Here is a 108,362-nt window from a genome sequence, read left to right as displayed (position 1 = left end):
TCTACTATTGTTTACCGTTTTAGCGCTTTGAAGTACCTTTAGCATGGCAGAGAAAGATTAGTTAGCATGCTAGCCAGCTAGCCGCCCAGCCTCCAGCATCACCTCGTGACCAACATCTGCCAGAGCAGGTAAGTCTGTCAAAGAGTGTGTGTTTGTGTGTGTGGCTGTCTGCTCAACAGTCCTAAACACCCCCCAATACTACAACTATAACCCTGCTGCTGCTGTTACACAACAATGGCCAGCACAGTTCATAGCAGGTGTTCTCGAGTGACTAATTCCTTGAGACAGTAATGATGCGGCTGTAATAGGATTTGAGTCCTCTCCTTCCTGTCGCTTGCTTGAAGAGCACACTGGGATAACGAGGGAGGAGCTTTACTGTGCGTGAGTGGGAAAGTAGTGTCTGTTTCTGTGGGTTAATCTCACTTTGCACTGCTCTTGTCTTATACAAGTTGTTTTGGTGCAAAATATACAGGTATTCAGCATGACTGTTCCATTACTGAATGGCAGTTTTCTCTGCACTGCATAGACTTAGACCTGATGGTGTAACCAATAGGTAAACTTCAATTAATCCCAAGTTTCCATGCACTGTGGATGCACCACAGGGTAGCAGGTCACATTTTTTCCTACATTACATTACATCACATCACATTTGGTAATAACATGTTCAATAGTCAGAAGCACAAAAATGAAAAGTAACAACTTGTCTTTGTCTGTACTGTAAATGCACATGTGATTAAAAAAAGAAACTTGGTCAGGCTAAAAATAGGTAAAAAGAAGAGAAAGAACACAGTTACTTGGACATACAAATCTCAAAGAACAGAGACGTCCACACCGTACACTGAAGTGTTCGTTTCTGCATGGCAAATCACATGACGAGAAACAAAGCCATAAATACAGTTTTTTGAATAAAGAGCAGATCTGGGAAACATCCTTCTGTGTGCTTTATTTTATTATTATTTTTAAGTTTCCTGATTTTGTTTTTTATGTCTGTGAGATTGGGGATGAGATATCAGCCAGATTTCGACTTCACTGTATTATTTAGTGACTCAGAGATCAAATCTCAGTGGTGCAGCAGTCTTTCTTTGAGACAGAGTAGGAGAAAATACTGTATAAATCCTCTGCAGTGTTGCCCTTCTTGAAACTTGAGCGTGGCATCCAGTGATGAATTTAAATGCAACGACACACACAACATTCAGCATGTATGTAACACGTATACATAAAATATGTAGTTTTAATCCAACCTTCACACCTCCGACTATGGCTTTAGTTTGAAAGCTTTTCTTTTCGTGTGTCCATGTCTCAGAGTGGCTGCGGGTTCCTAGGCAGACATGGGCAAACTACAAAGCAAGTTTCGAAAGAGGTCTGAGATCTACAGGTGAGAGTAGTGCTGTCAAAACACTTTGTGTCCTGATTTGTTTTACCTAATGAATATACAATATACCACAACTATTTTGTGATTTCTTGCTTAATATCATACATTTTAATATTGTGGTATGGCTATAGTGATATTTTTCTTGTCTATGTCAGTAATATCTGTACTCTACTTGACTGTGTCATTGTGGTATTTGATTTTGCTCATATTGCCCACCCCTATTTACAACAACAAGAACAACAACATATATATATATATATATATATATATATATATATATATATATATATATATATATATACATATATATATTTATATATATAATAATTGAGAGCTAAAGAAATAAAGTGAAATATTTTGTAACTACTCAGAAACATTCCACTGTAGTCTTTTTTGGATTGTGGTTAATTGTTTGCTATTTGTGGTTGCTTTCTGTTCAGGGCCTCGCAGGGGGAGAAGGCAGAGAATACATTTGACAGTCAGGTGGTGCAGTATGAGCCTGCCCATCATGGATCCATCAACACCGTGACCAATCTCAGTCCCGATCTCTGCGTTTCTGGTGGGACCGACCAGGTAGACGAACACATTCGCGGGATAGTATCCCTTATTTACAAATCGTAGTAATTAGTTTATTATTCGTAGTAAATATTATCAATGATGCTCATCTTAATTTAAGAAGTTATCAAATCTCACATTCAACCAATGCAAATGCAAGACAGTGTCTAATGGATCCCTTCACTCTGATTGTAAAGGAGGCATCAGAAAACTGTTTTGTGATTAGCGTGTCAGACTTGCAACTTGCTTTTGTGTTTATTGCTGTAGGCTGTGGTGGTGTATGACTGGAAACAAGGCAGGATGTGTCAGTCCTTCCAGGGTCACAACCGAGAGGTTACCAAGGTAACGTCAATATTGTGTGTGTGCACAAACTGATAAAGGTGTGACGCTGTTTGTAGCTGTTACACATTTGGCATGCATGCGTCTCCTTGTCTTATCTCCTCTAAATTGTGCTTCCATTTAAACACCAGGTGGTGTGTTATCCAGGCAGCACGTGGATTTTTAGCGCCTCACGGGACAAGACTGTCCTGATGTGGGACCTGAACCAGGGAGATGAACACATTCAGGAATTTTGCGGGCATGAGTTGGTGGTCAATGGACTGGCTGTCAGCCCTGGTACATATGCACTGACACACACACACACACACACACACACACACACACACACACACACACACACACACACACACACACACACACACACACACACACACACACACACACACACACATAATGAGTAGAGCATTTTGTATTGTTAAAATATTTTAGACTGTGTTTACTAGTTTGTCAGTATACATGATAACTCTCAAGTAGCATCGAGCGTCTTCGGCTACAATGTTGAGCAAATCATAGCTTATAACAAATGTATTACTTAATGGTACAGGCATTCAGAAATATCTGCAGTTTTAGTTACCGTAGATATCTTTGCTTCTACTAGTCTCAGTCATGGCAGAGCTAAAAAGCTAAACAGGTATAGCTGCTCAGCCTCAATCTTTAAGTTGATGTTTTATGGTAATTTGATGCACACTGACCTGAATGTGTGATGAACAGTTCGTATTCAACACGTGGGAATGTTTTTATCGTGGTTTCTAGATGGGCGACAGCTCTGCACTGGCTCTCGTGACAACTGGATGTGCCTGTGGGATATAGAATCTGCAAAATGTGAACAGAGACACAACATTTCTCGAAACCTGGTGAGAACATCTGTATATAATATCCGTAATAATAACTCATACTCTGATCTGTATCATAATAACTACACTGCGTTTACTGTCGGGGATGGGGGGAGGGCACACGTAAAAGGATGTGATCAACTTTTCTTTTCAGTCTGACTGTTAAATCCTGTTATGCAAAGTGTCAACTTTTCCACTTTCTCACCTCCCTGTTCAGGTGACTCACGTGTGTTGGGTGCCGGCCAGCTCCTCTATAGTTCAGACCTCTGAGGATAAGACCATAAGGTATGAAAACATTCCTACAGCAGCTATATTACTGTAAGAATTTAGCTTGAAATCCAAACGTTAATTAATCGCGCTTACGGGTTATGCATTTGATGTAAACCTAAAACTTAATTGTTAATGAATGTAATGTCAGCGTAGAACAGATTATGTCCTATCATTCCTATTTTGGATACTTCATTTCAGTAGATCAAATCAATTATGAGTCTCGATTGTTCATCAGTCAAAGGTAAGTTCAAGTCCCATTTGGTTGCAGGATTTGTACTGGGAAATTAAAATATTTCACCTACTTTTTGTTCTACGGCAGTGGCCCTGATTCTGACCTGACCCCATCTTCCAATTATTGCTAAAAACCCAAAATAGGTGACACCTGTGGAGTTAACATGCTTTTATGCCTTTGTACGACTTTAAACGGAAACAACTTGTGCTCATTTTTAGGCCATTTTATCTTTCTTAAACTCCACTAGTGATGCTTTTAGTGAGTCCAAGTTTTGGGAAAGAGTATATAACTCATCGTAACTTGTGTATGACTTCAATATATGAAATTGGATTTGTCTTATATTAACTTTCGATGCCGTTTATCTGCTCAATCTGCCACAGGCCTTCATTCCATTGCTAGATTGGCCCACTTCCTGGAAAATCATTTTGAGCAGCATTGCACATGCAGCATTGAGTGCTTGTAATTCGACCCCACCTTCATCTTCTTACTGAAATGTGCTTTGTTTGGAGTTCCATATGAACAATGACTGCCAAGCTGACGGTAGTTCATCCAAACTTTGTCTAAGTAGAACACCGGTGCCCTCTTTCTTTTTGATAATAAAAATTGATATTAAAACACATTATTCCACTTTTTTTTTTTTTTACATGTAGACTCTGCTTTGTGTCCCTATTATACTTAAACACAATGTGAAAAAGTTCCCCACACTCTTGATAAATTTGAATCACATAGAGACTAATGATTATTTAGATGCCATCCATTTTCTGTCATTTTTTGAACTTTGGAGAATGAAGTGATTACACATTCTGACACTTGGCTAACACCCATTTGGTCCTCTGATCCTCGACCTCCTGCTCACGTTGACTGAGTAACAAGCACTGGAGGATGATTGTGACGGACACCGCTTTTCTGTATCCCTCCGTCGGTTGAATTATTTACATCTCCAGGATGATGACATCTCCAAACCGCTTTGCAAGCTTACTGGAAACAAAACACATCAATATTGGTATTTTAAAAATCCATGGGCTGTCTCCCAGGTATTAAAAGTAAGAGCCAAGCTAATAATTTAAAGAACATACACAGCACATCTTCTGCCTCAAGCTGCACACCATTTAGTTGAGGGATGTCAAACATAAAGCCATGGGCTAAAACCAGCCTGCAAGAAGCTCCAGTCCAGTTCACCAAACCATCAAGCAAATAGTAAACATTTTAAAGAAAACTGATTTTTTTATTAAACAACAGTAGCGAACACAACACAACTCTGAGACCAGAAAAGATCTTGGTGATGCTGCCATGAAAGATAGTTACCTCATTGCTATCAAACTATCCTGAAAGTCATGCCGGCTGGGTTGAGTTTGTAAAAACATGCATAATGCAACAACTTTAGGATCAGGTTGTTGTTTTTTAGGACATTTCACTGCGTTTTGTGCCACAAAGCATCAATAAAATTGGTTTTATGTTGACATTGTCATCATTTATGGCCTTAAGAGTTTGGCTTTGTGAAAATACAGACATTTTCATCACGTATAGCCAAAGAATATTTAAAGTTACATTTTTACAAGTTATCATGGAACTATTTGACCTGTCCGGCCCACTCAAGATGAGATTGGACTGAATGTGGCTCCTGAAATAAAATGTATTTGACTCTTCTGATCTAGTTAAAATGAGTGCATTAAAAAAAAATATATATTTGTTTCGTTGGTTTGTGTAAACAGGGTGTGGGACAGCCGTGCCTGGCAGGTAACCAACACCTTTCCAGCAAAGCAATACATCCAGACCCACTGCGACGTCTCTCCTAATGGTTACTCCTTGGTGTCCAGCAGCAACGGCTTTGGGGGCCAAGGCTGTGAGGCCACGGTGAGACGACCAGAGGTTTTTTTTTTTTTTTTTTTTTTACAACAGTACAACTGTTACTTTATAGTCTTGCATTTTAACGTTTTATTTTTTACTCTATTTGGTATATTTTTCGATTTAATTTAATGCCTCGGTTATTGATGAAATTACCATGAATTCTTTGATTCATTGGAGCAGTAACAGTATAACCAGGAAGTTTGAGTAAGTTGGAGTCAATTTCTCAAACAACAATAAAGTTCAGCAATCCAGGAGTCAGGCACAGCTGTTATTATTCCAGTCTTCTTGTTTCTTCTCAGAAATGAGTCCACTAATATATAGAGATGGGATAGAAACATGTGGTATTATCTTTGGTTTTCAGCGGAGGTGTGTGTGTGTGTGTGTGTGTGTGTGTGTTTTCAGCTCTGGGATCTGCGTCAGCCCGGCTGTAAAGTTGTAGAGTACCGAGGCCACCTCCAGACCACGGCCTGCTGCATGTTTCTGCCTACGTCAGTTGGTGGGGCGCCTCGGGTAGCAACCTCCTCCCATGACAGCTCAGTTAAAATCTGGGATCAGAATACAGCAGGTAGCAAACACCCCCCCCCCCCCCCCCCCCCCCCCCCCCCCACACACACACACACACACACACACACACACACACACAGACAGCATTCACACACAGAATGGAGACTACACTAACTGTCTTACAATCTTCCCTCCGTCCAGTCTGCTTGGGGACGTTGTCTCTAGACGGTGCTGGTCCACTGGTGTCTCTCGCTCCCGGCGATTTCACCAACCTTCTCTGTGCCAGCTTCAACTCAGGCCTCCACCATGTCCAAGTGGACCAGGGGTCACCCCGGGCTCAGGTTTCTGGTGCCGGTTCAGGAGGACTGGACATTAAAGTGTTGGCTCGTTTTTGACAGCCAAGGAGCGACTCGTACACTTCGTCAAGATGCGACTCAACCAGCAGCAGCACTGAATGTGGACATCATGAGTTTTTCCCTCTCTTCTTTTGTTATGATGTTACATATTTCTGCAGGTATTTTTTGCTTTTTTTTTTTAGACTGCCATACAATGAGGAATGACAGAAGAGTTTGGAGGATGCATCTTTTATACAACAGAGGACCTCAGAGGTGAACGTCAGTGATCATGTTTGAAGCTGTAGGAAGTCTTCCTTCCTTATTATTGATCAAATGCCACTTTATTCAGCAACACATACCATATGAGAAAATGTTTCCTCTCAAAGACAGGTACAATAAATTACCAGAAACCTACAGACACTCAGCAACTCCAAGCTTTTTGAAGCCTGTGATAAGTCTGGGTTGTTTCCTGGTTTGTCTGATCGCTAACCAAACATTTTAACCTGGTTAAAACTAGGATTTATGACATTTTTTAAACTACGTCTTGAATGAACTGACTGGCTATTTTGTCCCAATTGATCTAAAACCTCGACATGTTTCAGAAGTCTGGGTTAATGTGGATTTAATTTTGGATAATTGCCTTCTGTTGAAAACACTGGTGGCACCAGGTGGTTCTGATTAATTGTGCTGAAAACTGATGAAGACCACGGTGACACTCATTGGTTGAATCTGTCCAAACCACCAAGCCTCAAATTTACTGGATGTTGGTTATTTTTGGGTGATTTCTTACAAGAAAATCATGCCGTCAGTCCCACCTACACTAAGGTAAGCGATACTACAAATGTTTAACTAGATGCTGTTTTTAATGAACCCTGAAAGAAAAGTATGTTGTTTGTGTGTGTGTGTTTTTTAAGATACTACAAAGATACAGCGAAGCATGTGGTTTAGTTTGTCAAAAACGACAGAAAACAGAATAATGCGCTGATTATATGAATAAGTTTGTACTCTAGTTTTTAAAGTGTCTGACAGGAAATGAAAACCTGTTCCATCAGATTGTATGAAGTTGCTTTTCATCTAGATTTCAGGTGATAAAAGTTCCCTAAAATGACTGACTCATGTTTCTTAAGTGGAAGTTTGGAGTCAATATAGTAGTAATGCAATATGTACACACGCACACACACACACGCACACACACAGAGTTACATTTGGATTTCTACATGCCTACTTATGTTTGTGTGTGTGTAAAAATGTTTTCATGTCAGTGAGATTACTGCCCTTTGAATGTTTTGTGGGTGAATACACAGAAGTATTTGTGTGTGCATAGCAATGCTTTGTAGGTGGGATGAGCTTTGTCAATATGTGTATGTAGTGTGAGTGACTTGTGCCTGAAAGGATCTGTAAATGTCTGTTGGCTGGCTATTTCTGCAGAGGTTGTTTTTTTTTTTCATAACCCATAATCTTTGTGTCTTTGCCCTAAGTGTTGACTGGTAGGCTCATTCGTGTGAATCTTGTGCCTGGTAGTCTGCGCTATGTCTTCTTGGCTTTACAGCCTTCAAGTAATGACTTCAAACATAACAGTACAGGATGTGGATTAAAGGGGGCTTTACAAAAGTGGGCCTATGAGGTCAAACTTGGAGCAAAAAAGCCAGACAGGTTGCCGGAGAGTAGCAAATTCCACTTCACTCCATTGCACATTGACAAATCTTTCGATGCACATACAACTCTGATTGAACAAATCAAAGTACAAACTAACAAATGTCATCATTGACACATGAATACCGTGTTTTCACGAATTCATACACATTGAGAGAAAGACAACTCTGCACACAGTCATTCTGCTACGATAGTAGCTCCTAAATAGTTCAAAAAGCTAGTGATAGGTGAGGTTTTGTGCCAGGCTATGTATTTCCATTTGAAGGTTACTATGCAAATATGTAATGTCCTATGTAATGTTCTTCTTTTTTTTTTTTGATAAAACACTCAAATTTCCACCTTTTTCTGAAGTAGAGGAATTCAATTTGTAAACAAGGTGAAAATGTGTTATTTTTGCCAAATTCATTTAATTTTATTTATTTATTTTGCTCCTGTCATGAATGAACGTAAGATTTCAGCACCACTTAGTTATTGGCGCCATCTTGTGTCAAAAACGTAGTACTACAGATATCTACGACCAAAAGCATTGGAAAGTTAATTGTTTTGTTCCTTTTACACATAACAAACGTTCAAAGCATTTTAATTTAAATTTGATATCAGCTTAAAAATATAGTTTAAAAAAAAAACAAAACTTGTTTTGGCATGCTGATTGAAAGGAAGTAGAAGAAAGTAGAAATGTTTTAATTTCATGAAGTGGTGGTCAAAATAATTTGTGACAACTATTAAAAGTAAGTTAAGAGTTTTACTAATGTTAAGCCTCAAGTTTTTGTTGATGAAATAAGGAAATGTCTTTCTTTCCAAGGTAATTGAACTGATTCAAAGCATATATTTTCTTGTAACAAACGTTCAAGGGTGTTCCAAAAATGTGTGAAAATTAATTGACTTTTTCTCTTTTTAGCAGTTAAACTTTTTGTAAGTTTGATCAGAAGCTGCAAAAAACCCAAGCAACCTGACCCCATTGGAACGTGTGAAATAGTTTGGAATACCAAAGTATATCTATGAATAAAATGAAAGGCGTCAACTACTGTTATAATACATCTGAAATATATGTAGGACTTTCTGCTTGACATCAATGAGGCCTCTGGTATTTTTTTTATTGCATTATAATCTTTTCAACTAATATATATATATATATATAAAAAGGTTAAGCTATTATTTAAAAAAAGTAATATTTTCAATGAAATTTTAGTCTGGCTGGATGCAAGTAGGTTTTATGTGATTAACACTGGTTTATCAATATATTTAAGATGGAGACTAGCTCAGGTTATAATCTTCCATGTTTCCACATACATGTTCATAAAGGATAAGGTTTGAAAGAGCTGGTTGGAGAGCTGGATTAACATGAACAGATCACGTTGATCAGATTCTTGGAGTTTAAAATACACAAGGCACTCCTGAAGGACGAAAAAGAATGACACACAGGGTGGAAGCCATTAAATCATACTGTGGTGTTTAATTTATTCAAACGTGGACCTCATTTTCACTCCGACACAAAAAGAAACACATTCCCACCAACAAGATTCCATAAAGACACATACTGGAACACAAAGTAGACAACAGCAGGCAGCACAGTTTGGCATTTGCCAGAACATTAAAGTACAGAAATATTTTTTTTTTTATTAAAAAAAAATGGTTTAAAAATCCTAGGTGAAATAAAAAAATGAAAAAAAACAACCAAACACTCAAAAAGCAACGATAACAAATAATTGGCACAATGTGTCATAAAAAGCAGGCTGCATGAAATAAACGGAGTAGGCAGGACACAGTACACTGAATTTAAAAATGAATGCAAGTCCTACAGCAGACATTAGATAAAATCTGAATGTGGTGTTGGATCTCCTGACGACTATTAAAATCAAGATGGCATATTTCAGATCTGGGGCGGTAAGAACATGTGGGACATAAGCAGATTTCCAGTTACTGGCAACTTAACGGACATTCCCTGTCATATCGGAGACTGAAAGCCTCTTGAAGTGTTTGTGTTTTTCAAGAAGTGGGAGGCCAGTGTGAGAAAATGTATGTGCAATATTAGGAGAAATTATTTTACTCATGATAAACTTAAAAAAACAAAACATTTTCAGCGTTACAAATTCCAGATTGGACTCAAATACAGTATCACATGTTTATAGTTAAACCTGATTCTTTGTAAACTAGAGTACAGCTTCCTTCAACAGCATTATTATCCATTGAACACCTTCATTTATCACATGCCAGTCAAACACACATCAATAGTTGGTCATCAAGTGCGATGGGACACCAGGGTCAAGTCTCTTGTCGTTCCCTCGTCAGAAAAAAAGACTGATTAAACAGCGGTCGTGTGCAGTTTAGCCTTATAATGTCCAGCAGTCTTTACAAGCGTCATCATTTGGTCTACAGTTTCAGAAATCAGTGCAAATGGTAACAGTAATATACAGAAAAATCCTACTACAAACACAATTCTAAACACAATCACCTTCCAGTTAATCAAACACACCATTCACATTTTGCACGGGGTCTCGACCTTGGCAGATTGCGTTGGATTTGAGGGCAATGAGTCGGTTCACTGCAGGGGACAGGATGTAGTAAGAAAATGCAGGATTACGCTACAATTTGGTAGCATCGAACTTCTATGTGACAATAAAGGCAATAGAAGTCTGATGTGGCCACACATCCAGCCATTGTGCTGAACAGGTCAATCTGCTGGGATGTGACCACAGTCAGTCTCAAGTCTATCTGTTGACCCGGTCTCTTATAATTCATTTTTTCTTGATAAGAGTGTTGCAGATTCAGGGACAAGGGGGGGGGGGGGGGGGGGGAGGAGTTGAGTGTCGGGGTAGAACAGTGGTTCATCCTGTGACCTCAGAACTGCAACATGAGACCTCCGTCCTTCCGCCAAACCTTCAAACGAGACACTGAAACCGCCAACAGCCCCGCCCCACTGCGGGCAAATCTACACAGCGTTTGGGTCATTTCTGTACACGACATTAAATATTTTGCTTTTACTAAAAATGGAGGATATGAAGATATGCAAGCCAAGTTAAGTGGAAAAAGGAAATCACTAAAAAGGGCTTATTTTCATTTGGCGACACAAAGTTACAGAAATAAAACATGTCAAAAGTCCTTACATGCTCACACAATAGAGAGCAACAGGGACGCACACTGAGATGGTTTAATCAGGATGGTCACAAAATACTTTTAAACCTCCAACTGGAGGGACCAAAACATTAAAAAGAAAAAAAGAAATCACACACATAGATGAGTGAAGTAGGAAAAAAGGCACAAGACCACCTTTTAGTGAAGAACCTTCCCTAAATTTCCCAAAACGTAAAATATGTGCAGCGCTGTGCAAAGGTTTGAGGTAAGTGTAAAACAAAGACGATGCTACTTATCGAACATGCAAAACCAGCCACCATTAGGAGCAACGTTCAAGGTTAAGAAGATCCAACATGGTGGTGTAGCGATGGGCCTTAAATAGGAACTCGGAAGTTCTACATTTGGAAAGCATACTCGATCATTTCCCTCTCCACACATGACCAAAACCTTTGCACAGTTTGTACACATGAAGAAAGCTTGACCGACATGACCTTATGTGGAAAAGTCCTTTTCAACATAAAATTCGACAAGCAACTTTGACAGCTCAGCTCTTTTGGATCCCTACAATCACTTCATGCTGGTATCAAAAGATGAATGGATGGCCATGCTATGACACATTAACAAACCTTCAATTGAAATTCCATGCATAAAAAACACAATATTGTGTATCACCCAGACACATTAGAAACCAAACGTGAACTCAAGAGTCAGAGACCAAAACATGATTTTTTTAGGCTTCTCATTTCAATTCCACATGTGTGTTTGAGTCCCTGAGATAAAACTACCCGTCTGCATTTTCCTCCCCGAAGTCTCATGGTGACTTTAAATGACGGTGCCGTTTCGATTCACAAGCTTGACCACCCATTATGTTACGTGCACACTCACTCACTCACTCACTCGCTCGCACAACAAAAAGAGGTCCGAAATGATGGTCTGACTCAGGGGTGGGAAACTTCGGTTCCAGAGGGTCTTGATGTGGCCTCACATCAACACAGCTGACTGCAATTAGTGGCTCGTTATCAAGCTTTCTGCGGAGCCTCGAGGCCGATTCATATTCCCCAAGAACAAGACGAAAGTTGGGCAGGGCGGAGTGCTGCCGGACAAAATGACGTCATTTCCTTCGCCGAGCTCCTTCTGGCCGAACCGATTTGTTTCGGCAGTGCCAACCGTCCTGGCCGAACTGTGTCGCTGCAGATACTTCGGCACTGACACGTGCTGCGCGTGTGTGTTCCAGCTCACTAATCACCATCAGTCACATTTAGCTTTTCATTCGGCAGCTTTCCGACGTCACCGCCGAGCTTTCGTCTTGTTCTTGTGGCTTCAAAAAGGGAGTATGCAGGGGCCTTCATCATGGGACTCTGGTGTGTTCGAGCAGGGAAACGTCTAACACATACTGGACTGCGGCCCTCGAGGACGGGAGTTGCCCACTCCTGGTCGAACTATTAGAATTGTGACTCAATGCAACGATCTTGATCTACATGGTTTCAACATTCTAGATGAGAAAAAAAATGGAATAAATAAATCTTACTATGGACAACTACCTCTCATCTTGAAGATCTTATACATTAGAAATAACCAGTTCCCAACATCTTGCATACCACCCTGCTTCAGTAGTTGGAAAAAGGGGACACATGTTTCTGTGGACAAATCCCCTGGGCTATTTACACGTATAAACAAACAGGCAGAAAATCTATATAATTGAGCAAAATCTGCTTAAGCAAGGACCAAAATTTGAACTCCCTAATCGTTAACATTTTTTCCAAAAGGTGGCTGAAGTGCAGAATTGGGCCAGCAGAAACCTCAAACATCTCCCTGATGACTTGCACAGAGATGTAGAAAACTCTCCAAACACCTTGAGGGGAAAACCAAAGAGAGGTTTGTTTGGTCTGCGTCGGCTCCAAGTCAGCCGCCAACTCAAGCCCATAAAACAACTGTCATCAAATCGAGTTTGATTCCCATATGAGAACTGAGTTGCAAATACCCAGCGGTTGTGTAGCTGCAGATGATTGTAGGAAACTGGCTTCTGTTATCAAATACACCCCCCCCCCCCACCAAATCCCCCCAAACTGAACTCATCTTTGCGTCAGGACGGTTACTGCTCCCCGCTGTGTTCGAGGCTGTCGATGACACGACTCAGCCTGATGTTGAGCAGCCTGATCTGAGTGTCCAGGTGGTCGATCTTCTCCTCCAACGAGCCAGACCCGCCTCCGCGGCGCCAGTACGCCCCGACGGGCCCCGTCATGAAGTACACGGCCATGATGAAGCACAGCGGCAGCACCGCGCGCTCGGGGTCGCCCTCAAACTTCTGCAGGATGTACAGGCAAGACAGGGCAAAGAGGGTGACGCGGGCCAGCCAGAAAAAGCGCCCGAACAAGGCGTGCAGGAGGTAAAAGAACCCGCCCAGGAACATGGAGAGGAACCAGTAGGCCAAGAGCACGGCTGCGACCAGGAGCAGGGCGCGGGCCGGAGAGTTGGTGAGAGATGTGGGGCTGAAGTAATGGCTGAGGTTGGACGCTGCATGAGGGGGAGACAGAACAAGAAACTTTAACCTTTCCAATCAAACTGTGTTCTGTCTCCATCTCCTTTTTCTTTTTAAACGCATACATCTTAAACAAAAATGTTTTTGCCAGTGTTACTTGTACGTTGAAAAACTTACAATCGATGCCCATCACGTCCAGCAGATCTGACCAGATCTTCCAGATGGTGTCCAGGAAGGAGTCCACGCCATGGACGAATCGCTCCGTCGCTTTGGAAAAAAACTATGACAAGAGTAGCGAGTGGAGAGAAGGTTAGTGAGGGTCGTCTTCACAGTGGAGGGGTTCAGTAGCTACTCAACACAATTAATTATTGTATTTATATCTAAATCACCTTGAGATGGTACAATTAGACCAATTTTGTAGTTCTTTTTAGTCGGTTTGATTCAAACGTTCCATTCAAAAGGTTCCCTGCTGTCATCGGAGACTTAAACAGTAACAGAGCTCAACTCTTGTGCACATATGCTTGACATTAATGAGTTAATGAGCGACTACACAGTGCAGAGATCAAGAATGTTTAGTTACTGCTGCAGCTCCTCCTATCGTTTACCAACTGATGGATTTGCCCCCTGGACTGCTGAGTTAGGAAACTAAACTAGTATTGGCTTCAGATAAGAAGTCCACTCGCAATGGATCGAAATCTTATCCGTCAAAGTATTTCTCTCAAACTGTTGTAGTTGTTTGTAGTTCTCACACTGTGTAAGGTCGACCAGCGGGCTGAAGAAATTATTTGACAGATTAAAACATACACTTCACACATGTTGCAGCATATGATGAGTCTTGTTATTGCAAGCTTCTCTTTAAAATATGGCAGCCACGACATGGCAATGCTATAATTTACAAAGTAAACCTTTGCTTTTCTGGTTTTTCCTTACAGATTCTTCATCTGTTAGCGCTATATACGAGTATGTAATATTTGTGCATTCATGTATCAAAACTTGGCAACGTACTTTTAAAGTTGCGCTTTTCTTAATTGGTAGTAGGGCATTTTCTAATTACCCCTGAACGCACCATAAGACATTCATACATTCCGAATAAAAGAAGTCGAGCACATTGAATAAACATCGTGGATGGAAGCCACTTTGTTGAAGAAAAAAATACAATCTTAAATTATTGTAATAACTTAGCTGTTTCAAGAAGAACAGTTTTGGAATGGCTGAAATGTAAGCTTTAGTTAACAGCTGTGAGGGCCTGAATAAGCCAAGCTGCATTAAATGAATGAAAACGAGGTGTGCAGCAGTGCTTTCAGGTAAATCAACGAATCTCCAGACACTCGTGTGAATGAGCGAGCAAACAGGGGTTTAGTACGGACTAATAAACCGAGAATAAGGGCTAATATTTCAAAATGGCATCCGGGAGACTGCTGTCCAGGCCCGAGCGCGCTTCTTCCTGTTCCCCACGAAACCGTCTTCAGCAGCCAGCTGCTCCAGACAACAAAACCCAGCTTTCTGTCGCCACGAAGCGGCCCCCACTCACCTTGTACAACCCTCGGATGTTGTCCTCTCCGAAGACGCTGCTCAGGGTCTGGTAGACGCCGTTAGCCGCCCGTCGGAAGCTGTTCTGGTTGCTGGTCCTGCTCCTGGCCGCCTCCGCTGTGCCCAGCGAGGAGGCGGAAAGCACCAAGAAAACCACGAAAAACCCGAGTCCTTTCATTGCGACAGAGTTCCCCGAAATGCCGAGCAGAGGAAGCGTGTCAGATATTTGAGTGGAATGCAAGGGAAAGCGGGTGTGAGCTGCCTGAAATGCCACCTTGCAGCGGGGAGGCGAGACACTGGCTGATGGGGGGGCTGATAACCAGTGCCGCGTTCAATGCGCCACGGAACACCAAGCTCCGCTGATATGTTTAAAAAAATAAAAATGAAAAGTCAAATATAATTTATTGACCTTTGGGTATCGATATATGCAATATATTTCCATTTACTAATTTATTGTCATGCAGTTGATGATCTGACAAACGGTAAATACTGCTACTAAATTAGATGCATGCACCTGATAGCCTGATATGAGGATTACTACTGCCCCCACTTGGTGAAATCTTGCCACTGCTCTATCATTGTTTCCCTGGTCCATCAAATGAGAATGTAGGCACATGAATAGCATCTAGTCAGGATGACCTCTTGCCAACCTCTCAGGTTATCTTGAACATGTCATCTTTCTTTATCTAGAGTCAGACATAAACAAGCAGAAGTGGCCCCCAGTTATTATGAAGCAAGTGGAGAACTGCTCCAAATCTGGATTCGAATCAAACAACGAGTAAAAGTATTTCTGTTTACTGCTGTCTTTGAGGCCCTGTTTACACAACATTTCACTGACAACCCCTAATCTGTTACAAAAAAAGGAGTGTGTTTATGCTGCAGCAGCGGACACGGGGACAACAATGTAGCTAGTATGCCGGGCCATGGAAGGGCGCTGTGGCATGATTTTGTAATGAAACCACACCGACATGTGTGCAGAGAAGAATACGCTATAAACATGAAGGAAATGGAGAGCGCCTGACACCCGCATGGATTGATGACGCATCGGATGCTATCAGGGGTGAGTCTCAACTATAAAACTACTGATTTGAACGATAAAACTACAATACTGACCGCGAGTGATACCACTGCGGGTCGCCATGTTTGTTTCCAAGGGATGGAAGGGGAAGGGAGAGCGATGCGCACGCGCAGTAGCAGGCTAAATAGCCTCCGGCAGTCTCTGCAGGAGGGATGAGCGGCCGTGAAAGAAACTTTCCACCTTGGGAGCCGGATTAAGAACTTCGCAGATTTAGTGCACCCGCACACTGGTGCCGTGTAAACGAACCCCCCCAAAAGTGAAGAAAGTTTTGCGGATAGACTCGTAATCGTTGTTGTGTAAACAAGGCCTTAGTGATGCAAATATCACTTGCTGTACAAACCCTACTTAAAATTTCTGCCCCTAATTTAAACAATTTGTGTTTTTTTTTTTATTTGCTGATTGGTTTTTATATTTTAGTACTTTTGTGTTTTACTTGTTTGTTTTGATCATGTGTAAGTGTTGTTTGTGCACTTTTTATTTTATGTAATGTTCTTCTGGATTTAGCATAAATACTTGTGGTTCCCTGAGTTACTTTACCCCAACACCAGCAGGCTTCAACATGTAGGTGCTACTTATGTTTACACACAGTTGTATACAATCAAACGATCTGAATTTGAAAGCTTATTTCCAGAACCAAATCAGAAAAAAAATGATAGTAATTTATTAACCACCAAGCCAAATATTTTTTTCTTTGAAGACACCATATCAATAAATAATATTTTTATTAAGTTATCCAGTTTAATGGTGCCATCTTCAGACAAGTAACATGACTTCAATTGCATAATAATCCCAAATCAAAGTTAAAGTGTCTCTTAGTTCAAAGTTATATCTCATAGCTGATAATTGGACAACTTCATAAAAGGAAGTTTTAGTGTTGCTCATTAAATGAAGTTAGGTTGTTTTTACCAGCAATATAAATTTTTTTTGTTTGTTTTTTTTAGTTTGACATTTTGTCGAAACACCATCTGTGGATTTTAAGAATAATGGCACACTAGTATATAGCTGATGTGTTAAACAGTGGGATGAAATTGTTTTAATGATATCAGTTTGAAACATTCATTATGTTTCACGTTCGAGTTAGGAGTCAGGATCCAAAATTATCTTATAAAAAACAAGTTTTCTCCTCCAGATGCCAAGATTTCAAAACAAGAGCATATGTGTGAGTCAGACCTCTTGCTAAGTTACAAGATGACAGGAAGTTCAAACAAAATTGCAGATCGTTATTGCCCTCGAGACACTTTTTACCTGAGCAGATTTCCCCTGTGTTCTCATTATTCAAATATAAAGCTATATTACGTGCTAATAGTGAAGGAGGAAGTAGGTCAACAAAGCAGATAACAGGAGTGGTGACAAGAGTGTCACATTTAAACCAAACTCATGAGCAGTTTTTTATTCTGTTTATAACAAGGAAAAAAAACACAGGTTATACAAGTGTTACTTGTATCAACATAGGGTGGTCAATGTTTGCTTTTAAAATTATTTCTAACTAGTTAAAGATGCATTAATGAGTGTTGAGCATCCTCACTTGAAGTATGCCTCTGCCACATTTAAGTTATCCACTAGATGGTAGGATTGGCTTTCATTACTATTGTGATGATACTCAGTATCAACATGATACAATTCTGAACTGCACAAAGGGATAGTAATTGGTATTTTTGGAATATATTTAACTTGATTGAAAATTAAAATATGACTGCTGGGTGACAATATTTTAAGAGTTACAAAAACTGACAGGGGGAACAGGAGGCAAAACAAAATAGAGGACATTGAAGGTAAATGCTGGTCAGTTTTGGTATGTTTTTATTCTTCTCCATCTTCCATTGATGGATTACTAATCCAATTTGTTGGTATCAATCCTGGAATCCTTGTCCCTGAATGTCAAGGGGTCCACACTATTCTAAAACTTCAAAAGCAGACAGAAAACAAGCATAAAGAGACTTCTAATTGAATGAACAGAAAGGAAACATTCTCCTTCTCATTAACAAGCCACAGAGATACAAAACAAATCAGGACAAATGACAGCAGAGATGTGAAATGACTACATTAACATAATAAGCACTCATATTTCTTTAATTGTTGTAATTTTCCTTCAAATAGACACATAAATTACCAAAAAAACCAAACCCAAACCGATAAAGACAGTGTGAGGGTCGGTGCAGTGGTGAGCGCTCCTGTCTCACAGCCAGAAGGTCTGGATTAAAATACTGTATGTTGTTTGTATGTTCAGTGTGTGTGTGTTCCATCCGAGGTCAAGATGTGGCTTTCCCCTGGACTCAGCTGAGGCAGATCCTGCAGCAGCATCCCCATCCCAGTCCTCCGCTGCTAACGGGTCAATATGAAAGGCCCCTGCATGTCTCCTCATCTCCAACAGACGTAGACTCGCCATCTGTTTCCGCCGAGACTCCAATGTCTTAAAAGTGAAGAACAACGAGGTAGGAGCATCCATGTCCATCAGTGTTCTGAGTCTGGCGCCGACCGAAGCTCCCTGAGCTCTCTCCTGAAGAAAAGGCTTCATTTGTTTGAAGAGCAGCAAACCAGTGTCAGACGCACAAACGTTCTGTAGCTCTATAATTCCTGCCTCCAACTGTTCTACAGCCCTCTAAATCATTCTGGCTGTAGAAAATGAGGTGTACTGCCGGAAGACACTTGATGTGGCCCTTCCCCTCCTCCCACCACTGGCTGAGAGAAGGTCTTTCTTTGATGCCCAGGTCTGCCCAAAAAGTTGCAATTTTCAAAAACATTAAAATCATTTAAAAGCTGAACATTAAAAAGCCAAAAAGAGCCTCATTTATTTGTGCCAGATAAAAACAGTTCTGCTAAAACTGAAAGGTGATCCGTGAAACCAACAGGGACGATGTGACAGCTTGCAGCACACATTATAAAAGAGGCAGACATATAAAATTCTATCCAACCTGGCTTCCCTGATTTGACCATCCGCCACTCTGACCCATGTGTACTGTGTGTCAGGAGGGTGTCTGTCTTTTCTGTCGAGTTACCTCCATCGCCAAACCCTGCTTCCCTGCACTTCCAACCCCATTCATATTTAAAGAGGATACCTTCAAGGCCATCGTAGGAAAAGAGAATTCGCACTGAAATGACAGATGACAGATGAGAAACTAAAAATGTATGATTGTAAAAACTATTATTTAGAAAATTTCATCTTTTTTATTTTTGCACTTTAAGGTTACCTGTTTCCTTTGTGCGTTTTCTCATCTTGGATTTCTGGACTGACACATTTTTGCAGAGTACTCTCTGAACACATGAACCTTTCTACATCAGAAAAGTGGCTCCCCACATCTAACGGGCTTTCAAAGGAGTAGAGGTCTGAGCTCTGAGAAACACTGTCCGCCATTGTCCATCCCACTGACCTATGGATTCACTCTGGCCTCTGACCACAACGGGTCTGCAGTCCCATGTTAACTATCTGGAAGAAGGAAGGAAGATTGGATGGATAAAGATGTTTTAGTCTCTTGGGGGGGGCTGTTTCACCTTGTGCCCAGGGACCTGTTGTTGCTTGATGCATCCATGCTCTCGCCGTTGTGTGTTCTGCATCCAGTCGCTGTGCAACCAAACTCTGTATCCAGGCAACACTTCACGCAGATTAACGGGCTCTGTGCACACGTACAGTGGAGGAATGCTTTGACCTTGGAGCACAGCTCTATATGAATCTGAGAGCTGGACCTTTGGGCGCTTTCTCCCTTGCTCTAATCTCTGTTTGAAATGAAGTTGAGGGTAAAAAGTAAGACTTAAACATGTATGGGCGAGCTCCAAGAGTGACATTTGAGACAAGCGGCGCCACTTCACCAGCGGTTGGCCCCGGATCATACGATGTCAGCCAGCATGGGGACAAAACAGAAGGTGACTTTAGTGTAACTTATCCGTTATAACACACTGGTACATTGAATAGATGAAGACTGACAGTTAAAATGCTGAATTATAGTAATCATTTGATCAAACAATGTTTAAAATGTTAAATTTTAACTTGAAATTCAATTATCTTTTGAAATTAACAGAATGAGTACATCTAACAGTGTTACTCAATAGACATGTATTTCAATTGGTGACTGTTATTGCATCAGTATGGTTTAAGAAACACATACCATATGTAAAGGGTGTGCATAGATGCGTTGGCCTGTATCCTTTGCTCGTCCATCACCCAGTGCATCTTGTCCTGTTTGGTGGTTCAGCTGATCAGAGGGAAGACTCGGACAACACACTGCCGCTGGTTAATATTTATTTGATGCATTTGTTCAGAAAATAAAATAAAATATATCTTCTGCAACATGCAGCAGACACACAGCAGGTTCAAAGTCTCCTGCTGGCAGCCAGACAGACACACAGCATGCATTTTCACACGAGTGACACAACCCATAAAAAGCACATTTTCAAGGTTCATACTCGGCACACACTTTAGCTGCATGTTGAGAAAGTAAAGTAACACACTCACAGCTGCATCCTAGAGTATTTGAACAGCATAAATTATGAAGTAAAAGTGTATATTTGTTTTATTTTTACGAAATCATAAAGATAAAACAAATATAAACTAATTACATTACTGGTACACGTATCACAGTAATCAGAGGGATTGTGGGAATGGCTTCTACACTACATTTTGACATGAAGAGACCAAGACAATAATAACAATTGACCCAATAGTGCCATACCAATGGAGGCTTGAAACAGGATGTTCTCAGATGGAAGTAGCCACTAAGCTTAAAGTGTCACATAGCATCATCAGCAGGCTGAACAGAAATACAGAGAGACTGGGAAAGATATAGAAGTGGTAGTGGACGTCTTTTGGCCAGATCCCACATTGTTGAGCACTTATTGTGGACAATGCCCTACAGAACCTGTAGATATAACGTTATTAATCCAGTCATTGTACCCCTGCATGAACAGCACAGGACTAATCTCATCTTCGTGGATGACAATGCTCTCGCTCGTGGAGTGGCTGTTGGAGACTGGGGTAACTCCAATGGAACGGGCTGCACTTTCTCAAGAGCTGAGCTTGAACTAAACCGCTGTGCAACCCCACTTTATCCGATTGCTCAAATCAAAAGCAAGCTTGTTAAAGCGTTTTTTTATGGCCAGTGGTTAACACCAGATACTATTTATGACATCATTGCTCAGGGGCTGGGTGTAAATGTGCTTTTAAATTCGATTCCCAGATGCTCATGCTGTCACACTACCGCCACTGATAGGCCTGCATTGATTATGTTATATCTATTGAGAACTGAAGAAGAACCTTTAAACCTGACCTGTGTGTCTGTGTTGTTTTGTTTTGTTTTTACATCTTTGCAGGTGGTTATGCTCCATTCTTGTCAATGGTCAAAAGGCAGTCAGTATTCACAGTCCCAAGTGAAATCTTGCCAGGACCTGGACAGTATGATGTGTTTCCTGTTAAGGTAACCCATGTCAGAGAAAGCTATTTAATTCTAAAGAGAATTAACTGTACTTTGTATGGAGGAGTCTCTGTGTTGGTTCACTGTAACCTACAACAGGCTTTTCAACACCCCCCCCCCCCCCCCCCCCCCCCAACACACACACACACACACACACACACACACACACACACACACACACATACACTGTATAACCATTTCTCTGGGCCACACAAATTAAATCGTTTTTTTTTCAAGTTTGATGTTTTTAAATTCAATTGTCATAACTGTTTGTTTCACTCTAAAGCGTATCCCATTTTGTCTTGATTACACTCACAACACATTGTGTTCAAAGATATTTTTTTAATAATATAATACATAGTTAACTATACATTTATTGCTTCTTCTCATATATATGAATAAACAATGTTGGAAAAAGGCCTTTTGCATTTTGAAGTACACTATTTTAGAGTGGAAGTGTAAATAGGATTTATATCTTAGAAACAGTTTGGAAAAATATTTTAAACTTGTAATCAAATCTGTTACAATTGCTGTCCCATTTGTGGTTTGCCTGCCTTTCGTTGAACCTTCGTCTCTCCAGCAAAATGTCCACGGTGGCTGCAGCCTTCAGAATCGTTCTAAGCGTTTTGATGATGTGGGGTCAGAGGTTCCCGGCCCAGGTGCCTACAGTGTCCTTCCTTCCTCAGATAAAAAGCCCAGCGGGATGTCAAGTAAAGTTGAACATAATGAGAAGCCTGGCACAAATATGGTAAGCATATGGGTGAACATATGAGGAAAATACATTTCACTGATGATTTGTTAGTTTTGCACATCACGAGTTTAGCTTTGATGAAGTGTGCCTATATAATGTGCTTTTTATGTAAAAATGTGTTTTGTCATTGGCAAAGTAAAGCACTTATAGAATAATATAGGATAACAAATAATCTAGCATAAAGAATTTCCCTCTGGGATTAATAAAGTATTTTCTATAATATAACATTGTCAGATAATAAATATGTCAATTTGAATGTATATTTTATCATATTTATTCTGGAGATAAAGATAAGTTGACCCTCCCAAGAAGAAGCATGACTATTACATTCGCAATGTCTTTTTCTCAAATATGACAGCAATTTCATATGTGATCGTAAATTGAGTAGGCAGAGTGTGTCACTGATAATGTCATTAAATGCTCTAACTATGGTGGAGCCCTCATTCTTTCAATTGTCCAAAGTCACAGCAACCAAAGTCAATTGTACTGCGACATTAAGAACACAGTCCATTCTATTGTAGTCTATTGGTGTGCTTATATTGTACAATCAAGGTTGAAGCTCCCAGTAGTAAACAGTATCTAAGGTTGTTTGAGAATTTTAGCCTCTTGCAACTAAAACAAGTACACAATTTCATAATGCAGCTCCAGTAATAACTGCCATAGTATACAGTGTGAGATTTTTAAACATGGTATTGCATTTTAGGTTATGTCGTGTCTACCAGCATCTGCTTTTATCAGTGTTAACTGTACTACTAACTGAAATGTAACTTTAATCTTGCTGTGAACCCAATGGTAATTTGGTTCTTCTTTTTATCCCCCGTGCTCGCTAAAGGATGGCCAGAGTTTACACAAAGATAAGGTGTGAGCCAATGCCTTGTTAGGGGCATTTTATCTGATCAAGACCAATACTAAACACAAACTATGTGAAGCTTCTTCAGCAAGGCTTGCTGCATTTCGAATGAAAAAAAAAAAACTCTTGCACATTGCTCCCAGCTGTAGGAGGTTTATACTGTAGCTTCTGTACATCATCACTGAGGCCTTGTTGAATTTCCCTCAGTAGACATTTTCCTATTCCACTCCTACACTCCTGCTTTCTATTATTTCTGTCTGCCCTTTCTCTCTACCTGCACTTGTTTCTTATCTTTTGTCTTTCCTTATACCTTCTCTCTATGTGTCTGTCCCTCCCTGAGTCTGACACTTTATTGGCCCCAGGCAAAGCTCAGCTGCTCCATAAGAGAGGACATTTTGAGTTCCCCCCCCTCCCCCATCATATACGTGGACTGTTTTGCCTCACTCTGCTTGTCTTTCTCCATCTTTCTCTCTCTGTGCACTGGCTGCAGGCGAAAAGTCCCCACCTGGTACGTCATTCAGCTATCCCATCTATTCCTTCCCCGGGCCAGGCCTATGGCTATGAGGAGGATGCCCTGGGTGTGCTCCGAAAGCAAGAGGCTCCTCCAAGGGACACAACCCTGGGGCCAGCCTACTACAAACTGCAGCTGGTGAGGACAAACATGTGTATACACACACATGGGTTGAGTGTGCATACATCACAGAGTGTGTGCACACATGTGTATTTTCATTAATCTGGACCAGTGTGGATCTAAGTGTCCTTACTCTGCCACGAGGCAAGGTCCATTAGTGTTGGGCACATCTAATGTAGTCGTGAACCCCCACCACACCTCATTCATTTGGCCCAAAACCCATTTCCATAGCTAATGAATGCAGCTCCACTTTTAAAAAGCCACAGCGCACCAATGCTCATCCATTTTATATGCCAACAAAGAGAGGCCCATTAGTAATTATTCTTCAAGCTATATTACAATATTCACTTAAAATAATGCACACGCCTGCTGTTTGGGTTCTCAATTAAGCAATCTTTCATCCGTTAATGACCGGAGGAAGTCAGCAGCGTCCTTGAGTGTTGGCCGAGGTTGTGTCAACACGTCGGTGCAGGAACAGAGGCGTGCTGGGATTTAAGGCTATCAGCGGTGCGTCCATCCATGGATCTTTTTTTTGTTTTCATCTCAAATTCTGTTGCTCTCCCTTTGAAAGCTAAACCTCCGTTTGTGTCCGACTCCATCCCTCTGTTCATCTGTCTGACACACTTTTCTTTAAAGTCAAACACCTCCCCCTGCCCCTGTTCTGACTGAATTCAGAAGTGCAGAGAGGCGGAATTAAGTCGTTGTGTGAGGACACATCTTCAAAGACGCCGGGACAACCTTTGAATGATAAGACATTAGAGAGAAATCAAAAGAGCATAACATTGTTTTTTCTATGGGTGTCATTGAGAAACACAACAAAAATGAATCAGTTTCATCCACTGACCCTGAAGTTATGGTTCAATCCCGTGTTGGCAAAACACGTACTTTCCATTGACTGACGCAACTCAGTACACACAATTACTTGTTAATGAGCTGCAGTTGTTTGTTGCTATTGGCTGGAATAGATTTGTCATGGATATACTGGCACGCTTAAAAATAATCTGCAGTAGGAAACACTACAACTCCAGAACCAGACCTGTTGCAATATCGTGTAAAATGTACAAAATGGTAAAATGTAACAATGTGCAAATCACATTATACACGCTATATTTGAGTAAGAATCATAAAGTCATTGTTGATACAATTATTCTATTTAATCAGTAATATGACCAGGTCTTCCAGGACTTTCTAAAGAATAGATGAGCAGGAACCTGCAACCACACAAAAAAAAGAACCCCCCCTAAAAATCTAAACAAGGCCAAATACCAAGATAGTTAAACATGATTTTTATGTCCTAAATTTACAACCGGTGTTGGAACAACTGTTTGAAAAGCCCAGATCTGTGCTGAAATTACTACAGTGTTTCTGCAGCATCGTTTGCACTGCATGCAAAATAAGATGAGTATTCACAAGTTGAGGCCTCTAGATACCGATGACAACTAACTCACATAACGTAATGTGGCCAAGGGAGGTTTGGTTCACATTTGAATTATTCTAATGTCAATTCAGTTGAAATATTTCCATATTGACAAGTAATACTGTATGCATGTCCAGTTAGCAGTGCTATTTACAAGTTATTTGGAAGCGTTGTCACATACTCTGGATGAATAGTAATGCATCTGGTGAGTTGTACCCCATAATGGTGTTCTCAGGAAATCCTGTACTGGTCATGTATGCTTCCCGGAAACCAACACTTGTATGTGTCCGTTTGCAAGGCAGAACAGTTATGTTCTTCTTTTTAACGGAACATCTGAACATCCCGATTTCCCATCTCTGAAAACGAGATTGGAAGATCAAAGCCGACCAAACCTCAGATTTCATCCTCCACTCACTGTTAAGGTTAAGATAAGCAGACAGGCACCATATGGAGTCCGAAACTTTTTCGAGACTCCCTGCCAGTCTTCCCATAACCTTCCTCATAGAATAGGCACAGACAGCCGGGTCAAGGAAGAAAGAGAAAAGAGATTGAAAATTTTAGAGGCTTTGATTTTGATTCAAGCAAGGGCTTTTTTTTCTCTCTCTCTGCCTGTCTCTTTCATTTTAGCAGACATTTTTGAAATTGAGGGACAAGCAGCAGACTTCTTTCATTGTCAGGAACATGAATCAAAGTGATTGAGAACCAAACTCCTACAGTATGTGAAAGCCCTCGGATGAAACTCACCGTCCTCATGTTTTTTTTTTCTCAAGAGTCGAAATTCAAATATTGGCATGGAATAAATAAACGTGTCAGTGCACCCAATGGATAGTTGTAAATGAGAAATGTCTGATTAACTTGCAGATATCCATTCATGTTTATAACGCTGATCAATACTGAGCCGGACTTTATTATCATGACAAATATAAAAAGACAAAGATGCATAGTTCGAGATTGAGAATCACAGTGGTCAGGATCATAGGATTTTAAAGCATTTGGACTTAACATCGAGAAAAAATATATTTATTCTGAATCTATTGTAATGCTTACACATGGTTTTGACACTCGAGTATCTTTTAAAATGATGATTTGTCTACATTTCCTTTAAAATTAGTTCTGTCATAAATAATTTTGTCAATAAAATCATTCCTTTTACCCTTCACTTAGTGGTTGCTATCACATCTCCTTGAACAGATTCTTACAGTCCACTATAACTTCCCCAGGAGCGGCAGTCTCCACACCTTGAGAGACACTACTTTCCAATAATAGTCTTGTTATTCTTTGATAATTTGTTGTTTGGAAATGTTTACATTTATTAATCGCTGTAGAAATACCGATAGGGATTGCAATGACGTGGCTTATGCCGCATGTGCATCACAGGTCCAACCAATTAATTTCTCAAGAAAACCTTACTTCCAGTCACTCCGATGTGCTTGGTGACGGCTGGCTCGTTTCCAGAACAGCCTCTCTCAGTTGTGGAGATGTGGAGTGGACTGGTCCTATCTGAAAGGCCAGAGGCAGAGGAAAGGTTGTAAAACTGGGAGAGATATGAAAGGACCAAGGTTTTCCTCTCGATCTCACACACAATCTGGCATTTGACTGAACTTCACATTTCATTCAGACCCCAACTTCACGAGCCTGGTCTGGAGCAGAAGCCAGATAAGTGAGGACAGCCTGCTCTTATTTTCTACTACTTTATTTATCCATGTATCATCTTGTTATCTCCCTCCTCCCATCTTCCATTTCGCTTCCCTTCTTACTGACCAGCTATTTCGATCATCCACTCCTTACCTCGTCTATTCCGGATTCTCCATGTTATTTCTCCTGTTGTTTTTGTCCTTTTCCAGTCCGAGACGAGTACTATGCAGAAGTATAAAGGAATCCACTTTGGCAACATGACAGGGAGGAGAAAGGAAGGGATGGTGGACGAGGGACCAGGTCCAGGACAATATTATCCTGAGATGTGAGTAACGTGTTTTGAATTCACTGAGAACAAACTTAATTGTAGTGACGACAAAAGGAAAACATGCAACTGGAACTTTGACGTGGCTTTTATGTGCACTCACTTAGGAATCAGCAGCATTTCATCGTGTGAATTATACCTAAAATCATCCTATGAACAACATATGCCCTCTTTTGCTGCTGTCGTTAGGCTGTGGGAACTTAACTAAACAGAGAGCGTCGTCTGTTGGATGGCTGACAATCATTACATGCATTCCGAATGAAATTTTCATAACTTCTCATTTTCAAGCACAGATAAAGAGCCATGGGGCTGGTTAGATGAGATGCTTCAGGGCATCTAACCGAAGAATTTCCCTGCTCTTGAGCTCTTTCCGAGATGTGTGCTGAATAGAGAAGCTGTTCCACCAAAGTGAAATATTGCTTTGATCCTACAGCCGGGGCATTATGTTTGACATTTTTCACATTGCGTTTCTATTGATGGCCATGGAGGATGGGGCTTACTAAGCACTTCTACACGGGTGGGCACACATCCAGCTCAGCTATTCAGAAAGGAATTGGCTTGGTAATAGACAGAAAGGTGCACACGAGAAGAGTCATTTTGTTTACACATAGGGGCAGGCAGACGTTTAAACACCCACATAATGGGCTGTGATGCACATGACTTTTGTTGAATAATTTAAAAAAAATGGCTGAAAATGCAGACTATACTCCTGGCACAGCAGTGATGGAGGGAACCCGCTTTTCATCTGTTAACTCTCTCTCTCTTTTGCCCTCTGCTACTATCTGTCTTTGTTTTGTTTATCTTTTCCTATTTGTTTTTCCATTACGCACATCTTTCTGCACCTTTCACTCAATTTGTTTTTATCTACATACTTCTGTATTCTTCTGTTCTATTATGTATGGTTTACACCCCTTCTCTCTCTCTCTCTCTCTGTCTCTGTCTCTCTCTCTCTGTTTCTCTCTCTCTCTCTCTGTCTGTCGCTTTATCAACCCCGTCATTTTTATTTTCATTTGTTTGTTTGTGTCATCTATTTTGAAAGACATTGCCATTGCCTCTTTCTGTCACAGACTCCCAGAAACACACTACGAGAATGTGAACCTTCAAAGGGACCATAAAGGAAAAGCTGAGCTTATTATCCCTCGCTACTATGAACTGGTACCCAAGCAAGAGGAAAAGAAGGTGAGTGTTTTTGTTTTTGTGAAGTTGTACATATTTGTTTGGACTCGTGATAAAATCTCAGAGCAACAAAGTTTTTTGAAATGACACCACGTAGTTAATTATAATCATTTGTTATTTTAACCTATGTTAACATTTTTCCAGCCCCACAAACCTGAACGTTTGTTACAGCTGGGATGTGTGTGTGTGTGTGTGTGTGTGTGTGTGTGTGTGTGTGTGTGTGTGTGTGTGTGTGTGTGTGTGTGTGTGTGTGTGTGTGAGTGTGTGTGAGGCAGTGATGGGGCTGTGTAACTTTAGTTTTAAATTAAGTCTACCAGCATGAAATGCCTTTGGAAAAAAGAAGTAAGAAACAGTTTCTCAGGTCTCAGATCTAATTATGACAACCTCAGTATAGACGGAGGCTTGTGTCCCGCCTATAAATTCTGGCAACTTTCCAACAGGGGCCTAAACCTGAGGTTGGAAAGCCACTGCTCTCAGATATTGTTATCTTATAGATCATTAAGATGATAAATGTGTATTTAAAAAAATATCTAACTCTAAGAGAGCAAAATTCACTTCACTGTGGTTCATTTTGGTGGAGTGGTTTCTTCATCTTTGTCAAAGTGGAGCAATAGAAGATTATGTTGTAGTGTGGTTTGTTTTTGGTTCCATATTTTAGGGATCAATATTGAATAAGACTTATTGGACACTGTTACCTAGAAAGCATTCTTTGTGGCAGAAATGTTGACTCAAAAAAGTAAGTGTGGATCAGGTGTGTGTACGGTTGCTTTTAAGATGCAAAAAGAAGTTAAATCTTTGGCAACAACAAAAATACCAGTCTATCACATTCAAATCTTGTGTCAATGGATTCACAGAACTACAGAAGTAAAAAAAAAACCTTTATTCTCCATATAAGCATAAATCAAATGTGCATTCTTTTCAAATATGGTTGTTGATGAATTGTGGTTACTGTCAATAACCCGGCCCAGTGCTTGTACAGCGCTATACCTGTAAGACAAGTAAAAAAATGGATCCAGCTTGTTTTGACTCACATCTTGCAGAGGTCAAAATAAAATGATCTGAAGCTAAGCTAGGCTTTAAGTCAGAACCAGTTTGGTTCTCAGTGGTCTAAAATACTCATGTTTGTCAGGTTGGCTCAATTAAATACTTATTCGGGAAAAGCAGAGATAAAGCACCAGGAAAAAAAACCCAAAGACGACTCAATGAATCAAAAGCGGCGTGTGAGGAGTTGAGTCTGAAGACTTTTTATATTCTTGCAGCAGACGGCAGTGGTTTGTAGAGAAGAATGAAAGAATTTCTGAAACTCTTTTGACTGCTTTATACATTTGTGAAGCTGTGCCTGCAGAATAATCCAACATCCATTATATTTCAATCAGCTCAGCACAGCAATGTTGTGGACATTTTGAAGTTATGTTGCAGAATTGCTTAGAATTACTCACAAACAATTAATGAGGGTTTACCTAACTAGTGTGTGAATCTCATTATGGCCTTTTTCCTTTCAACTTTAGCTTGAATCACGAGACCACAAGTCTGAGCACAGCTTTATTTTGATTAAAATGTATCGTGGTTGTGCCCGGGTTAGAGTAGCAGGGCAATCACACCAGGATTTGGTGCCAAATCACGAAATGTTTTTTGAAAGGTTTCTATCTTTTTCTGTCTTAAACAGTAGCTGGTCCAGGCACTATGGTTTGACTTCAGCAGAAGATCCAGGCTTTACCCCATTTGAGAAGAAGCAATTTATTTAAATACCCCACTTTTTTTCCCCATATAATGCCTCATTTCAAGACCTTAACAATACTGTGATACTATTTTAGCCATTGTAATCGTTTTAAAACAAAAGAGCAAAAATAAAGCAACGTGTGTGTGTGTGTGTGTGTGTGTGTGTGTGATATAAAAACTGTGAATCATATACATTATACCAAGGCAGATGATAAAAATATAAGTAAGCTACCATTAAGTGTTTACTTTTTGGTTAATAACTACCATCTCATATAAACTGGACCCATATGCTGCTTATTTCTTCTTATCTAGTTTCACTCAGGTTTAAAAATAGCTTTATTCAAAACTTTATGAAAAACAACACTGATTAAGAAACAAAATCAAATAGATATGATGCTAATGTTTGAAAAGTATTTGAACCAATAGGAACCCCTACATTTCTTTCACAGCACCTAGGCCACATTCTTCCCTGCACACAGAACTATCGATGCAGGATTTAACTCTGCAGATTGAGAATGAATCATAATAGAACGGCAGTGTTTGAAATGTGAAGTTAGTGAAGGTAAGTCGCTGGAATTTATTTGGGATATTTTGGATCCATTAAAGATGAAATTATTCAATCCCTTCTCCTATTATTCATTAATTTATCCTCTTGCCCATAGAGGGCAGTAAAACACAAGGTTTCGTCTCTCTCACACACACACACACACACACACACACACACACACACACACACACACACACACACACACACACACACACACACACTCACACACACACACACACACACACACACACACACACACACACACACACACACACACACACACACACACACACACACACACACACACACACACACACACACGAGTAGAGGGGAGTTACTCACCTGCATATGAACTTGACTGCTGGCAGAGCAATGCTTTGTGATGCCTTATTTCACCCATCAGTAGGTTAGAGTGGGAGAGGCAGAGTTTAAGAAATGTGAGAATGGATTTGATTAGGAAAAAGGTGAACATATCTTTTTTTTGTGATGTCACTCCTGTCTGTCCTCGTTTGACCTTTTTTTCTCTCTGAGGCGTCACGTGTAAGAATAGTTTATTATAGGTATTTCATTATCTCCTCTGTTGATACTGCTACTAAAATGACAAAAGTTTTCTTTTCTACTATGATTCAGTATGTCTTTAAGTCAACAATGTTTCCTATCATGTATCTTTTATTTGTGTGCACTATGTTGTAGTTGGACCGCCTACAACAGTGGCTGCACCTCCATCCATCATCATTAGTGCCTGGCACCTTAACTCCCATGTACTCCCACACATACATACACTGACCAGATGGGTCATTTCCCGCAGTGGGGACACCGAGGACAAACACCTTTACTTCATGGAGATCAGCAGACAGTCTGCCACTAATGGCTTGGGGCTGCTAGTGTTCCGTTGAAGTGTGTGTGTGTGTGTGTGTGTGTGTGTGTGTGTGTGTGTGTGTGTGTGTGTGTGTGTGTGTGTGTGTGTGTGTGTGTGTGTGTGTGTGTGTGTGTGTTTGTGTGTGTGTCCCTTTAAACTCACATTCTGACAGTACCCAAGCAAACCACTTTAACAAATCATTATCGCATGTGTCTCTGCAAACAAAAGAAAAACAGGTGAGTTACATTTCACAGCCTTATAATACCCTGTAAATAAAGTTCAGTGTCAGTTCGCCTATGAGATGGTGCAAGTTCCACGTAACCGTTCTCATGGGGGATGTTTTGTTTGCAGCACTTGTTGTTTTTAGGATGGGGGGAATTAACAAATAGACTTGGCACAGGTTCAACGCCATATAGGATTACTCACCTTAAATTGAATGTAGCACTAGCACAACATGTTTGCATGAATATACAGTAATTGTGTTTTTATTTACTTCTTGTTTTTACTCTGAGCGTATATTTCAAAGTCTGTGGTTCCATGTCACTCCTGCTGAAGCTGTAGAAAAGATCGATTGCAGCTGCATAAAAAAAAAAATGTAGAAGTGCTTATTTAAAGTTGGTGCCAAGGTTAATTTTATTTGGCCTTGTGCATGTTCAGAACCAGGATTCGTTTTTTTGTAGTTTTCACCTACGCACATAGGCAGGTGTATTTGGCACCAGAACATTTCATTAAATTGACTTTATTTTGAGATTGTAGTCATTTTCAGTACTAACCGTTTGATCTTGCTAAATTATAGACAATTTCATCATGTACACTGTGCGCCACAAGAAAGCAAAACTCACGCGTAAATTTAAAGGTTATAATGGCAATATTTTACTCGTCCAGCCCACTCAAGATGAAACTGGACTGTATGTGGCCCCTGAAGTCAAATTTTGTTTAATATTAATTTTGTATTCATTTTCATATATATGAAATACACATGTATATTTGTGTGTGTATATATATATATATATTGTATTCATCTTTATATTGTTTCAGTTATGTGCTTTTATATTCCTATGATTCTTCCATATCATATTTTGTGTTTGGTTCGTTCACTATCAACTGGTCCTACAATTGATCACGTCACAGTGTATTGTTTAGTCCAGAGTGCCTTGAAATGCACCATTTATAGTCCTTTTTTTTTTTCCCTTGGAAGTGACCCCCAATTTGAAAAAAAAAGGGGGGGGGGCTCTTCTTTTACGAACCAGATGACATATACTCTTTTATTAACACTTTTACTTTCATCACCCATAACATAATGACCCTTAACAGGTGAAGTGAATGTTTCTACATCACAGCATCTGCTCATGGGTAGGATATGGTGTTCATTTAAATGTTTGATTTGAAGACACCACTACAATTCTGTTAGCGTTTTTAATGGAGGCAGGTTGTGGGACTGCAGTTCCTGTGCCATGTGGTTTTGAGATGTGTGGCACCTGCCTGAGGGGTGGAGTTTCAACAGATTGTGTGCCGGGTGTGAGGGGTCAGTGATGACTGTTCCTGCTTGCGTCTTGGCCCACAAGTACTCAAGGGGAAAGCAGGGAGGGACTTACTAGCATTTCTGTTGTCCTCACGATCTGTTGGAGTCTATTCTTTTTCCTGTGTGGCTGCAGATCCAAGTGACACAGTGACGGCAGGGCAAAGAACAGACTCGGTGGCAGCAGTGTAGAATGTCCTGAGGAGATCCTGTGGGAGTCCAAATGTCCTGAGCAGGAATCAAGAAGTAATATCTTCTGCTGCTTTTTGTTTGTTGCCCATTTTAGATCCTGGGTGACTTTGAAACCCAGAATTTTAAGATTCCACTATTTAGTTGTGGATGGTGGAAGTCCACCGAAATCTCCACAGTCATGAGCATGCTAAGCTTCGGGCTTAGATGATGACAAAAAATGGAAACTTTCAGAGTGTCAGACTCCAAAGTGACGCACCACAACACAAACTCTCAAGTACAGACTTTTCAAATGTGAACAGTTTTTGTGTTTCATTTCTAAGGTTTTAGATTAATGTAAATCCTGGATACAGGCTGTAAACATTCTTAAAGTATAGCATCCATATTAGACCTGTGTATGACATCTCTTTTATAAATGTCTGTTCTTTCATGCAACAATTTCAAACTATTATAAGTCATAAACCAAGGATGATTTATAGCTCTAAATGTATTCTGCTGTCGCTTATATTCAGTTCACTTTCAGCCCAGTTTCTCCAAATTCTCTCACCAGAAAATATCTCATAGAGTCTAACTCCATTGTTTTGTTTGATCTTGTTACAACTTTTGTCGTTTATTTTTTCAGGTACATTATTGAAGTCTGCTTTTTCTTTGAGTTATTATTCATCTCTTTAGGTTGAAATCATTGATGTGTACAAATGGATGATTGCAAACTAAATGAAGGCTAAAAGGTAATTATGGCAGTAGAGCATGCCACTGTCGGGTTCACCCACAGAGATGCGGAGTCAGGACTGCACTTCACCATACTTTTTATTCAAATAAAAACTAACCAAACTGAAAACTCACACAGACACACTGCCTCTTTCCGCCACATTTACAAGTACCCCCTCTACGTAAAAAAAAAAAAAATCGTCATCTGCATGGACCACATATACAGCTGGGTCAGAGCTACTATGAGCAGCCAAATCTGTCGGGGGAAGTGTTGCAAGAAACATGAAGCCACAATGGCCAATCAGAATCCTGGAATAAAACATCATGTCAGGAATTGTGACTTTAGATGCAACTTGAGACATGGATTTTATCCATATTTCCACTGTGGCCGGAGTTTTCAAGAATCATTGTTTGTGGCGAGTCATAAAGCGCAGCCCAAACGCAGAGAAATATCTGCAGTTTTTCAAATACCCCAGTACATGGAACCGTGGCCACAGTCTATCTTTTCTGCGTCCAGCCTTTCACTCCACGTGTCCGGGTGGCTCCTCCTTTACGGGCAGAGAGGTGAGGCAGCACACCTGATTCACATTAGGAGCTTAATCACCTCTCTGCCACAGTAAACAAAAGTAGCAAATATGTTTTGAAACTTCAACTGGTAAGATCAATGTCGCAAGATAAGAAGTCAACTTAAGAATTTGCTCAATAAAAGTCCTGAATTAACGATTTAACGCATGTGTGCCATGTGCATTTTGCAAAGTAATGAAAATAACTCAAATAGAAGTTTCCATTATGTTTATTGCCTTCAGTATTTTTTCCAGCTTTACAAACTTGAGTTGTACAGTTTTGCAACCACATTATTTTACAAGTTCTGAAACACTGTTGATTGTTAAATAGGTCATATATTTTCATTGGGTAAAGATAAAGTACAACTAGTGTAATTTGGACATTCATCCCTGATAGGAATCCATATGTTAAAGTGAATAATCTACACATTTCTGCCTTTCTCACCGTGGGCATTATGTTAAAGCGTGTTTTGAATGACAGTTTGCGCACGTCTCTCTAACATTTCACTTGAAGAAAAAAAAAGTTTCCCACAGGACTGAACATTACTAAACAATTGGGCTTGGTCCAAGTGTCAAATGTTTTTATTGCAGCAAACTGTATTTCATGGGAAGAACAACATTCCCAGCTGCAGCTTTTCTATACATCAGCGTACAGTATGTGACACACTATTTGATTCTTAGGGGGGTAAAAAACCCAACAAATTTCCTGCACAAGAGAGCACTGAAGTCAATAGTCATGAATAAAAGACTGAGCTCGGGCACAGGGAAGACACATTGTCCTGAAATTCACAGCATTTCTCTCTCAGAAAGCTAACAATTACTGTAGAAATCTATGCTGCTTTACTACAATCCTCAGTAAACCACCTCTGGCCCAGCAATCTTGTGTTTTCACCACAAACACAAAAAGAAAGAATGTCCTGCTGACTCTGCCACTCTGATTAGTGAGCATGAAAATGTGCACATATGAAAGTGTGAGCAGTATATTTCCTTCCCTCTGACTGTCTCATAAGCGTGAAGCCTTGTGCTGTTCGCTTAATTATCCAGTGCACTCGGCATGCCATGAAAAATTAACATGACCAAAGCATGATGCAGGTGTTCACCAATTACAATAAAAAAAAAAAAAAAATCTTACTTTAATACTTTTTTTCTGTTTCCCTGCAGGGAGTTCCAGGTCCAGGCCAGTATCGAATAAAAAGTCAATTTGACAAGCCTGACAAGTCCAGTGGAAACGTGTCGAAGATCATTCATCCCTTCCTCACACAGTCTGAGGTACAACACCAACAGTTCGTTTTGCAGACTTTTTTGTGTACTTGCTGTGCTCTGCTTCCTCAGTGTCTAACTCCATCATGTGTCAGGCTCCATGATTTCTGACATTCAGATAATATGGATAGAATCATGGAATGAAGACATGACAGTGAAGAGCTCGAGAGGAGCGTCTGCATCACGTTAAAAAAAAACAATTTTATGTTGCGCGCCGATGTTTCAGCAGACGGCTGTGTCGTCGCTCCTCTTCACAGACCCGTTCTTTGGTGCGAGGTACCTCAACGGAGGTTTAGCGGAAAATTGTACCTGGAGGTCGTGGGTTCTTTCTGTACCATTCCCAACTTTTCAGTGGGGCCATGCTAAAACCCGCCGCTCTCGACCCTTAATCTCGAGTATTAGCGTGAATTTTTATGAAAACATAAACGCTGAAGGCTGCAGAAATAGTGCAGCCTTAAACGCTATGGGCCTTTGCCAACATGCATATGAAGAGAATCATGTGGCAAACAAGATATCAGGCCAGAATGTACTCGCATAGATTTGCACCAAAAAAAGGGAACAATTTGGAGTCATTTTACTGGTTCACCCAAACTCCAATGGGTGCTATATGGTCCATGGAATAAAATGATTTTGACAACCTTTATTTACAGTGATCAAATATCCTCTTTTCCATTGGTACTGTCTGCATCACACTGTTTATAGTGTAGTTTTCAGCCACCCCCGTTTGACATATTTAATTCATTACTAAATTGAGGGGGGAAAAAGTTTGAAAAAGCCAGCATCTTATACATTTGTACATGTGGCCTTGTAGCTATAATATATACTATGTCAAAGGGCTACAGTAATTAGCTGTCTCTTAGCAACTGCAGCTACTCTCTAGCTGGTATGATTAACGCAGACCTCCAGATGGAACATGCAGGTAAGTGTTAATGATACGTGTGTCTTCCATTTGCTTTCCTACATTTGTTCACATGTCAATGTAATGATGTTTATCATCAATCTAAACTCTTGCATAAAAAGCTACCTATAGAACAAAATGGCCATAAATCTGTTCTCTTGTTACAGTACCAGCGATCATTGTAAAACTAATGGAGCCTTTTTTTTTTTTTAATCTCTAATCATCCTCTTCATAACATTTTCAGTAAAGACAAAAAGAATTTGATCAATAAAATCACTGGCATGTGAGGTCAATAATATTGATTACCTTGTTACAGTGGCATTTGTCAGCAGGCAGCCAGTGAAAATTCGGTTCTGAAAGGATGATGGGTGGGAGGCAGAAGAAAATGAGCACGGGCTGCATGAAAGTGACTTTGACAAGGGCAGAACTGTGACAACTAGATAAGTGGGTCAGAGCATGTCCGACTAAAAGTAGCCCAAGGAAAGACAATCTGTGAACCAGTGACAAGTGTTCGATGCACATGGATAAGAAAAGCTTGCCAATTCTACACAAAAGTTTTTGTACCAAACGCAGCTAAAAACCTCAAGTGTTTCTTTCTTGTGTCTGGGTTTAACGTTGTTTAAGATAGAGATGTCAGAGCAACAATGGAGCAGCATTCCCACAAAGAGCTCACGCTGACTCACGTGACCAGTGAAGGCACATCCATCTGATAAACTGCAAAAACATGTATGATCTATTCGGATCCCACAACAAATGATTTAAACCACCCCGACAGAGGATCTGAATGGACCCTTTGGAACAAGAGCAGTAAGCTGTGTTTACGGAGCCCCTGAGTGGCCATAGAGAGAGAAAAAATACTGCATGGGAACGAGATAATTTAATCCGTGGTTACGAGATAGTAACTCGTTCCCTCACTTGCGTTATATTTTTTTCACCAATGTCACCTCCATCCCCGTCTTATTTGCTGTTATGGACGTTTTGAGATCAAATGATGCGGACCACATTCAATTTTGTTGTTTTCTAACTAAACCATGTGAATTACAGACATGTAAAACTCACCTTGGCCTAAAAAGAGAACATGTAAATCTCAGCAGCTCCAAAATCTGCCCTGCCAAAACATGTATCACCCATTTTGTTTCCAGATGGGCCTGAATCAAAAGCTTCAATATCGGGGAGGAATGGAGGTGTACAATGGTAGAATGCAGCTCCACAGCAGTTTCCAATGGCAACCTCCATAAATACACGCTGATCAACAACAACAAAAAATCTCTTTCAGATGAAGTGCCGTGAAAAGACACATTTTATGGTAAAAAAAAATCCGAGCTTTCATTATGAGCATGATGTACTTTGAGTGTTTTGTAGTTATTGATGAACCAAAAGTATCGCTTCATTATAAAGAAGTACTGTGGGGTACAAAATAGTGAGGCGCGTGCAACCCGGCTCAGCAACATGCAGACCTCAGCCTTCAGTCATAATCTGTTACAAGACCTGGAAGGGAAGTTAGTTACAATAATATTATGATGAAAAACGTGGGAGAAAATAACAACGAACAAGTGGCACAGAAGTCAATACACAGTCCCCAAAAAAGTGTGAACATTTTTTACTAAAACATCATACACTCTAAATATACCTAAAATGGCAAAAATGAATTGTGTTAATGTTTTTTTTAAATGTCCAACTAAAACACATTGCAACATTATGCACAAGAAAGTGCATTTTCTGCTGCACTCAGTCCTGCCCGCTGAACAATCAATATGTCTTAATGCTAAAGTACGATTTGTGTGAATTTATTATTACATCCAGAGCTTCACTGCCATGAAAAGTGACAGGGTTTTACCAACATTATCCCAAAGAGAATCACTGTGGCAGAACTCATTTCAGATCTTTTAGTAGATTTTTCCCAATAAAGCTCAAAGTTAGATCATTTGTTGCAATTTTGGGTGCAAATAAATTCAAATATAAAAGAGGTTTGGGATGTTTTGCTATATTCTGACACCAAATACGTAGTTAAAATAAGCTCACTTTAAGCAGTATGCCAAGTGTTTTGTTGAGTTTCAGTTGAGATAAGATATTTAACTAAACGTAAATCTTTACCTGATATAATTGTACCAAGGTATTTGCAATAAAACAAAGAAAATGTTTGAATTTGGTATAAATTAAATGTTTATTGTACTGGTCCTGCTCATTCAACATCAGATTGGGCTTATTGCTTTGTTGTAAGAGCTGAGATATTGGAGAATTTTGTGGGTTTTTCTCGTAAAATTGGCGGTTTTTGCTGCAAGAAGATATCACACATGCATGCTGTGTCTGATCAGAGTATTTTCAATTAAAGATTTCTCAAAGGAGACTTGATTTTTAATAAGAAATGGTTACGATTAGTAACAGATCCCTGACACTGAGCAATTCTAAGCTTATTTTATTGATGTGCAGGGATTGGAGGGTTCTTTCAGATCAGGGTATAGATGAGTTTATGAACATGCTCGGAGGAGCAATCACGAGCAATATAAAAGTGCACTGATTTATGTTTCAGGAATAGCTCTTCTCTACTCCTCTGTGGCACCAGTCCACAGATTAACTCCTGTGAAACTCGCTGGCTGATATTTAAATTATCACTTCGCATGACGCACACAAAATGACAATGCGCGTGCTCACACACAAAACCATAAACTCTGGCATTTGTGAATTCTTCCACCAGACATACTGTATGTTGGCCCAAGACAGCGCTGTCGATTATGGCTGACATAAAATGACACAAGCGCGCACACAGATGTCTTAAATTTACCTTCATATTGTCAAAAACATGACATATTTTTCCAAATTCTTTCAGCGAACAGCAGATGCAAGATTGTGGAGTTTGTTTGATGTGTGTGGAAATGTGTGTGAGATTTTGCTCTGACCTAATTTCTCTGGCCACATGCTGCGTTGGAGCGCCGACCCTCTGATGTCGTCACTGACACCCACCAACAAGTGTGTGTGTGTGTGTGTGTGTGTGTCACAAGTCATCTCCACTTCAGAACCGGGAGAGACGGTTTCCTTAGATCTTTGTCTCCCTCTGAGTCCGGTTCCATCTGACACTGTTATCCTGCGGAGGGATGGGAAGGAAGCGAGGGGAAGAGAGAGTGAAGGACGGAGCGAAGCAAAGATGAGAGGAACAGTTGGGATTTTTCAGTTCTCACCTCTTCCTCTCCCTTTGACTTCCCGGTTTTCCCCAGTATCAAAGCATGAAGGCAACACTTTGTGAAATTGCATTTTTTACTTGATTTCGCTTGCTCTCACTCTTTCACTCAACTCATCCTTTTCTCAATTTTGTTTAGGAGTATTTTGCAGCATTTTTCTGACCTTTTTTCTGCATACACCTTTTCATACAGATCAGTTTCTATTCAAGAGGGGACGATAACAGGTCCAACGTAGGAGGAAATGGAAAAGTCATCAGATAAAATTATGCATATGATTAAACATACAAGAACAAGATTGTCATTCTCACATTGAAACTTATAACATGAGGTCCTTCAATGGTGAATGTGAATTAGGTTATTCCATCTATAGTGACTTTTGTGTCCCAGTGATGTTAGGGGAGGAAACATGAAACTAAGACACTGGAGTTGTATTCAGGATGTTTAATCATTATACAGGAGAATCCGGCAAACTGAAGGAATTAAAATAAATATTTCCTTTAAAAAACCATATTGACAGCAATGTTTTCAGATTAATTCTGTCTAAATTCCTGTCTTATGTTATTCACGAGAATCTGACTGCTGGATTGTTTTAGTATCATTCACAACAATACACTGAACAAATGTGAGCTTGAGACTAGTGGCAATGTATTATGGGTGTTTCTAAGCTGTGTTTGTGGGATAGCTCAGGTTCTGCCTGATTACAAATTTGTTCAGGAACTCTGAGGCTTCTTATGAATGCACATATAGACACACACTCACTTGTGATGGAAACACATGGTCAATTCACTAACACAGGATGTGGCTTGAGAAAGAAATTAGTGCCACACAGCCTCAGAATGAATGTACTTTTATGGATTATTTAAAACCTTTTGAAACCTTATTCATGCATCTTTGCTTTATTTCTGCAGCACAGGAAATATTTGGATTTGTGCATTGACTTCACTTCCACAGGCATGCTGTCTCTTTTCCTCCTCAGTCTAAAATGACCTAAATAAGCATCTGTTTTTATTTTTAATTGACACATAAGACTGCCTATACTACTTATATAGTGTCCTCCTACTGTCGTCTCATTATTTTACAATAATCTATCTCAAAAGGTGCTGTCACTGTAATATTCACTGTGCCAAGTAGCATTTCCTATGTCTTTGGAAATTGAACCACAGGATGCTAAACTAAAGAAAGACCTCCATTCAACAGCCATGTGATGTGCCAACAAAGCCCCGCATGTCGGCTCAATAGATGGAATTTGCCCATTAATAAAACTTTACCAAAGCCAGTGGGGTAGATTTGGATTGACAGATGGCCACAACCTCCAACTTTACAAATGGATTTGAATGAATACAGTTTATTTTGGCCTGGGAAAAGCTAATCTTTTCCTCAAATACTTAATTTCCAACCCTCAATCTTCCCCTCACCCCTTTTCTAGTCCTCGCAATTTACTCCTTTGGCTATAACTCTTCACATGCTTTTATGTTTTTAATCTGATTACTCCACTTGACCTAAAAGCTCAATAATTCAGCCACACATTACTAACACAATTTCAATGATTCCACCTTTAATTTTCCATTGGTTGCATCTTGTTTGAATGGGAACTGTAAGTCAATAATTGGCATGCATCCAGCAAAAAAAGTTTTATACAAGAACTAGAGACTGCCATCTGTAAAACTAGCTCAGGGTGCATGCATGCTTGTGTGTGTGTGGGTACGCACTAATGATGAAGCCTTCCTGATGAAGGAGTACCATTTTTTTAAATTTCCCGTTAATGTTCGATGACTGTTGGATCGGTCTGTTGTAAATGCCTGAAGAAAAATTAAGAGTGACGCCGAAGCTCAGTTCACCTTGAATAATTAATCATAAAAGCACACTTATCTAGTTTGGTCCCTTGGTTGTCTCTGTTGTTATAATAGTCTTGCTAATAAACACATTTGTACACTGGAAGTGTAGCCACTCCTGAAACAACTCTGATATCAGCAAAATGAACAAAGAACATTACATACCTGATTGTGTGTGCTATTATTATTGTTCGACTGAAAACGCTGTCTGGAACATGCCCTTTTTGTTTCAGGCACTTTATTCTGGCATTATGCGTTCACTTCTCATGTTACCCTCTTGTCTTATTTAATTTTATTTGTCTTTTTTTTTTTTCCAGTGTGGGGTCAGTGGGACCTTCTATACACCCGTCCAAAATTTGCTTAAAATGTTTTTAAGCTATGTGAATGCATTGAATTGCATGTAGCAGCATCCATCCATCCATTCATCCATCCATCCATCCATCCATCCATCCATCCATCCATCCATCCATCCATCCATCCATCCATCCATCCATATCAGAATATATTAGAAATTTTGAGACATCTGAAATACTCACTTGTTTATGCATCTTCTGCAGACCAGGATCCACATTTAGAATATTCATATTTTATAAACCAAAAAATATGTACCTGAAATTGTACTAATTTACTTTTTTGTGCATGAATATCATGTAAAATTAGGAATAAATCACAGGTGATCAACTCTCCAAGTTCTCTTACTTGGCCAGAGCATTGCCAAGAGAATGGACCCGTTTCTAGTCCACAGTCTTTTGATTAATAGTGTGGCTCAGTTTTGTAGTGATTTGCACGCTCCAACTATCCAAGTAGAAACCTTTTATATTAAGTGGAATTTAATTGGCAATATGTGTATGGGTGATTGTGTTGATGTCTGCATGAACCCTGTGATGGACTGGTGGAAAACATAGTTCCAACTATCCTTCACTGTAATGAAGTGGATTTAGAAGATAGTGAATAGGCTTCAGTTCATCAACATGGTCCTGAAAATACATTACCATCAGTCCCAGATATCAATTAAAATGTTCATTTGCTGAATGTTGCCAGCAGAGTTGATTCTGCATTTGGACTGCACTCAAACTGTGCATTTAAAGTGCCATGTTGATATAGAGTTCAACCCTGTCAAGTGCATGTGCTCTTTATCACCTCTACTGCTATTTCCAATTTACAGCATTACAATATAGACATCGACATTTTCACAGCATAGGAGTTGATGTGAAGCTAATTTCTGTTGAGAATCTGTAAACTGGTGTGTCAGATTCTGTGTTGTGTTTAGGAAGAGAATCAGACGTTAGATCGCTTTCAAGGCAGTCTCCATTTAATCTGACAAGCGGCGTAAATAAGAACACTTTCTCCAGTCAGTAAACTCCACATAAACCTGCCCCTCTCACATGGAGATCAGTCACAAAAGAGAAGATGAAATATTAAAGACATTATCATTAAAACATAACAACAGTAAAACAGAACATAGCATACCTGACAAGCAGCGTAAATAAAAAAATGTCCTCCGGTCAATAAACTCCACATAAACAAGCTCCTACACAACTCAAAAGACACAGACATATGTTATAGTACTTCACAAGTAATCCACAGCAGGTTTAAACTAGCCAGCAAACTCCAAAATGCAACTAGTGGCATGGAGCTCAGTAACAAAAGGGAAGAGGTAAAATTGTAGGAACGCAAGAGGTGCTTCCGAATAGTCCCTCCTTTCTCCTTTCCTATCCACTTTTTCTTAACCCCGAGGATGACGTCACAGGGTTAAAGAAAGGTGTTAGGGGGCTTCCTAAAGGAGGTAGAGAAAGGCGATCATGTTGTTTTAACAATCGGACCGCACTTCCACTAGGTGATGTAATAATCCGACAGCGGCGCAGGTTAGTGACTTCTGCTGTGGTGAAAAAACAAAAAAAGTCCTAAAATGGACTACAAAAAGTTAATTTATAACACTTTCCACTGTGCCTTGAAACACTGATATAATCTCAAATATCACAAGGTTTCAATTGAAATCAAAGGAAAAGAGGCTTCCAGGTGAATAAATAACTAATGCAAACTGAGAATTGGCTGCAGAAAACATTTACTTTACTGTGTTTATTTTACAGCATCCCCATCACATTCAGAGTCGGGGTATGAGTTTTAGATTATTGAAAGTTGTTCAAGGCATATTATTCCATTGGTAACTTACATGATCCATTCATCATGAGTTTTCGTGACGTTCAGAGTGGGTCCCTTTTAAATGTTGTCGCCGCAAAGAATTGTGGGGCAACATTGTCTCGTCACCTTTGGTAAAGGATGCATCAGTGTTTCCTAGACTAAAGGAGGTTATAAAGGAAGCATTGAGCCTCCTTTCGCTATCTTATTGAGAATTTGAATGTTCATTATTGTGGCCGCCACTTAAACACTTCTGGAGGTTGAGGAAAAGTAGATAGGAAAGGAGATAGGAGGGACTATTCGGACGCACCCAAGATGTACATGGGCAGTGTCACACTAATGTGAACGTAGGGGTACAAACTCAGAGTAGAGTTCCACATACTGACGTGAGGTATTAAGTAAACAAAAGAATGTAAATAAAATAAACTTGATGTTGCACAGATTTTGCGTAATTATAACACTAATAATGCACAAAACATTTTACATACACACATGAATGACCCTGTAACACAAACACACAAAATATTACCATGGCTATCTCTTCAATCACTGCCGTTTATCCCACCTATTCTGAACCCAAATGAGGAAGAAAAACACAGCTTTGAGTGATCAAAGTTAAGCCTGAGGACGATGTAGTTTTACACAGCTGGAGTTGTATTTGAGTTCCAGATGGGCACTGGGTAGACATACTTGTGCAGATCTCGGTTTGATTAAAGGAAGTAGCTGCTGATAACTGAATTGTGAAATGTGTCTGTGTTGTGCACCTGCCTTAGAAACCGTGATTTCTGTTTCCTCTCTCACCTCTTTGTCCATGTTGTTTCCTTTCATCTTCCTCCATCAGAGGTTTAGCCCCATCAAAGAAGTGTCGCCCCCTGTTGGCACATATAATGACCCGCGCTGTGCACTTGAGCTGCTGGAGAGGACCACGAGGGTGAAGAAAAGTCCATTTGGTAGCACTTCAGTCAGGTTTTCTCTGAACCACAGACAAGCCTCCCTACCAGGTCAGCATGTGTACACTTGTATGTCTGTTCACTGTGTGTTACATTCACTTTAGATGCTGTGCACAGTGCTCCCTGCTTTAATATATATATTTTACTGGATGAAGCAATCATCTGTTTGTGTGAAGACAACATGTTGCTGCTTTGCTGGGATTGTTTTAATCATAAACAGATTTTATGACCATGTGTCTAGCTCTTAGCAGGTTGTTTCTTATTATACAACCTTGTCAAACAGCACTGGCACTTGATTGCTTTCCTGTAATGTCTGAGGACATTGTTTAATGACATCTGTGTTGCTGTTTCACATTTGGAGAACTTTATGTAGTTTAATAACAATCCATGTTGTTGAAAAGGTCGAGTCTTTAAACTGACATGACCGGTCACTTTAGTTTTGCAAGTAATGATCAAAGAAAGTATTAGAAAACTATTCTGAAACTTGTAATATCTTTTTTTTTTTTTTATAGAAAGGGTGCAGGATTGAGCGGTGTGTGTGTTGTTCAGGTATTAATAGTGCTGAGGGAACTTTTCAACCTGGACCTGGAGGTCAAGATAATGTCATTCACTCAATTTTGAGGTGAAGACATGTTTTGAAGTGAGTGGTGATGTGAGGCTACAGCTAGTCCCAGTTTTGTTAAAGGTTACAAAAAGACTTTCAGGAAGTTGATTCCAGTCAATACGAGGTCGCCTGAAGTCATGGAATCACAACTGGGTGTTTATAGGCTTATTTAAAAGACATGAGTCATTTTATCCAAACAATATCAAAATTCAAACTTTTAGTATTTTGTCTCATTGGCTTCTTGTATAGGAGACTGAACAGCATCTTTTCAGCCCCTCAAAGTCTTTATCGAAACTAACAAAAAGAAATCTCCTGATGGAGGTGAAGTAAAGGTCTGAAGTAGGTTTCAGTGCTTGTTGCAGAGCAGAACTGAAAGAAGAAGTTGCCCACTCTTACAGAAATGTCATGTCTGTGTACTTTATGATTAATTTACATTTTCTGGAGGTTTTCATGACTATAGAGACTGTATAGGGTGTGCAAATACTTTTTATGTTTTTAATCCTCTATTTTAAATAATCACCATTGTTTTCCACTTGCAATGTCTTGAATTATTATTCTATATATTTTCAAATATATCACTTGTTGGGAAATTGATAGTTCTCAGTTCTTGCAGACTTTAATTGCGAGAGTCTGAGAGAGTTCTACTAACTACTAACTACTGTTATGTTGATAAAGCTGTGATATGTAATACTTTTAGTTTTGAAAGTCAAAGAATATTGTCACAAATAATGAACAGATTCAGACAAAACAACTGACCTGATTTGAACTCAAAGACTCATCACTTAGTATAGAATAATAATAAGCAGTAATTGTTTGCGCCGCAAGATGGCGTATTGAGTCACTCCAACAAAGCAGTTGCAGGGGTAAGTGAAGCCCCGTCTCCACCGCACACAAGCGCCGGGACGGAGCGGAGCGGAGCGGTACGGAGCAGTTCGGAATAGAGACCCCGACCGAAATTTTGGGTCGTGTCCCCACTGCAGAGAGGAGCGTGAAAAGTGGGCGGGGCTTATGAGCTCCGCAGAAATGTGACATTATAACAGAAAAGAGTGTCGTCAGATGTAGATCTTATGAATCCTCTGTTGTTGTTTAAATTCTCCACTTTGCACTGTTATTTTTTGCAGCGGAAAAAAAAAGAGTTACTTTTTGCAGCAGTCATTTTTTGCAGCGGAGAGCTGCAGCCGCAACTTCCGTGTTTGTTGTGAGAGAGCGAGTCGCTCGGCCACTTGCCGGCGGCTTGGGGCGCACTCGAGCGCTCGGGTGTGGGGCAAGTGGCCGGAGCGTTCCCCCCGTTTGGCTGAGGCACAGACACGGGAGTCTGAGCTTTCTGCTCAAACGCAGGAGGCTCTCCACTCCGGCGCTGATCGCGGTCCGGCAGCACAGCGCCGGAACACGGAGGCGCCGAGCTCCTTTTGATCACTTCTGCGGTCCGTCCCCGCGATAAAGCGCCACTGACCGCGGCTGAACAGAACGCTGACCGCCTCTGGAAAGCGGAGCTGCCAGAGCGCGGTCAGCGCCGGAGACGGAGCTCCAGACTCCGGTGTCCCGGGCGCGCATCCACGCCACGGCCAGCGCTATGCTGCAAACAGAAAGCTCCAACGCGATGCAAAGTCCCGAGCCCCGGTCTCCCCCTGCCTCAAGTCGCTCTTTCACAACAAACACTAAAGTTGAGCAGCAAAGAAAAGAAAATGAAAATAAAAACAACCAGTGCACAGCTGACCACACTGACAGCAGAGGATTCAGCCGGCACATTAAAATATTGAGGGCGTGTAGTAAATCACTGACCAATCAGCAGACAGCAGCTCAAACTCAGACCCGTTCCATGGTCCCCGGCACCCCAACGGAAGGGGAGCGGAAAAGCGGTCGCCTTTGGAGCGGTCTGGAGCGGTTTAGACTGCATTCCTGTCGTGACACGCGAACCGGAGCGGTTTAGACCGGTCTAGGCAGGTACTTTTTGTGCGGTGGAGACGGGGCTTGATACAACACAGACTGGTTTTTCGATTAGACAGTGTTCTAGGCTACATGAAAAGCAACTACACACTATTGAACCCAATTTAGGCCACTGCAATGACCAAACAAAGAGAAAAACACAGGATGGAAAAAACTCCTGTGCTCATCTCTATTAAAAGATTAAACTCTATAATGACATGATTCTAAAAGAAGCAAAGTAGATTATATGATGTAAATAGTAGTTACATAAGGGTGGAAATACATACTTGAAATATAAAAGTCACCAAATTACAGTGAGCTGTAAATTGAGCAGAACATGTTGGGGCCATAAATTCAATCCTTTGTTTTCTGGCTGAGCCAGGTTTTAACACATGCTAACCTTCTGCTGAGGAGACGCATCTTAAAATGAAAATAATAAGTGTCTCATTTGTTTTAGCACAGATGTGATGCGGATATCACTCTCAGCCATGGGTCATGAATGCCACACAAATATGACAATATGACAATATTATTGCTGAGTTCCATTTATTCCAGCTGTGTTTCAACTGGTACATTTACACACAACGCATACTGCATTTTTGGACAGTGTCACAGATGACCACTTTATTTAACTTTATCTAGGACAACTTCCTCTCAAGTCTTTGAAAAGAAGCAACTTGCTCAACCATCTTCACAGTTGTAACGATTCCTGTGTTCTTCTGTCCAGGGCCGGGTTCCTACAGCGTGTTTGAGCACGGTCTCGCCCAAGAGAGTTTCAAAAAGGGATTTTTCGAACAGACCAGGAAGGGAGGGTTTGGCTCCTCTTCTGTGCGGAACTTTGTTTTTCAAAACAAGGAGGCAGTAGAAGTACCGAGTCCAGGACAGTATGAGGTGTGGATTTCCAAAGCAGCATTAATTAATTCATAGTATTGCTCCTTCTTTTAGACATACTGCTATGTGCCATTACATTACATTTTTACAGTGTTTCAAGAGCAAATCCACAAATAACTACGATTGCTTTTATTCTGAGCGCTATGCTGAAAGCAGAAATATCCTTCTTGCCATGGTTGAGTTTGATTACGATCTGTTTATTCGTGCAGACAGAAAAGAAGACAGAGGAGAGATATAAGCAGCAGAACACTGCAGTTTTCAAATCAGCCACAGAGCGACTGGTGTCAGCACTCATAGCCAAAGTAAGTCTCTTTTCTCTTCTCAGTTGGCCTCCCAGTTTTTTCACGTTGTTATCTTTTCCTGACTTATTTCTTTTACAATCAAGACTTCAAACATACTTAAAAGGGATCTGAGATTAAGTGAAACGGCCGCGAATGCCAAGTTTTCCTTTCATAAATGGGCCATCACTTTACTGAATTTTCTTTTACTGTGTCTTATTTCCTTCATCCTAATGCTTATTTATGCCAAAGAAAACGGGTCACATCTGTGATATTCAGCTTCTGGTTCCTCTCCAGTGCACCTTTTCCTGTGCTTTTCATGAATTCTCTCACATCCACTTGTGTGCCTTAATTCCTCTCACAGTGACTTTAATATACACATACTTTTATATACCCAAACCTTTACGCATATGCTATTCAGGCACACCAACCAATATGTTTTCACAAATAACACATCTGTTGTCAATGATCAGAAAGTAAAGTAAAAGTGTGCTGCACCTGTTCTCCCAAAAATATTTTAAAGTACATTTACTTCCAAATATTTCAGTGTTATTGTTGACAATCTCACTATTTAAATTCAATCTTCTATTAAGATATTGATGTATTAATTTAAGTAAAATAATATTTATATAGCCACTGGGCATCTTAAAGCAATGTCACACAAGACTGCCTTACTGAGACTCATTTATCTAAACCCTAGAATGAGCTCTCAGTGAATTGTGCCATTTAAAAGTCTACCGACTCCCTTGGGGCAACTTTTCAGCCGTGACGAGAATATAAGTGGCATTTGTAAAAAGTGGGAAAAAAATGTATGTATCAAATTGTTTCAATACTGGTGCGCTAAGCCTCTGAGGTGTAACTGAGAGAGAGAAAAAGGTAATTTCAAACCCACAAAAAAGTTTTCAATAGCTAAATCTCACTTTCATTATTCATAGAAAATGGCTGTCTTGAATATTACTTTCTCTATATTCACTTTTGGTGTATGTTTTGTTTGCTCATACTGGCGGCTTTGTTAATTCTCACTGTTGAAATGTTCACACTGTTTGAATGAACTCGCTGCATTAAAGGGAATTGTTGTAGTTAAGACTTGTGGCACTGTCACTTCAAAACTGCCAGTCAAGTAACAATTAAGTTATGGAAATAATATATAAACTCTGCAATAATAGAAACATGAATTCATTTTCTTGAGGTAGCAATAGCAAAGAACAAAGTTTATTATGAAACTTCCAAACCAGGGACAAGATGGGCCAAGATGTTCTCTCTCCCAGAGCAGTGAGAACATATTTATGTTTTTATGTGGAGTGTGTAAAGACATTCAACCATGAGACATACCTAAAGGACAACTGACAATATGATTCTTAATGTTAATATTCAGGTTCTGATAAAAACATTAATCTAATCATGGCTATAGTTAGTTTAATTTGGTTACCAATCTACAGTGTCATAACTTACTGCCTTTACAAAACAAGAACTAGAAAACTAGATTTTACCGTTTTTCAAACATATACTGTCAATTTTACTGTTGACTTTTTTTTTCAAATAGGGTGAATCCTTTCCATTCGCTCTTTTCTTGTTACACAATGATGGATTCATTTATTCTGCCTTAAACCGATGAGTAAAATTAATGCACTAACTGCATTTAAACACTTCATTTCGAAGTATATCCGTTCAAGATATTAGTTCAAGAATTGTTGTTGTTTGAGATGTTTATAGGCAGAGTCAACAGAGATATGGGTGGACGGTAAATACCGTGACTCGGATTGTTTATGGCTGTGTTTTGTCTTTTTTATTACCTTTGGAATTCTCCATTGAACACTGCTGCGCTAACACTGCATTTCACTTTGATGCCAGGAAGTAACCTAATAGAAAAGGACTGACAATGTTTGGAGTACCAAGGCCTTCCTATATGTATTTCTTTGGATATACATAATGAAGAATATTGGAAAAAAAAAACCCACAGTGAAGCAGATCGATTGGAAGGTTTGTGATAGTTTGTCCCCCACTCAGTCTCGTATGCACAAGCATTTTAATATTCAAGATACACAATTTGTATTTTCAAGTGCCCTTCTGGGTGGCAGCTGGTGTTTACTCTGATTAACTGCAAAGGTTAGAAGCGTTATCTTCTTGAGGCAAAGGTCCCCAAAACTGATCTTAACACTACAAACTATGCAGCTCTCAAGAAAGACAGAATTTAGAGGGCAATTTAGCCCTCACAGAAGAAATGGAAGTGTTTTATGCACATAGATCAACTTCTCTAGGTTTATTTTATCACTTCTCTCCTCTGGCAACTGAAAACTATTTCAGCATGTAAAGCTTTATATTTTTACCTTTGAGCAAATCTGCTCCAATATGCAAAGAGAATTCCTATAAACATACATCCAACAAACAGTCTAACTGAAGAAGGCTTTTCTGATGCTGCTGCTTGAGTTTGATATACAGTACTTTTGTTTCTTGGTGGAAGCATGATTTTGCATGTGTGTGTTGGTAAGAATACAACAGTTGTGGGGTCCGACCTTACAAAAGAGTGTTAGGGCCACTGAAGAAAAGAAAAAATGGAGGCCAAATAAAAAAACAAAAAACCTTGTGCTGACACAGTTTCCTGTTTGACGTCATGGCTCTGTACTTGTGCACTTGCAAAAGACAGATTAATAACCCTATTACTTATATACACAGACAAGCATCAGCATTCTCCAACAGAAATATAGCTGGATAAATTCTGTTGATAGATGAGGTTTCTACCTTTTTCCGTCCCATTGAATGACACTGACCTGCCGCAGCTCCAATAAATGTACTTTAAAACAGAAATTATTGTATGTCTCAATTACTAAAATTAAACACCTTCTTGAAAGTAATATTTCACAAATAAGAAACCTGACTTATGTCTTACCCAGAACAAGTGAATTTCAGCCTTTTAGGCATGTAATAATTTACAGTTTGGACAGCGAGTGGATGCAGTTGAATACCCGATAGGATATAAAAGCAGCAACATACAGGGTAGAATCAAACAGGATTTAGAAGTACTGTTACCTGTCTGAAAAATCTCTCTGTACTAGACTTGAAAAAATTACTTGAACAGTAACTCCATCTGTCCATATGTCGAAGTGTGTTTGAACAACGCACTAAACCCCAAACTGCTCCCAGTGGATTGACTCAGCACCTTGCTTAGCAGCCGCTTGCACTGTTGTCTGTGTGTGTGTGTGTGTGTGTGTGTGTGTGCGTGTGGGTGTGTGGGTGCGTGCGTGAATTGGTGAATGTGGCTTAACAGTGTAAAGTGCTTTGGGGACTGCTCAAACAGTAGAAAAACGCTATATAAATGAAATCCATTTACTTTTGATCATATAAAGCACATTGAGTTACCTTGAGTTTGAAATGCGCCACATAACCATAGCGGCTGTGCCTCGCCATGATACAGTATGATTGAGTTTGGTGCTCCCACCTCATGTCATCTCATTTTTATATATTTGACTACTTGCAATAGACTGTGCAATAGATCACAACGGTGGACATAAAATAAAAAAATTTAGGACATTATGATAGATCTGTCCACCTGATATAATACCAATAAAGTAAGACTTCAACTTCATAAGTCGAGGAAATGTAAAAATAGTCTTTCAACCCATAGACCTGAAGGTACGCCACAGGTTTAGCTTGGTATTATTTAATCATTGTCATATAATTGACCAATATAGTGTTCAACATTATTCTGGAAGATCAGTTGATCATGCTTTTAAAGTAATTGTTTGCTCATGTTGGAGCAATTATCAGCCTCTTACGGTTCGACTATGCAGTTGCACTGTTAGAAGTTATTTCAATGCTATTCAATGCAAACAACGATTATTTAGGTCACAAGTATATATATAAAAAAAAATCCCAACAATCAGCAACTCTGACAGCATCACATTCACCAGAGTAGCTTCTTTTCTTACTTCCGTTGCATATTCCAAATCATCAACAAGTCATTTCATTGAATGGCCTCTTCTAAAATTAGATAAAGGGCCCAGGAATATTGACGAACAATGTACCTGAACATGTCAAGTTGGATTGATCAAAACATGAAAAATCCACCCAAAAGCCAATATTATGGACAAAAAAAAACCTGTCTGCAATGGTTAGCACTGTTGCCTTACTACCAATCCTGGGCTTATAGGGCTGTGCATATTCTCTCAGGACATGTTTGGGGTTTTATCCAGGCAGTCCGGATTCCTGTCACAGTCCAAATACATGGATTTCTGTATAATGGGTGACACTGCCGGTATGTTTAAATCTGAGGTAGCCTGATTCTCTTGTTTTCCCTGTCATGGACGAGCAATCTGTACATTGAATTTGCTTATAGTCCGCTGCCGTCAGCTCCAACAAACACCCTGCAACTCTGAGTAGAACCAGACAATTTAGAAGCTGGATAGCTAGATAAATAAAATGTAATAAATAAATAATTTGCTTCCAGATCAATGCAACTGTTATAGGGTTGGACTGCTATTCAGTTAGGGATGTTTCAAATACCAGAGGTACACTTTCAATGGCTTATAGTACTTCCATCCATTCATCTTCTATAACATTTCATCCTTTGCAGGGTCATGGAGCGCTGAAACTAATCCCAGCTTACTATGGGCGAGGGCAAAATACATTCTGGACAGGTCTCCAGTCCATCACAGGGCAAACACACAGAGACAGACAACCACACACATTCACAATGTATATGTACTATCTGAGTTCATTGTGTTTTCACCTTCTTAAAAGTCTATTTTATGCCTTTTTCTTTTTGCCAAACATCCGGGACTTCCAACTGCAATGTCTTTGCACATATGGAAACATATGCATAATTACGATCAAATTGATTCTGATTCACACCCATCGATGTGAACTAACCAATCAACCTTACATGCTTTTGGACTGTGGGAGGAAACCGGAAATACATGAAACGTAATTCCCCACGCCTGAGGGAAACATGCGGCCCCTTATGGTACTTGTTTGTAGTAATATCCTAATTGGTATAACAGCAAGCGCATAAGACAAGTTATGTATTTTCAGTTTTTAATCTTATACACAAAATTCTCCCTAATGGATTGACACCTTATTACTGAACCAATGTCCTTTTCCACTGAAAACCCCCTCCGCTCATTTAGTGTGCAGGAGTGCATCCAGCAGCCAGCAGTGAAAACAGTGCAACACTGGCAGAGGTGACGTAATGCAGCAACATGTTTGAAAAAACTGACTGACAAAATACCCAGTCGAACATCTCTCCTGTCGCTTCAAGGGACAGGCCAATACTTCACTGATTTATAGAAGAGAGGAGAGGATTTTCACGGCCTCAGGTGGAAACACAGGTCCAAATTAAATTCCACCAGTTTACTCTCCCAGCGCAGCCTAAGGGCATTCTACGACCTCTGTAATAGAAAGGTCAGTATCAGGAAAGGTTGAAAGAGGAAGATTGAATGTGGAAACAGTGGAGGGGCATGAAAAAAATGGAATGAAAGCAAAAAAAAGAAAAGAAAATTGTAGGAAGATGGAAAAAAAATTACTTCAGAAAAAAAAAAGAGTGAAGATCAAATGAAAAAAAAATGAAAAGGTACTCGATCAAAGTGTGAGCCTAATGCAAACTCCCACTTAAAATATGCTCCACTCATAATCACCTTTCCTGTTTTATCTGTCACTTCCAACAAAATGTCTGACTTTCACTTCTCCTCAGACAGGTAATCAGCTCCTATCAGATCCAGACCTATAGCTATAGCACAGATCTGTCATAGCTTCAAATATTTGAACTAGTTGAGTTGTGTTTGATTCACATTGTCAGGGATTTAAGTATCCCTTGATGGCACACCACCAGATAAGACACCACAGACCAGCTTAAATAAACCATGGCCCACCTGTCATTCAAAATACATCTAACCACGGTATGATCATTCTGAAGGGGATTCATTGAATAATAAACAGATTTGAAATTTATATTGCGGACAGAATAAATGATCATAAGCTGGACTTTGTCACTGCGCAACAAAAGATCTGGAATGTAAAAAGGCTGCAGCTCATAGAACGGAGAGAAGAATGTATTAACATCTGTTCAAAGTCAGATAAGATGTCTACAAAAACAACTTGTGTCATTTCAGCTGAAAGAGCACTTCTTTCATATTTCCTGTTTCAAAAGCACTGCAGTATAAATGATTTCACCCAAATTTTCACAGTTACCAGCGTCAGAAGCTTTTACTTTAAAGTACAAAGGATTTAAATGTCCGTACAGGTGCTAGATTATAGAGATGTACACCTTTCTTCTCTCTAAAATTTGACTTCCTTCATGTGATTGCGATTGTTTCCTGATTAGAGTCTCGTAATATCCGGCTCAGTGGGGGGGGACTGTTGCCACGCATACAGCCAGGGCTGTACGCAGCATGTGGCTAACTGTTACAGCTAAGATGTCCCCGGGTGATTTTTCATTAACTGGTCATAAAGGAGGCTCTGTGTGGAGTCTCAGATCTCCTCCATGCAGTACTCAAAGGTACTACCAGCAAAAAAGTTTGGGGCGTGTGATAATATTGCGTCTCTGAAAAGCAGCCAAAAATCCAATTTGGGATTTGTTTTCTATTTCGCTACATCTTATTTTAATTTGAAAAATAAATCAGATTTTTGTTACACACACCCCCGGAATTTCCCCAATTTAGAAAGTCCAGAATGGGCACTGGAGTAGTTGTCCCTGCTACGTTGGGCTGCAGACAAGCATTAACTACCTCCAAAACATGTTTGAAAAGTAAGCAGCTTCTTTTCACTAGCACCTCCACGGCTCCCCACCTGCAAACATTGCCAATTATGTTTGTGTGGAACACGAACCAGGCTGGAGGAACTGCCACTGGGAAATGCACCAAGTCATTGTTGAATATTTAATCGCCCCGTGTGTCCGGCATATAATAAAAGTCTCCCACTGATTCTTTGAACTTGCAGACTTCCAATGTCCCGCTCCATAAATAACCATTAGTGCAGAACAACATGTGGACTGGTGGCCGGGTTTTGTACAGTCCAAACTGGGATTCAGCAAACCACGGTGTTTAAGTCAGATCATCCATCAGTGCAAAATGCTTGAGCTACACGCACTGTCACTGTCGAAAACAAACAAACAAGCAAGCTCTGCAAGCAGGCATATTATTGAAAATATAGTTAAGCGATGTTACGTAATGATGTTGTGTAATGTAATAATGTAATACCTTTTCAACTCATTTTGTAATGAAAGTCTTAAACACGTTTTATAATAAACTTTGTCGCTTATGTAATAACTTGTTATATATACTGCAACAGTTGTCACAAAATGTGGGTGTTCCATTTTTTTGGGCAAGAAAATTTAATAATTTGGTGCATTATATCATAAATGTTGCCTTTTATCCATAGACATGGTCCTATGTTTAATAATGAGGAAAAACTATGATTCAGTTGGACTAGAATTATGTCACTTTTTGATTTTGGTCATATCCTGCCAACATTGCCATGGTGGAATGCAGGGATCCGCTTTTTAAATCACATGCCATTGTGGCTTGTAGATTTTTAAAGTTACAAGCCAATCAGTATTTCCACTAGCCATTTATTTTTTGAAAGCAGATTGTAGGTACCACATTTTGCAATAACTGCAATATGTAAGAAGTTATTCTTAAATGTGGCAAAGTTTCTTTAAAAAAAGTGTTCAAGAGTTTTATTACAAAATGTGACGCTATTACATAATGAGTTGAACATTTATTACATTATTCCATAATCCAGCGCTATAGAGGTATCTAAAAAAAACAAAAAAAAAAAACTTAATTGTAATATGCAATAAAATGTTGGGAAATGGCCCAAAAACAGATGCTTTGCTCTTGTGTGACATGTAACATCAACAGAACTAACAAGAAAGAATCTGATTCTTTGGCAACTCGGATGAACCTATTTGACATCTGTTTTCTTTATCCATCCATCCATCCATCCATCCATCCATCCATCCATCCATCCATCCATCCATCCATCCAGCCATCCATCCATCCATCTTCTAAACTAAATGGAATTGCAATTATTTAATGAACTCTTTGCTTGAAATTGGTCTTCCAAAACTAATGTTCAACCAAGCAATGCCTCTGCCGGTCAAAGATATTTCTTTTCTTTTAAAATTTTTTTTTTTATTGATATCTGTTCAAAAAAAGAATTAATATCTGTTATAGTGACGAGGAAAAACGTTATATTTTTCCTTTCTCTCTGTAACCAACTTGGTAGAATCAGATAGAAAATATTTAAACAGTTTTTAAGAAAAATAAACAAACTGTAACTTAAATTGTACTTTGCTGTACATCAGCAAAGTCGAAATAATTACGAAAACAGAAAAACAGACAATTCTCAACTCAAGACAGCAACTTCTCACACCTTGTGACTATAAAAAAAAAAGATAGGCCCTGACTGTCAGGTCTCTGTGTCTGTCCCTCTGTGTCTTACCTCGTGTTTCCAATTAACCAATGGCCTTCTCCCTCTGTGTGCTCCTATCATTGTGTTCCCCCTGTGTGCTTCCCTTGTGTATTTAAACCCTCTCCCTCAGTTGTCTTTGTCAGTTTGTCTCGTCAACTTGTCGCTCCTCTCGTCGCCCTTGTGTCTCCTGCGTTTTCTTGTGTTCCCTGGACTGCAATAAACCTGGTTTTTATAGAACTCTTGGGTCCATCCGCAAACCGCCTCCTTCCCCTGACACTGGATGCACTTACAACATGCTGTACCGATGTGAAAACTAAATGTTTCCCCTTCTGTCTTTTTCTAATCGAATACAGTATAAAAATCGTATTTCGTAGTTTGTTACATTTCTGATGCAGCAAATCGGACAGAATTGATGGAGCAGTGTTGATGCAGTCATAGAAAGCCTCATTTATGTTGATGACAATTGGAAAACAAACATATTGCTCTTAAAAAAAAAAAGATGTTGCACATAATGGGTTTGAGAAAAAGAGAAAGTTAAAGGAGAGATGAAACTGAATGGAAGAAGCAGTGGGAGGGAATGAAGGAAAGACAAAAGAGAATGGAAGAGCATCTGTTTGTAATGTGTAATTATCTATCCTATTAGCTCTGGTTGAGATAATTAGGGTGTTTGCTAAACATACATTTGTACAACTGAAGAGCAGCATCACTGCCTGGCTCTGCAGAATAAACTGAATGGAAGAAAACACAGGAGGTGGCGTCACGCTGTGAAAGAACTAGGTGAGATTGACAGGGTTGGAGCAGGAAAAACAGAGCGAAGGAAAACAATTTAGAAATTAAAAAAAAGGTCAATGGAAAAATGGTGGAAAGGAGTGAGAAATTACACAAATGTTATCTATAAAGAAAAGCCATGTGAGTCAACATGTGTGACAGTTGCGTTGAAGGCCATGGGCAACATTTTCTTGAAGTATGCGAGTTGCAAGATATGCAGAGGCCCAGAGTTTGTCACTTATTGACTTTTTGTCTCTGTGTTTCATTGCATTTTTATGATATATCTGTGGACAGCTAATGGCATGTCACAGTGCAGCCTCTATTTATGGGAGACAAGGGAGTCGGGTGATGAAAGAATGGAACAAAAACAGGAAAATGGACTTATAGATTTGATATGGATTTTACTGTCAGCTGTCAGGGTAATGATGATGATGTGAATCCCTGTGAGATTTTGAACACACACACACACACACACACACACACACACACACACACACACACACACACACACACACACACACACACACACACACACACACACACACATTCAGAATATACATATTAACACTCCAATATTAGCTCAATAATTCTCAGAGTGCACACCCAGAACACATTAATGGATGGGTCCACTTGCAAGCCTTTGTTAATGCACACACATATATTATAGTGAGACATACACACGCACATGTACAATTAAGTGATTGAGTGAGAATTCCTCAGTGATACCTCTGCCCCGAGGCTTCAGACAGTAACGTGCCCACCATGCTCTGCTGAATATCTTCTAAACAATTCATGGATTTGATGGAGAGAAAAGGAAGACGTGCGTGCGTGTGTGTGTGTGCGTGTGTGTGTTGTCAATTTCATCAGTTATATTGGCTAGTCTTTCTGATAGAAGTTTTTTTTCGTCTCTCTAGCACTTTGCTCATTCTTTTTAATCTGTTTGTAGCTGCAAAGCAATGGTATTGATTTTGTGAGTCACTCCGTGTGCTAGTGGATCACCATGGCTGTTAATTTACCCACACTGCTTATCCCCAACCAGGAAGCTCCAGTAAAACTGTCTTCTGATGAGTTTAACTTGGCCAGCCTGGATCATTTTCAACTTAAATTGTAATCCAACACACATAAACACAACTCCTTGCCCACTAACTGGACCTTAACACCTAAAACAGTGCAGTCTTAAATTACCACAAGGGTATGCACTGTTGTGGAAGGCAGGCTGATTCTATGAATAGATCCATGAGTTTAAAGGCTTATCAAAATCCACATCATCGCACAGCAGGTTATAATACAACGAGAAAAGATTTTCCCGCTTCGAAGCATTATCATGGCAACAATTGCTTTATCGGCCATCTCAGGGAATGTGTGGCAAATTGTAGCAATTTGCTTTAACAGGCGTGTGCTCTCGTGTGTATTTGACCATCATGGGACATTGCTGGAATGTTGAGTAAGAACCTGTGCTTTATTTCTCTTTCTGTTTGTTTTTGTCTTGGTTTGTTTTCATTTTTTGACACAGCAGTCACATCATTTGAACATTTGCAGGCAGTTCTGATGTCTTAAATTGGCCTACAGGTGTGTGTTGTGTCATTCACGTCGCACATTTCCCCCAAAACAGCTAATGTAACAACAGCAGGTTAGCAAGAGAGCTCGTGAGAAGCAGCTGTGATAACTGTGTGTTGGGAAGTGCATATCTGTTTTAATTTCTCTGTTTTTGCCTCCTGCATTACTTTCTTGTGTTTCTATCTGTTTCTCATTTTCTGTCTTGCCAGTCTGATATGTGTGACTTTTTGAATCAAACAATTTGGATAGACATTGGCAGACAAAATTCCTTCGTGAATGTTCCTTTGCTTCATCCTTCATAAAATGCCTCGCAACTTATGATATAACTGTTAAAACATATATTTAGATATACTTAACAATTTTTGTTGTAATGGCTCTGTGAAATATATATTATATTGTAGTTTGCTTTGCTTTCTTGTCTGCCTCTTATAGAGTAGTTAGTGAGTAGTTTTGTTATGTACAAAATACAGTATTTCAGATTCTGTCTGCATTCCCAACAGCAACAATAAAGTGTATAGTATAGTATTGTACTAAATTATATTGTGCTGCAAAAAAAGAGTATTTCGGTGTGAATTTGAGTGCATGTGTGAAAGTTATTCTCACGGGACTGGAGCTGAAGGCAGGATACACCCTGGACAGGTCGCCAGTCCATCACAGGGCAAACACCTTTCTGAATAAAACAACTTTACACTTGCAGAAAGCAAGAAAGCACAATTGTCAGGAATTTGTGGTTGGCACATAGAAAAACAGTCAGCTTGGCAAACGAGAGACAGAGGCGGGGTCAAAACCTGAATGAGAACTAAACAGACGTGAATAACAAGAAGGCAGTCGATGCATGTGGCTGATCGCTAAGGCCTCCACCTGTTGTGATGGAGGTTACTGAGTTATTATTGATAACTGCCACTTCATAGTTTATAAGCTGAGGGAGGACAAATCCAGTAAATCCATCCTTAATGCGACACCAAAAGCATCAACATTATTGTAAGCCAGCTTAGAAATGAACTGTTCTTGTCCTTTACACCTTGTGACACGGGGGGTGGAGGAAGTCAAACAAAATGCTCCCCATGTTAAACACTTGAGCCATCAAGAGCTTGCTGTTTCGTGGCGAGTGTGCGCAGTGCCCCTGCAATATTAATGCTCCTTGAAGGCTTTCTCTGCATGTTGTTCTTTTACAATTGGAAAAAAAAACCTCACAGAAGAAAAGTACAAGAAAGCTTTTGTATGAAAAATAGCATTTATAAAGTCCATTATATTTAAATAAGCGAGGTACCTTGCTTAGCATTTCAGCCCCCTGTGTCTTCAGTAGGATTCTCAGAATGGATTTACCCTTTACAATAAAGAGAATTGTCTGAAGTAAAAGCTGCAGGTTCAGTGATTTATCCTAATCTACTGTGAGTCTCGCTTTCAGCTGTATATTTGTTATTTAAAGACTATTTGGGGCATTGTCTGGGCTCCTAAACACAGGGCTTTTATTCTCTTTCATGCAAAAGCATTAAAGTTAATTCGCCGTCCTTTAAAAGTCTGGAATTGAGCCATTTACCTGGATCTAAGTGTGATCTGTACAATTACTATAACCTGAGGTTGTTCACAGTATGGGATGAATAAAGACGAGCAAAGAGATAAATGGTTGGTGCTTCGCCGGTGGATTCTAGAGGTTTTGATGTTAACGATCTTCAGCAATATTCAGCACAATAAAAAGTTTCAGAATGCTCCACGATATTGTAGTGGTTAGCACTCTCACCTCAACCCCTGTTCACGGCCACAGGATTTTTTTTTCTCTGGGTCCTCTGGTTAATCCTACAATCAAAGGGTGATTGGTGACTCAAAATGACCTATAAAGTATGTGTAAATGTGCATACGGTTAGGATTTGCTCTTGCTCTCTGTGATCTTAAGTTGAACAAAGTGAGTATAGAAATTAGATGTTTAGACTGACGCTCTATCCTACTGATTGTTGTACTGGTGTTGCTCAAAGCAAAGCCAAGTTGAGATATGTGGAATGCTCAGAACCTTTGAAGGCTATTTGGACTGTGACTGGAATGAGAAACACACTATTCTGTTGAAGTAATTGCCCCATATTACCTCATAACACTTTCAAATGTGAGGTATCGTAGATTTCTTTGCTCCCCTGTGATATCCATTCATCTATTTTCTATGCTTGCTTTATCCAACTTGAGGTGTTGATTACCCGGTGCAGGCTAACACTGGGCAAAAAGGAAGAAACTCTCTGGACAAGTTGTCAGGCCTTCATGCTTGGATGACTGTGGCTTGACAGGTTGGGCGGCTTGTTTTCCAATCCAAATGTTGCTGGTTTGAGCCCTAATATTGCCACTGAATTGGTGGAGCTTCTTGCTTTGTTTGTCACACACACACAATGGCTGATTGAGGACATTGGAAGCTCTGAGACTGCTGTGGTGTGGAAGTGGTGAAAAAGCAATGTATAGATACAAATCATTTACCGTAATGGTACAAGACACACACACACACACACACACACACACACACACACACACACACACACACACACACACACACACACACACACACACACACACACACACACACACACACACACACACACACACACACACACACACACACACACACACACACACACACACACACACACCTAGGTCTACCTACAGTTTGAAATCCCAGAATAGTTTATCTACATATTCTCAATTGTGGGGCTAAACTCATCATGCTAACTTTATACAGGAAGGCTGCACTGAACCACAGTCATAGACCACAGTACATGATTGTGTTTTTCCTCTTTTGAGTTGGTTTGATGCATGTAGTATTTTTCATTCACAAAGAAATAATGTGTGGGGAGAAGTCGAGGGTGAGGCCAAATATAAGAGAAAAGAGAGATCACCAAGACAATAAAAGGAAAGAATTGAGGACGAAATGTGGAAAGGGGGGCTGCATACATGAGCAACAGAGAGCGACATAGAAAAAAGTGAGCAAAACAAGTCTTAAAATGTGTAATAGGGCACAGATGGAGAACTTGTCTGTGTTGCACTTTCGGGTTTTATGATGTGTGGTTGCTCTCTAAGTTATTGCTTGAAGGAAAAGATCACATACGCTCTTTGAAATTCTTTTTCTCTTTTTCCATCTCCTTCTCTCTCGCTGTGAAGTCCTGGTTATTGTTACCTCCTTGCTGTTTTGCTGTTGTAAAATGAGCCATGTGAGAAATAGCTTGTCCTCACAAACTGTCTGTGAATCAGAAGAAAAGACATCTTACAAATGAAGGTGGATAAACACGACACAAATTCACAAAAAAACATGTTTAGAGGGCCATATACAAAATACTTCACATATGTTCTGGTCGCAGCATTCTCATTTAGATGAAGTCCAACATTCACACATCCTGCAAACACATACTCTCTTTCCTCAATGATAAATAATTTATGTACTCTCAACTGTCAAACATAGAGTATGTGTGTTATGTGATTAAAAAAAATAAAAAAAAAACTTAAAAAAGGTCAATATTAAACTTTATGAATTCAAGATCCACTTCCATTAATCCATTTATCTAATTTACCCAGATCTAAGTTGACTGGTCGATTACAGATTGAGATTAATTTCCCACACAGTTTACCAACATCACAAATAAACCTGGAATTAAACACACTGGGGTGCGTTTCAATGATTTAATATGCACAAACTCACAGAATATGACATAAGGGAAAGACAGCTTTGCAGTGTTTAGCACTTGCAGTGAAGACGTGCTGAACAAATGTGTTAGGTAACTTTTTCTCTTGTTTTCCGTCACATTCTTGTTATTTTAGGCTTTGACTGTTAATTGCTCTTGTGATCTTTCTATGAAGTGATGCTTCATGGAAAATTACAAAATCCTTACATAAAGTACAAAACAAAACAATATTATAGATACTTTTCTATCATAAATGGAACTTATAGATTCCAATATTGTTTTTCTGACAAAATCACAGACATTTATTTATTGTCTGTTTCTCTATCACTTTTATTATCAGTCTCAAAGGAATATTCAAATGAATATATATCATGAGGTCTCAGCGTTTCTACAGGGCTTGATGTGAAATGTCACTAATTGAATGAGTGAAGTTTTTCTGCAGCACCTGTTCACTCTACCATTGAAATGATGCTTTGCCTGTCAAATTTCATTTGTATCGACCTACTTTTGGAAGTGACATGTGAGAGATTGGCTCCCATTTGTAATTATTTATCTGAGAATAATGGAATTGTCAGCAGATACCTGCAGACCTGTGACACTGCCCAGAAAGTAGATCATTATTTAAACAAATTAAAAACTTATTTTTTACTTCTAAATTGGATTAGGGACAGAGAGATGTGACCAGGTCTGGATCTTTAATTTGATCCTGTCTCACTCTATTATGTAGAGTGCGTTCTACTTATGCTGCCAGTTTGCTCAGCTTCATTTTCTTTTCATCCCCCTCCCCCCCTAATCCTAACAGTTTATTTTCCATTATGAACTCCTTGTCATTTGGTAAATTTGTGCCCCCTTTTGTTCCCAATTCCATTCTCCACTCCACTCCATTCCCAGTCTCTCTCTCTCTCTCTCTCTCTCTCTCTCTCTCTCTCTCTCTCTCTCTCTCTCTCTCTCTCTCTCTCTCCACATGTGGTAAGCAGCTGTGTCCACTGTGTGCGCACGCATGCCTACATGTATATTTCTCTGTCCAAAACATGGGCACCAGCTGTGGCCAGCAGCTGCGTGTTTCATGCATTTCTATATACGCGCAACCATGTGCAGATGTGAACGTGCAGCCATTTTATACAGCAGCTGGGTGTTTTCTGTGTATTTGGCTATGGACAGCTGTAGTAGCAGGTGATGATTTTAGGAGCCAAGCAGGCAGTCTACCAGACTGGCAGCCAGGGGGAGGATGAGGAGAGCTCGGCCCAGGAAAGTGTAATGTGAAAGGCCCGGGCCGGGTGTTTACTCAACCAGGCCTTCTGGGCCACTGCTGGATGTATTGCAGATTCGGATGGCCCCAGCTGTGGATGTCAATGTTTATACAGCCTTCTAAACCTGCCACACTCCTCAGACAGCTCACTGATTACTACATAAATAAGACTGAGGGAGACAGCTAACTCCTGGTGTGGAACTGATCTGGGCTTAGACCCACTCTGGTTCACCTGAGATGAAGTCTAATCCCCCCCATACTGATGTTTCTCAAAAATCTGATTAGTAATGCATGTATACATGCAAATATGACATGAGGTGATGTGAGGTGAGTGAAACTGAGCTGCTCTGCAAGATCAGGAAAATGAGCAGTTTTCACAGCATTACAGTAAAGCTAAACTTATAGTAGAAGGTATATGGATAAAGTGAGAGAAATGTAAAGAAAGATGCAATTTTTTTTGAATAGCTAAAGCAATGGAATACAAATGAGAAACAAACAAGGTAGCGCGATAATAGCAAACATACAAATATGAGCGAGGATAGAAATAAAGTAGAAAGATGGACAACATTACAAAACACAGCAGAAAAGTGTTGCCGTCAGCAAGTTGTTCAACTAACTGCAGCCTATAAGGTCTGAATAGGAAGCAAATGGGACCCATATGGTTTCCCTCTGTCATTCCATCCATATTGAAGACCTGTCTAAAACCTCATTAAGGCCTTGTGACACCAGCCATACCTTCCCTGCTGAAATCAGACAGATGGTTATCAGACTCTGTGATGAGACACCAGCTGTGCTTATGACACAATGACATCGATAGTCAAGTCTTAGAGGAAAGCAAGCAAACAAATGTTGTGCTCCCTTCTCATTTGAATGTTATGTCTTCATAGGTAACATAAAACAGCATACACTGTGAGATGAAGGCCACTTTTTTGAAAGAAAAAAAAGAGGTATACCACAAATAAAACCTGTAAATTGTCACACTCATAATGACATTATAGTATAGTGCTTAAAGTTATTTTATAAACAGTCCTAAATGATACGAAGGCTGTACATCTCAGCCACTTGCATGTTAATCATACTTATGTCGATAGAAAATGATGCTGCCAGTCTTTACACGTATATTACAAGTATTGTCTGCTCCCATAAAGCTGCATTTATGACCTTCAAATTATGACTCAGATTTCCGATGTTTTTTTTCCACTCACAAGCATTACTCATACCTCTCTTTATAAAATGGTACCATAATACTTACTCTGACCAAATAAATAGCCCTGAAAAAACATCTTATGTCGAGAAGCACCAGCTCCTTTGGACTTTTTTGATGACTTCTAATGGCTGGTTTACTAAGCATGGTGGTGTTGTGGTTTGTGTTCTCTTTGCTTTGACTCCGGTTGGGCTCCTTTCTGTGCATCCAAACTATACAAGGAGTTTGGATTACATATGAGAGGGAATTACTAAGCAAGAACAAACTCACAAAAAATAAAAAAGATACTTAAAGCAAGCAGAAGCTGCTAAACTAAAGGTGTACGTGTAGTCAAAAAAAAAAAAAAGAGAGATGCTCACCTCATTTTGTAAGTTGGTAACCACACTGCAGCCATGGATAAACTGTTTGATATTTATATTTACATTTAACTTGCTGAAGCTCCTGCCTGCCAATTGTTTTTTTATTTCTCCCTGAGGAACTTCAGTTCATTGTATTTTTTTTAACACATAGTATACAAATTGAGGATCAAATAGAACTTTATTGCAATTGCTGCTGAGCAGCTTTTTAAAACCAAATCCAATAACATTTGTCACATTTTTTTCACAGTTGGACTGCAGTTTCACGTCTGCAGAACATTTTTTATTAATAGTTACCATAAAAGATTCATAATTTGGCCTGAGACAAGTGTCAACCTCCCAGATTTTTAGCTTCAATATGGAGAAGCCAAATTCGAGACCAAGTTTATTTTTAACCTGTGAAGAAAATGCCAAATGAATCAGAGCTTACCCTGACAGAGCACAGCGGTGCTGACATTTTTTTTTTTAATGAATATGGGAATGTGTCATAGGCACTTGTGTGGTGGAGATGCCTTATACACGTGTACACGTGTGCACCCATCATGCATCCACACAACTGCGTTAGCACATGTACATAGTTAAAAATTATTATTTCCTCAACAACGATGAATTATATGTAAATATGGAAGCTGAAAATAGAATTCTGTTCTGCAAGGGAAAATAAAAGGCATTAAGAGTAATGACAGCATGAAGAATGGGAAATGATGGACACACACACACACACACACACACACATACACACGCGCGGTCATTAGTCAAAGCTGTCATGTCACTGTACATACTGCCAAATTGTTAGTATTGCAGCTGTCAGGTGTACTTGACTCATTAGTGTGAGAGAACATGGTGGGGAAGGAAAGGCGATACTGTCAGAAGATAAAAAAGAAAACACATTCTTTTGTGGTTGCGTTTCAATTTCAAACTCTTTGTAAAACTGTCCATTTAACCGTGAGCACGTGTTCCATTTTGTATCATTTAAACGTGACAGTAGAAAATACTAGTGTATTTTCAATGTTAGAAATGACTGAATACTGAAGAGAAGGACTCACATTCTTTATAATACTAATTAGATAGAAAGTGCTACTTTCTTGTATGGAGGAGATGGAGAAATTCTTGTTGCCAGTCGTTCACAATACTTGGTCAAGATAACGGAGTTCTGAGTTGTGTATTTCAAATACTTTTCATGAATAAATTGTGTGCTGCACAGAGATGTACACAATACAGTAGACACATTGGCAGAGACAGTAGAGAGACAGGAATGTGCAACTGCACTCGTGACCTGACACAAGAAAGAAACCAGTTTTATCAATATTAGAGAAGTTCTGCAGCAGTGTCAAGTTCAGTGCACAATAGCTGACATGGATACACATCCATCCATCTTCCAAACCCTTTTAAACCGGAATAGTGTCACAAGGGGCGGGAGCCTATCCCAGCCAGCATAGGGTGAAAAGCAAACTCGACCTGTCGAAGACAGGTCACCCGCTCAAAAAGGAGACATACACTTTTCAATCATCACATCACTGCATCACAATTTTGTTGATCTTCATTGAGAAGAACGAAGTCCTAACTCTATTCATCTGCTCAGTGACCTTGCAATTTCAACTTCATGGCATGTTGTTTTTCAATCGATATATGCTTTTCACTCCAGTTCTCTTTTTAAGTAATTTAGTATTTACTTGTTGGTAAATTTGATATTTATCAAGATGTCATGTTTTAGTGATTTTACATTATAATTGACCCACAGGTCTACATGGTCGTGATTAACTGGAGCTTTTCAAATCTTGCATTCATTTTAACTTTATATATCAAAATATAAAGTTTTCTTTTTTTTCCCCTTAATTCCTCTTGGCTCGCTTTCGTTAAAAAAAATACTGTCAGGTCTGACAATCTGTCTCGGCGCATCAATATTTAATTTCAGTTATTTTGTGTCACTGGCTGACTGCCTGCCACAAATGTGTGTCTGGCATCTACAGTATATATATGCACTCCGAGATATTTTTCAGACAGTCAAGGGCAATGTGACAGAATCGTTAAGAAAAGGTACGTGTCTGTGTGTGTGTCTGTATGTGTGTGAGAGAGAGAGTATTGAGCTGTCTAAATGTCGAGCGTGTGTAATTAAAATCAACCTGACTGCTGTCAATAGTTGATGACTACTGGGAACAGTAGTTTGTTCCATATTTGGGTATAATTATGGACCATGGGGTGCCACAGATGTGTGCCCACAGGTGTGTGTGTGTGTGTGTGTGTGTGTTGTGTGTGTGTGTGTGTGTGTGTGTGTGTGTGTGTGTGTGTGTGTGTGTGTGTGTGTGTGTGTGTGTGTGTGTGTGTGTGTGTGTGTGTGTGTTGTGGTCTATTCACCAAGAGACTTCCACCAATCCATAGGAAGTAATACCAGGTGAAGCACAATTCCCTCACCGTTAGTGGTTTTCATTTTCCTTCGCAGTCGTGTGACAGTTGCTTTGGACGTTACAAAAATTATGTGTATTTCCATGCATGCCTTAAATTGATTGCATATGTGTTTGAGGGTGAGGTTGTATTGTGCACATGCGTTTGCCTTCTTTTCCTCCTGCTGTGTTTATAATGAAAAGCCAAAAGGCCTGGGTTAGCAATGATTAAAGAGGGGGCTACCTTGGAGGAAAAGGAGAAAACATCAGATGGGAAATGACAGTTTGAGGTAAATGACAGCTCTGCTATGTTTAGGATAAGTGGATCGTGCAGCTATATTCAGCCTCCGACATCAATTATTCAAAGAGACACCGACAAGACAAATCCCTGGTAACTGAGATTCCTCTGCAGCAATGGTGGTGCAAGTTTCTAACTAGGTGACATAATTCACCCGTTTCAGATCCAAACCACTTCAACTGGGATCCATTAAATGTTGCCTGGTTCATTGATCTCCTAATTATTAGTAATTCATTAAAGGATACAATTGTAATGATCTTGTTATAGCAGCTTTTATCTGAAATATTACCTATAAAATGTTTGAAATGTCACCCTTGTTTCTATCACTGTCCTCTCTTTGTATGGAGGCACATTCTAGCGTGTGTGCGTGTGTGTGTGTGTGTGTGTGTGTGTGTGTGTGTGTGTGTGCGCACGCTCACTCATCACTGATATTCATGCATGAATGTAACTACATGGCTGATACTGATATTGTGTGTCACGACCATCTGATGTTCTGATAACAGATTGGTTAATGGGTCGTTTGTTCTTTTTAATGAATGTATTTCTTTCTGCCGAGCTGTGAGTCTCTCAGTTGTGTAACATATTAGGGAGGAACGAGCCAGTGACACCAAAGAACTAACCTCCAGAATCCTTCATCATCACTTAGTACTTACCCATTTTCATTTTGTCTTTCATGAAGCACGTTTGCTCCCATTTATGTTTTAACTCTTGGGTCTTCCGATGGAGTTACGAAGCATGGCTGATATTGTTTATATCCTCTGGTTGCAGCAATACAACCGTGACTTGTTGACTCCACTCAATGAAGGTGTGCTGTGGTTTTTGACACCAAGATGTTAGTTCTGGAAAACAGTGACTGTGCCCGTCATAGGATGACATGTAGCAATGATCCGTGGCTGCCTATGCCCCCGTTAACAGTTCCCCTTTTAACTTTTTTCACTTTTGACAGATACAGACCAATGATCCTTGTCACACTCGTTCAAATCTTTCCATTACAACATTTTTGATCCTCCCAACAAATCAACCTTGAGTACTGAATTCATATACTGATCAATCTATACCACTGACTAACATGTGTCATGATTAACACATAGTTCCTGATGTCTACTGAGCCTATTAGTTTCATAATGTTTTGGATGATCATCAGTCTTGTTTAGTGAATTGGAATTTGCCAACAAAGGAACTTGAGGTTTGCAGATAACTTGTGGATTTGGTCGTGATGACAGAACAAATGTACGCTGTGACTGACATTATTTCTTAAGTCCTCCTCTTGTGCCAATGTGGCCAGTATAATTAATCACATGCCAAACTTTTGACAGTATCATTGGGTTAATTTTCATTGATGTTAAAATTAGCCAATTCCAAGAGAAATAGTATGTTCCCACAGAAATGTTAGTCTGATTGTAGACTTGGCTTATTTTGCACTCCTCTCTTCTCTTTCCAGGATTCTCCTCCACCCAATGCTTACAATGTGCGTGAGACATTTGAGAGGGTTAATGGTCACTCTTATGTGGCGCCTCGGAGTGAAGGAGCAAAGAAGCGACATAGCTGTTTCCTCTCCGCTGCCCCACGAGATAATGTCTTCCTGGAACGTAACCCAAGTGTGCCAGGTGCTACATTCGCACACTCAGTCACACTGAATGACATCAGTAGAAACTGATCTGTCTGTTGGTCCGTCTTTCTGGTGAAACATCAGGAAACTGTGGAACTCCACCCACTCCCCAACAAACAATCCAATTAGCTCCATCTCTCAGGGCCTCTAACCTAATATTTACCTCAGTTACACCCCCATTGAAAAATGTTGTTTCAAAATTGATAGATTCATAACTTACTTGGATAATTTATGACTAGCACTATTTCACCAAGGGACTCAACCCATGAGGCACCCCAAACCATTTAACCAAAATCCAATTTGCATATAAATAGATTTGAACTGTTTGCAGAAGTGTTTCTTCTTTGTACTCGTACACACAGTGAATACACCCCTGCACTGAAGCACAAATGCCAGCTCAAGCATATGGAAACTCACACACACACTTAGTCCCACAAACGTATTAGTATTTCCATAGAACCCCCCCCCCCCCCCCCCCCCTATATTTTCCAATTAAATTTGCATTCATGAACTGGCCGACTGTATAAGGAACATTAGTGCACATTATATTCCTCATCATGCTGCACCTGCTGTGATCACATTGTGGTTGATAAAGACATTTAAATATTCACACATGGAGGTTTTACTCATAATGGTCTGTGACATTATTCGAGGTGTCTTTTATGTTCAGTTATGTTTTCCCTGTGTTTGTTCATAACTTTGAAAGTCACCTTGTGCTGATTGCATTTTGCCGTCGGGTCAGACAAGCACCTACTGCTGACATCCTTTAATGCTCTGTCGGAACAGTGATGGATTATTTTTCTGTGTTTTTCTTATCGTAATTCCGAAAGCAACAAATATCATCTGTTGCCCAGGGATCCATCGAACAATTTCAACACTATACAACTGTAACAGTTGTTTCCATCCATCCATCCATCCATCCATTGGCTACCGCTTTATCCGGGGCCGGGTCGCGGAGGCAGCAGTCTGAGCAGAGTAGCCCAGACTTCCCTCGCCCCAGACACTTCCTCCAGCTCCTCCGGTGGCACCCCAAGGCGTTCCCAGGCCAGCCGAGAGACATAGTCCCTCCAGCGTGTCCTGGGTCTGCCCCGAGGCCTCCTACCGGAGGGACATGCCTGAAACACCTCCCTCGGGAGGCGTCCGGGGGGCATCCGAAATAGATGCCCGAGCCACCTCAGCTGGCTCCTCTCGATGTGGAGGAGCAGCGGCTCTACTCCGAGCTCCTCCCTGGTGACTGAGCTCCTCACCCTATCTCTAAGGGTACGCCCAGCCACCCTACGGAGGAAGCTCATTTCAGCCGCTTGTATCCGGGATCTCGTTCTTTCGGCCATGACCCATAGTTCATGACCATAGGTGAGGGTAGGAACGAAGATCGACCGGTAAATCGAGAGCTTCGCTTTTTGGCTCAGCTCCTTCTTCACCACGACGGACCGATACAACGTCCGCATAACTGCAGACGCTGCACCGATCCGCCTGTCGATCTCACGCTCCATCTTTCCCCCACTCGTGAACAAGACCCCAAGATACTTAAACTCCTCCACTTGGGACAAGGGCACTCCACCGACCTGGAGGGGGCAAGCCACCTTTTTCCGGTCGAGAACCATGGCCTCGGATTTAGAGGTGCTGATCCTCATCCCAGCTGCTTCACACTCGGCTGCGAACCGTGTCAGTGCACGCTGGAGATCCAGGCTTGATGGGGCCAACAGAACCACATCATCCGCAAATAGCAGAGATGAGATTCTGTGGTCCCCAAGCCGGACCCCCTCCGGCCCCCGGCTGTGCCTAGAAATTCTGTCCATATATATGATGAACAGAACCGGTGACAAAGGACACCCCTGCCGGAGGCCAACGTGCACAGGGAACAGGTCCGACTTACTGCCGGCAATGCGAACCAGACTCCTGCTCCGGGAATACAAGGACCGAACAGCCCTCAACAAGGGACCCCGGACTCCGTACTCCCGGAGCACCCCCCACAGGACATCTCGGGGGACGCGGTCGAACGCCTTCTCCAGATCCACAAAACACATGTGGACTGGTTGGGCGAACTCCCACGAACCCTCAAGCACCTGGCGGAGGGTATAGAGCTGGTCCAGTGTTCCATGACCAGGACGAAAACCGCATTGTTCCTCTTGGATCCGAGGTTCGACTAACGGCCGGACCCTCCTCTCCAGTACCCTGGAATAGACTTTCCCGGGGAGGCTGAGGAGTGTGATCCCTCTGTAGTTGGAACACACCCTCCGATCCCCCTTCTTAAAGAGAGGGACCACCACCCCGGTCTGCCAGTCCAGAGGTACTGTCCCCGCCCGCCACGCGATGTTGCAGAGACGAGTCAGCCACGACAGTCCCTGCACATCCAGAGATTTAAGGAACTCTGGGCGAATCTCATCCACTCCCGGTGCCTTGCCACCGAGGAGCTTCACAACAACCTCAGTGACTTCAGCTTGGGAGATGGACGAGTCCACCTCTGAGAACCCAGTCTCTGCTTCCTCAATGGAAGACGTGGTGGTGGGATTGAGGAGGTCCTCGAAGTATTCCTTCCACCGCCCAACAATGTCCCCAGTTGAGTTCAACAGCTCCCCACTTCCACTGTAAAAAGTGTTGGTGGAGAACTGCTTCCCCCGCCTGAGGCGCCGGACGGTTTGCCAGAATTTCCTCGAGGCCGACCGAAAGTCCTCCTCCATGGCCTCTCCGAACTCCTCCCAGACCCGAGTTTTTGCCTCCACCACAGCCCGGGCTGCGGCTCGCTTGGCCTGCTGGTACCTGTCGATTGCCTCGGGAGTCCTATGAGCTAACAGTGCCCGGTAGGACTCCTTCTTCAGCTTGACGGCATCCCTTACTTCCGGTGTCCACCACCGGGTTCGGGGATTGCCGCCACGACAGGCGCCAGAGACCCTGCGGCCACAGCTCCGAGCAGCAGCTTCGACAATGGAAGTGGAGAACATGGTCCACTCGGACTCAATGTCTCCAACCTCCCTCGGGGTCTGTGAGAAGCTCTCCCGGAGGTGGGAGTTGAAGGCTGCGCGGACGGAGGGCTCGGCCAGATGCTCCCAGCAGACCCTCACAACACGTTTGGGCCTGCCGAGTCTATCCGGCCTCCTCCCAGTCCAGCGCATCCAACTCACCACCAGGTGGTGATCAGTTGACAGCTCTGCCCCTCTCTTTACCCGAGTGTCCAAGACACGCGGCCAGAGATCAGATGACACGACCACAAAGTCTATCATTGACCTCCGGCCTAGGGTGTCCTGGTGCCATGTGCACTTATGGACACCCCTGTGCTCGAACATGGTGTTCGTTATGGACAAGCTGTGACTGGCACAGAAGTCCAATAACAGAACACCGCTCGGGTTCAGATCGGGGAGGCCGTTCCTCCCAATCACCCCCTTCCAAGTCTCGCTGTCATTACCCACGTGGGCGTTGAAGTCCCCCAGGAGAACAATGGAGTCCCCAGTTGGGGCACTATCCAGCACCCCTCCCAGGGACTCCAAGAAGGTTGGGTACTCTGAGCTGCTGTTCGGTGCATAGGCCGAGACAACAGTCAGAGACCTGTCCCCTACTTGTAGGCGTAGGGACGCAACCCTCTCGTTCACCGGGGTGAACTCCAACACGTGGCGGCTGAGCTGTGGGGCAATAAGCAAGCCCACTCCAGCCCGCCGCCTTACACCGCGGGCAACTCCAGAGAAGTGGAGTATCCAGCCCCTGTCGAGGAGCTGGGTTCCAGAGTCCAAGCTGTGAGTGGAGGTGAGCCCGACTATATCTAGCCGGTATCTCTCAACCTCCCTCACAAGCTCGGGCTCTTTCCCCCCCAGCGAGGTCACATTCCATGTCCCAAAAGCCAGAGTCCGTGTCCGGGGATCGGGTCGTCGAGGCACCTGCCGTCGACTGCCACCCAATCCACACTGCACCCGACCCCTACAGCAGCCTCTGTGGGTGGTGGGTCCACAGGAGGATGAGGAAGAGGGGCCCGCGTCGTCCCTTCGGGCTGAGCCCGGCCGAGTCCCGCGGGCAAGAACGCGGCCACCAGGCGCTCGCGTGCGAGCCTCCACCCCGGGCCTGGCTCCAGTGTGTGGCCCCGGCTGCGCCAAACCGGGCGACGTCACCTTGCTCCTCTTGCGTGTATCCATGGGGGTTTTGTGAACGGTCAGTTGTTTCCACAAGTTTGAAAAGTTCCTGTTGGCAGTTGAGGTTTAAAGTGGAAAAAAACAAAGAAAACAAAACAAAAACATTGAGGAAACAATATTGTGTAATGGATTAAACCATGAGTCTTACCTACTTCATTTTTTTAGAAAATCGCTGCGGTCAGCGTGAAATATTTGACCTGTTCCTTAAAAAACTGCCTATTGAAATTTTAGTATGCTGGTATTTAGTGTGCTAGTATGTGCATCTATCCCTGTAGTGGGAGCAATGCATTATAAAGCAACACTTTATTGTAATTGTTTACTATATACAGTCTCTCTTGCGCTCTGCTTTGCTCTCTCTCTCGCTTTCTCCTGCTTCATATACTAAGCATTAGTAGAAACTTTTTTCCACTTCAGGTGGGATCATATGTGTACCTGAATAACTATTTTCTTATATTAGCATGTTGGTAGTTTATCTCAGCAGGTTTATTCCTGCATCTCATCATTTATTCATAAATGTGATTATTTATAGAACAAGTGTTCAGCATGTTTTTGCAAAAGCTTTTCTGACTGGAGCCTGTACAGTAAAGCATTGATGGAGTGACAGACCAAAATAATGTGGGCACCATGTTTTTATTTTGAGTGCATTAAGTGCAGTAACTTAATGAGTGAATAATTTATACTGTCACTCTGTGGCTCCGCTTCACTACATTAATACAACTACACATCCTGGTTGAGAGATACAATTATTTTAACACACAAGTTAACTTTCCAGGCACCCTGTTACTTTAATTTTCAATAATAAAGAAAGTACATCCACTGCTTTCTGAAGAAGTAGCTAGTAACTGTATTTAAGTTGCACATCTACTGTCGGCCTCTGCACATTTGCTGTTAAATTCTTAGTGTTGCTCAGACAGAGCAATGCTGAGAGTATTGCATAGAAAACAGTATTTGTGGTTTTACCATGAAAACCATGTTTTGTCCCATTTGTCGAGTTATTAAACCGGTAGTTTTCCAGTACAATACTTACCATTTTATAGTTTAGTTAAGTGTACAAGATGTTCAATATCAAATTAAGGTATGTATGCGTGTGTTGTTGTGCTTATCAGGGCCAGGCCAGTATGACCCCAGTGTAAAATCCTTCCCAAAGATGGCTCTAATTCTCTCTGGTGAAGATCGATTCAAAGTCTCTGCAAACACCAGTCCTGGACCAGGCACTTATCAGGTAGGATTTGATTTTTGTCCCCTAAAACAGTCCTACTTCCACAAATGCTCTCATTTTAAAATTCTGTCAGAATAGGAGGACTGATGTATGGTATGTATTGTCAGGAATTTGTTCATCCTTAGATTTTAATGAATCTCTACACAAGAATCACAGACCTTGCTCTTAGTGTGTGTGTGTGTGTGTGTGTGCGCGTGCGCGTGCACGTCTGTCTGTCTGTCTGTGTGTTTGGTGTGTACGCACACAAGATGCAATACACTGTATGTCACATTGCTTATGTTGTAATCCTCAACAAATCTATCATATTTTTCTCTGTGACCTTGAGCTGTGCAGTATGAATTGATTGCTTTGGGGGGAAAAGAAAAATAACTTCCAAACTTCAATATGTTGCCGTGGCTTTGGCCAGTCTCCACAACAATGCATCACAAGCATTAGCGCAGTTTCCTGCTCAACGTGGCTTTTCAGTTTGTGGGAAATCTTGTTTTTAATTGATCTGCCTGTTTAAATTAAACTGGGTAAAGTGGGAGCATTTTAGCAAGTGTAATGTTGTTTAATGCAGTCACTGCAGACAACTGACAGAGATAAATGTCCTTTATGGTTGAAGCATTTTAAAGCTGTAATGAATCCTAAACACAGCCTAATCTGTCTCTGCTTCATTTCTGTGCGTGCGTGCGTGTGTGCGTGCTGATTGAAAGAGCTATCGTTGCTTCCAGTCCCTGCTGACTTTGACGGGTGAACATCAAAGACAAAAGCTCAGAGTTAGATTCAAACCTCACTACACGGTTCATCATCATGTTCATGTCCACGGGTGTAATGTTATCATGGAGCTCCTCTCTTTCTCTCTCTGTCTGCCTGTCTGAAAGTCTGCCTGCTCTCTTCAAGTGGATTTATCTCTCCACGGTCTGCTGTATGCTCCACCATGGTTAACTGCCGTCGACTTGCTTCTTACGACTTTGCATAGTTTTAATCACTTCTGTGAACCTCTCTTTTACCCTGCCAAATTTCTATTTTTGTATTCCAAAATATAGCATAAATGTAGTTTTATTGCGGGAAAGCCAATGTCGTTGAGTTACACTCTGTGCTGTGTTGTCCTGAATTGTCCTAAGATCCATTCCGTGCTCGTCATGCCAACAATGATTGTTTTCAACGGCCGACATTTTTCTGATGGGATTTGTGACCTTTAAAGTGATGGGGTCAATAATTTGCTGTAATGTAAAGCAAATAGTTACACAATTTCATCTTGGACTTTGTTTTTTGCTGAAGCTTTAAAAGACAGACAATAATTGCAAGTCTGATCAGGACTAAATTAGTCTCAATGAATATGTGGTCATCAAATTTTTATTCAGTCAATTAAACCTATGGGACCTATGAGAGCCTCCCTTGCATGAATATTATTAGGCGTTAGCAATTAGGTACAAGTTCAGTAAGTCAAAGCATAAAAGAATAGTACTCCTGTGTGACAGGTTTATCTTTGAGCGGCTTTAGGGGCTTGAGCATGTTGATGCACCACGAATGATATGGAGTGAGGTTCATGGCAACTCTTTTAAATCAAATCAATTTCATTTGTATAGTCCCGAACACAGCTCAGTCATTTTAAGGCACTTTTACGGAGAAAAACCCAACAATTTCACATGAGAAAGCATAAGTGCTGGTGGAGAGAGAAAAAAACCTCCCTTTTGACAGAACCAGGCACAGAGGTGGCAGCTTTCTGCTGCTCCGATTGGCGTTAGGGGATAGAAGAAGAGAAGAGGATCTGACAGACAGATGGGGGAGGGATTAAAACTCTGGTTCTGGTATGGGGTAGGGATTCTACATTCAATTCAGCAGACAGAGATCTAGTTGCTGCAGACAAATCGACTCGCTGCAGAGGGATGGGGGAAAGAGAGAGAGAGAGTGAGAGAGAGACAGACAAATGTTAGTACCGTGCAATAGTGAAACATAGTGTGTGAGAAGGGCAAGAAGCTCAGTGTGGATCTCCCAGCAGTCTTAATCTATGGCAGATTTACAAAAAAATGCTCCAGGGTGGCTTTGATATTTTGGCAGAACATAATTTACAGTCTCCTATTTACTTGTCAGTCATAAAGGATCTTGAAACCACCGACATTGCTCGTACTATCTTGCATACCTGCTGAAGTATGATGTCACATAATACTTGCCGGGCGGCATCGGGGATACCACCTGATACCGAATACTGGTATCAGTATTGGTGCATCCATATTTGAGAGGGAATGATACCGTTATTGGTAAGTATAATATTTATACCAGTTGGAGGCAGATATTTGCATTTATCAATCAAAGCAAGTCAGCCTTTTCTTCCTCCCTGTGTCATCTAAATTGGACAGTTGCATTAATACATTTTGCAGCAAAAGAAAGTTTGTAAAATGATTCTTCCAAAAGTTAAGTTGTGTGGGGTAAAGCCTGCTTGGTTTGGGTTTTCAAAGCAACACCACAGTGGTCATGGTCCAATAAGATGGGTCACTTTAGACTTTTTGTCCTCCAATAGTCTTGAGCTGCAACATGGGGCGGCATGGCTCGGTTGGGAGAGAGCAGTCATCTCCTAACAGGAAGGTTGCAGGTTTGATTCCCATGTCTGCCTGCCTACATGCTGAAGTGTCCTTGGGCAAGACATTGAACCCACAAACTTCCTGGGTGAATGCAGTGTGAGAGTGAGTGGTTGGTGGTGGACGGGGGGGGGGGGGGGGGGGGGGGGGCGATGGCGCAGTTTGGCAGCGTTGCTTCCGTCAGTCTGCCCCAGGGCAGCCGTGGCCACGTACATGGTTTACCACCATCCAGTATGGAGTGGATGAATAATGCAAAGTAAAGCGCCTTTGAGTGTCCTGAAAAGTGCTATATAGAACCCATGCTTTATTATTATTACAGCAATCAGATAAACATTCCATAAGTTGATCCATGGGGATTTATTCTCTGGCTCAAGGACACTCCAGCACAAGGAAGTGGATCCAACCACCAATTCAGGGGAATGGAAACGAGGCCACGCATACATGCACACAAAATCAAACCATTTGTGAGAGAGGATAACCACTTCCCTGTCAGTTCTAAAAGTATTTGGCAGGCAGGTTGTTCCACTCATCTCGGTGAGATTGGCACAGTTCACCTGTTGATTCACAAGTACTGTGTGTTCCTCCAATCCCCCCCCCCCCCCCTTTTTTTTAATGACTTGTTGCTGTATGGTGTGATTCGTTGTCATACTGCGGAATGACTTCAGCCACAATCAAATGCCTCAGTGACTGTTTCATGATATATAAGGATCTCAACATCTAAAGTGTTGAAAAGATTTTCACAGCACTGTATATTTTTATAGCTTCTGACTTCCTTTGAAGATGCATGCTTGCGGATGTGCTTTCATCAGTGCGCTTCCTGTTCTCTGCCTTTCACCCTGTCTCTGTGCTCAATTTCTGTCTGTAAGGAGAAACTAGTTGAGCGAATTTTGTCTACAGACAGTAGCTCGTAAAACTGTTGAAGTATCTAATTTGATCATCCTCTCGTCTCCTCTGGGAAGAAAGGGAGGTAAAAGCAAAAACACGTATTCAAATACGGCATTACATTTCAAGGAGAGGTCTTCATTTTGGCTCATCAAATATTTGTCTGCTGTGAGTCATGCCAATGTGAAAAAGTTGGGGATAATTGGCTCGAAACTGTAAAGTAGAGAAATTAGATGATTAGATCCTCAACACGCGCTCAGTTCAAGGCATTAGGCCAGTAATTCTATTAAAATAGAATTTAATTCTTGTAATCATCTTCCTTTGCTCTGCTCAAATGTCTGACTGGGCCTTTATTTATTTATTTATTTTTACTAGATATGCTTGATAAACCCAGATACTTTGAACTTACTTTATTAAATAAGGATAATTGGTGTTCTAACAATACGTAACAAGTGACGCTTTACAAACCAACTTTAACCAAGCATTTTAAGGGTTCCAACTCTGTCAGTTTTCTCCTGGAGTCCACAGTCCTGGAGTGAAATGCTAGTAGGTTTGATCTGTGTTCTGTATTGTGGTTGCTTGCAGTTACATTGGCTACAAATGCGAGTTTAAACAGGATTCAATTCACCTCAGAGGCACAACAAAATCCTGGGCCTGCTGTAGACACTAGAAAGACTCTTAATGGTTTTCTTTAACATATATAAAATTTAATTTTGACAGCCTCAGACTAGACAAAAACTTAGCCTCACTCTTATGGCGATCGTCGGCCCCAGAAAGGAACCCGGACATCATACTGGGGACCATTGCTGTAGAGATTTAGTGGATTAAGAATCATATGTTACAAACATCATTACTTTATTCAAGCTGAGATTTTGAGGGCTTATAAATAATAACAGAAAGTTGAAATATTTGTGCCCATTATTCATTTAACAGGCATTAAAATGTGTGGATAATGATCTCACCATGTGAATATATAACCTGACGTATTTCATGTCTTACATCCATATGCTTTGCATAGTCTGTGCCACATTGTATGGCTTCATTTACCTTAAGGGAGCTCAGTTTATTTTTTCTTTCTTTCTGGTGAAGAGCACAGTGCTGCACTCATCTCAGTAATTACCGGCATATCAGCGAACCTACAAGTATATAACTCCACAAACCATTACACAGTTAAAGATGGTATGAAATGGTGCAGAGAGAAAGGATGGAATTACAGGATGAGGCAGATAAGCAGGCAGAGAACAGGATAACAGTCGTGAAAGAAACGGGAGAGACCGTGACAGAGGTGAGACAGTGCTGAAAAGGCGGTAGAAAAGCGGAAAAGAAGAGAAGAGGAGAGACAGACAGGAACAAATTGAGCCACTGAAGAGGATAGTTGAATTCAATGGCTGAAAATGTGTTCTGAGCATCTGCAATCTGGAGGGGCCTGTCATGTAATGGAAGACCAGCGGCTTCAACACCAGCGTGTTCATGTGCGTTCAGCCATACGTGTGTCGTGCTGCAAACATATCTACTTGAACGACATTAGTGCATAGCAAGGGCTCATTTAGTGTTTCCATTAGACGCACTGTGTGAGCTACCTGCACGTGGGAAGCAGGCTTGATTACTTTTGTCAAGCACGGCCCTGTTCGTATTCGTTGAGCATAATTGCACCGACAGATGAGCGCGGATGCAACGTGGGAATATAAAAAGACACACGGAGCGGCTGCCAAGCCGAAACAAATATTAATTAATTGCTCTGATCTTTGCTGATAGATGTAAGCCTGTCAGCTAGAAGTCACAGACAGAAAGGAAGTAGAGAAAGTGGAGTTGCTTTGATACTCATGAGTCAGAACAGAAGGTGTCCTTACCACAGCCGACATTTCATCAAAACTCCACATGCTGCAATCTTTGTGATGAACACTGTTTTTCTGCATGTATGTGTACTTTCAATTCTTGCTGTAATTGGGAATTTGACATTTCCTTCACAGAGCTTGAAACTCTTATTTTTTACAGTTTGTGTTTGACGACGTGGATGTGTGTGTTTTGTTGAGTGAATGCCCGCTTGGACCAAAGGATAGTAAAAAGTTAAGAATTGTGACCATTTTTAACAGGGAAGCCAAAGTATTTTACTGGAATAGAAATTAAAATAGAGCTGTACTTAAAATCAATGTAAAATCCAAATATTCCCCTGGAAATATTTGTCTGTCCTTAATGTGCTGTAATCCATACACTTCCCCAAGTGTGCGAGACATGAACAGCTCGCTCATGACCCGGTCAGTTAGGATCTCCTTCAGGATCCCCACTCAGGAGGAGACCTGAAGCAGTGCCTCTGCACCCCTACCTTAGCCTACAAGCTAGTTCAGACATTCAGTTCAAGTGACTTTGCCATACTCTTCTTGCTCCAACATATTTCCAAAGCACCCTTTTTCGCACTTGGTCCTAAAGCCATCAACACTCAGCTCAGCTCCCTCTTATGCTTCATGCTGGCTGCGCACTCATCTCCTCAAAGTCGTGCTGTCACTTGTCTGCTTTTCATAGCGCCTCTTAGAAACCCAACCTCCACCTCAACTCCCACTTGGAGTGTATGTTCCCCAAGGTGCGAAAATAATGTTGTCACTCCCCACTCCCCTGCTGAGCCTGATGTCTCTTCGTGGATGTCATCAGATGGGAGATGCTAAACATAGATGCTCTTTACTTTCACATAATGATCAAGAATTCACATGTAGACTGCCTGAACTATTGACATAACTATTTACGAAAAGCATTTCATTCCATTATTTTGTCTGTGTTGATTGTTAAAAAAGCTTAACAACTCCATTATCGCGTTGGCCTTGTGAAGCCCATTTTGAGATGTGTGATTTTGTTGTGACTCAACTCAGCCACCTCAGCTCCGCACATTTAGAATTGCTATCCTTTAAATTACAATCTGTTTGTTAATATGATGTCATAGAATAATTTGTTAACATAAACCTTTCTTTTCACAACTTGTCTAATCTTCATTCAAAAGCACATGGTGATTTTGTGTGTGTCTGTGTGCGTGTGTGTGTGTGTGTGTGTGTGCGTGCGTCTTAGTGTTATGGCAAGGACATCTCTTTGTGTCTGCTTCTTGTGTGAATTCCCGTGTGCCTTAACAGTGCACTCTATTACGCTGACACACGTGTGGCATTTGTTTTATGTGTGTTGTGGGAAAGACCTGGATCCAACACTTCTTGTGTATTTCTGCATACACACTGAGCAACATAATCACTACCACCAATTGTGAAACTGCATAGCTTCCCCTTTCCCTTCTGCCATCTTTGACCTAGTGAGACAGCCTATAATCTCCCATATCATTGCCATGCCGATGCTGTCATCACTTCCAAGGGCTCTTCCTCATCCCCTCAACCTCCTGGGTAACCCCGAGGATGACCTGAAGTTGAACCTGCAACCCTTTTCCCATTTGGATCAATACTGAGATCTAAGCAGCTCAGACAATGTGCCTAAATCCTGCCCTCGCACCTCTGGCATACTGATGTGCGTGTGTGAGCTGGGAGGTGAGGTGAGGGAGAGAATGTGGGGTAGTAGAAGGGAAAGGAAAGAGAGAGAGATTGAGGGAGGGAGAGGGAGAGAGCGCGCTTTGATAACCCAGCAAAGGTAGACTCCTCAGGCAATACCGAGGTAGAAGAGTTGGTAGATTAAGCGTGTTCACACTTGGGATATGTTTCCACGATATGTCGGCATCTCCCATGTGTGTGTGCACACATGTAGAATATGGTACTTGACAGTGTTTTTGGCAAAGTAATTTTGAGGTCAGATGCGGAAATAATCTTTTATTCATGTCATTCTGTCAGACCTGCAAGTAGTAATCGTAATTCATCTCAGTCCTGTTTGGGAATCCAGGTCGAAGAGAGCTTTAGGTGTTCAGGTAGAGAGGTGCAGCAGGTGGGTGGGGGCATCTTTTTATAAAAGAAATAAACCGATCAATTAAAGCCACAAAACATTTGCATATTTGTATAGGCATCTTATATATTTCAAATCGAAATGTTTTAACTGGAAAAAGAAGAGTTGTACTTTGTATTCTTTTTGGAGCCGAATGGCTTTAACAACATTACTGTGAAAACATTAGGTAGTCTACCACTCAGTGCCTCTTGTACAGTAGTTGGTGGGCCTGAGGGGGGGGTGCAGTGGTGTTCAAGCTCTGTGATGCAAGGCTCATCTTCCCACACTTCCAACATCCCTGATTTAGAGCAGATGCTAACTGATGCTAAACGTGCCTGCTCGGGTAGATAAAGCAAAATCTTTGAAGCGAAAAAGTCGAACCTTGTTATAAGCAGACCAAATAATCAGTGTGTTTATTTGGATCAAAGATGTGAGTATAAAAAAGGCTTCTACAAGCTCCCTGAACCGTGTCAAAAAGTTTTGACTCTTTCTATGTCTTGGAAAAGGCTGTAAAGCTTCACTAAGCTGGATCATTCACTGTCACACACACAGTTTCTCTTAGAAGTCTTCAGGCTGTGAGACGCAATAACAGTCTGAGTGATTTTTGGAAAATCTAGGAACAGTTACTTCTGCTTCCAAGTTAACAGGCACTGTGACTCGTCACTTTATTACACAGTACTTATTCATCGGTGTCATATTGTTCAAAAAGTTTTGTTTTTGCGCTTTTTGATAATGAATGCCTTTTTTTCATGTTTAAAGGTCTCGTACTTTAGAGAAAGGATGTCTTCATTTCAATCTTTTGCCTCTGAGCTATAGCCACAGGCACCAAGCATTATGTTTTCAAGTTGCCTCTCTTATTCTCATTAGCACAGTATCTCAAACATGCCCTGAAGGAATTTCTTCAGATTCAGCACACACAGTCTCTCCCGTTGAAAGTTGAAATGATTAGAGACTTCTGGTCAAAGTTTAAGGTCATTTAAAGCTCACATATTTTTGTTCATATCGTATCTCAGGAACACTTTCAAAACAGACTGCTTTCTTCTTGTCTTTGACACACATACGCACACATACACTGTCAGTCAGTAATGAATTTGGTTTGCTTTCATAAAGTCAAAGATCCGAGCCACTGTTTGAGAGGAAAATAGACACAATGTTAACACATACAATAGATGTTGACAAGGAAGGTAGAAAACAGTATTGTACATCTATCCATCATCAATGACATTTATGGGATGGCGGAGTATAAGGCTATGTCATTTTTGAACAGATAACTAAAATAAAGGGTATATCACAGAAGTATGAAAAATGCCCCAGTGATTCACAAGAATGATACAAGTAACAGAAACATTTCTCACACATGTTCTAAGTTTAAAATACTATCTATTGGTTTTGCCTCTATGGAATTGCTCTCACACTTGTGAAAGTCATGTTTGGTCTTTGTTTGTGTCCATGTTGTGCATATATCTGCTGATTCAGACACACAAATACTATCTACGTTGTTCTTACCTCATCATGTCTCATCATCTGCTGTGTTTGTGTCTCTGCAGCTTAGTGCAGGTATTCTGAACACGGTACTGAAAGGCACCTTCAATGTGACACTCAACAACCCGCTGAGTCCCTGCCGTGCCCCACATGCAGCCCATGGGCCTCCAACAGCTCACAGGGCCATTAACATCGACGCACCCAAAACTTCCATCAGCACCAGCACCTCGTAGAGCTCTCTGTGGGTCAAAGCTTAAATGTGAAAGGTGAGTGGGGCAAAAGGGTCAGTTTTAAGGTCATCACATTTGAATTCACACTAATAGAAAGGTGAGTTTGCATGAATATTTATGAGTATATCCATTTCTCTTGAATGTATAATACATAATCAGTGAGCTTTTCTCAATTATTAAATTGTAGCTTGGGTTTTTGAATTAAAAGAAAATGTAATTGTGCAGAGATCTACAAGATGTTCAAGACTGCAACGGTCATAGGGATTTCAGTTCGATGCAAAGCTTGAGTGTGTCTTCTAAACGAGCTGTTCCCGATAACTTGTGATGATTACGATAATCATCAAAATACTGTAGTTTGGAGGCGACTTCTAGTGTGACGCAGCGCTTTCCCTAACAACATATAAGCGTCTAACATCATCTAACATCCAAACCATGAGTATTTCCATGAGTTTACGTATTAGCTCACATCGTAGTGATTCAGTGAAGCTCATCACACTCTGCGCCATACCCGCATTTATGTGACGTGCACATTGTAGCATGTAAAATGTCTATATGAATACTAACATAACATAATCTGGAGGCTCAGATCCACAGGAAATGACTAAGTATCTGTGTGTGTGTGTGTGTGTGTGTGTGTGTGTGTGTGTGTGTGTGTGTGTGTGTGTGTGTGTGTGTGTGTGTGTGTCTGTGTGTGCGTGCGTGCGTGCGTGCGTGCGTGCGTGCGTGCGTGCGTGCGTGCGTGCGTGCGTGTGTGTGTGCGTGCGTAACCCATATTGTAGCATATAGCCTGCAGACTAGATTCCCAGGGCTGCTGTTCTGCTAATAGTCCAATAGTTGAGTTTTTAAGTGCTTGAGATCTCCCTTGCAGTACATTTCACAACTAATTTGCTAATTACTATGGTTAATAACTTGTGTCGTGAATCCTAAAATTTAGCAGAGCACAATACTGTTTGACTTTCCTTTCCTTTTTTCAGGTTCAGACACTGATTTGGAAGAGGCACACGTCGCTTTCTGCAGGCTGGCAAAGTCAGATACCTACAATAAACTGCATCTTCAGCTGATTGTTCCTTCAGTCTTTAGTCTAATTATGCTTTGTGTCTGGAGCATGTCACTCTGTATAATCTACTTTTTTGGTCATTAACATTTATAATTCAACTCTTTCAATGGCATGTTTAGAAATGATACCCCACCAATCAGGAACGTCATTTTCTGATGTACACAAATGAAGTTATTTTAATACAGATTTCACTCAATGACAAACTCAAGAAGGCTTCAGTGAAAATTTGAAACATGGGGCATGTGATTTTACCTCAGGCCAACATGGTCAAACCTGTTGAATGATAATGAACTACGGTACTTCATAAGTGACTTTTCTTCAATTCTTCAAGTTACATTACTCATCATGCATAAATCATGAAAAAAATCATCAATTATATACATTCATTATGAGCAAAAAAGAAACATGTGAATGTTAGTTATAAGGAAGACTTAAAGTATCACACTTTACATCCGGCATTATGTTTTCTTGATTGTTCCCATTTGAACAAGTCAAGACCATAAATAGTGAAATTTGTATAGCATACATTGAATTTACAAGCTGAATCTTAAAAAGTCAACATAAAAGAAGCTTTAAACGGGACTCAATATTTCAACAAGGCAAAGGAAAGCAAAGTACAGTTGGAAATGGACTGTGATCTGATCACACAAACCACCTCAGGGATGACTACACTGAACAAAAATATCAATATGAATGAGGTGCTAATTCACATACATTATAGTGATTGTGGCTCTTTGTATAAAGGAGCACTGGTCATGTGGGTCATGTGTGTAACAGTAGCCTTTAGCCTAAATAGTCAGGACTACGACAATGCATAGAAGAGTAAGCATCCACAGTGTGTGTCAGTATAAACTGAGTTGCTAGGCTTTAAAAGGGAGGGGGGAATAAAGGATGACGGATGATGTGGACGACAGCAAATGGTTTTGTTGTGGCTAAAGTTGGATGCTAATGCGAACAATGGGGACACTTATTAATACTGAATGGAAATGTCAACGGGTTGAAATTATTTATGGCCTCAATCTGGATAGGAGACCTATTTTAATACCATGTGTAAATCGGCTCTTAAATAATTTACTAATGAAACAGATCAACCTCACTCACACTCACACACACACACACACACACACACACACACACACACACACACACACACACACACATACACACACACACACACACACACACACACACACACACACACACACACACACGCACATTTATATATTGCACCGCTTACATCCTATTGAGAGAGACCATCTGCATATACAAGTGCATTTTCCTCATAGGTAGAGGGATGGAATTTTCAATGTAGTGGCTCATCTCTAGTGGAGTTCTCGGTTCTGTAGACTGGCTCTTACTCAGCATGCAGGGTAAAGAGTGGATGTGCCACAGCAGCATGAAATATTAAGTGTACAATGCTGTGATGCTTTGAGACACTTGTAAGAGGATACAGGATGGAAAAAGCAAGAAGAGGGCTGAGAGAAAAGTTGTGCAGCGCACTGATGGATGGGAAACTATCCCTTAAAGGAATCTGTTGGAAGCGCTCTTAGTTGCCATCTCGTTGGTAGTTAGAAGAGAGAATGACATGACTCATATGTCTATTTAATATGAGGCTTTTTCAAGCCAGCTCGGTTTTCTGGCTGCTTGCTCGAGAGAGTCTCTACAGATTTCCTGGCAACTTTACAGCAACGACTGTTGCCAGCCAAGAAATAGTTCAGCAACATAAAACCTGTAAATACCTAAGAAGTATTGCACTGACATCAGGAAACATTTGCCTCGCTGTAAAATGAGATGTAGCTTTTTACAGCGGTTTTTATTCGTATTGCAAAGCTCAAATGAGAAGCCTCACATAGAATGGCTCAGGTTAAACACAAGGGCATGCTGAGATTTTATGTGATTCATAGACTGCTGAACTCTAAAGGTACATCACTCCCCAGTGTATGACTTGAAAAATCAAGCATGCTAAAACTGAGAACAGGGAGGGAAATGCAAGGTTCCTGTCAGAAAGCATGTGTGAAAACAGAAAAAACTGAATTGGAATAAGTTCTTGACCTTGTGCAGGCAGAGCTCGAGAGGTGTGATGAGGTGATGCAGGCCGTTCATAGTGTCAGATAAACCACTTTTACTGGCCGTTTCAACTCGAGAGCTGAGATTTATGCTTCTTTTTGCTGCTGATCACTCACCATAAATCAGCATTTCATGGCTTTGTGTGAATGTGTGTGTCTTGAGTCTTTGAAGACCGCAAAAGGCGGCGACTCTTTAAGAATCTACACTTGATGCACAAATGACAGTGTGCAAGTGCATCTGGTGGTCAAGATTCAGTTAATTTCGATTCGATTCCATTTTATTAGAATAGAATAGAATAGAATAGAAGTACTTTCGTTTCACTCTAGCAATGTTAAAACACAGTGTTAGCGATGAAGTGCCGTAACAGCTACCTCAGTGATGGCACTAAAAAACAGTGTGGTAGTAAATATAACACAGAAGGTGAGATATACATATTAAAATGTGTATAACTAAGAAGTATTTACAAGACTAAGAAGTATTTCCAAGTATAGCACCAAATCGAACAGACATTTCTTTTACAGTGAAAAATCCCAGCAATTCCACACGAAGCAAAAGAAAGCGGGATAAGGAGAGGGAGAGGATGGAGACGCTATCACAGATACTAATGCTATCGAACAAATTCAAAGTGCAAAGAGCGTTTTGGTAAGGGCAGAGGAAGCTGGTGCAGAACAAGCTACCGTTAATAACCTTTGAATTACATTGACCTTTTCGCTATAAAGATTCCAACAGATAAGGTAGTAGTGAGAAGACCAGCGGCATGGCTACACGGCGCGGCCAGCTGAAAAGGGAGGCGATACAGTTACGTCACAGGAAGAGGAGGGTCCAGGATTCAGTTGGGTCATCTAATTTGAAATAACCTTTCCATCGAATGAATCAACCGGCCCTGCTGCCGCCCCTGTCCCGCTGCATTCAAAATGCCTCTGTGAACATTCAGAGGAACAGGTTGGACAGAGGAGCATGTCTATGATTGTTCCTGTGGGCCTTTTAGCCTAATGAGGTGTTTACCCCCTATCATTATTCAGCTGGGAGCAGAGCAGAGGGAGACAGAGTGGGAGAGAGGAGGAGGATGGGGTAGGACAGGGAGTGGGGGGGGGGGAGAGACAGAGAGAGAGCGAGAGACAAGAGAAGGATCATAGGATGTGAAGTAAATCTGAGACAGAAGAATGCAAGAAAGGGGTGAAGATAAAAGAAGTGAATGCGAGTTGGAAAAAAAAAGGGAGGGATTGTATGTGCAGAAGAAAGATCAGAAAGCTGAAGGGAAATGAGAGGCAGTGGAGAAAAAAAAAGAAGGCAGAGAGGACGGGGAGAGAGCCTAGTGTTATTTATGCCTCCCTCGACACTCGTTTTTACCTTTTTTTTCCTCCCTGCGAGCTGTTTTACATTGGCTATCTAATTAAATCAAATAAATCACAGTGTGCACATGCAGCCACAACAGCCCTTTCCTGATTCCTGGATTGTGAACATCTCCTTCCCTCAATCCCTCCACCCAGGATTAAATAAATCTCGATTATGGTGCATTACACGGCACATCATTCATGTTGTTTATAGGTCTAAAATATGCAAACAGACCAGGGGCATAAAAGTGATCGATGCTCAAATGGGTCCTTTTGTCTGTTCTGGTCTCATCTCTCACACAGCACCAAGCACCAAGCACTGTCGCTTACACAAGTCTTGTGTGGGATGAAGACTTATTGTACTCTGTCCTTATGCTGTCCCCTCATGATGGCTTCTCATATTGTCTTTGTAAAGAAAGGCATTTTTATTACCTCATTTAGTAAAGCGCTGTCTCTACTTCGTAGCCCTTATTAAATCTAATTAGTTCTGTCAAACCTTGAAGCTGCCTTCAGAGATCTCCTGGTAATTGTAAAACAGAGGTAAGTTGATCAGTGTTTTTACTGGTTACAGTGGGACTCTAATACACAGAACACATGCAAACAACCGGCAGCTGCTCCAGCTTTAGTTTATTTCTGGGAAATATTACCTTCAGGAGATGATTGTTTGGGCATATGTTGTTCAAGATTGTTGCTAGTAAATGTATTTTTTTTAATCAAACCCAATATGATATTGATATTCACATTCAATGATAAACAAAGCATCTTGAAAACTATGAGTTATCTAGAAAGACACGTAAATATAAATTTAGTTTGAGTGATGGTGTATTGATTTTTTCTTCATTTTTTTGCCAGACATTTTCTTATGATGGCATTATTAGAAAGCAAAAACATGACTTATTCCCACCGATGGGATATCAGTGGATTGGCCACAACAGATGGTTTTTATCTTGAATTACCCAGTGTTTATTTCTGGCTGGTTTCCTATCACGTCAACACTGTGACACTTCACTTTGGTTTATATAGGGATGTTTTCATTGTAGGCTCTTGCAGTTATTAATGAGAGTATTTCTTGATTAGAATATTTATTGAGTTCTGTTTTTAATGTATGTTTCCTTTATATGGGTGGAAAAACTATAAGATGTATGCACTTAATCAGGAACAAAATATTTTGTGATTTATTGAGTACAAACAAACACACAAAACAATGGCTGTGGTAGAGTGGTCGTCTTTCAATTGGAATGTTGCAGGTTCAATTCACCATCTCCCCTATACCCACATGTTGAGGTATCCTTGAGCAAGACACTGACCCTCCAGTTGAAAACCAATAGATGTTTACGTTGTCACTCTTTGATCAACCTGATTTAATTTCTGCTGACTGAGAGATCAGATTGTTCCTTTTACATGAACACTAAAGTGGTCTGAATGAGGTGCAGGGTATAAATCAAACACACACGGACTTGTAGGAAACACATTCACCAATCCACCGGGAGTTTCTGACAAAGATGCACACTTTTTTTTCACATTATGCACCCCATCAAGTAAATGTTAACAGATTTATGTTCATGAAGACACTAAAAGAGTTATATATTACCATATTGGCACAGATGTTACTATAAACGCAACTATTTCTTGGTTAAAAGATTAATTAAAAAAGTCTTTGGTGAAAGTTGTCAAAAGTCAAATTAGTTTTATCAACCCTCTGACAACCTTATTACAGGTTTGATCAATAAATGTAAATGTCTTGGACTATATTTAGCCCTGGTCATCTTGAGATGACAGCTTTGCCCCCACAAACATAGCTTGGTGTAAAGCCAGATTAGCTTGTGTCTTTAATTAAAGGAGATGTACAGTGGTGCAAGAAGAATCAATGTGTATGTTAACAAGTGCTGACAAGGGCAGAATAGACAGTGAGTCTTCATTAAGATACAGTGAGAAGAACAAGACGGGGTTACTGTCAGCGGCAGTTGCTGGCAAACTCCTCATTGCATCATCAGTCTACTTTTGGAGCCAGGAGCTGCTCTTGATGGTTTTTGCTCTCTTGTAGTCTAAGAGAGCTAATGGGTGAAACTTTTTTTTTTCTTTTTTTTTTTTTAAAGACTGAATGTGCTCCTGTGTGATGCTTCAGTGGGGAAAGGATACACTAAACAAATGCTGACACCTTTTCAAATTCTGTGCAGGTTTCTTGCACTCCTCACATGAAGAATGGCATTGTGAAATGAATTATTTCATTTTGCAGGTGTGAACATACTAAAAGCATTACAAATCAGACTAGTTTGATTTAGGTTGTGTCTCTTTTATTCAGCCAACACATCATTATCTTTTCATGGAATCATCTACCAAAGGCAATTGCAGTTATGTTTTTTCCAAGTGTTGTTGCCAGTGCACAGAGCACTCTTATGATTAATTAAAATACGGCTATATGACACATTGCCAGGCATCTGTTGCCCTCAATCAAAATATATCTCAACCAAAAAGATAAATATATTTTATGCACTTGGCTGCTAAACTTCCACTTCCTTCACTGTCCCCCCTGTCTCTCGCGTGTAATCTCTCACTCATTTCATCATCACTTCATTTCTTTCACCCCTGTGCAGCTCTTCTCCTTCCATCACTTTCTTCAACAGCTGGAAGTTATACTAATTAAATGTTGTGCTTGAGAAGAAGTGTCAAAGATCTTCTTCCTAACTGGGACTTCACGAATCAAGTGCTCATTTGTTTTGTGGACTTGGAGAAAGACTTTGTCCCTTGAGATGTCGTGTGGGAGGTGCATCGGGAGTATGGAGGACCAGGACTTCTGCTGTGGGCTATTGGGTCTTTGTACTTCCAGAGACTGAAGGTTTTGTATCCACATTCTTGATTCCAATTAAATGTTTATGTTATACCATAACTGTCATCTTCCTAATAATGTTTATAGTGTCATATAAGTCCACTTAAATACAAATATTAATTCATTCATTCCAGTGAGAGAGCTGCATCCTTAAACTCGACATCAAGTCGGACTTGTGCTGCTCCTCCTCCACATCGAGATGAGCCAGTTGAGGTGGTTCAGGCAACTGATTTGGATGCCCCCTGGTCCCCTCCCATTAGAGGATTACCAGACATGTCCACCTGGAAGGATGCCCCGGTGTCGACCCAGGACCCACTGGAGAGATTTCATCTCTGGTTTGGTCTGAGAGAAGCGTGGGCTCCACCCAGAAGAGCTGGAAGAAGTTGCGACGGACAGAGATGTCTGGGCTTCTTTGCTCAGCGTATTGCCACTGTGATCCCAAATGGAATAAGTAAAAAAGAAAGATACAACAGATCTAAAATTCAAATTGAAATCATGCCCCTGATGTTCATTGTTTTTGGCAGTTTTAAGTGACAAGAGTTCTCTTCTTCCCACCACTTCATTGAAGGACACAGGTTGACTCACTTTACACACCATCCTGTCATGTAAACGTGTGCTACAGTACATATCAGGATGGAGGTTTTGTGTCATTCTGCTGACTTTTTGAGTCAAAAAGTAATAATAATAATATATAATAATATAATGTCAAAAATGTTGACATTATATTAATTTCATACTCAACAAAAACACTTTTGCTTTGTGCAATAGATGGATTAGCTTATATGATAATAATAATGACCCATCAAAGCAATATCACAAGTTACTTTATCTCAGTTCATTATTTTAATGATATTTATAAGTTCCGGCTCAGAATCTGTACATAACCTGAGTAAACATTTGAGAAAAAGAAGGTGACATGCAGTTGTGAATGTGTGCTGTTGGACATGTGTGTTGCTGTGAATCCTACATGATGGTGTGACACCATCATGTAGGATTCACAGCAGCATACCTTCTATGTATTAATTTCTAATCTATTTTTTATCGTCAGACTTGTATCATAGAACGTTTAGCATTATTCTCCACTTTCCATAAGTGCTTTACATTTTCCCACCAGCTTCGTTGAAATTACAGCTGGAGGCTGTCCAACCTGGCAGTGGGTGAAGCACAAAGTACAACCAAGAAGGAAAGACTGTCACAGTTATGGACAATTTCGAGGTGCAACTTAACCTTACAAGCATTTCTCTGGCTTGTGGAAGGAAGCCACAAGAAATTTGAAAGGAAAATAATGCAAATCCCTCACTGGAAAAGACCTGGCCTGACTAAGGAGTACAGTAAATAGTCTTCTCAAGTACAACTACTGTTACATCACTTCAATTGTCCTAAAATATATATAATAATTTGTAATATATAATATTTGTTACATATTTAGTGCATTTCATGGCACTGTCAATAACAGGTATTTAATTCAATTTCCCTTTTAAATGTCTTTATTAAAAGCACATTTCTCAGAAAAACAACAAAGTATATAGAAACAAACAATTTGTAAACATTTTAACACAAGAAAAATTACGTTTCTCTATCAAAATAATACAAATGATTATATCAATAAACGTATATATATATATTTTTTTAATGTGGGTGTGGTCTGTCATTCACTAGGATTCTGCATGATACCTTACATGGTGAAATTGTGCTTAAGTAATAAAGAAAACTCTCAAAAAGTATAATTTGTCAAAGAATATTACCTAAACTCTTTAATTGGATTACGTGTAATACACCACGGTATGTATATTTTATTCTAAGTGGACCACATTAAAAATATATATACATATATAAAAAACATGGTGAAACAGCTCCTTTTGACGTTAGAGCGCGGTATTGCATAATCACCTGTTAGAACAGGTGAAGTTGATTATGTGATTAGTTTCTAGTTTGATGGCGTTTTGCAACTTGGAAGAAAGTCAGCTCGCGGTTTTATCGCACAAATTTGATTGTTAAGCTATAGCCTACTTACAAATAATAATAGAGGCCGGTGTTGCCGATAATCATAGCTTTGCAAGAGGGGAGTTTCTTTTTCTTTCTTTTTTTTTTTTTTTGCGTTTTGGGCAGCAAACGATTAAAACAACCACCGTGCTATGATGTGGACTAATTCATCTCAACATGGAGGTTTTCATCGTCTTGATGAAGAGTGGAAAAAAAGACTGCGCAAACGAAAGGACGCCATAAAATGTGAGTAAGTCTGTCTCTTCTTGCTTGGTTGCTGATTGGTTTCTCTGCAGATGGACATGTCTAGTAGTAAAAGTGGGGAAAAATAGTGAACGTTTCTATGTCAGCATGACGATTGAATATGGTCTCAAAACTTGGTCTAAAAAACTTGTTCACATTTTTTTACATTGTATTTCCAGCAGCCAATACATGAGAAAATGTTAACACTTTGTTATTCTGGTCTGTTTTTGTGTTCAGAATGACATGATTACTGGAGGCGGATTATTAAAATTAATTACATTACAAGCCACGAGGCCATAGCCGGCATTTTCTTAGTGTATGTGTGTGTGCGTGCGCGCTGAGCTGGGTGCATATTATGCACAGCTTTCATTATGAAAGGTGCACACTATTTGTCACAAGTTATACACATTATTTTTTTAAACGAAATTAAATGGTACAATAAAAATCACTTTTGCATAACAGATGAATGCCTAACTTAAGTATTTTTCATTTCAACCAGTTTTTAATCCTGCAATGTAAATATTGTGTTTTTTTTTTTTTTTTTTATCGTGGATCAGCCTCCCAGCCTCTGCCCCTAGCCATTACCGTCAACATTGCTTTATCAGCAACATGAAAAATCTTTCAGGCATCGTGTGCCCACCATCTCCAGCTCCTCCACTCTACTCTCCTGAGATTGTTTATGTGGATCCATGCATCCCTGATGCTTTATGATGCGAGCATTTCGCTTTTGGATGAATGAGGCGTCCTCGCTTATTGAATTCCAGTTTTGACTCCCACCTGTAGAATCAGAACATTCTTTTGGGCTAATTTATTAAGAAAACACATTTTTACTCTCAGGACTAGCTAAAGCAGACTAATAATGTCCACTCTTCATTGACAAAATCATTGTTTCATTGAACTCGCAAATTGTTTTCTTTACTAGGAACGCTGTGCTCCCTCTGCTCTCCAATGGCACAATTTTTTTATTGACACGTTGGGCAAAATCCTTTTAGTTCCTGTTCTCTGGTGACATGATGGCACCCCTTCTGAAAGTTGCTCCACCTTGTCTGCATCTGGTGGCTGGGGGATTGTTGACGTTAACTCATTGTCATGCTTGCCAGATATGTATTGTTTTTTTAGTCTTTATGAACTAGAGAGATCAGCATAGTCTAGATTTTGTATATATTGCATTTATAGTTGGGTTTGCAGATAACGCTGTATCTGATTGTGGTGGATTGGGGTTTGAGTCAAGGTTACTCGTGGAAGGGTTTAAAAACTGGCCAAGGACAAGATATAGATATATATATTCTGGTTGATGTGGCTTGAACATTGTGTAGTGAGTGGGATGTGCCTCTGTCCTGCTGATGGTTTTGATAGATTGAACACAGCTGAAAAACCTAGTTCTGTAAAACTGTGAAAATTATAAAACTCATGCATGCTCATCATGAACTTGTGTGCGTTTCATTATTGTCGCAAGTTTCTAAGGCGTGTGTGTGTGTGTGTGTGTGCGCGCGAGAGACATATTGAATCTAACCCTAAGCTCTGCTCGCTTCAGTGCAGCGGGGTCCTCTTGGCCACTCATCTGTCTTCCTGGACTTCGCTGTTGGGCACAGCTACGGTGATCCTGATTGGCAGTCATTACCAATCCCCGGTGGGAGGATACGCCTCATTGGTCCAGAGCAGATTTGGGGGTGGGTTGTAAAATGAAGGATAGAGAAGTGTGTACGTGTATGGATTTTATCGGTGATACGAAAGTGCATTATGGATAATGTGCATCTTTGGAGTGATTAATGGACCTGCACAGATTGGTGTGTGTGACAAAAAAAACAAAACAACAACAAACATGAGTCATGTACAGCTTGCTGCCAGTTACTTGCATGTAACGTTTCGGAGACGTCCAGTGATGAACACGGAAGCAGCCGGCGGCCGTCAAGTCGTTCTCTTGTGACTCAAGTTAAACTTTCTCATTGTGAACAGCATCATCCAGCTCCTGTTGAATTTCCTCCTCCTGTTCCTGAGAGGAGCGGCACAACATTGCAGTCTTTTAACGACGTGATGTGTCGAGCACTGGCGTTACCATAAACCCAGTAAATAATCAACCAGTGAGTGCAAAGTGGTGCATGTAAACAACAATGGACTGTTTTTGGCTGATGAAATAATTCAATCTTGCGGGCAAGTCCAGAGTGATGATCGTCACTACCAATGAGCAGACGGCTGCGCCGTTGCTCCTCCTCACAGACCCATTCCTCAATGCCCCGTTCCTTAACGGAGGGGTAGCGGAAAGTCATGCCCAATGGTTGCGGGTTCTTTCCGTACCATCCAGAACTTTTCAGTTGGACCGTGCAAAAAGCTGTCCCTCTCATGCTGCCGTGTGAATGTGATCAGACCTGTCGTTTTTGAGCCCCAGAGTACATGCGCAGAAGATGGTGTGAAGTCATGAAGCTTTTAACATTTTGGCAGAGCCGGCACTTAACCATGATGTCAGTCACATGTCAGTGACGAGGCAGTCACACGTAGAAATCTATCCAATTTGATACCACATACGATCCAGGCCTGGGTCTGGGCATTGCTTTGCTGTGTTTTGAGTGTACAATTCGTTCAAACAGCGATGTGTTGTCTTAAAAAGTTGAATAACACAGTGCTACTATGTTAGCCTGCTGGCTGGCTGCAAACTGTGTAATGGATTTCCTGACTCATAACTCCGTGTCTCATTGAGACCCGCCTTTGTTCAGGAAATCCATTCCACAATTTGCAGCCAGCGAGCCGAGCAGCCGGCAGGGAAACACTTGTGGAGTCATTCCAGCAGATGGTGAGACACAAACAAGGTTTCATGGATTGTAAATCTCTGCAGGTTGGATCGGAAATTTCCAAATTGTGAATTACGTTGATATCGGAACCTGATACCGATACCGGATCGGCCCCATCCCTCACGTGAAAGTGCCCCGAGAGGTCATGTTTGTGTCTGATGGTAGGTGCTGTTTTGGCTCACAGCAGTCAGTAGCCCCTTTTCGAATGACTTTTTTTTTTTTTATCAATTGTTGGGTTGATGATGTTGGTTAAAATTTTTTAACAGTGTGTGCGTGTGCGTGTGCGTGTGCATGTGTGTGTGTGCGTGCGCGCGCCTCATCATGCCTTTTTAAGTAGAAGGGTGCTTTAAATGGAAATGTACTTGACATTTAGGAGGAGATGTAATCAGTGCCCATTAGAAAGCAGCTGATTTCCTCTTCAGAGCTCACTCACAGTCATATCACTCCCACTGCTTCCCCCTGCTCACTTCTTTTCCCCCCATCTGAGCACACTACATAATTTCTTTTTCAAAATTTGGATTTATTTTTATTTCTTTCATATTCTACTGCCCGGCCCCTTCCTCTATTTCTCTCTCACGTTATATCTATTTCACCTGGACTCGCTCTTCTTCCCACCGCCTCCTCCTCCTCTGTCTTTCTCCATCAGGGCATTGTAGTTCAAGAATAGATGTCTGATTTCATTTCCACATTTTGCTGCGTTCATCTTGGTGTCATTATCCTGCTTATTCTCAAACTGATAGCACGAGCGCTGGATCATGCAAAGTAGTGAATCCGGGGACTGATGCTTTGTTTGTGGGTTGTGATAGAAATAAAATGGCACATAAACAAATCTGCATGATTATTAACACTGCTGCTCTCCTTTTGATTGAGTTACTTTGTGGAATAAATGACGCAAAGCATTATTCATCTGTTAGGTATTGCAGTTGTAATACGAGTCTTTTAAACTGATTGTCGGACACTTTGCCCTTCAGGAGTCTGTTTGGAAATGTTCATTACTGTAATTTATGTAGTAAACCGTGTGACTGAAGTAATATTATTTTGGCCTCATACTATGATGGTTTTTAGTACTTGGAGGTTTGTATGTTCTTTTTAGTCTATATGGTATATTGTATGTCCAGGTACTCTGCCTTCTTTAAGAATACCTGGAAGGTTTTTTTCAGGTTGATTGGTAACTTTGCTTAAGTGGCGAAAGTGGGTGTGCATGTTTGTCTTTGACCCATCATGGACTTTTGACCTTTCCAGGGTCCTTCATGTTATTAACAGGCTCAAGGGATGAAGCAGGTTGATAAATAAATGAACATTCATTTTGAATTGGAACGTAAACCTTTAAAAACAAATGTTTAAGTTGATGCTGTAGCCAACATTTTTTTATACATTTTTTTATTTATTGCTCAATGTCAAGAAAAGCTTCTTTGACCCTCTTTGCTTATGTTTTTTTTTTTTATTTCTTTTATATTTTAGCTTTACATACCCAAACAAAAGCAACGTTTTGCCGTTTTCGCTGTATTAATGTGCTCACTTTTTGCACTTTGTTTTATACACGATATTTGGCATAAGTGAGACATACTGCAGAAGATCTAAGTGGTTTGTTTTTGTCTCCGCACTCTGTCCATCAGGAAACTGCACCTGAAAATGACAGGTCTGGTTCATTTGCAAACTAACTTGTGTTTGTGTCAATTCAACGGTGCTACAACTTGTTTAAGATGCTTTGATGATGACGCTGATGAAAAGAAACAAAAACAATATCCTGATTATCAAGTCCAAATTAGCATCTGATTTGAATAGCTGGGAAACCTTTTACCTGGCTCTCCACTGCAACACGAACAACCCCTGAGACGTCGGCCCCTCCATGCCCTCCTCTCTGTGGCAGACATGTCGTATTTCTTAGAAAGGGTCGGGAAGAATCAAACATTGCATTCTTGAACATCACTGCATATATGTGTGTTTTGAGGCTCAGTATATGTGGCTTCTCTCCTGCGTAACTTTCATCTCCCATCGGATACAAAGCTTGTTTTAGTTTCTTTTCAAGTCAGCTGACAGATACAACACAAGTTCACTTTCATTCACACGTTGAGTCAAAACAATAAACAGACTCCAGTGCTATTTGCTGAGGGAGGCTCAAAGGAGTGCTTGAATAATAGAAATGGTGAAAACAGGTGGGAGAGCAAATATTAATTAATGATAAACAGGAGAGAGGTGAGCGGGTGTCGGCATAGCTCAAATGCCTCGTGAACAGTGTGAATGTATTGTTAGATCATTGGGTGATGAAGAGATTCAGCAAAAAGAGCTGAATGTGAGTAGGAGTTAAAAAGAGCAGCGAGGGCAAATGTGCAAGGGTAAGGGACAAAAGAATGCATAAAATAATCGCAAAAGAAGGTCATCTGGGTCTGTAGCTGGGATGGAAAATTCAGCAGCACTGTTAAATAATGAGATTGATCCGGTGGTGAGTATTCTTCGTAGGCGTGGACTGTGATGATGAGAAGGAAAAAAAAACATCCACAAAAGAAACTTATTTGACGTGCGTATACTTGAGTCATACCTGCAGGAGCTGATCAGATTTTCATTTCTGCATCTATGCCAGATTTTGTCCAAAAGTGACTTTACCGTCATTTCCTCAAGCTTGAGGCAGATTGGCCTATAATACCATTTCATTGGAAGCCAAACGTATTGTGTACTTGAAAGGAAATATGAAGGTAAATCCACCGTCTGTCGCTTCACAGGAGACTGATGGGCAGAGATGTCATGAAGGGCTTGAAGGCACCACACAGAGTGAAGGTCAAGTGGTTTTCATTATCTCACAGTGAACAATGTGGAAGATGTGATTTCCATAGAATGCCGATTGTTTAATATACCGGCAGCAATCATAAAATTTTCCTTCTTAACAGCTACACTCTGGTTTGTATCTGCAAATGTGCTTGTATATGCATGTGCAATCATGTGAGGTTGATTTCTAGATCAACAGTAAATCAATAGTCTTTGTGACTATTTAATTACGAGAAACGACACAAGCTGCTTCCTAATTCGGATCAATGTGACAACACAATTTCTAAACCTTGAATTCGGCAAATATAATTTCTGTTTGAAATGTTTTGAATTTCATTTTCTCTGTATCCAAAATTGATATTCCACCGCACCAGATTTTAAAAATTTGCTTCCTGTTCTGATAGATGAGATGAAGGTTGGCTTTCGTCTTAAACAAATAAATCATCAAAGCATTTTTAAATCAAAAAATGACTGCATTAAATATCAACCGGAACAAAGTTTTGAGCAGTTTTTGTTGATAATTCATGTGATGAGATATCTTTGACTGTTTTGAAAATGTTGTAGTCATCCTTGGCCACCTCATGTCCCATAAAGTAGACGTCTGAGCTATCACTACTGTCTGTCGTCGAAAGATTCACACATGGCTTGCTTGAGAAATGCCAGATGAATACAGTATGAGTATGCTGTGTCATCGATCACTGAGATATTTAATACACAATTTCTCTGAAGCACCAGACAAGCTCCATTAATAATGAAATGTCTCCTAGTGTATGTTAAATATACGGAGGCAATATCGAGTATGGTGTTAAATTTGCATAGCATATGTTTTTGTCTTTTGTTGTTTGGGGGCCACTTGTGGGCTGTCGATATATCACTCTCTAAGTTTATGAAATGAACTTGTTTGCCAGCAGCTCTTTTTCATTACCAGCACACATGAATAAATACTGGACGGAGGTTATGTTTTCCATAATCTGAAAATTTAAAGACTAAACTTTATTAATATAGCACTTTCAGAACAAAATGCGTTACAAAGTGCCTTACATTAAAACCACAATAGCATTAATCACAATAAATACAGAATATGCCATTTAAAAATAGAGATACGAAGAAAGAAGCTAAAAAAAACAAGAGAACATCAGTGTAGAAAATCCAAGCGATAATTTTTATTTTTTTTTTTACAAGAGGCTAGTGCATTTGCTATAGGCATTATTAACACAGAGGATACATCAAATTACCACCAGGGTCTTACCAAATTACAGAACAGATCAGAACACACAATATGCCATAATGTGGCCACACCTCCGCACCTGAGAAATACCATTGGTCAAGGGGCAAAAGAAAATTTCCCAAGGGGATTAATAAAGTATGATGAGGTTAGTTAGTTTACATATTTTTTTTTCATCACATTCAGTTCCTTCATTCCCTGCGGGTTGGTGAGTTTTACTCTGCTCTGTCCAACATGCCATTTTTTTCTGACTTGACCATAAATGGAGCGCTTGTTAACACAAGGGAACAGCTGATCACTCTCAGGCCGGAGGTTCGGAAAAAGAGACATCGGAGATGCAGAGGGGGAACTAAGCAGCGGAAAAAGAGATGCGTCGCTACAACAGCAATTGGAAGAGGTGTTTCAAGTCTTATTTTCCATCTCTCATCATGATGAACGCGAGATCGCTGGCGAGTAAGATGAATGAGCTGACAGCACTAGTGCGGAGTCGGAGGGAGTACCGGGAGTGTGGTTTAATGTGCTTCACTGAGACATGGCTACACTCAGACATTCCTGATGACAATGTTACCATCGCTGCTTTTCAGACAGTCTGGGTCAATCGGGATTGCCCCAAGAGGAGTAAGCAAAAAGGGGACAGGTTCATAGTTGTTGTTAACAACTGCTGGTGTAATTCCACTCATATAAATATTAATGAACGGACACTTGCAGCTCGGCTTAGGCCAGAATATTTGCCATGAGTTCTCCCACACCATCATCGTATCTCTTTGTTCCTCCCTCTGCTAATTCCACATCTGCCTGCAACGCCAGCCACTCTGCAGTAGCCCAGTTACAGACTCAACACCCAACAAGTGCATTCATTGTCATCTTTTGTGACTTCAACCACATCACCATGGCCACCACACTTTCCTCTAAACTCAAACGGCTATTTGGCTCATTTAATTCCAAATACCCTAACGAAATACTTTTCAGAAAATGCACAGTCGCAGTCCCTAGTCAGGATCAACAGGCCACTGTGCCAAAGGTTCTGGGCCTCGAATGGTTTTTCCAACTTTTGTTGCCCCACTCAGCTGTACTCCGACTAGGACTGTAGTTTTGAGAGGATACTTCTCCAGCAGGTTTATATCTTGTAACAAACAGGTAATTAATAAAATAGAAAATGAACATATAGAAGGGGTAAAAGTCAATTTTATCAAACTAAGGGAGTTAACATCACACAAACACACTTGATTAAAACATAAAGGTTAAGCCCCACTCACAGTGTTCCTTTTTTTTTGCAGTATGTGTGAAGCTTTATGCTGGGCACGCACCTGAATGCACACAGTGGCAACGAGAAAAGAGTGGTCACTCGGCACAGAGGGTGGTAGCAGAGCAGCAAAAAGTGTTAGCTCAGCGAGCAGAACTGCAGCAGTTAAAATGGGGAGCTACAGCAAAACAATCTGGAGATGAGTAGGAGAACAACAGTGACCTCAGCCAGCCAGTCGTGGCAGAGTACATCACCGCAGCGCTTCAGTTATCTGGCAACCACTATGACTGGTTAATGCAGACACGTTGTGCACAAGAAAGAAAGAAACCCATACAGCTTCACTACTCTTGCCTCGCAACCTTTCAGGAGCCAGGGTTGCCAGATCATACTACAGCATGAACTGGGGCCTGTTTAAGCACACAAACAAATATTGTGACTGAATTAAAAAAAACAAAAAAAGACAACTTCTTTGAAACTTGTTTTGATTTTGATAATTTTTTTTTTTTTGTATTAATAAATTACTTTCATTCATTACTGAGTATGTCGAAGAAGCAAGGAGCTTAATTTAGTGGAGAATAAAGACCACTGAAATGTACTTCCAACCTTCAGTTAAAGGGGACATATCACACAACTTTTCAACACATTCACATGGTCACTGTTGGTCCACAAACATTGTATTCAAAGTTTTTTGCCCAAAATCCAGCTTGTCCTTGATTTTCAGCCAGTTGAACATTTGAGCATTCGAGCCTCGTTCAGAATCTGCTGGGTTTCGACGAGCTGGACTGGCTTCGCTCCACAAGGAGGAAGTGCTTCCTCTCCTTATGCCATGCACGATTGTTTACATTCTATCTCTCGCTATGTAACGGAGAAACGCCATTCGACCAAACCAATATGAACCAGAAAACACCAAAAACATGGGATCAGGTGTTGCAAATTAACCAGCCTGGTGCTTTGAAAAGTAATATAAAAGCATATAAATCTGAATATTTTACTTGCAGTTCCCACATTTGCTTTATTAAAAGTTTTGCAGCGATTCCAGTGTCATTCTGGCCGATGTTCTGAAAGCACTCCTCCATGAAGTGCTGTGAGCGACATATAAAACTTTGAGAAGTCTTGCTGTAGATTCCCATTAAAAATAAAATTAATCCACTCGGGCTTCAGGCTCAGACGAAGGCAGTAAAAATCGACTCCATCTGCTCGTTGATACAATTAATAATGGTGTCTCTGGCCTGTTTTGCTCGTGTCTTCCTACCAATGCAGGTTAAACGCCTTCAGCTGCCACGAGGTGAAAAAAACAGGGCGCATTCGGAGTGTCCAGGTTGTGGGCGGGTCAAAGGGAGGGTCTAACTGGATTGGGGTTGGCTAAAAACTTTGGTGACGATAACAAGGGTTTGCTTTCCAATTCGCTCATTGGAGCACATACTTTAGAAACAATTAAACAAGCCAGAGAGGGAGAGACGGCAGACTTTCTTCACTTCTGGAGTGACATTCCGAAGTATGGGGATGCATATTACTGTAGGGAAACCATTTGAAAGTCCATTTTGCATGATATGTCCCCCTTTAAACCAATATCTTCAGAAAAATCACAATGATATATTTTTCCCCTCATCAACCGGTGGTGTAAGAAATTCTTTGCGTGGGTTAAGGTTTTTAGTCATTTTCTACTCGGTGACTTTTCTGTGGGAAATATTTGGGCTTTTTCCTTGCAAAAGACGATAAAGTGTGATAACTTTATATTCTTTTTTACACCCTTACCCACATCTTGTCTTTTTTCAGGTTATCTTAAGCATTAGTTGTTATTGACTTAATATCGGGAATAAATATTAAGGTATAATGGAGAACATAGTGGTGCAAAAGACTCATATGCCATGGAAGCAAAACCATAATCTCAGACGTTCAAAACCTACAGAGAGTTTTCAGTAGTTTTGTCACTGTGGGTTTGTTGATTTGAGAGCTCCCGTCCACGTAAAGACATGTTACTATCATGACAATGCTCACTGTTGTTTTGAATTGGTATAGCTGGTGGGTGCCTGTTGAAAAAGCTGAAGTGGTTTGCATGAAGTTCAAATAGACAGTGTGGTTATTTCTTGAGAGCAGAATTGATGTATGATGTATTGCAGGTTACATCATCAAATGATAAAACACAATTGACACGTTTGTCCTCAGATGCAATTTTCATTGTTAAGCTGTCTGTAGATGTAATTGAGTTAAAAAAATTATCTATAACTGAAGGAAAGTTTGGCCGTACTTTCATTCTTTGTACCCTTGTTGCAAATAATTGATCCAGCAGAATAACAAAAGTTGGGAAAAAAAAACAAAACCCAGAGAAACAATCAAGGAAAATGAGGCATAATAAAACAGAAGACTAAAAAGACAAACAAACAACAGATGTCAATTAAAATCTTGGCATGATTTGTACCCCATTGTCTACTGAGGCAAACAGAGAAGCAATGTTTTTTGTTTTTTTTAGAGTAAAAACAAATATGTTTTAATTAAATACAAGTCGTTTTTCACTTAATGGATATAAAATTATCAGGTTAGGTTACTACTGCTGCAGTCAGGCAGACTCCAATATTTCTCAGGCTAACAAGACAAGATATTGATTGATTATTGACAGCTCATACATCATCTCCATCACTGTTTGTGTATCAAAATGGAAGTACACTGCATGACTTGTACACAGATACACAAACATTTGTTAAATAACTGTTCATTTATTTGATGACCAATCTTATTCCTTCATCAACACACACATTATGGTGCTGGCATCTATCCTGGGGAGTGGCGGCCTGGCCTGGGGGGTACTTGGGAGGTTGTGTGGGGGGGGTTCTGCTCTGGGTTGGGGGTGGTTCTGCTGGGCTGGTGTGGGGCTTCAGGGCCTTGGGGGCTGGGTGCCCTCCCCTTTCTGGTGGTGGTGCCCGCTGCGGTGCCGGAGGTGGGTCCTCCCTCTGCCTCCCTCCCCCCGTTGGGGCAGGGTTGGCCCCTGCTACCGTGCTCCGGGTCTGACTCGCTCCCGGATCTGGGGGGATGGGGGACAGTGGGGCTCCGGGTTTGAATGGACAGCTGACTGGAGGCGACCCCCAGGGGCGTTTATATGGGAGATGGTGTGTGTGTGTGTGTGTGTGTGTGTGTGTGTGTGTGTGTGTGTGTGTGTGTGTGTGTGTGTGTGTGTGTGTGTGTGTGTGTGTGTGTGTGTGTGTGTGTGTGTGTGTGTGTGTGTGTGTGTGTGTGTGTGTGTGTGTGTGTGTGTGTGTGTGTGTGTGTGTGTGTGTGTGTGTGTAAGTGTGTGTAAGTGTCTGTGTGTGTAAGTGTCTGTGTATGGGGGGGTGGATGTGAGTGTGAGTGTGGATGGGTGTGTGTGTGTGTGGGTGCGTTCTATATACAACTATGGGTGTCGTCTTGTGTGAGTATGTCAGGGTGTGGAAGGGTCTACGCTCCCTAGCCGCTGGCCTCCAGCCGGGCTCATGCTGGGCCATGCGGGTCTTAGACTCTGCTCTTCGGCCGTCGGGTGGGGTGGGGAGGGCTTCCTGCCCGGGTCCTCTTGCGGTGCCTTGTCGGGGTGGGTGTTGGTCCCCGTGTTCCAAGCCGGCCACTTGGGGGTGGGGCGGCGCGGGGAGTCCAGCTGGGCAAGTCCTAGTGACGGGGGGACCTTCTCCCTCTCAGCCCCCCTACCTTACCTCACTTTACCTCATTCAACAATAGGGACCAGTGGGCGGGGCCTAGGGTGGGGGATCCATGCTACTTAACTGTGGTCTGCCCCCTCCCCCGACTTTGCACCGCCCACAATTTTAACTACACTTAGTCATGCAGGGTCTTGAGGGGATAAGCTGGCTTTCGGGGTTCTGGCGCTGGCAGCGGTAGAACCCCCGGGCCCCCGCTACCCCTCAATTTTAAACCGCACCTTAGACACACAAATTGCACCCACCTCTTCAAAACACAAATACACATCTTTACATGCATCCAACACCCCTCAGGGTGGAAGGGGGGGGGGTTGGGGCTCCCCCCAGCACCTCCCGCTGTGGTCCCATCGTGTTCCGGGGTGAGTGCGGCTGGAGTATGGGGGGCACGCTCGCTCACGCGTGGCACTTCCGGGGGGGCTGTGTAGTGGTACTCCCTCCCTATTCACAGTTGGATTGGGGGAGAATGAGATCTTGTAGTGGCCTGGTGGGGGCCTGGCCGGCGGCCTGGGGAGTGGGGGGCATCCCCCATCCCCACCAAATAAATGTACATCTGTATGTGTGTATGCGTGTCTGTGTGTGTATGCATATACTTAGGTGTGGGTGTGTGTGTGGGTTGGGATTAGGGGATGGGGTGGTGGGGGGTTGGTATTGGGGCTCCTGGGGGTTGGAGGGTGGCTGTCCTCCGGCCGGGCCTTCGCTCTTCCTGGTTTGGGGGGGGGGACTGGTCTTGGACTCAGCGGCTGGGGCCTTCTCTGTCCCGCTGGGTTGGGGGGGGGGGTGACGGGTTGCCCCCAGGGGTGTGGCGGGCTCCGCTGCCGGGATTGGGGGGGCTCCCTGCCCGCGTGGCCTGGGGGCCCTGCACCGGCCGGTCCCGGCTTGGCAGCTCGGGTCGGGGCCTGGGGCTTTGCGCCCTTTATTCTTCTCTTGTGGGCCCCTCTGGCCAGGGGGGTGGGGTGGAGTCCTCTCTGCCCTCTCCGTCTGGTGCCTTCTGGGTTGGGGCGTGGCTCCCCGGGGTGGTTTGTTGGAGCCTCCCCGGGTCCGGCGGCTGCCGAGTGCCGGAGTGGCGGCATCCAGCCCTGGTGACCTCTGGCCCTGGGGTGGTGCTGCGGGCCTCCCCACAACAGTTCCATTCACATCCAGTGGACAAACCATGCACGCACACTTCCACTCCTCATTGATGAGATTTTCTGCTATTGTTCTTTCAATTATCAAAATCATGTTTTTTGTTCTTTGTCATTTTGTTTTTGCTTTTGTTATCATTGTTGTTGTTTTGCTTTTTGTTTTGTTGTTGCTTTGGCTGGTTTATTCTCATGACAGCTGGAAAATATTTGGATCAGTGTGATTACTGTGATTACATTTTTTTTTAAAATAAATATATATATATATATATATATATATAGCAATAACAAGGTTATTGTATGTATCTCCCCACCAGGTCTATCTCTCTCTTTCCTATCCTCTCCTCTCCTCTCCTCTATCCTTTCACCCCAACCGGTCTGCAGAATGCCACCACCTCTGAGTCTGGTTTCTGCAAAGGTTTCTCCCTGTTTGGGGGAGTTTTTCCTTTCTACAGTCGCAAACAAACCTGCTTCCTCATGTGGATATGTTGGGCTTTTCATTTGTTCTGTGCTTGGGATAGAATAGAAATAAAGGGACCAGAAATACAGTAATGTTTTAACAGCTTGATGATGAATGATAGACTCCAGCTGTGGCTAATTGTTTTGCAAACGTATTTCATGCAGAGTTAATGAAACACAGCTGTAACTGTCATTTGTTGTCTACACAAATATGCTTGCTGATGCTTATCTTTATTCTTTAAAGGTGATCGGTCTTACTCCTAACTTTTTACATGTTGCAATCACTATTTCCCAGTGTTCCAGCTGGCCTTGCTCTGCTGATTTCAGCTGATTTTGTGAAGGTTAACTGAACTTTTCAGTACAACAATGTTGATATACAAACAAATTAATTTGTCACAGTTACACAGCTGGAGTCCCTCTTTTGTCCAAGTCTGAAGTCAGCAGGTCCCACATTCAGCAGCAAAAATCTGTCTCTGGTTGTTTGTGGAGATCGCAGCAGGGGTACCACCAGTTTCCTGAGATACGTCCTGTTGGCTGTCTGCCTACTGCCTCCATTATGCTCTCATTTTTTCCATGCGGTGCAGCTCCTCACCTCACGTATGCTCTTTTTTGAAGAGATATGTTTGGACCACGGAGTAAAATAACTCCCAATCCTGCTCACAATAGTCCACAAGATAATTCACCATGACATTGAGTTTAATGGTTTTCTCAGGAAAGAGCTGGAGTAAAGTACATGTAGCAGAGCTCCACACAGAAAAAACACAGAATAAATAGTGTGAAAGTTAAAATACGAATACAACAGAATAAAGTTGGATACGTAATATTAAATAATATATACAGGGTTAAGCAGTGGTATAATCAGAGAAAAATTAACTTAACACACATCTTTGAGTGGTCTTTAATTGTGGTCAGGTGCAGGCCATGTTTACAAGTGGTTTTTTTTTTACAAAAACGGATATTTCCCCCTCGACGTTTACAAAAAATCTTCATTGACACAGATCGCATATACTGTACACTTGACTCAGAGCTACTATGAATTGCATGCCAGACCTGTAGGGGGCACTGTACCGAGAAGCATGAAGCCATAATCGCCAATCAGAATCCTGGAACAAAGCAGGGCCTACCCCCCTTTAGATGCAACCAGAGACACAAGGTTTATCCAGATCTCCTCTGTTTTCAGGAATCATCGTTTATTCTGGTGAGTCATTGCTTTGTTTGTGTAAATGCGAGGCCCAAACGCAGAGAAATGTTACCGTTTTAAGTGTGATCTGTTCTGTTCGATCTGTTCTAACTTGATGTGCAGGGAAACCAATCAAGTGTAAGGATCTGCCCACTGACTTTGGCAGATAAAATAAATTA

The 108,362-nt window shown here is 41.0% G+C and overlaps 3 protein-coding genes across 3 annotated transcripts; 2 read left to right on the top strand and 1 right to left on the bottom strand.

Moving 5' to 3' along the window:
- Positions 1-1,328: 1,328 nt before the first annotated feature.
- On the top strand, positions 1,329-6,348 carry wdr31 (WD repeat domain 31; the record flags this gene model as incomplete). The annotated part of the gene is made up of 9 exons (XM_080499889.1): positions 1,329-1,375; positions 1,813-1,945; positions 2,195-2,269; positions 2,398-2,542; positions 3,020-3,120; positions 3,317-3,384; positions 5,314-5,455; positions 5,852-6,014; positions 6,155-6,348. 9 exons carry the CDS (start codon positions 1,329-1,331, stop codon positions 6,346-6,348), a joined length of 1,068 nt encoding a protein of 355 aa, XP_080356015.1.
- Positions 6,349-13,105: 6,757 nt separating this feature from the next.
- On the bottom strand, positions 13,106-15,200 carry bri3bp (bri3 binding protein; the record flags this gene model as incomplete). Its single annotated transcript, XM_080499702.1, has 3 exons — positions 13,106-13,527; positions 13,670-13,772; positions 15,024-15,200. The coding sequence occupies 3 exons, from the start codon at positions 15,198-15,200 to the stop codon at positions 13,106-13,108; spliced, it is 702 nt and encodes a 233-aa protein (XP_080355828.1).
- Positions 15,201-19,852: 4,652 nt separating this feature from the next.
- Positions 19,853-84,221, top strand: stpg2 (sperm-tail PG-rich repeat containing 2; the record flags this gene model as incomplete). The annotated part of the gene is made up of 13 exons (XM_080499999.1): positions 19,853-19,958; positions 21,402-21,505; positions 22,083-22,212; positions 23,466-23,752; positions 26,996-27,111; positions 28,179-28,290; positions 35,553-35,660; positions 44,538-44,697; positions 47,904-48,067; positions 48,277-48,369; positions 69,659-69,824; positions 75,051-75,166; positions 84,054-84,221. 13 exons carry the CDS (start codon positions 19,853-19,855, stop codon positions 84,219-84,221), a joined length of 1,830 nt encoding a protein of 609 aa, XP_080356125.1.
- Positions 84,222-108,362: the final 24,141 nt, after the last annotated feature.

This window comes from Blennius ocellaris, assembly GCF_963422515.1.
Source record: "Blennius ocellaris genome assembly, chromosome: 7".
NCBI lineage: Eukaryota > Metazoa > Chordata > Actinopteri > Blenniiformes > Blenniidae > Blennius > Blennius ocellaris.
Note: the sequence above shows the minus strand (reverse complement) of the source record. Positions and strands in the feature narration are given on the sequence as shown.